General features: G+C 47.8%; 3 protein-coding genes across 4 annotated transcripts in view; 1 reads left to right on the plus strand and 2 right to left on the minus strand.

Annotated features, from left to right (window-relative positions):
* Positions 1-12,614, plus strand: part of LOC140210132 (P-selectin-like) — a 42,420-nt gene extending 29,806 nt beyond the window's left edge. Inside the window, exons 11-12 of one of the 2 annotated variants that reach the window (XM_072278997.1) lie at positions 3,815-3,917; positions 7,370-12,614. The gene's annotated coding sequence lies outside the window, so the exon portion shown is untranslated. The remainder of the gene's footprint in view (positions 1-3,814; positions 3,918-7,369) is intronic. The other variant, XM_072278996.1, reaches the window with a different exon arrangement.
* Positions 12,615-24,848: 12,234 nt separating this feature from the next.
* Positions 24,849-99,947, minus strand: LOC140209568 (zona pellucida sperm-binding protein 3 receptor-like). Its single transcript, XM_072277845.1, has 12 exons — positions 99,836-99,947; positions 89,748-89,841; positions 77,204-77,289; positions 64,662-64,758; positions 59,082-59,155; positions 57,395-57,580; positions 46,719-46,904; positions 40,923-41,102; positions 39,099-39,293; positions 35,773-35,952; positions 31,536-31,706; positions 24,849-25,176 (listed from the first exon to the last, which is right to left on the minus strand). The coding sequence occupies exons 1-12, from the start codon at positions 99,897-99,899 to the stop codon at positions 24,989-24,991; spliced, it is 1,701 nt and encodes a 566-aa protein (XP_072133946.1). The 5' UTR covers positions 99,900-99,947; the 3' UTR covers positions 24,849-24,988.
* Positions 99,948-112,006: 12,059 nt separating this feature from the next.
* Positions 112,007-127,139, minus strand: LOC140209417 (uncharacterized). Its single transcript, XM_072277664.1, has 3 exons — positions 126,990-127,139; positions 126,687-126,807; positions 112,007-126,590 (listed from the first exon to the last, which is right to left on the minus strand). The coding sequence occupies exons 1-3, from the start codon at positions 127,137-127,139 to the stop codon at positions 124,243-124,245; spliced, it is 2,619 nt and encodes an 872-aa protein (XP_072133765.1). The 3' UTR covers positions 112,007-124,242.
* Between the last annotated feature and the right edge of the window lie 17,040 nt (positions 127,140-144,179).

A 144,179-nucleotide genomic window follows, 5' to 3' on the forward strand; every position in this document is an offset into this window, starting at 1 on the left:
ATTGAACCCCATTCACCGGCGCTGGAAAGCACTATGCTAACTGCTATGCTACCGTGCTGCCAGGGCGTGCTGTGTTTTTTCCAGGGGATTTCCGTCTGTCACAAGGAGAGGTGTTTCAAATAATTTTCTTTCATGTGCCCGTTGCTTTGTCAGGTTAATACTGATTCCACCTGCAGGACCCAGCAAGCGGGGTTCAATTCCCCCTGCAGTCTGTAAGGAGTTTGTACGTTCTCCCAGTGACCACGCGCGTTTCCTCCAGGTGCTCTGGTTTCCTCCCACTGTCCAAAGACGTACCGGGTGGGTTAACTGGTCATTGTAAATTGTCCCGTGATTAGGTTTGTTGGGGGTCGCTGAGGCAGCGTGGCTCGAAGGCCCAGAAGGGTCTACGCTGTGCTGGATCACTAAATAAATAAACTGCAATAAAAATGAATTATAAATATAGATATGTAGTGCAAAAGGAGAGCAAAAATAGTGAGGTAGTTTTCATGGGTTCAACGTCTGTCAGAAATCTGATAGCAGAGGGGAAGAATCTGCTTTTTAAACATTTAGTGTGTGTCTTTAGGCTCCTGCACCTCCTTCCTGATGAGAGCAATGAGAAAAGGCATGTCCTGGGTGGTGGGGCTCCTTGGTGGATGCTGGCTTCCCGAGGCATCACCTTTTGAGGATGTCCTCGATGGTGGGGAGGTTAGTGTCTGCTACTGAGTAAAGGAGGCAGGTTTTTAGGAGTATTTTGCCCAGGTATTCACCAAGCAGAAGGACATGGATAAGAGTGAGATCAGGGAGCGTATGTTAATATTTTGGGGCTAAATATTAAGAAACTGGACGTGTTGGGTGTATTGAGAAAGGTTAGGTTGGGTAAATCCTCAGGGCCTGGTGGAATCTACCCCTGAGTACTGAGAGAGGTGAGGAGGGAGATTGCAGGGGCCTTGATAGAGATCTAGTCACTGAGTTCACTCATAGAGTTATACAGCACAGAGGCAGGCCCTTCAGCCCAACTCATCCATCCTGGCCAAAGTCACCTACCTGCGTTGGTCACATTTGACCATAAGACTGAAAAACATAAGAGCAGAATTAGGCCATTTGGCCCATTAGGTCTGCTCCGCCAATTCATCACGGTTGATTTATTATCTCTCTCTACCCCATTCTCCCGCCTTCTCCTCATAACCTTTGACACACTGACTAATCAAAAACCTATCAACCATTGCTTTAAATATACTCAATGACTCGTCTTCCACAGCCATCTGTGGCAATGATTCACTATCCTCTGGTTAAAGAAATACCTCCTCATCTCTGTTCTAAATGGATGTCCCTCTCATCAGAGTAAGTTACCTCCAGTCCTGGACTCACCTACTATAGGATATATCCTTTGCACATCCACTCTACCCAGATCTTTAAATATTCCATTAGTTTCAATAAGATTCCCCCCTCATTTTTCTAAATTCCAGTGAGTACAGTCCCAGGGCCATCAAATGCTTCTTACTCATTAACCCTTTCATTTCCAGAATCATTCCTGTGAATCTCCTCTGGACCTTCTCCAATGCCAGAACATCTTACCTAGATAAGGGGCTCAAAACTGCTCACAATACTCAAAGTGCGGTCTGACCAATGCCTTATAAAGCCTCAGCATTACATTCTTCCTCTTGTATTCTGATCCTCTTGAAATTGATGTTAGCATTGTGTTTGCCTTCCTTACCACTGACTCAGCCCGCAAATTAACTTTAGGGAATCCTGAACAAGGACTCTCAAGTTCCTTTGCACCTCTGATTTTTAATTTTTTTCCCCACTTTGAAAATAGTCGGCACCTTTATTCCTTCCACCAAAATGCATGGCCTTACACTGTATTCCATCTGGCACTTTGTCCATTCTCCCAATCTGTCTCAGTCCTTCTGCAGGTGCCCTGCTTCCTCAACACTACTTTCCCCTCCACCTATCTTCATATCATCTGCAAACTTGGTCACAAAGCCATTAATTTCATCATCCAAATCATTCACATGTAATGTGAAAAGGAGTGGGCCAAACACTTACCCCTGTGAAACACCACTAGTCACTGGCAACCAACCAGAAAAGACCTCCTTTATTCCCACACTTGGTTCCCTGCCTGCCAGCAGCCTTCTATCCATGCTTGTACCTTTCTTGTAATACCATGAACTCTTATCTTGTTAAGCAGTCTCACGTGCAGCACCTTGTCAAAGACCTGAAAATCCAAGTAAACAACATCTTACTCTCCTTTGTCTACCCTCCCTGTCATTCCCTCAGAGAATTCCAGCAGATTTATAAGGCAAGATTTCCCTGTAAGAAAACCACGCTGACTCTGGCTTAATTTATCATGTACTTCCAAGTATCCCAAAACCTCATCCCTAATAACTGACTTCAACATCTTCCCACCAATGAAGTCAGGCTAATGGTCTATAACATCCTGTCTTCTGCCTCCCTCCCTTGTAATTGTGCCTGATCTACAACCTTCTTTGACAGCTTGTTCCACATACCCAACACCTTCATATAAAAAGCTTGCCCCTCAGGCCCACTATAAATCTTTGGCCCCTCACCTTAAAATGTGCACTCAAGTTTTTCTTCCCATCTCCCTGCTCATGACCCTGCCGCCATTTCCTGTGGCGCCTTTGCTCTGGCTGCCCCTAGTTCGCCCTTTCAGGTTTGCTGGAGCTATACCCTGACTTCTCCCTATCACATCCGCCTGAGCTCCATCCTACTGCGTGTGTGCCCAGTTTGAACACTTACGTCTTCAGAGTCACGTTTAATATCACCGGCACTGGTTGAGAAATTTGTTAACTTAACGGCAGCAGTACAATGCAATACATGATAATGTAGAAAAAAATAATTAAATCAATTTCATTAAATGTATACTAAATTAAAAATAGTGCAAAAATGGAAATAATTAAAAAGTGAGGTTTTGTTCATGGGTGCAATGTCCATTTAGGAATTGGATGGCAGAGGGGAAGAAGCTGTTCCTGAATCACTAAGTGTGTGCCTTCAGGCTTCTGTATCTCCTACCTGACGGTAACAATGAGAAGGGGGCATGTCCTGGATGGTGTGGGACCTTAATGATGGACGCTGCCTTTCTGAGACACCGCTCCTTGAAGCTGTCTTGGATACAATGGAGGCTGATTCCCATGATGGAATGACTAATTTTACAATTTTCTGTAGCTTCTTTAATCCTGTGCAGTAGGACCCCTGTAGAGACAGTGATACGGTCTGTCAGATTGCTCTCCAAGGTACATGTGCAGAAGTTTTAGTTGACAAACCAAATCTTCCCAAACTCCTAATGGAATATAACTGCTGTCTTGCCTTCTTTATAGCTGCATCAATATGTTGGGACCAGGTCAGGTCCTCAAAGATCTTGACACCCAGGAACTTGAAATTGCTCACTCTGTCCATTTCTGATCCCTCTATGAGGATTGGTGAGTGAGAAGGTGTAAACTACTTAGAGAACTTAATGCTTTATTGTCCAGTGAGGAACAGGGGCTCATGTGGTGACCACACTGTGTGCCAACTAATGCAGTTTTGTTAACCTCATTGAAAGCTGTGCGAAGTTAGGTAGTGTCAGGTGTGCAGGTAGAGGTGATGTAAAACTCTGATTTAATCTCGTTGAGTTGGGGGGGGGTCTCGAAAGGACAAACGCTGCTGCTCTCTTTCATGTTCCTACAATGGGGGGGAGGGAGCGGATTGGTCCCTTGCGGTTAGGTTGGTTTTGAGCGCTGCTGCAGGGAAGTGCCGGAATAGCTGCCACCATTCCCTAGCCATCGTGCGCTGAAGGTTCTGTTCCTGTACTATGTTTTATACTCAGACGTTGTTTCAGTTTCAGTTACTTCCATCGGAATCATGGTGGCTGGCATCATCATCGCTGCCGTCACCACCACTGTCGCCATCAGCTTAGCCGTTAATCGATGTATGAAGCAGGGGTAAGAGCAAACCTACGTATCTGAGTGTCTTCTTCGTAAGCATCTCACACCATGCTACCAGTACTTGCTTGGTAATGGTTGGGAGTGTGTTGGCATGAGAAGAGGAGGAATTTCTTCCACCAGTGGGTGGCGAATCTGTGGAATTAGAAACATAGAAAATAGGTGCAGGAGCAGGCCATTCGGCCCTTCGAGCCTGCACTGCTATTCAGTACGATCATGGCTGATCATCCAACTCAGAACCCTATACCTGTCTTCTCTCCGTACCCCCGATCCCTTTAGCCACAAGGGCCATATCTAACTCCCTCTTAAATATAGCCAATGAACTGGCCTCAACTGTTTCCTGTGGCAGAGAATTCCACAGATTCACCACTCTCTGTGTGAAGTAGTTTTCCTCATCTTGGTCCTAAAAGGCTTCCCCTTTATCCTTAAACTGTGACCCCTCATTCTGGACTTCCCCAACATCGGGAACAATCTTCCTGCATCTAGCCTGTCCAATCCCTTTAGAATTTTATATGTTTCAATCAGATCCCCCCTCAATCTTCTAAATTCCAGAGAGTATAAGCCTTCATTGCCACAGACAACTGTGGAGGCCAAGACATTGGGTTGATAGGTTCTTGATTAGTCAGGGCAGCAAAGGTAACATGGGGAAGGCAGGAGAATGGAATTGAGAGGGATAATGAATCAGCCATGATGGAATGGCAGCACAGGCTCAGTGGGACAAGCTGCCCTATATCTCCCATATCTATTGGTCTAATGGAAAGATCTGTCAGCACTACTTCTCAGAGAACAGGAGGATTATCCTCAGTGCTCTGGACAACGTTCATTCTGCAGACACAGTAAACATTGTCATTTGACTGTGACCAGTCAGTAGTTTATGGGAGCTTTCTGTGCATCAGTTGGCTGTTGTGCTTCTGGTGTTTTAACGGTGAAGCATTACATTGGCTGTGAAGAGCCCCTGGGCATAACAGGAGCAGGAATGTAACTACAATTTGGTGCAGCCATTAAGGTATTCATGTTCCTGTTGAGATACTTGTGGGATTTACATCTGCAACACAATCACTGGGCTGCTCCACAGTTGGGCACTCTGTTCCTCTAACCAGAGATCCCCAGCCTGGGCTTGACGGACACCCTCGGCTAACGGTAGGAACCCATGGCATGAAGAAGTTTGGGAACCTTTCCTAAACGGTCCTATGGTAAAATATAATGACTCATGTACAGGTGTATACATATACAGTGATGTTGGAAGCTGCTAACACTGACTTACAGACTGCCTGTTATGCTGCTGGTGTTCAGAGCAATAATGAAGGTCCTCCATCTCTGGTGGTGTTCAGGGCTTCCTTCATCGTGTTGGTGGCTCAGTTTTCGAGTGTCAGAGGGCAGAAGTGTGTGAAGTTCTCATTACTATAGATAATGTTTTTGGGAAACTGAAATGTCTGAAGGTAGGTAAGCCACCTGGACCAGATGACGTACACCCCAGGGTTCTGAAGGAGGTGGCTGAAGAGATTGTGGAGGCGTTAATAATAATCTTTCAAGAGTCAGAACAATTGATTCTGGCATGGTTCTGGAGGAATGGAAAATTGCAAATGTCACTCCATTCTTTGAGTGGGGAGGGAGGCAGAAGAAAGGAAATTATCAGGCAGTTAATTTGATTTCAGTGGTTGAGAAGCTGTTGGAGTCGATTGTTAATGATGTATTTCTGGGGTACTTGGAGGCACATGATAAAATAGGCCGTAGTTAACATGGTTTCCTCAAGGGAAAATCTTCCCTGACAAACCTGAAGGAACTTTTTGAAGAAATAACAAACAGGATAGACAAAGGAGAATTGTTGGATGTTGTGGTCCTGAATTTTCAGAAGGCCTTTGGAAAGGTGCCACACGTGAGGCTGCGAAACAAGTTAAGAGTCCATGGTATTACAGGAAAGATACTAGCATGGACAAAATAGTGGCTGGTTGGCAGGAGACACAGAGTGAAGGGAAACGGGAGCATTTTCTGGTTGGCTGCCAGTGACTAGTACTGTGACTAGATACTGGGAACGATTCCATTTTACGTTAAGTGTCAATGATTTCAATGATGGAATTGATGGCTATGTTGCAAAGTTCGCAGACAATGTGAATACAGGCGGAGGGGCAGGTAGTTTTGAGGAAGTAGAGAGGCTACAGAGGGATTTAGTCAGATTAGGAGAATGGGCAAAGAAGTGGCAGGTAGAATCCAGTGTCAGGAAGTGCTTGGTCGTGCACTTTGGTAGAAGAAATGAAAGGGTAGACTAAATGGAGTGAAAATTCAAAAATTTGAGGTGCAAAGGGACTTGAGAGACCTTGTGCAGAATCCCCTAAAGGTTAATTTGCATGTTGAGTCTGTGGTGAGGAAGGCAAATGCAATGTTAGCATCTGTTTCAAGAGCAAGGATATAATGTTGAGGCTTTATAAAGCACTAGTGAGGCCTCACTTGGAGTATTGTGGGACTTCAGGGTTCAAAGGAGATTCATGAAAATGATGCAGGATTGAATGGCTTGTCATGTGAAGAGTGTTTGATGGCTCTGAGCCATATTCACTGGAATTGAGAAGAATGAGGGGTGACCTCATTGAAAACTATCAAATATAAAAAGGCCTTGATAGAGTGGATGTGGAGAGGATGTTTCCTATGATGGATGAATCTAAAACCAGAGGACACAGCTCCAGAATAGTGGATCATTCTTTTTGGATGGAGATAAGGAGGAATTTGTTTAGCCAGAGTAGCGAATCTGTAGAATTCTTTGCCACAGATGACTATGGAAGCCAAGTTATTGGGTATATTTAAGGCAGAGATTGATAGAATCTTGATTGGTCAGGGTGTGAGAGGATACGGGAGAGGTCAGGAGATTGGGGCTGAGAAGGAAAATGGATCAGCCATGATGAAATGGCAGAGCAGACTTGATGAGCCAAATGGCCTAATTCAGCTCCTATATCTTATAGTCTTATGGTTTACTGTGAGTCATGCAAGTCCCGGTGGAGACTCAGGAATACTGTTACACTCAGATGTAGAAGGATTCTTCATTGCTGTTTCTGTAACAGTTTTGTTTTACTAGACAGAGTTGTTACCCCTGAGCTGAACCTCTGAACTTGGAGGACTGGTGGACCACTCTTAGTCTGACCTCTACCCTTTGGCCTGTTTGGCATGGGTGACCCTACCAAGAGCCAAAGCATAAAGCCCTGACTCCAGCCAACATAGCTCTCCGGGTCACTGAGGCACTCAAGCCTCCAAACCGTGAGAAGGTTATGGTACTCTTGGAGGACTAACTGCCATGTTAGAGTGGAAGTACAGAACCGTTCTCCATTCCTGAATCCCTGGAATTGAACTGTCAGCATGATACTTTGCATTTCACAGTACCTTAGATAGCACAGCTGTTTTTACAAGTTTAAAAGTTCATCACATTCTACTTTGCCACTAATTTTTTTGTTGTTTTTCTATTTTAGATCCTATAACATTCAAGAATGAATGAAGAAGCAGACACACTGAGATAGTTGAAGATACATTAGTGATGAACCCCCACCCGTGGGAACATTCCTGTCCTTGGCTCACCAGGTTCTGGGTGACAATGAAGAAAACCAGAGAACAAATCAGTTATAGCATCCTCCAGCAGTTTTCTTTGTATAAGTGTAAAAGAGTTTTACTTTGTTTACTAAAAATACATTGTGAATAGGAATATTTTAAGGAAATTTCAAGCCTCTTGTACCAATAGCGTATTGAAATGGACATAATGGGCAAATGGTCTTTCCCTGTGCTTGTTATCATTCCAGAATTCCAGCCTTGATCACGTATTCAACTGTCTAACTCTGGACGCTAATATCAATGTTCACCATCAGCCTATGACCTTTGGCTGAATCGGTCTTTATCTTTTCTGCTCACTTACTTAATTTTTAAACTCATAAATTTGTAAGAATAAAGTTTTATTCCCTATCTCATTTCTTTCGGTAGTTATTTGTGAATTCTAAGTTGGTCATAATGGCAGAGCAGGCGATGGGCCGAATAGCCTAAATTGCTCCTATGTCTTATGGAATTCTCCAAGGGCAAATTTCTTTACTTGAGCAGCTGGAATGTGAGAGTTCACTGCACTTGCTGAGGAGGAGTAGAGTGAAGGTTCACCAGACTGGTTCCTGAGATACTGCATCTGTCCAGTGTGGGATTGATTGGCAGGAGAATGGAAGGGAATCTCATTGGAACATTAGATACTTGTTGAAGTTTCTCTAGTTGAGGATCCTGAAACTAGAGGTCAAAGTCTCAAACTGAAGAATTGGCCATTCGGGCTGAGATGAGGAAAAATTTCTTCTATTTTTACTTCAGGTTTCCAGCATCTTGCCTTTGAGACCCTTCTGCATGGTTGACCACTCCTTAACTTGGGGCGAGTCAGAATCCTGGGCTGATGATGGTGAGGTGTTCATTGACCGTATGGCAAAGAATATCAGTGGTAGGTGGAAACATTGTCCCCTACAGGAGGTGATATCTACCTGGTACTCATGTGGCGCAGAAGTTGTTTCCTGTTTGTCATCTGATGGCTGCTTATTCTCAAATATAGATTTATTTATCAAATGTTTTGCATACAGTTCTGGTTGTCCTTCTATAGGAAGGATGCTGAGGCTTTGGAAATGGTGCAGGAGAGGTTTACCAGAATGCTGTTTGGTTTATGCTATCACGAGATACTGGATAAACTTGGGTTGTTTTCTCTAGAGCGGTAGAGGCTGAGAGGAGATCTGATAGAAGTTTACAAGATTATGAGAGACATAAATAGAGTAGATAGGGATTATCTTTTTCCCTGTTTGAAGTGTCTAGTACCAGAATATAAGAACATTAGAAATAGGAGCAGAAGTCAGCCACCTGGCCTGTCAAGTATGCTCTACCATTCCATTAAGATCATGGCTGATCTGGCCATGGACTCATCTCCACCTACATGCCTTTTCCCCATAACCCTTAATATACATTGAGTGGGGTAAAGTTCAAAGGGGATGTGAGGGGTAGGTTTTTTACTCAGACGATGGTGCCTGGAATGCCCTTCTAGGTGTGCTGGTAGAGGCAAATACATTAGAGGCTTTTAAGAGGCGCTTTTAAGAGCTTGTTTAAATCTTGAAAAAATTAGAAGTGTCATTTCTGACCCATCTATTAAATTTGATGAGACTTGGAGACCATTTATTCAATACTTCCACGTGATGTAATTTGACCCTTGCCAAATCTACTTTGTGATTTCATTACATAGGGAGAGGAGCGGAAGTGACGACACTATTTGTTCTATCTAAGGTATCAAAATAGCCCTTTTTTTTTTCTTTAGTTTGGGTAGATTAGTTTTTTTTTAAGGGGCTTTTTTTTCCTTTTTCTGTTTTTTTTTAACGATATTTTTATATTTTATGTATACTCCTTATATATTTTGTTGCCAATCTGTGTGATTTTGGGATGTCTCTAACCATGTGTTACCTGACTGTAAATTCCAATAATTATTATAGAAACGTAGAAAGATAGAAAATAGGTGCAGGAGTAGGCCATTCGGCCCTTCGAGCCTGCACCGCCATTTATTATGATCATGGCTGATCATCCAACTCAGAACCCCGCCCCAGCCTTCCCTCCATACCCCCTGACCCCCGTAGCCACAAGGGCCATATCTAACTCCCTCTTAAATATAGCCAATGAACTGGCCTCAACTGTTTCCTGTGGCAGAGAATTCCACAGATTCACCACTCTCTGTGTGAAGAAGTTTTTCCTAATCTCGGTCCTAAAAGGCTTCCCCTCTATCCTCAAACTGTGACCCCTCGTTCTGGACTGCCCCAACATCGGGAACAATCTTCCTGCATCTAGCCTGTCCAATCCCTTTAGGATTTTATACGTTTCAATTAGATCCCCCCTCAATCTTCTAAATTCCAACGAGTACAAGCCCAGTTCATCCATTCTTTCTTCATATGAAAGTCCTGCCATCCCAGGAATCAATCTGGTGAACCTTCTCTGTACTCCCTCTATGGCAAGGATGTCTTTCCTCAGATTAGGGGACCAAAACTGCACACAATACTCCAGGTGTGGTCTCACCAAGGCCTTGTACAACTGCAGTAGTACCTCCCTGCTCCTGTACTCGAATCCTCTCTCTATAAATGCCAGCATACCATTCGCCTTTTTCACCGCCTGCTGTACCTGCATGCCCACTTTCAATGACTGGTGTACAATGACACCCAGGTCACGTTGCACCTCCCCTTTTCCTAATCGGCCACCATTCAGATAATAATCTGTTTTCCTATTTTTGCCACCAAAGTGGATAACTTCACATTTATCCACATTAAATTGCATCTGCCATGAATTTGCCCACTCACCCAACCTATCCAAGTCACCCTGAATCCTCTTAGCATCCTCCTCACAGCTAACACTGCCACCCAGCTTCGTGTCATCCGCAAACTTGGAGATGCTGCATTTAATTCCCTCATCCAAGTCATTAATATATAAACAACTGGGGTCCCAGCACTGAGCCTTGCGGTACCCCACTAGTCACCGCCTGCCATTCTGAAAAGGTCCCGTTTATTCCCACTCTTTGCTTCCTGTCTGCTAACCAACTCTCCACCCACACCAATACCTTACCCCCAATACCGTGTGCTTTAAGTTTGCACACTAATCTCCTGTGTGGGACCCTGTCAAAAGCCTTCTGAAAATCCAAATATACCACATCCACTGGTTCTCCCCTATCCACTCTACTAGTTACATCCTCAAAAAAATTCTATGAGATTCGTCAGACATGATCTTCCTTTCATAAATCCATGCTGACTTTGTCCGATCATTTCACCGCTTTCCAAATGTGCTGTTATCACATCCTTGATAACTGACTCCAGCAGTTTCGCCACCACCAACGTTAGGCTAACCGGTCTATAATTCCCCAGTTTCTCTCTCCCTCCTTTTTTAAAAAGTGGAGTTACATTAGCCACCCTCCAATCCTCAGGAACTAGTCCAGAATCTAACGAGGTTTGAAGAATTATCACTAATGCATCCACTATTTCTTGGGCTACTTCCTTAAGCACCCTGGGATGCAGACCATCTGGCCCTGGGGATTTATCTGCCTTCAATCCCTTCAATTTACCTAACACCACTTTCCTACTAACATGTATTTCGCTCAGTTCCTCCATCTCACTGGACCCTCTGTCCCCTACTATTTCTGGAAGATTATTTATGTCCTCCTTAGTGAAGACAGAACCAAAGTAATTATTCAATTGGTCTGCCATGTCCTTGCTCCCCATAATCAATTCACCTGTTTCTGTCTGCAGGGGACCTATATTTGTCTTTACCAGTCTTTTCCTTTTTACATATCTATAAAAGCTTTTACAGTCCGTTTTTATGTTCCCTGCCAGTTTTCTCTCATAATCTTTTTTCCCCTTCCTAATTAAGCCCTTTGTCCTCCTCTGCTGAACTCTGAATTTCTCCCAGTCCTCAGGTGAGCCACTTTCTCTGGCCAATTTGTATGCTGCTTCTTTGGAATTGATACTATCCCTAATTTCTCTTGTCAGCCACGGGTGCACTACCTTCCTTGATTTATTCTTTTGCCAAACTGGGATGAACATTTGTTGCAGTTCATCCATGCAACCTTTAAATGCTTGCCATTGCATATCCACCGTCAATCCTTTAAGTGTCATTTGCCAGTCTATCTTAGCTAATTCACGTCTCATACCTTCAAAGTTACCCCTCTTTAAGTTCAGAACCTTTGTTTCTGAATTAACTATGTCACTCTCCATCTTAATGAAGAATTCCACCCTATTATGGTCACTCTTACCCAAGGGGCCTCTCACGACAAGATTGCTAATTAACCCTTCCTCATTGCTCAATACCCAGTCTAGAATAGCCTGCTCTCTAGTCGGTTCCTCGACATGTTGGTTCAAAAAACCATCCCGCATACATTTCAAGAAATCCTCTTCCTCAGCACCTTTACCAATTTGGTTCACCCAATCTACATGTAGATTGAAGTCACCCATTATAACTGCTGTTCCTTTATCGCACACATTTCTAATTTCCTGTTTAATACCATCTCCGACCTCACTACTACTGTTAGGTGGCCTGTACACAACTCCCACCAGCGTCTTCTGCCCCTTAGTGTTACGCAGCTCTACCCATATCGATTCCACATCTTCCCGGCTTATGTCCTTCCTTTCTATTGCGTTAATCTCTTCTTTAACCAGCAACGCCACCCCACCTCCCCTTCCTTCATGTCTATCCCTCCTGAATATTGAATATCCCTGAACGTTGAGCTCCCATCCCTGGTCACCCTGGAGCCATGTCTCTGTGATCCCAACTATATCATAATCATTAATAACAATCTGCACTTTCAATTCATCTACCTTATTACGAATGCTCCTTGCATTGACACACAAAGCCTTCAGGCGCTCTTTTACAACTCTCTTAGCCCTCATACAATTATGCTGAAAAGTGGCCCTTTTTAATGCTTGCCCTGGATTTGTCGGCCTGCCACTTTTACTTTTCTCCATAGTACTTTTTGTTTCTACCCTCACTTTACACCCCTCTGTCTCTCTGCACTGGTTCCCATCCCCCTGTAGTGAACTAATCTCCTCACGCCTAGCCTCTTTAATTTGATTCCCACCCCCCCCAACCATTCTAGTTCAAAGTCATATTAATATAATCCCAATTATTATGTACTTACTTTTTGTAATCTGTTTGATATTGAAACTAATAAAAAGATTGAAAAACAAAGGCATTTGGATAGGTACTTGGATGTAAGGAAGATGGAGGGATATGGACATGGTGTAGGTAGGAGGGATTAGTGTTTGGGTGTTTTTGTTTTGCTTTTCAGCTGGTTCGGCACAGCATTGTGGGCCGAAGGGCCTGTTCTGTGCTGTACTGTTCTATGTTCTATGCACATAGAAACATTTAGTACTGTGCCAAAGTCTTAGGCACATTGTAAAAAAAATTCTGCAACGTGAAGATGCTTTCAAAAATAATAAAATGAAAAGTTTTTAACAAATAAAAAAAATTACGATAAAGAGCAGCGAGCAATAAAAAACTAAATCAAATCAATATTTGGTGTGACCAACCTTTGCCTTTAGAACTGTATCAATCCCCTTAGGTACACTGTTGTGCAGTTTTATAAGAACATTGGCTGGTGGGTTGTTCCAAGCATCTTGGAAACTTGTCACAGTTCTTCTGCAGACTTTGGAAGTCTCACTTGCTTCTGTTTCTCCAGGTAATGCCAGACAGCCTCTATGATGTCAAGATCAGGGTTTTGTGCCATTTGATCTAAAACCATATAATACAAGGTTTCACAACCTGGGGTCCATGGCATTAAAAAAAAGGTGGGGAACCCTGATATAAAAGATCTAGGGTAACTAAAAGAGTTTTGAACAGTGAAATGTGCAGTTTGTATTAACAACTAACACACCCAGTGATGACTGGGAACAACCCGCAAGGGTTGCCGTACATTCCAGTGCTACACAGCATGCCCTCAGTGCTCAGCAAAACTGCAGAACATACCGAGCAACAAAACAACAACAGCAAAACAAGCCTTGTGCCTCCTTCCCACCCACCTGTACAAAATCCAATAACCCCAGTCTTGTTGTCCTCTTTGGCCCCTGCCCTCCAGCGGACTCGTGGATTTGCAGACATTACACCTTCAACTTCCACAGCGGACTCGCAGAGATTTGCAGACGTGGGGCTGTGGCTGTTAGGCCTCCATTTCTGAACTTCTGATCGACCTTCACTGTTGACCCAGCATTCACCGATGTTGGAGAATTAAGACTCTGGGTGATGATCCAAAATCTAGGCCTGGAGCTCTGGACTCGCCAACAATGACAAGGTACACGAGGCCTCGAACTCCACTCTCATGATTTGCGTACCTTGGGGATCACGACCTTTCTTTCTCCTGGCCACACGGGACACTAATTCCAGAACACGCTGATGACTCCAGCAGTTGCCTGTCCTGGTCTGTGGGTTCAACACTAGACCATTTTGAATACAGAGGCTTAGAATCTAGCCTGTTCTATAATTCTCCTACATTTCTGTCACTAAACACTAACCTGCTCTCTAACTCTCCTCACCCCTCAAACCAGCTATGAACCTAAAAAAACCAACTAAATCTGAGTTGTGACCTGAATGGGGACTGCAGCTCGACACCTTATTGAAGATGCTATTGGGTTAGGGTTTGCCGCATCATTTACCCCTGACAGATGTCTGGATGTGAGAGGGATGTGAAGATGGGACAGGATAGTGAATCCTGAGGGAAAACAGCTGGCACGATCTTGTTACTTCTGCTCATCTTGTTGGTCCCCGCAGGTCCTAAAATCTGTTGATCTCTGCCTTGTAAACAGATATTGACTGAGCCTCTCTGTGGGGAGAGGTTTGCAACGGTTCAAAGCCCTCCAAGAGAAGAAATTTCTGCTCATCTTGGTCTTGAATGGCCAACCCCTTGAGGATGTGATCCCAGGTTTGAGACTGCCCGGCCTGGGGAAATATCCTGATACCGGGGAGCTGGAAAATATTCCGTAAAATTCATTTGAAAATGCTTGGAAAAAAATAATAATTTTAGGTTAAAAAATTCCTTAATGCTGGGGAAAAGCATGGGTTGCTCATTGTTATGATGGAAATATTAGCTCATTGGGAGATTTAAAAAAATATCCAAAATATGACACAAATTTAAGTTCATTGTTAAAAATATTACAAGCCTAATTAAGTGGTTGACTGTTTTAAACTTAATGATAATTTACTTATTAACTTCTGTGGGCAGCACAGTTCCACCTAATCTGTGCTGCTGCGCAGAAACTGAAATGCTCCCGCGCACATAGACTTCATTGCCGTGCAGATGGAATTTTCTTTTATGTGGACATTTAAAATGCCACGCAGTTTTTCAGCCATGTAAAAATTTCCTGCTCAGAGCAACAGTTGGTCCGTGCAGATGGTTAAAAAAAAACTTAGAGGGAATGTTAATGGGCAGCTGGGTTGGAATGGACTATATAGGCTGAAGGGACTCTTTCTGTGCTGTTTGAGTCTGTGCAGCTGTGAAGCCCTGGAACACCCCTACCCCAGATGGACACATGAGATCATTCTCCAAACAGTCCTTTAGCGGTTAGATAATATTGTCCGTCTGTGCCAAAGTTTCCCATCCAGCAGACAGGTCATTTGATTTCAGAGCACGGACGCATACTAACCCCATAAAGAGCTGAGGAGATGAGATTAAATGTTACTTGTCTTTCTATCTATCTATTTAGTTAGAGATACAGCGTGGTAACCATATGACCATAAGACACAGGAGCAGAATTAGGCTATTTGGCCCATCGAGTCTGCTCCACCATTCCACCATTTCACCATTTCATCATGGCTGATCCATTATTCCTCCCAGCCCCAATCTCCTGCCTTCTGCCCGTATCCCTTCATGTTTTGACTAATCAAGGATCTATCTACTTGTGCCTTAAATATACATAAAGATTTGGCCACAACAGCTGCTTGTGGCAATGAATTCCACAGATTCACCACTCTCTGGCTAAAGAAATTCCTGTGTTTTAAATGGACGCCCTTCTATACTGATGCTGTGCCCTCTGGTCCTAGACTCTCCTGCCATAGGAAACATCCTCTCCACATCCACTCTATCAAGGCCTTTCACCATTCGATGTCTCAAATAGGTCACCCTTCCTTCTTCTGAATGGTAACAGGTCCTTCCAGCCCAACGAACCCATGGTGCCCAATTACACCCGTGTAACCAATTAACCTACTAACCTGTACATATCCGAACTGTGAGAGGAAACCAGAGCACCCAGAGGAAACCCCACATGGTCACGTGGAGAACGTACAAACTCCTTACAGACAGCAGTGGGAATTGAACCCTGGTCACTGGCACTGTAATAGTGTTACGCTAACCACTACGCTACCATACCACCTCAAAAATATGTTTCGATTTCGAGAGCAAGTGAAGGTCCAATGGACCAAAGAGCTGAAAAAAAAGAGGATTTGTCATCAGTCTGATGGGACCGGAAATTCATGTCCTGAACCTCCTGGCCATGTTCTGCAGTTCACACCACACTGTTGGGCACAATAACAGACATAATGTTTCAGGTTGAATACTAGGGAAGGAAGCAAAAGAATTTTGTTAATCTTCAGGCTGGGGGGGGTGGGTGGAGGGGATTATCTCTGACGGGGTAAAACTGGGGTGACCATCATTGTTGGACAAAATTCATTTCAATTCAATTCAAGTTTAATAATCATTCAACCATACATGAATACTCATGAATACAGCCAAGCGAGACAGCATTACTCCAGGACCAGGATACAAAACACAATACCAACAGTCACACACAGCACAAAGCACACATAGCAAGTACAACAGGGGTCCCCAACCTTTTTTGCACTGCGGACTGGTTGAATATTAACAATATTCTTGCGGACTGGCCGACCCGGGTGGGTGGGGGGTGGTAGGGTTGCCAACAGACAAGAGTAGCAGTCAAATATGTTGTGTTTACACCGTAAAGACTACAATGACCATGAAGCCCTGCGCGGGCACCAGTACGCATGCGCGTCATGACCTGCCGATTTTCTTTCCCCTGTCATCTTTTTTGGCGATTCTGTTCGGGTGGGGGGGGGGGGTATTAATCACGACCGGAATATAGGTGATAAGTGGCTAATATGCTCAATTTCATTTCTAAAAGGGTCTATCTAATGAATTTAATATTAAACACACAGCGTATATTTTCCTCGCATGAATATAGTGATAAGTCAATCATCAGGGGAGCTTGAAGTAAGTGTTGAACGAGCTTCCAGTAGAAGTGGCAGAAGCAGGTTTGATATTATCATTTAAAGAAAAATTGTACAGGTATATGGACAGGAAAGGAATGGAGGGTTTTGGGCTGAGTGCAGGTCGGCGGGACTAGGTGAGGGCAGCGTTCGGCATGGACTAGAAGGGCAGAGATGGCCTGTTTCCATGCTATAATTGTATATGTCAATATCATCATAACATTTTAAGTAACATTTGGATATTAAACACACAGCGCATATTTTCCCCATATGAACATATAAAATCAGTGCAACACACCAATATCACTGAATCAGTGGGGGCCCTGGGCTTGTTTCCCGGCAACAAGACGGTCCTATCGAGGGGTGATGGGAGACAGCGATACTCGAAGGGGGTTCCTTATGTCCAGTCTATTCTGCAATTTAGTTTTCGTTGCATTCATTGCAGAAAACTTCGCTTCTCAGAAAAATATTGGAAATGGAAGCAACGTTTTCAGTGCTTTTGTGGCTATCTCAGGATATTTAGCCTTGACTTTGATCCGGAATGCCGACAGAGATGTTATGTCAAACATACTTCTCAGCCTGCCATCATTTGCAAGCTCGAGGAGTTGATCTCTTTCCCGAGCTGACATGGATGACGCGCGGGTAATGACCTCGCATGCGTAATGGCTCAACAGTGGCCGTGACCAGGAATGAGGAAAGGTCCAGCTGACTCCTATCGGCAAATCATATCGTTTCCTCGCGGCCCAGTAGCACATGCTTTGCGGCCTGGTACCGGTCCGTGGCCCGGTGGTTGGAGACCGCTGATGTACAAGATAGCAAGCACATAAAGATATCAGTAAGATACAGCCACGCAATAAAAAGTCCTGAGCTGAGCCGCAGAATGCTGCAGTGGTCTGCATTCCACCACAGTCCAGCGAGGGGATTGACAAAGTGGGTTAAAGATCCTCATCAGGACTGATAGCCAACAGCATGTAGAAGTTGCAAAACAGAGAGCAGGAGGGGAGGCAGACCCAGCAGATTTATCTGGGGATGTCCTTCACTCCCAGAGGACAAAGAAAAGTACAGAAAAAAAACATCTGAAATGAGCCAACATCACAGTTAGACGACTGATATGGACAGAGATTACATCACTTGAAGTTGTAGATTTCAAGTTCCAATATTCTTCCCCCGGATATACTTTATACTTTGTACTTTATTGTCGCCAAACAATTGATACTAGGACATACAATCATCACAGCGCTATTTGATTCTGCACTTCCCGCTCCCTGGATTACAAATCAATAGTAAATATTAAAAATTTAAATTATAAATCATAAATAGAAAATAGAAAAATGGAAAGTAAGGTAGTGCAAAAAAACTGAGATGCAGGTCCGGACATTTGGAGGGTACGGCCCAGATCCGAGTCAGGATCTGTTCAGCAATCTTATCACAATTGTAAAGAAGCTGTTCCCAAGTCTGACCGTACGAGTCTTCAAGCTCCTGAGCCTTCTCCCGGAGGGAAGAGGGACGAAAAGTGTGTTGGCTGGGTGGGTCGTGTCCTTGATTATCCTGGCAGCACTGCTCTGACAGCGTGTGGTGTAAAGTGAGTCCAAGGACAGAAGATTGGTTTGTGTGATGTGCTGCGCTGTGTTCACGATCTTCTGCAGCTTCTTCTGGTCTTGGACAGGACAACTCCCATACCAGGTTGTGATGCACCCTAGAAGAATGCTTTCTACAGTGCATCTATAAAAATTCGTGAGGGTTTTAGGGGTCAGGCCAAATTTCTTTAGCTTTCTCAGGAAGTAAAGGCGCTGGTGGGCCTTCTTGGCAGTGGACTCTGCTTGGTTGGATCAAGTCAGGTATCTACTTTCTCTGATTTCAGAAACTTGACCCCAGTGACTCCTTACCCACTGCAGGAAAGCTGCCTTGTCAGTCATCGCAGAATGCTGCAACTCCGACAAAGAGGGTTTTTAACGTCTGTGCTAGAAGGATTGACCAGGATACTGACTGGATTTGGGGCCTAGGTGCAAGGAGAGATTGTGTGGATGAGGACTTTACTCCCTGGAATGGATGAGATTGATGACAGACAGGGTGGAGGTACGTAGTCTTTCTCTCGGGGAGGGGGTGCTGAAGATCAGAATCAGAATCAGCAGCAGTCGGGTTTAATATCAGCGTCATATGCTGTGAAATTTGATGTCTTTGCAATAGCAGTACATTGCAACACATGAGGTGTATGGGGTGTCAGGGAGGGGTAACACCTCTGGTGGGGGAACATGTCGCATCCTTTTCAAGACGATTAGTCCGCCTTTGGTCCCCACCTGGCACTCAGTTCTCACCTGTGGCTCCCTGTAGCTGTTTGCATGCGACAGCGGCCACACCTCAGGCAATGGCTTCGACAAGCCGGCTAAACCAGGTGATGGTAGCAGATAGGTCTCAAACCCTCAGTGAGATAGGGAGTTGTCTATCCCAGCATGTGAAGACAGAATCCGGCGGATTGAGCGGACGAGACCAATGGAAGGTCCAATGGTCACGAAGGCGGTCTCTGCAAGCGTCGTGGAACGTGTAGAGCATGACAAGACACAGAAGACGTCCTGGTCATCCACTGCGCCTAGTCCCATCTCCAGCCGTCTAGACTCTGTCTTGCCACTGAATCCAGATGGGAATTAGGAAGAGAGAGTGAGGCTGACACTGTGCAACTCTCCCTCACTTAAATCCAAATCTGTGGAATTCTCTGCCACAGGAAACAGTTGAGGCCAGTTCATTGGCTATATTTAAGAGGGAGTTAGATATGGCCCTTGTGGCTAGGGGGATCAGAGGATATGGAGGGAAGGCTGGTGCAGGGTTCTGAGTTGGATGATCAGCCATGATCATAATAAATGGCGGTGCAGGCTCAAAGGGTCGAGTGGCCTACTCCTGCACCTATTTTCTATGTTTTCTATGTTTTTTCTATGTAATCACGCACTAGTCTCGACACCACGGACGAGAAAAAGCATTACAATACATAATAATAATAAAAACAGTGTATTACAGTGTATTACACACACATATATAAAATTGTTAAATTATAAATAAGTTGTTAAATTGTTAAATAAGTAGTGCAAAAATGAAAATAAAAACGGTAGTGAGGTTATTCCCGGGGTCAATATCCATTCAGAAATCGAATGCCAGTGGGAAAGACACTGTTCCTGAGACACTGAGTGTGTGCCTTCAGGCTTCTGTACCTCCTCCCTGATGGTAGCAATGAGAAGAGGACATGTCCTGGGTGATGGGGGTCCTTAATGACAGATGCCGCCTTTTTGAGCCGTCATCCCCTGAAGAGATCCTGGATGCTGGGGAGACTAGAACGCATGATGGAGCTGACCGAGTTTACAACTTTGTGCAGCGTAGTTCGATCCTGTGCAATGCCCCCCACCCCCACATACCAGACGGTGATACAGCCAGTTAGAATGCTCTCCACAGTTCACCTGTAGAAATTCGCGAGCATCTTTGGTGATACACCAAAACTCCTCAGACTCTGAATGAAATATAGCTGCTTCTGTGCCTTCTTTGTAGCTACAGCGATATGTTGGGCCCATATTGACACAGGAACTTGGAATTGCTCCCTCGCTCCAGTTCTGATCCCTCTCTGAGGACAGGTGTGTGTTCCCTCGTTCTCACTCTTTCTGAAGTCCACAATCTGTTCTTTGGTCTTATTGATGTTGAGTGTAAGGTTGTTGCTGCAATACTACTCAACCAGCTGACATATCGCCTCATTATAGGAAATATGTTGAGGCTTTGGAGAGGGTGCAGAAGAGGTTGAGGCTTTGGAAAGGGTGCAGACGAGGTTGAGGCTTTGGAGAGGGTGCAGAAGAAGTTGAGGCTTTGGAGAGGGTGCAGAAGAGGTTGAGGCTTTGGAGAGGGTGCAGACGAAGTTGAGGCTTTGGAGAGGGTGCAGAAGAGGTTGAGGCTTTGGAGAGGGTGCAGAAGAGGTTGAAGCTTTGGAGAGGGTGCAGAAGAGGTTGAGGCTTTGGAGAGGGTGCAGACGAAGTTGAGGCTTTGGAGAGGGTGCAGAAGAGGTTGAAGCTTTGGAGAGGGTGCAGACGAGGTTGAAGCTTTGGAGAGGGTGCAGAAGAATTTGAGGCTTTGGAGAGGGTGCAGACGAGGTTGAAGCTTTGGAGAGGGTGCAGACAAGGTTGAAGCTTTGGAGAGGGTGCAGAAGAATTTGAGGCTTTGGAGAGGGTGCAGACGAGGTTGAGGCTTTGGAGAGGGTGCAGAAGAGGTTGAGGCTTTGGAGAGGGTGCAGAAGAGGTTGAGGCTTTGGAGAGGGTGCAGGAGAGGTTGAGGCTTTGGAGACGATGCAGAAGAGGTTTACCAGGATACTGCCTGGCTTAGAGGGCATGTGCCTTCATGAGAGGCTGGATAAACTCTGGTTGTTTCTCTGGAGCAGCGGAGACTGAAGGGAGATCTGATAGGGGTTTATAGGATTTTGAGAGGCATAGATTGAGTGCACAGAGAGTATCTGTTTCCCAGGGTTGAAATGTCTAATACCAGAAGGCATGCATTGAAGGTGAAAGGGGGTAGATTCAAGGGGGATGTGAGGGGTAAGTGTTTTTTACTGAGAGAATGGTGGCTGCCTGGAATGCACTATCTGGTATAGTGCTAGAGGCATATACATGAGAGGCTTTTAAGAGATGTATAGAAAGGCACGTGAAGATGGGAGGATGTGGACATTGTGTAGGCAGGTGGGATTAGAGTTTTGGATGTTTTTGATTTGCTTTTTATCTGGTTCAGTACAACTTTGTGGGCCAAATGGCCTGTTCCTGTGCTGTACCGTTCTATGTTCTATCTCGCTCCCGCATACTCTCTCGTCACCATTTAAAACTCATCTAGATAAGCAGAAGGATAAGAGGAGTTTAGAGGACATCTTCAAAAGGAGGTGTCTGTAAAAGGTGGCACCCATCATTAAGAACCCATCACCCAGAACATACCCTCTTCTTTTCTCATTGCTACCATCAAGCAGGACGTACAAGAATCTGAAGACCCACACTCAACGATTCAGGAACAGCTTCTTCCCCTCTGCCACTAGATTTCTGAATGGACATTGAACCCATGAACACAACCTCACTATTTTTATTTTTTTTTAATGTCTTTTTGCACTATTTATTTAAAGTACTGAGCAAACGTCTTGGGGTGCCTAAGACATTTGCACAGTACTGTACTTGTCAGCGTGGAGCGGCGAGTGAGTTTGTAAATCTGGCAGGAGCAAAGAATGTTGGGCATGGGGAGTGTAGAGCGCCGCAGGAGGGGTGTGGGACAGGTGGCACAGAAGGAGTGCCAGGGGCAGGGTGTGGCGTAGGTGCAGACGCACCCAGCCCTGAGACAGCAGACAAAGTAATTTGATTACAAACAATTGGTTTACTGATCATTACAGAATGTCTCTCTGGTGCTTCCCGCTCCCTCCCCTCTCCCTTCCCCTTTTCCCAACCGTGATTCCCCTCTTCCAGTCCCCTTCCCACTCTCAGTCCACAATAGAGACCCGTATCAGAATCAGGTTGATTATCACTCACAGAGGCCATGACTTTGTTTTCGCGGCAGCAGTACAGTGCAATACATAAAATTAGTACAGTACTGTGCAAAAGTCTTAGGCATCCTAGCCATATATACGTGCCTAAGACTTGCACAGTACAACACACACACACACACATGTGGGAGGTAATCTCTGGATTGCTGCCTGTGCCACGTGGGTAAGAATAGGATGATTTGACAGACAAATGCACGGCTGTGGAAATGGTACAGGGGGCAGGGGTTCAGATTTATGGATCATTGGGATCTGTTCTGGGGAAGGGGTGACCTTTACAAAAGGGAGGGGTTACACCTGAGCCAGAGGGTGTTCAATATCTTTGTGGGCAGGTTGGCTCGAGTTGTTCAGGTGGGTGGTGGTGGTGTAGGAACTGGAGTGATAGAGCTGAAAATGAGGTACTTGAGTTACAAACAGAGGCAAGGAGAGGCTGATAGGCCAAAATTACAGTCAGCAGGATGATTTGCAATGTAAAAAGCAGACAAAATCAAAAAGGGTGAATACAGGACTGAAGGTGTTATATTTGAATGCATACGGTATATGGAATAAGGTAGGTGAACTTGTAGCTGTGCATTAATGATGTTGTGGGCATCACTGAATCAGGGCAAAAAGAATATCATTGCTAGGAGCTTAATGTCCAAGGATATGCAATGCATCGAAAGGACAGGCAGGAAGGCAGAGGGAGCGGAGTGCTCCATTGGTAAAATATGAAATCAGATCATTAGAGAGAGTTGACATAGGGTTGGAAAGTACTGAATCATTGTGGATAGAGTTAAGGAACTGCAAGGATAAAATGACTCTGATGGGAGTTTATACAGACCCCCAAATAATAGTAAGGATGTGATCGACAAATTACAATGGGAGATAGAAAATGCATTCCAAAAGGGAAGATTTACAACAGTCATGGGGGACTTCAACATGCAGGTCGATTGTATAAATCAGGTTGGTGCTGGATTCCAAGAGGAGGAATTTCTACAGTACCTATGAGGTGACTTTTTCGAGCAGCTCGTGGTTGAGCTCACTGGAGGTTCAATTATTCTGGACTGGGTGTTGTGCAATGATGCGGAATTGTTGAGAGAGCTTAAAAGAACCTGTAGGGAAATGTGATCATAAAATGACTGAATTCATTTTGAATTTTGAGAAGCAGATGATAAAGTCAGATGTATTAGTATTACAGAGTAGTAAAGGGAATTACAGAAGCGTGTGAGAGGAGTTGGCCAGAATTTATTGGAAGGGAACACTGGCAGGGATGATGGCAGAGAAGCAATGGCTGGAATTTCTGGAAGCAATTTGGAAGGCACGAGATATATACATCCCAAAGAGGAAGAATTATTCTAAAGACGAGATGATACAACCACGACTAATAAGAGAAGTCAAAACCAACATAAAAACCAAAGGGAGGGCATATAATACAGCAAAAAGTTAGAGAATTGGGAAGCTTTCAAATACCATCAGAAGGCAACTAAAAAAGTTATTACGCAAAGACGAGGAATTCTGCAGATGTTGGAAATTGAAGCAACACATATCAAAGTTGCTGGTGAATGCAGCAGGCTAGGCAGCATCTCTAGGAAGAGGTACAGTCGACGTTTCGGGCCGAGACCCTTTGTCAGGACTAACTGAAGGAAGAGCTATTAAGAGATTTGAAAATGGGAGGGGGAGGGGGAGATCCAAAATGATAGGAGAAGACAGGAGGGGGAGGGATGGAGCCAAGAGCTGGACAGGTGATTGGCAAAGGGGATATGAGAGGATCATGGGTCAGGAGGCCCAGGGAGAAGGAAAAGGGGGAGGGGGGGAAAAATCCAGAGGATGGGCAAGGGGTATAGTCAAAGGGACAGCGGGAGAAAAAGGAGAGAGAGAGAAAGAATGTACGTATAAAAATAAATAACGGATGGGGTACGAGGAGGAGGTGGGGCATTAGTGGAAGTTAGAGAAGTCAGTGCTCATGCCATCAGGTTGGAGGCTACCCAGATGGAATATAAGGGGTGTTCCTCCAACCTGAGTGTGGCTTCATCTTTACAGTAGAGGAGGCCGTGGATAGACATATCAGAATGGGAATGGGATGTGGAATTAAAATGTGTGGCCACTGGGAGATCCTGCTTTCTCTGGCAGACAGAGCGTAGGTGTTCAGCAAAACGATTTGCCAGTCTGCGTCGGGTCTCGCCAATATATAAAAGGCCACATCGGGAGCACCGGACGCAGTATATCACCCCAGCTGACTCACAGGTGAAGTGTCGCCTCACCTGGAAGGACTGTCTGGGGCCCTGAATGGTGGTGAGGGAGGAAGTGTAAGGGCATGTGTAGCACTTATTCCGCTTACACGGATAAGTGCCAGGAGGGAGATCAGTGGGGAGGGATGGTGGGTGGGAAACGAATGGACAAGGGAGTCGCGTAGGGACTTTGGTAGAAGAAATGAAAGAGTTGTCTATTTGCTAACTGGAGAGAAAAGACAAAAAGCTGAAGTGCAAAGGGACTTTGTAGTCCTGGTGCATGCTGCTGCTGCAAAACAACAAATTTTACAATGTATGCCAGTGATCGTAAACCTGATGCTGATGGGCAGATGGGACTAGCTCTTTGGGCAATGGTCAGCATTGATGTGTTGGGCTGAAAGGCCTGTGCTTTATGACTCTTTTGCTCATTGCTGTCATCCTGGTAATGACCAATAAAATCAAAGTAGACCCTTTTTGCCGAACTTTATTTCAGAAGAAAAAAATGTATGCCCTCAGTTATGTCAATAGAATCAACTTGTGGCATTGTCAGTAAAATACATTTGCATTAACAACTGAACAGAACTTCAGAATGTTTTGGGGATGCTTGTTCAGTGAAGAAGTATTTCAAGATTTCGGACAATAGCTTGGTACTTTGAAAGGATTCTTTCTTCCCTTTGAAGAAGTTGATGCTCCATTTGGATAATCTCTCTTTTCTCATTAATTATTTCGCGGCTCCACTCAATTATGGTGTTTATATTACCATGGGTTGATGTTGAAATGGTCCATTTAGGATCGTCTGGAGTAGAAAATAGAAATTATGTTTTGAGATCTTTGCTCTCTCACCTGAGGGGAATGTCATGGAACTGAAGTCAGGGCATGCTGTCTGATGAACTGTCAGCAGATGGTGTGAAGGGATTATGAGTGTGTTTCCACAAAAGCTACAATATAATACCTTGGTATCACAAGACCTAGCCTGTGAGTGGCTGTGTTTCTAACAATGGCACAACATCATGGGGTGAAAGACCTGTACTGTGACGTAAATTTCCATCTCCTTGGTCCTACCTTACACCATTGAAATCCACCTTCTTCTTGCTGAAGTCCAGAACTAATGTTACCTATCTCCAGAAGACATAAAAGTAGAACTAGCCCATTTGGCCCATTGAGTCTGCTCCACCATTCCACCACGGCTGATTTATTTACCCGATCAACTCCATTCTCCTGACTTCTCTCCGTAACTTTGATATACTTACTAACCAAGAACATACCAACCTCCACTTTAAATATACCCAATGATTTGGCCTCCACAGCCGTCTGTGGCAATGAATTCCATAGATTCACCACTCTTTGGCTAAAAAAATTGCTCCTCATCTCTGTTCTAAAGGGGAGCTCTTGTATTCGAACATAGAACATAGAACAGTACGGAACAGGAACAAACCAGTCAGCCCACAATGCTGAATCTGCAAAAAAGCAAATCGAACCTACCCCCTCTTATCTTCAGTGCATACCCTCTGGCATTAGACATTTCAACCCTGGGAAACAGATACTCTCTGTCCACTCTTTCGACGTCTCTCATAATCTTGTAAACCTTTCTCAGATCTCCCCTCAGTCTCTGGTGCTCCAGAGAAAACAACCTGCTTACTGAGACTCTTGTGATAACACATGCCCTCTGAACCAGGCAGCCCCACCAAGGGAGGAACTACGTCTGAACTGTTTCTGAGAGGGTCATAGATTATCCCAGGAATGAAAGGGTTAACATATGAGGAGTGTTTGATGACACTGAGTCTATAGTCACTGGAGTTTAGAAGGATGGGGAAATCTTATTGAAACCTATTAATGTTGAAACGTCCAGAGTGGATGTCGTGAGAGTCTAGGATCAGAATAGTGTAACTAGTGGAGATTCATGACGGGGAAGTGAGGGGTAAGTTTTTTATTCAGAGAGTGGTGGATGCCTGGAATGTGCTGCCTGGTGTGGTGGTAGAGCCAAATACATTAGAGGCTTTAAGAGATATTTGGATAGGTACATGAATGTCAGGAAGATGGAGGGATATTGCCTTGGAGTAGGTCAGAAGGATTAAGTGTTTTGGGTGTTTATGATTTGTTTTTTACCTGTTTCAGCAAATCACTGCCAGCTGAAGGGCCTGTTCCTGTGCTGTACTGTCCCATGTTCTATATTCTATGTTCATACTGCTTCACAAAACCCGTGTGCAAGTGCCTTTTACAACTACCTCCCACCTAAGCCCCCTAATTTAAAACTTTTGGGCGATCTGTATGTTTTGTGTGGGGGGAGGAGGTGTTTGATGTTTTTCTTTGAATGACTTCCATGGTTTTTCTTTGTTTTGTGGCTATCTAGAGAAGACAAGTCTCAGAGGTGTGTACTGCATACATACTTTGATAATAAATTAACTTTTAAACCTTTGCATGGAGGCAATTCCAATCCGTTTTGGGATAGTTAAAATTTCCCCACTTCCACAACCCTATTATTTTTACACTTTTCTGCATTCGATCCAAATAATCCTTTGAAATTCCCACTGACTATTTGAGGATCAAAGATTAACTTTATTCGCTGTATACACTTATATGTACTAGGAATTTGCAGTGGTGTGTTCGTCAGAGCATGGCATGTAACAAAAAAACAACATTAAACAATGGCAAAGAATAAAGAATTATATAGAAATAAGTTAGAGGTTAAAGTATAGATATGGAAAATAATGTGCATGGCGGGGCACTTTACGGAACAGGTGACCTGGGTTCAATGCCTGCCGCTGCCTGTAAGGAGTTTGTACATTCTCCCTGTGGACGAGTGGGTTTCCTCCGGGTGCCCTGGTGTCCTCCCACAATCCAAAGATGTACTGGATAGTAGATTAATTGGTCATTGTAAATTGCCCCTCAGTTTAAATTTCACTCAGTTGTGTGTGTGTGTGCTGCCCAAATAAATCACCCAGAGTTGACTCCAGTGTTCAGTTGACTGCAGTTTGGCTTGTTGATGAATTGTGAACTTCCTACTTTTATTAATTTAAAAAAATGGTGCAGAACAGGCTCTTTCGGACCTTCGAGCTGCGCCCCCCAGCAATCCCCTGATTTAATCCCACCCTGATTGCAGGAGAATTTACAACGATCAATTCACCTACCAACCAGTATGTCTTTAGGCTGTGGGAGGAAACCAGAGCACCCGGAGGAAACCCACCTGCCTGTGCCACGCGACAGTGAGAGTAGGAATGCAATGAGGTGGAGGATAAATGCGTGGCTGAGGGATTGGAGCAGGGGGCAGGGATTCAAGTTTTTGGATCATTGGGACCTCTTTTGGCGCAGGCGTGACCTGTACAAAAAGGACGGGTTGCACTTGAATCCTAGGGGGACCAATATCCTGGCAGGGAGATTAGCGGGGGCTACTGAGGTGACTTTAAACTAGAATGGTTGGGGGGTGGGAATCAAATTAAAGAGGCTAGGCGTGAGGAGGTTAGTTCACTACAGGGGGATGAGAACCAGTGCAGAGAGGCAGAGGGGTGTAAAGTGAGGGTAGAAACAAAAAGTACTATGGAGAAAAGTAAAAGTGGCAGGCCGACAAATCCAGGGCAAGCATTAAAAAGGGCCACTTTTCAGCATAATTGTATAAGGGCTAAGAGAGTTGTAAAAGAGCGCCTGAAGGCTTTGTGTGTCAATGCAAGGAGCATTCGTAATAAGGTGGATGAATTGAAAGTGCAGATTGTTATTAATGATTATGATATAGTTGGGATCACAGAGACATGGCTCCAGGGTGACCAGGGATGGGAGCTCAACGTTCAGGGATATTCAATATTCAGGAGGGATAGACATGAAGGAAGGGGAGGTGGGGTGGCGTTGCTGGTTAAAGAAGAGATTAACACAATAGAAAGGAAGGACATAAGCCGGGAAGATGTGGAATCGATATGGGTAGAACTGCGTAACACTAAGGGGCAGAAGACGCTGGTGGGAGTTGTGTACAGGCCACCTAACAGTAGTAGTGATGTCAGAGATGGTATTAAACAGGAAATTAGAAATGTGTGCAATAAAGGAACAGCAGTTATAATGGGTGACTTCAATCTACATGTAGATTGGGTGAACCAAATTGGTAAAGGTGCTGAGGAAGAGGATTTCTTGGAATGTATGCGGGATGGTTTTTTGAACCAACATGTCGAGGAACCAACTAGAGAGCAGGCTATTCTGGACTGGGTTTTGAGCAATGAGGAAGGGTTAATTAGCAATCTTGTCATGAGAGGCCCCTTGGGTAAGAGTGACTATAATATGGTGGAATTCTTCATTAAGATGGAGAGTGACATAGTTAATTCAGAAACAAAGGTTCTGAACTTAAAGAGGGGTAACTTTGAAGGTATGAGACATGAATTAGCTAAGATAGACTGGCAAATGACACTGAAAGGATTGACAATGGATATGCAATGGCAAGCATTTAAAGGTTGCATGGATGAACTGCAACAAATGTTCATCCCAGTTTGGCAAAAGAATAAATCAAGGAAGGTAGTGCACCCGTGGCTGACAAGAGAAATTAGGGATAGTATCAATTCCAAAGAAGAAGCATACAAATTAGCCAGAGAAAGTGGCTCACCTGAGGACTGGGAGAAATTCAGAGTTCAGCAGAGGAGGACAAAGGGCTTAATTAGGAAGGGGAAAAAAGATTATGAGAGAAAACTGGCAGGCAACATAAAAACTGACTGTAAAAGCTTTTATAGATATGTAAAAAGGAAAAGACTGGTAAAGACAAATGTAGGTCCCCTGCAGACAGAAACAGGTGAATTGATTATGGGGAGCAAGGACATGGCAGACCAATTGAATAATTACTTTGGTTCTGTCTTCACAAAGGAGGACATAAATAATCTTCCAGAAATAGTAGGGGACAGAGGGTCCAGTGAGATGGAGGAACTGAGCGAAATACATGTTAGTAGGGAAGTGGTGTTAGGTAAATTGAAGGGATTGAAGGCAGATAAATCCCCAGGGCCAGATGGTCTGCATCCCAGGGTGCTTAAGGAAGTAGCCCAAGAAATAGTGGATGCATTAGTGATAATTTTTCAAAACTCGTTAGATTCTGGACTAGTTCCTGAGGATTGGAGGGTGGCTAATGTAACTCCACTTTTTAAAAAAGGAGGGAGAGAGAAACCGGGGAATTATAGACCGGTTAGCCTAACGTCGGTGGTGGGGAAACTGCTGGAGTCAGTTATCAAGGATGTGATAACAGCACATTTGGAAAGCGGTGAAATGATCGGACAAAGTCAGCATGGATTTGTGAAGGGAAAATCATGTCTGACGAATCTCATAGAATTTTTTGAGGATGTAACTAGTAGAGTGGATAGGGGAGAACCAGTGGATGTGGTATATTTGGATTTTCAGAAGGCTTTTGACAAGGTCCCACACAGGAGATTAGTGTGCAAACTTAAAGCACACGGTATTGGGGGTAAGGTATTGGTGTGGGTGGAGAGTTGGTTAGCAGACAGGAAGCAAAGAGTGGGAATAAACGGGACCTTTTCAGAATGGCAGGCGGTGACTAGTGGGGTACTGCAAGGCTCAGTGCTGGGACCCCAGTTGTTTACAATATATATTAATGACTTGGATGAGGGAATTAAATGCAGCATCTCCAAGTTTGCGATTGACACGAAGCTGGGTGGCAGTGTTAGCTGTGAGGAGGATGCTAAGAGGATTCAGGGTGACTTGGATAGGTTGGGTGAGTGGGCAAATTCATGGCAGATGCAATTTAATGTGGATAAATGTGAAGTTATCCACTTTGGTGGCAAAAATAGGAAAACAGATTATTATCTGAATGGTGGCCAATTAGGAAAAGGGGAGCTGCAACGAGACCTGGGTGTCATTATACACCAGTCATTGAAAGTGGGCATGCAGGTACAGCAGGCGGTGAAAAAGGCGAATGGTATGCTGGCATTTATAGCGAGAGGATTCGAGTACAGGAGCAGGGAGGTACTACTGCAGTTGTACAAGGCCTTGGTGAGACCACACCTAGAGTATTGTGTGCAGTTTTGGTCCCCTAATCTGAGGAAAGACATCCTTGCCATAGAGGGAGCACAGAGGAGGTTCACCAGATTGATTCCTGGGATGGCAGGACTTTCATATGAAGAAAGACTGGATGAACTGGGCTTGTACTCGTTGGAATTTAGAAGATTGAGGGGGGATCTGATTGAAACGTATAAGATCCTAAAGGGATTGGACAGGCTAGATGCAGGAAGATTGTTCCTGATGTTGGGGAAGTCCAGAACGAGGGGTCACAGTTTGAGGATAGAGGGGAAGCCTTTTAGGACCGAGATTAGGAAAAACTTCTTCACACAGAGAGTGGTGAATCTGTGGAATTCTCTGTCACAGGAAACAGTTGAGGCCAGTTCATTGGCTATATTTAAGAGGGAGTTAGATATGGCCCTTGTGGCTACGGGGATCAGGGGGTATGGAGGGAAGGCTGGGGCAGTGTTCTGAGTTGGATGATCAGCCATGATCATAATAAATGGCGATGCAGGCTCGAAGGGCCGAATGGCCTACTCCTGCACCTATTTTCTATGTTTCTATGTTTAAACCCACATGATCATGGAGAGAACGTATAAACCTCTTACAGACTGCAGTGGGTATTGCTAAACACTACACTACCATTCTTCATACACCAAGAGAGCAGAACATTCCAATCTGACGCACATATAAAAGACAATAAGCATAAAGAACACTGAAAACACTAAATATAAATGAATTTACAGTGTTTTTGTTTCCTTTTTGAGTTCTTTATGCTTATTGAGTTGTTTCTATGCTGCATCAGAAATAGAATACAGTTAACCAAGTGCCCCTCCCACACTTCCTGTCCTGACCCTGCCTATACTGACATCTCCTCACCAACTCTGATCAGCTCAACTCAACCCAGCATAGCCCCATCGCAGCCCAGCCTGACCAAGTCTCAGTTCACCCAAACCCCAACAAAGCCAATTCCCAACCCAACCCTACCCAATCCCAGTTTATCCAAATCCCAACAAAATCCAATCCCAGTCCATCCTAGCCCAACTCATTCCCAGTCCTTTCCAGCCCAGCCCAGCCTTGCAGGTGCCTCTGGACAGTGCAACGTCAATGGGACCTGACAATTGCAGCTCTCGAGAGTATTTACGTTTCATTCTGTCTTCAGACTTAGTCGCGGCTCCTTACCTTTCTTGCAGGTAGGCGGGGGAGGGTCAAAGGTGTCTCTTTCTACACACACACTCTCAGTGCTCTCCCTCGGTGTAAATCCACGCGGACAGGTGAAGGTAACACGATCTTTATAGTTATAGGTGATTCGATTCGGTTGAACGATTAAATTCGTGGGTTGTTTACATTGCACTGCAGAAGATGAATAACTTGAATTGTTTAATTTTCACTCCCAGCCATTTCTGGCAATTCCAAGCCAGAATGCTCGAAACCTCAGTGATTAAAACAGTTCTGAACTGTCTTACTGCTTATTTCTCACCAACGATTAGTGACAAGCATCACTGTTTTTTGAACATAATCATATGCAACTGATACCATTTAAAAATTGATTACTCTAAGTACGGTGCACGGTCTAATGGCTGTATATGACTGACACTAGTTAGAAACAGTTCAACAACAGTCTATTGATCCTATTAAGTGGCATATAGTCCAAAATAAATGAAGGGAATCTCAGCTATTTTCTTGATTCGTTTTTAAGAGTTGGCCCAAATAAACGGCTGCCCCATTAACTGATGGCCCAATTAACCCATTGATCCATTGTTTTATATTTTATTTCTTTCTCTCTCTCTCGCTCTCTCTTTGAACATATATATTCAAAGTAAAAATTTGTTATCAGAGTACATACATGTCACCACATACAACCCTGAGATTCTTTTACTGCGGGCACACTTAGCAAATTCATAAAAGAGCATGGTCTGGGTGGTGAGGAACTTTGATAATCGATGCTGCTTTTCTACGGCAAAATTTCATGTAGATGTGCTCAATGGTTGGGAAGGTTTTACCAGTGATGTACGGGGCCGAATCCACTACCTTCTGTAGGATTTTCCACTCAAGGGCATTGGTGTTCCCATACTGGGCCGTAATGCAGCCAGTCAGCACACCTTCCACCACACATCTATAGAAGCTTGCCAAGGTTTTCGATGACATGCCAAACCTTTGCAGCCACCTGAGGAAGTAGAGGCATTGTTGTGCTTTCTTTGTAATTATATTTATATGCTGGGTCTAGGACAGGTTCTGTGAGATAGTGACACCCAGGATTTTAAAGTTATTGACCCTCTCCGGCTCTGATGATTAATGGCTCATGGACCTTTGGTTTCCCTCTCTTGAACTCTATGAGTGAGAAGCTGTTGATATTACATCACTCAGTCAATTTTCAATTTCCTTCCTGTATGCTGATCCATCATCACCACCATTGATATGGCCCACAACAGTGGTGTCATCGTCAAACTCGTAAATAAATAAAATATCTCTCACTCTCTTTCTCTCTCTCTCGCTCTCTCTCTGTATCTCTCTCTCTATCTCTCTGTATCTCTCTCTCTCTATCTCTCTGTATCTCTCTCTATCTCTCTCTATTTCTCTCTCTCTATTCTCTCTATCACTCTCTCTCTATCTCTCTCTCTCTCTGAATCTCTATCTCTCTCTCTATTCTCTCTCTCTATCTCTCTCTCTCTCTCTATTCTCTCTCTATCACTCTCTCTCTATCTCGCTCTCTATCTCTATCTCTCTGTATCTCTCTGTATCTCTCTCTCTCTCTCTCTCTCTGTATCTCTCTCTCTCTTTATTTTGAAGGACCTGTTCTGGACCCAGCACCTAAGTGCGATTCCAAAGAAAGCCCAGCAGTGCCACCACTTTTTCAGAAGTCTGCGGAGACTCAGCAGATATCTAAAACTTTGACAACCTTCTATTGATGTGTAGTGGAAAGAATATTCACTGGCTGCACCACAGACTGGTAATGGAAACAGCAGTGCCTTTGACCGGAAAATCCTACAATAGATGGTGGATTCAGCCCAGTCCATCATAGGTAAAGTCATCCCAACCATTGAGCACATCTACAGGAAATGCTGTTGTAGGATAGTCATGTCCATCATCAGAGATCCCCGCAGGTCATGCTTTCTTCTTGCTGCTGCCATCAGATAGAAGGTACAAGAGCTTCAGGACGGACACCATGAGGTTCAGGAACAGTGACCATCCCTCAACCATCAGGCTCTTAAATAGAAGGAGATAACTACACTCACTTGCCCCATCATTGAAATATTCCTACAACCAATCCTCTCACTTTAAGGACTTTATCTCGTTATCTCATGTTCTCATTATTCATTGCTATTTATTTATATTTGCATTTGCACAGGTTCTTTTGTCTTCTGCACTCTGGTGGATACTTCACTGTTCCTGTTATCGTTACTATTCTATAGATTTGCTGAGTATGCCCACAAGAAAATGAATCTCAGGCTTGTATGTGGTGACTTATTGTATAGGTACTTTCATAACACTGGACAACACAAATCCTAAATACTTTTGGGTGTGCCTTTTGGATTTTGGGCTACTGATCATGAAAATCACCATGAAATTTCCCTAGCGCACATTATTCTTTTGAAATCACCTCTATTTGTTCTTTCAATTCAAAATTCAAGTCAGAATAACTTATGCCAAGATTAAGGAAGGCATTTTTGTTGGTCCTCAAATCAAACAGGTCATCAATGACGGGCAATTCTAGTGGAACCAGAGAAAATCCCATGGAAGTCATTCAAGGATGTTGTTGAAAACTTTCTTGGCAACTACAGAGCACCAAGCTACGTGCAGCTGGTTGACAACGTGCTTCAAGCATACAAAACCGTGAAGTGCAACATGTCACTAAAGATTCATTTTCTGCATTCCTGTTTAGACTTCTTCCCTGCAAATCTTGGTGCTGTCAGCACACAGTGAAGGTTTCACCAGGACATTGTGGTCATGCAGAAACGGTATCAGGGCAACTGGAATCCATCAATGCTGGCTGATTATTGATGGACACTTAAGCAAGAAGCCTCAGGCACTGAGTTCAAATAAAAATCATCAACAAAACATTTTTAGCTTAGTTGGCCTATTGCAAAGTGTATTTATATGTGTCTGTTTATTTTCTTATTGTAATTTTTAGTATTTTTTATGTCTTTGCATTGTACTGCTACTGCAAAACAACAAATTTCATGACATGTTAGTGACAATAAACCTGATTCTAATGTCGAATGAGATGGAAGTGTTCACTAAATGGAAATTTAATGAACAGTTTTAGGTTCATTAACCTTAAATTTAACCTGCAGGATACAGATAAGTGAAATAGGAAGGGCTGGACATTCTCAGTCAATCAGTCAGGGTCTGTGGGGAGAGAAACAGTGTCACTGGCCCTCTAGCAGCACTGCTTTGGGGAGAGGTCACCAGGATGAATGGTTGGCTCGCTCTGCCAACTTCTACCTGTTGAGAATGCCTAGCACTCTCTATTCCCTTCAGGTTTCGACCAGCTACGGCACCAGGCTTTAGAATGCAGATTCTCATGAACAGGAGACAAGATTTAGTAGCTACATTGAATTTCCTTGACTCAATTTACTGGGTCACTGCCCTCGGAGGGGCCACTGGTGAGATTTACGGATTGGACTGTAGTCCAAATGAACTGTAGTTCATATTGACCTCCTTCAGTTCTATATTTTTGTTGTGTTCTTGCCCATTCTTTCTTATTGCTGATTGGTGGGCTGGGGGGGGGTTTGGGGTTTGTTCTTATTGCTGATTGCTGGGCTGAGGGGTTTGGGGTTTGATCTTATTGCTGATTGCTGGGCTGAGGGGTTTGGGGTTTGATCTTATTGCTGATTGGTGGGCTGGGGGTTTGGGGTTTGATGTTCTTGTTCTTTCCCCACGTGGATGATGTGTTGTTTTTTGTGCGAAGGACGGGCTGGGGAGAGATTTGCAGTTTGTGAGTTTTCGTTTCTTTTTCCTTTCATGCTGGGGAGGAGTGTTGGATTGATGTCTTTCTTCCAACTGCTTCTATAGTTTTCAATATTTCATCGCTGTCTGGAGAAGACAAATCTCAGAGTTGTATTCCGCATACATACCTTGATAATAAAGTAAACCTTTGAACCTTTGAAGAAGGCTGGGCAGTTTCTCAATGCATCTGTAATTGCTGTTAATGTGACTTCAGGCACTGCTGAGGAACAGCCCATCCAGGGACCTTACTACCCTGTCCACCACTGAGCTGTGACCAAGATCTCCTCCAACAATTGGAATACCCCTGCCAGTTATTCTATATGCCCCAACAGAATTTGATCCCGCAAAGTGACAAAAGAGAGGATGACACATTGCAGTGACGGTTCAGCCTCAGTGGGACTTGATAATTTCAACTCCAAGGGGCTTTTCCTTTTCATTCTGACTCCAGACTTCGGTAACGGCAGCTTACCTTTCCTGCAGGTAGGTGGGGGACGATTGAAGGTGCCTTCACCTTCACACCTACTGTAGTTGTTGCCCACCAGTTTATATCCGGTATCACAGCTGAAGGTAATTTCTTGGTGATACCTATAGCGTTCCTCTTTTGGGTGAATGTCTCCATGGTCCGGAATGGCGGGTGAATAACAATACACTGTTGGAGAGGAACGGGTGGTATGTCACTCAGGTGTTGTGGGAGAAGAAACTGCACCTCATATTCCACCTGGGTAGTCTACACTCAAATGGCGTAGAGTCGTGGAATCGTGGAACACAAGCCCTTTTGCTAACCAATCCATGCTGAATATGCCACTCACCCAATGTCCTGTGTTCAGCCCAGATCCCTCCAGGCCACAGGTCTCCAACTGTTTTATAGTCATAGTCATACTTTATTGATCACAGGGGAAACTGGTTTTTGTTACAGTTGCACCATAAATAATAAATAGTAATAACGCCATAAATAGTTAAATAGTAATATGTAAATTACGCCAGGAAATAAATCCAGGACCAGCCTATTGGCTCAGGGTGTCTGACCCTCCAAGGGAGGAGTTGTAAAGTTTGATGGCCACAGGCAGGAATGACTTCCTATGACGCTCTGTGTTGCATTATGCCATGGAGACTCTCCGTTAACTGAGGGGTCTGTGAGCCTCAGGTGAGAAATTCCTTCTCTAGGCCTTGCCCCTCCATGTACCTGTTGGAGTGGTTCTTAAATGATACGATTGTACCTGCCTCAACCACTTCCTCAGGCAGCTCGTTCCATATACTCACCATCCTCTGCGCGGAAACGTTGCTCCTCTGGTGCCTTTTAAATCTGATTAAACATAGTGGATTCCAGACATCCCACCCTGCAAAAACTCATTTCAGGGAGGTAACACCATCAATTTGCGGGAGACTCCCGGGACAGGTGGGATGTCTGCAATAGAGTAGCTCCTTAGCAACTGGCCAGCTAGTTTAAATAACGTTAGCTATGCTAATGAACGAATGACACCTGTTAAACTCACCTCAACATGTCTTTTACAGCCTTAACCCACCATGGGCAATAGAAAAGTCACTGTTGCAAACAGTGCAGCGAGTAACACTGTCATTATTTTGACCCCTATTAAGCAGGGGTGCACTTGAGTGTAGTCTGGGGTGACGTACGTTTTATTTGGTCGCACTCGCACTCTCTCTTGTTTTCTCTCGCTCCCTCGCTTGCTCTCAACAAAATTGATTTCTGTGATACTGTATATAATTTGCGGGCATCAGGGAGCCACTATTAATACGCGGGAGACTCCCGCAACTTCTGGGAGAGGTGGGATGTCTGAGATTCATATCCAAGTCATTTCTTCATTCCTTCATCAGGGTCTCGGCCTGAAACGTCGACTGCACCTCTTCCTAGAGATGCTGCCTGGCCTGCTGCGTTCACTAGCAACTTTGATGTGTGTTGCCTGGAGTTACAGGCTGACTTCGGCTCTTTGCGGGAATGGGACCCGCTCTCGGGGTCTCACGACTGGCTGTTATCCGACATGCCAAGGACGTGGTCTAAGAGCTCAGCTCGCCTTTGGGGGCCTGGGATCTCGTGGCTCTGGAGACGGGCAGATCGAAGGTCGGTGTCCCGACAGGAGATCAGTGTATTGTGGGAATTGTAAGATCTTTGGCTGTGTTCCCAGAGACCTCAGATCTTTGGGCGCAGAGCTGGGAAGGGGCTGAGTAATTATGCAGTCAATTATATTGTGTTGACTAATTGTAATAAATTTAGACAAATTTGCTTTCACTTTGACACAAAAGAGTCTTTTCTGTTGATTAGTGTCAAAAAAGCCAAATTAAATCCACTGTGACTCAGTTTTGTAAATCAATAAAACATGAGAACTTCCAAGGGTGGTGAATACTTTTCATAGGCAGTGTATAAATGTCATTGACACCCTTGTACAGCACGACCTCTGGCTGCTCACCCTCCCTCTTGATAATATTCTCCAGCTGCTCTGAGTGATCCTGGACCTTAGCACCTGGGAGGCAACACATCATCCTGCTGTATTTTTTGTAGCCACAGAATCTGCTATCTGTTTTCTGTTTCCCCTATCCACCGAGTCTTGTATGACTTTCACTCTCTCTGACTTTACCCTTCTCTGCTGGGCCTCAGTACCCAGCCATAGTGTCATTGGCCTGGCTGCTGATAGTTCATCTTCCACCACACTCCAAGCAGTATCCAAAAGGGTATACTTACTGCTGAAGGGAATGTCCACAGGGGAAGCCTGCACTGACTGGTTACTCCCTTTACTTCGCCCAGGTACTACCTGAAGTTGCGCTCTGGGTTTGAACACCTCAGTAAAAGTCTCATCTAGAAGGTATTCGGCGTCCTGGATGGTCCCCAGCGCATCCAGCTCCAACTCCAACTCCATCTCCAGTTTCTTGACCTTAGCAGCTAGGAGTTGCAGTTGGATGCACTTCTTGCAGATGTAGACATCAGGGAGATTGTCAAGTTCCCACATCTCACAGGAGGAGCATTCAGCTGCCACACTACTGACCTGCCTACACTTGTTGCATCTCTAACTTCTCAAGCTTAAATTCTAGTCTCTTCCTGTTCTCACCTGTTAAGCCAAACCCTGGCCGTTCCAACAATGGACACTACTATAATGGCTGCTCTGCTTACAACTCACTTCTTTTATTGGTCCCTGCTGAGTGCTTAATAGATCATTATGATGGCAGTCCACTGAAAAGTTCCAAAAGCCCCCAGCTGATTTTTTTTTAAAAACTTGCACTACCTCACCAACAAATGACTTCTTTGCAACCCACTGAACATGACAATTCCAGTCCACCCCATTTCCAGACCAACCTAATCCCAGCACAACCCAAAACCATTCCACCCCAATCCCAAACTCACTCCAGCCCAATCCCAATCTCACTCTAGCCCAATCCCAATCTCACTCCAGCCCAGCCCAATCCTGTCACAACCCAAAACCATTCCACCCCAATCCCAGTCCTAAACCATCCCAGCTCAATCCATTCTCAGCCCACCAAATCCTAGACTACCACAATCCTACTCCATCCTAATCTCAGTCCATTCTAGACCCACAGAATTGCAATGAAAACAATCACAACATAACCCCATTCCGGCCCCACCCATTCCAACCCAACACCAACCCTAGTCTATCCCAGCCCAAACCAATTCCAGTCAAATCCAACCCCAACCCCAGTCCATCCCAGCCATGCAGGCACCTCCACCCTGGGAGCTGAGGGAGATGGTTCTACCTCAGAGCAACCTGACAATTTCAGCCCTAAGGAGCATTTTCATTCTGTCTTTAGACTTCAGTAGTGGGGCCTTACCTCTTGTGCAGGTAGGCGGGTGAGGGTTAAAGACGCCGTTATCTCCACATCTACTCTCGCTGGAACCTTCAAGTTTAAATCCTTCATTGCAGGTGAACGTAATAATAGTGTTATAGCGATAATAATATGATGTATAGTAGCTATATTTTGATGTATAATCTCCATTCTGAATTGGCAAAGGTGGTTGGCAACGTACTGCAGGAAAGGAACAGGTTAGTCATCACTCAAGAGCGATATGAAGGACCAGTAGAGTCACAAAGTAACATAAAGCATAGAACCAAGAACAGTAGAGCTCATAAATGGGCCCTTCAGTCCACAATGTTATTCTGGATTAATTAAACAATCTTACATGTAAAACGTTACAGGATTCTCCTTGTAAAATAGAATTAAGGTAATATTATGGCTTATTCTTTGCCTTCCTGATTTCTCATGTTTTCTCTTGTACTCTTTAAACCTCAGTGACTTGTTTGATAACAATTTCCTATGCCTGACATGCGTTCCTTCATTTCCCCTTCAATATCCTCTGCCTTACCTGGAAGGACTGCTTATGTCCTGGATGGTGGTGGAGGAGAAAGTGTGGGGTCAAATGTTACACCTTCAATAGTTGCAGGGAAAATTGCTTGGGGAGGGGCTAAGTAAACAGTGGGTCGGAGAGGGAGTGGTTTCTGAGGAAAGCAGGAATGGGTGGGAAAATGGAATTGGTGGTGGGATCACATTGTAGCTGGTGAATGTGATCCCACCATGTGATGAAGACTGTTGTATGACTCTTCTTGCAGAAACGTGACTCCAGGACAGCAATCCAGGCACCATCAGTCTACAGGTCATTACACGCAGGAACTTGGGCTATATTGCTTCATTGTTATTGTGCCACATGTACTCTGTGCCGTGTGTGACTGTTGGTAGTGTGTTTTGCACCTTGGCTTTGGAGGACCATTGTTTTGTTTGGCTATGTTTACATCTATGGTTGAATGACAATTGAATTTGAAATTTCGAAGAATGTTCGACTGGATGTGGATGTAGGTGTGGTGATAGGTGAGGACCAAGCAAGCACTTTCTGGGAGACATAGTGTGAGAGCAGATGTCCAGGAAATGAAGGAGATGCTGAGTAACATATTCAAAGTATCGAGCAAAAAAGCATATTCACAAAAATAAACATATATAGCCCAAGACCCTGAATGACAATGTCCGGCAACCAATGGTACAGTCTCCTGGCAGCGTACAGTTACATGCAATCCAAACTGTCACTCGACCCCTGGAACACGAGAAGACAGCACCGACGGGAGAGACCAGGCCGCAGCCAAGCTCACCACACTGTAGCGCTTTTGCATTGCTCTCCTGGTCTGCAGCAGCAAGCAAGCCTGAGGCTTGAGGCCTAGTTCTCGCTATAACTGAGGCTACACAGCTCCCATGTTGACTGTGATGCGCACTTAACTCTCACTATGGGTGAGCCTTGTATTCGCAGAGGGGGATGGTTCATCTGCACCTTCCTGAAGTCCACAATGATTTCCTTGGTCTTCTCCACATTCAGGCTTAGGTCATTCTCATAACAATCCATCAGCTGCTCCACTTCCTCTCTGCACTCCATCTCGCCAGCGTCCTTGATGCCCAACTCCAATTTAAAACTTCTCCCACAAGGACCTATCCTTGTCTGTAGCTATCCTGACAGTTGAGGGGTTGTCATTACTGTTCCCTAAGTGTTCACCAACTGAAAGGTCAGTCACCTGGAAGGAACCTTGGATTAAAAACATCAGAATCCAACAAGCTTGAGGACATAGCATTGTACTTTACATTCATAAAACAAAACTTGATAAAATGCATACTTACTCTCCTGACATTTAGGTGAGGGGTGGTCATATTTATCGTCCCCCTTACAATGAAGGGTCTCAATGCCAATCAGCTTATATCCTCTCCCGCAGGTAAATGTGACAGTCTCATGTTTTGCATATATTTCTTTAGGATTCTCTATACGTCTACCAATAATTCTTTCGGGTCTGTGGCATCCACCTGCCAAGATGACAACACAATAACCTCAGCTGGAAAAAGAATTATATCAACTCTCACATCAGAAGATGGAGGCAGTGGAAACACAAGTATAAACAAGAGAAAGTCTGCAGATGCTGGAAATCCAAAGCAAAGCGCACAACATACCGGAGGAACTCAGGAGGTTGGGTAGCATCTATGGAAGTGAATAGTTAGTTGACATTTCAGGCCGAGACCCTTCTTCAGGATTGGAAAAAGAAGTCATAGTCATAGTCATACTTTACTGATCCCAGGGGGAAATTGGTTTTCGTTACAGTTGCATCCATAAATAATAAATAGTAATAGAACCATAAATAGTTAAATAGTAATATGTACATTATGCCAGTAAATTATGTAATAAGTCCAGGACCAGCCTATTGGCTCAGGGTGTCTGACCCTCCAAGGGAGGAGTTGTAAAGTTTGATGGCCACAGGCAGGAATGACTTCCTATGACGCTCTGTGCTGCATCTCGGTGGAATGAATCTCTGGCTGAATGTACTCCTGTGCCCACCCAGTACATTATGTAGTGGATGGGAGACATTGACCAAGATGGCATGCAACTTAGACAGCATCCTCTTTTCAGACACCACCGTGAGAGAGTCCAGTTCCATCCCCACAACAGCACTGGCCTTGCGAATAAGTTTGTTGATTCTGTTGGTGTCTGCTACACTCAGCCTGCTGCCCCAGCACACAACAGCAAACATGATCGCACTGGCCACCACAGACTCGTAGAACATCCTCAGCATTGTCCGGCAGATGTTAAACGACCTCAGTCTCCTCAGGAAATAGAGATGGCTCTGACCCTTCTTGTAGACAGCCTCAGTGTTCTCTGACCAGTCCAGTTTATTGTCAATACGTATCCCCAGGTATCTGTAATCCTCCACCATGTCCACACTGACCCCCTGGATGGAAACAGGGGTCACCAGTACCTTAGCTCTCCTCAGGTCTACCACCAGCTCCTTAGTATTTTTCACATTAAGCTGCAGATAATTCTGCTCACACCATGTGACAAAGTTTCCTACCATAGCCCTGTACTCAGCCTCATCTCCCTTGCTGATGCATCCAACTATGGCAGAGTCATCTGAAAACTTCTGAAGATGACAAGACTCTGTGCAGTAGTTGATGTCCGAGGTGTGAATGGTGAAGAGAAAGGGAGACAAGACAGTCCTCTGTGAAGCCCCAGTGCTGCTGATCACTCTGTCGGACACACAGCGTTGCAAGCACACGTACTGTGGTCTGCCAGTCAGGTAATCAAGAATCCATGACACCAGGGGGAAGATACCAGGAAAAAAAGGTGGAGGAGGGGAAGGAGGCTAACTAGAAGGTGATAGGTGAAGCCAGGTGGGTGGGAAGGGTCAAGGGTTGGAGTAGAAGAAATCTGATAGGAGAGGAGAGTGGACCATAGGGGAAAGGAGGAGGAGGGGACCCAGGGAGAGGTCATAGGCAGGTGAGAAGAGAAAAAAGGTCAGAGTGAGGAATGGAAAGGTGGGGGGGGGGGGTGGAATTTGTTTACAGGAAGGAGAAATTGATATTCATGCTATCAGGTTTGGAGGGTATCCAGACGGAATATAAGGTGTTGCTCCTCCACCCTGAGGGTGGTTTCATCTTGGCACAAGAGGAGGCCGTGGACTGACATTGTCAGTACAGGAATGGAAATCAGAATTAAAATGTTTGATCACAGGAAGTCTCATTTGTGGTGGATGGTGTGGAGGTGCTTGATGAAACGGTCCCCCAATTTACGACGGGTGTCATGAATATAAAGGAGACCACATCGGGAGGACATGTAGACATTTTGCCCTTGTGCTAAGTAGGGTAAGTTTCTCCTCTGAAACTGCACTTTCTCCAGATCCCTGTCTTAGTATTCAAAAATATTTCACCTTCTGTTATGAATAGATGGCGACTGAGCTTCTAGAACCATCTTGAGTAGAGAATTCCAAAGACTCACCACCCTCTGGATGAATAAATTTCTTCCCACCTCTGTCCTGAGCTCCCAACCCCTTCTTCTGGTCTGTGACCCCTAGTTCTAGACATCCACCATCTCAAAGTTCAAAAGTTCAAAATAAGTGCATGATCAAAATGCAGAACTGTGCAAAGGCTTAGGCATATATCTAGGGTTCCTAGGACTTCTGCACACTACTGTAGTAAGTTTATGTATTGCACTGTATTGCTGCCATAAAAAAAGGCAAATTTCATGACATATAAACATAGAAATAGGAGGAGGGGTAGGCCACCCGACTCATCAAGCCTGCTCCTCCATCCAATATGGTCATGGTTGATCATCTCCACCTACCTGGCTTTTCCCCATAACCGTCAATTCCCCTACTATTCAAAACCTTATCCAACCTTGTCTTAAATATATTTACTGAGGTAGCCTCCACTGCTTCATTGGGCAGAGAATTCCACACATTCACCCCTCTTTGGGAAAAGCAGTTCCTCCTCATCTCCGTCCTAAGTTTACTCCCCCCAATCTTGAGGCTATGTCCCTTAGTTCTAGTCTCACCTGCCAGTGAAAACAACTTTCCTGCTTCGACCTTATCTATTGCTTTCATAGTTGTATATGGTTTTATAAGATCTCCTCTCATCCTTCTGAATTCCAGTGAGTACAGTCCAATGAGACTCAATCTCTGCTCATAGCTTAACCTTCTTATCTCTGGAATGAACCTGGTGAACCCCCTCTGTACCACCTCCAAAGCCAGTATATCCTTCCTCAAGTAAGGAGACCAGAACTGCACGCAGTACTGCAGGTGTGGCCTCACCAGTACTCTGTACAGTTGCAGAATAAGTTCCCTACTCTTAAATTCAATCCCTCTAACAATGAAGGCTAATATTCCATTTGTCTTCTTGATAGCCTGCTGTACCTGCAAACCAACCTTTTGTGATTCATGCACAAGCACTCCCACATCCCTCTGCACAGCAGCATGCTACAAACTTTTATCATTTAAACAATCATCTGATCTTCCATTTTTCCTTCCAAAGTGGATGACTTCACATTCACCAACATTGTACTCCATCTGCCAGACCCTTGCCCACTCAATGAACTTATCTATACCTCTCTGCAGTCTCTCCACATCATCGGCACAGTTTGCTTTTTCATTCAATGTAATGTCATCAGCAAATTTAGATACACTACACTCGTGTCCCCTCTTCCAAATCATTAATGTATATCATGAACAGTTGTGAGCCCAGCACTGACCCCTGCAGCACACCGCTCACTACTGATTGCCAGCCAGAGTAACACCCATGTATCCCAACTCCCTGCTGTCTGGTAGTTAACCAATCCTCTATCCATGTTAATATATCACCCCAACTTTATGCATCCTTATCTTATGGATAAGTCTTTTATGTGGCACCTTATCGAATGCCTTCTGGAAATCCAAGTAAGTAACATCCATCTGTTTCCCTCTATCCACTGTGCTTATTATATCCTCAAAGAACCCCAGTAAGTTTGTCAAACAGGACCTGCCTTTACTGAATCCATGCTGCCTCTGCCTGATGGATCCATTTCTTTCTGAATGTCTTACTATTTCTTCTTCAGTGATAGCTTCAATATGTGAGTGACGATCAACCTGATTCTGATACGGGTCTCTATGGTGGACTGAGAGTGGGAAGGAGGCAGGGAGAGGGGAATCATGGTTGGGAAAAGGGGAAGGGAGAGGGGAGGGAGGGGGAAGCACCAGAGAGACTTTCTGTAATGATCAATAAACCGATTGTTTGGAATCAAATGACCTTGTCTGGTGTCTCAGGGCTGGGTGTGTCTGCACTCTCTGCCCTCAGCACTCCTTCTCTGTCACCTGTCCCACACTTCACCTGTGGCAGTCCACCCTCACTGTTCCCATTCGCAAAGGATTTGCTTCAATCACATTTACAAATTCTCTCTCAGCTCCACGTTGACAAGTATAGTACTGTGCAAAAATCTTAGGACACCCTCGCTCTGTCTCTCTCTCTCTGCAAAAGTAGACAAACTGTGCAAGTAACAAAAATAGAGATACAATACAATATGGGGTATGATAGCAACACATAAGAGATATTTAAACAGACACGTGAATGCAGGGGCAAGGACCATGTGCAGGCATAAACAGAAGGTTTGCATAATGCTTTACAGTACCAAATCAGCAATTCACCAGACCTTCCAGGTATGCACATCACGTCACATACACCACTGTGCTGTGACACACATGGACACAGTGGCCACTCTGGCTCCAGTTTGCACTTGAACTTGAGAGAGTGGACCGAATGGCCTGTATGACCCTTTGAATCTATGAAGGCATCCACTTGATTCACGTTCACACCAGGGGAATTTACAACAGCCAATTAATCCACCAAGCCGAGATCAGGATTGGTGCTGAGAGGTAGCATCTCTAGGCATCATTGTAAAACTTTCTCCAAGATAAAAACCTTTCAACAAACATAAAAGTTGCTGGTGAACGCTGCAGGCCAGGCAGTATCTATTGGAAGAGGTACAGTTGATGTTTCGGGCATCTCCCCCATTTCACGCACATCTGCTCTCACTCCATCCTCCCGCCACACCACTAGGAATAGGGTTCCCCTTGTCCTCACCTACCACTCCACCAGCCTCCGGGTCCAACATATAATTCTCCGTAACTTCCGCCACCTCCAACGGGATCCCACAACTAAGCACATCTTTCCCACCCCCCCCCCCACACAACTCCCTTGTCCATTCGTCACCCCCATCCCTCCCCACCAATCTCCCTCCTGGCACTTATCCTTGTAAGCGGAACAAGTGCCACACATGCCCTTACACTTCCTCCCTCACCACCATTCAGGGCCCCAGACAGTCCTTCCAGGTGAGGCGACACTTCACCTGCGAGTCAGCTGGGGTGATATACTGTGTCCGGTGCTCCCGATGTGGCCTTCTATATATTGGCGAGACCCGACGCAGACTGGGAAATCATTTCGCTGAACACCTTCGCTCTGTCCGTCAGAGAAAGCAGGATCTCCCAGTGGCCACACATTTTAATTCCACATCCCATTCCCATTCTGATATGTCTACTGTAAAGATGAAGCCGCACTCAGGTTGGAGGAACAACACCTTATATTCCATCTGGGTAGCCTCCAACCTGATGGCATGAACATTGACTTCTCTTTCTTTCACTAATGCCCACCTCCCCATCGTACCCCATCCGTTATTTATTTATATACACACATTCTTTCTCTCTCTCTCCTTTTTCTCCCTCTGTCCCTCTGACTATACCCCTTGCCCATCCTCTGGGTTCCCCCCCCCCTTTTTCCTTCTCCCTGGGCCTCCTGTCCCAGGATCCTCTCATATCCCTTTAGCCAATCACCTGTCCAGCTCTTGGCTCCATCCTTCCCCCTCCTGTCTTCTCCTATCATTTCGGATCTCCCCCTCCCCCTCCCACTTTCAAATCCCTTACTAGCTCTTCTTTCAGGTAGTCCTGACGAAGGGTCTCGGCCCGAAACGTTGACTGTACCTCTTCCTAGAGATGCTGCCTGGCCTGCTGCATTCACCGGCAACTTTGATGTGCGTTGTTTGAAATTCCAGCATCTGAAGATTTCCTCGTGTCAACCTTTCAACAAATATTGTTTGTGCTTTATTGCGAACTTTGGAATAGCGTTACTCACTAAACCGACAGGTTGGTGGATCATCGCTGAATTTACTGTCGTTGTTGCACCTGATGACGTTGCTGCCATCAATTTCAAAACCGTGATCACATTCGAACATTACCTCCTCCTCATATTTCAGTACACTCTGAGGACTTGATCTGATGCGGCCATTTGAAGGAGGATTCGGAACGAAACATTGTACATCTGCTTGGAGAAAATAATGGATCAGTTTCGTCCAGGAGTAGTGGGCTCGTAAGCTTCTGCATCTTCTCCCTACCTGATGCTCGTGCACTGAATACATAAAGGTGGTCAGAAATTTGATTGGACATTTAGATACACTGGAGAGATCTGATTGGGAGAAGTTCGCAGACACAGTAGCTGGTCATTGCACAAGGGGGCTGGGAAGGTTCTGAGATAAAAGGAAGACACTGCCTATTGGAGTGGTTATGAAAGGAGCAGTCGTTGGAGTAGCATGAGTCAGGGTAGTGAGGCTTTGGCTCATCGGGGCTTCATCGAGGATGGGCCTAGGCAAGGTAAGAAGGTAAGTTACTTTCATACCTCTCTTCTTTTCTCTACTTTTCTCTAGCTTAAGCATAGTGGGTATGACTGCAAGGCCAGTTTTCTGCTCTGGGTGTCAGATGTGGGATATCTGGGAGACATCCAGCCTCCCTGATGGCCACATCCGCACTGAATCAAGTAGCAGCTCCTTACAGACTGAGCTAGGGAACTGGAGCTGCAGCTCGATGACCTTCGCCTTGTTAGGGAAAGTAAGGAGGTGATCAACAGGAGCTACAGGCAGGTACACTGGGGCCACAGGAAACAGAGAAGTGGGTGACTGCCAAGAGAGGGAAGGGAGAGCATCAGGCAGTGGAGAGCACCCCTGTGGCTATCCCCCTTAACAATAAGTACTGTTGGTGGGGATGACCTACCTGGGGGAAGCAACAGCGGACGTGCCTCTGGCACTGACTCTGGCCCTGCAGCTCAGAAGGGAAGGTAACAGAAGAGGATAGCAGCAGTGATAGGGGACTCCATAGTTAGGGGACAGATAGGTGATTCTGTGGGCGTGAAAAAGAAACACAGATGGTAGTTTGCCTCCCAGGTGTCAGGGTTCGTGATGTTTCTGACCACATGCACAATATCCTGAAATGGGAGGGTGGGCAGCCAGAGGTCGCGGTACATATTGGTACCAATGACATAGGGAGAAAAGCAGAGGAGGTCCCGAAAGCAGAATACAGGGAGTTAGGAAGGAAGCTGAGAAGCAGGGCTTCAAGGGTTGTAATCTCAGGATTGTCACCTGTGCCACATGACAGTGAGTATGGGAATAGAATGAGGAGGAGGATAAATGCATGGCTGATGGATTGGAGCAAGAGGCAGGGATTCAGATTTCTGGATCATTGGGACCTCTACTGGGGCAGGTGCGACCTGTACAAAAATGAGGGGTTGCACTTGAATCCGAGGGGGACCAATATCCTGGCGGGGAGGTTTGCCATTGATATTGGGGAGGATTTAAACTAGATTTGCAGAGGGGTGGGAACTGAAGTGAAGAGGCAGAGGATGGGAAAGTTGGAGCACAAGTGGAGACAGCTTGTAGGGAATTTGTGAGGAAGGATAGGCAGACGATAGAGCAAAGATGCACTCCACCTGATGGTTTGAGATGCGTCGATTTTAATGCAAGTGATATTATAAACAAGGCCGATGAACTTAGAGCGTAGATCAATACATGGAACTATGACATTGTGGCCATTACAGAGACTTAGATGTCTCAGGGGCAGGAATGGCTGCTGAGTGAGCCAGTCTTTAGATGTTTCGAAAAGGACAGGAAGGAGGCAAAAGACGTGGGGATGTGGCATTGCTAATCAGGGATAGTGTCACGGCTGCAGAAAAGGGGGAAGGGATTATCCACTAAATCAGTGTGGGTGAAAGTCAGAAACAGGAAATGGACAATAACTCTACAGGGTGTTTTTTATAGACCCCCTCCCCAACAGTTACAGGGACATTGAGGAGCAGATAGAGAAGCAGATTCTGGAATGGTGCAATAATAATAGGGTTGTTATGGTGGGAGGGGGAACTTAATGTAAACTGGCATCTCCTTAGAGCAAGGGGTTTAGATGGGGTGGAGTTTGTTAGGTGCGTTCAGGAAGGTTTCCTGGCACAGTATGTAGAAAAGCCAACTAGATGAGAGGCAGTACTTGATCTGGTATCGGGAAATGAACTTGATCAGGTGTCAGATCTCTTGGTGGGAGAGCATTTTGGAGGTAGTGATCACAACTTTATCTCCTTTACCATAGAGCTGGAGAGGGATAGGAGCAGACAAACTGGGAAAACATTTAGAATATAGAACATAGAACAAATAAAACCTACAGCACAACACAGGCCCTTCGGCCCACAAAGCTATGCTGAACATGTCCTTACCTTAGAAATTACCTAGGGTTACCCATAGCCCTCTATTTTTCTAAGCTCCATGTACCTATCCAGGTGTCTCTTAAAAGACCCTATCGTATCCACCACCATCACCGGCAGCCCATTCCACACACTTACCACTCTCTGCGTAAAAAAAACTTAACCCTGACATCTCTGTACCTACTTCTAAGCTCCTTAAAACTATGCCTTCTCATGGTAGCCACTTCAGCCAGGGAAAAAGCCTCTGACTATCCACACAATCAATGCCTCTCATCATCTTGTACACCTGTATCAGGTCACCTGTCATCCTCTGTTGCTCCAAGGGGAAAAGGCCGAGTTCACTCAACCTATTCTCATAAGGCATGTTCCCAATCCAGGCAACATCCTTGTAAATTTCCTCTGCACCCTTTCCACATCCTTCCTGTAGTGAGGTGCCCAGAACTGAGCACAGTACTCCAAGTGGGTATGACCAGGGTCCTATATAGCTGCAACATTACCTCTCGGCTCTTAAACTCAACCCCACGATTGATGAAAGACAATGCACCACACGCCTTCTTAACCACAGAGTCAACCTGCGCAGCAGCTTTGGGTGTCCTATGGACTCGGACCCCAAGATCTCTCTGATCCTCCACACCGCCAAGACTCTTACCATTAATGCTCTATTCTGCCATCATATTTGACCTATCAAAATGAACCACCTCACGCTTATCTGGGTTGAACTCCATCTGCCACTTCTCAGCCCTGTTTTGCATCCTATCTATGTCCCACTGTAATCTCTGACAGCCCTCCACACTATCCATAACATCCCCAATCTTTGTGTCATCAGCAGATTTACTAACCTATCCCTCCACATCCTCATCCAAGTCATTTATTAAAAATCATGAAGAGTAGGGGTCCCAGAACAGATCCCTGAGGCACGCCACTGGTCACCGACCTCCATACAGAATATGACCCATCTACAACCACTCTTTGCCTTCTGTGGGTAAGCCAGTTCTGGATCCACAAAGCAATGTCTCCTTGGATCCCATGCCTCCTTACTTTCTCAATAAGCCTGGCATGGGGTACCTTAGCAAATGCCTTGCTGAAATCCATATACACTACATCTATGGCTCCACCTTCATCAATGTCTTTAGTCACATCCTCAAAAAGCTCAATCAAGCTCGGAAGGTATGATCTGCCTTTGACAAAGCCATGCTGACTATTCCTAATCATATTATGCCCCTCCGAATATTCATAAATCCTGCCTCTCAGGATCTTCTCTATCAACTGACCAACCACTGGTTTACAATTTCTTGGGCTATCTCTACTCCCTTTCTTGAATAAGGGAACAACATCCACAACCCTCCAATCCTCCAGAACCTCTCCTCTCCTCGATGATGCAAAGATCATCGCCAGAGGCACAGCAATCTTCTCCCTCGCTTCCCACAGTAGCCTGGGGTATATCCCATCCGGTCCCGGTGACTTATCCAACTTGATGCTTTCCAAAAGATCCAGCACATCCTCTTTCTTAATATCTACATGCTCAAGTTTTTCAGTCCGCTGTAAGTCATCCCTACAATCGCCAAGATCCTTTTCCGTAGTGAATACTGAAGCAAAATATTTATTAAGTACCTCTGCTATCTCCTCCGTTTCCATACACACTTGATTGGTCCTATTCTCTCATGTCTTATCCTCTTACTCTTCACATATTTGTAGAATGCCTTGGGGTTTTCCTTAATCCTGTCTGCCAAGGCCTTCTCATGGCCCCTTCTGTTTCTCCTAATTTCATTCTTAAATTCTTTCTTGCTAGCCCTATAATCTTCTAGATCTCTATCATTACCTAGTTTTTTGAATCTTTCATAAGCTCTTCTTTTCTTCTTGACTAGATTTGCAACAGCCTTTGTACCCCATGGTTCCTGTACCCTACCATCCTTTCCCTGCCTCGTTGGAACGTACCTATGCAGAACCCCACGCAAATATCCCCCGAACACTTGCCACATTTCTTCCATACGTTTCCCTGAGAACATCCATTTCCAATTTATGCTTCCAAGTTCCTGCCTGATAGCCTCATATTTCCCCTTACTTCAATTAAACATTTCCCTAACTTGTCTGTTCCTATCCTCTCCAATGCTATGGTAAAGGAGATAGAATTGTGATCACTATCTCCAGAATGCTCTCCCACTGAGAGACCTGACACCTGACCAGGTTCATTTCCCAATATCAGATCAAGTGTAGTCTCTCCTCTTGTAGGCTTATCTACATATTGTGTCTAGAAACCTTCCTGAACACACCTAACAAATTCCACGCCATCTAAACCCCTCACTCTAGGGAGATGCCAATCAATATTTGGGAAATTAAAATCTCCCACCACAACAACCCTGTTATTATTACACCTTTGCAGAATCTGTCTCCCTATCTGCTCCTCGATGTCCCTGTTATTATTGGGTGGTCTATAAAAAACACTCAGTAAGAGTTATTGACCCCTTCCTCTTCCTAACTTCCACCCACAGAGACTCCGTAGACAACCCCTCCATGACTTCCTCCTTTTGTGCAGCTGTGACACTATCTCTGATCAACAGTGCCACGCCCCCACCTCTTTTGGCTCCTCCCTGTCCTTTCTGAAACATTTAAAGCCTGGCACTTGAAGTAGCCATTCTTGCCCCTGCACATCGAAGTCTCTGTAATGGCCACAACATCATAGCTCCAAGTACTGATCCACGCTCTAAGCTCATCCGCTTTATTCATGATACTCCTCGCATTAAAATAAACACAGCTCAAACCATCGGTCTAAGCGTGTCCCTTCTCTATCATCTGCCTATCCTCCCTCTTGCACTGTCTCCAAGCTTTCTCTATTTGTGAACCAACCGCCCCTACCTCCGTCACTTCAGTTCGGGTTCTCACCCCCCAGCAATTCTAGTTTAAACTCTCCCTGATAGCCTTAGTAAACCTCCCTGCCAGGATGTTGGTCCCCTTGGGATTCAAGTGCAACCCGTCCTTTTTGTACAGGTCCCACCTGTCTTAAAAGAGGTCCCACTGATCCAGAAATCTGAATCCCTGCCTCCTGCTCCAATCCCTCTACCCTATTTTAATTGCGGTAGAGGGAAATATGATATGAGGCAGGAACTTGGGAGCATAAACTGGGAGCAGATGTTCTCAGGGAAATGCATGGCAGCAATGCGCAAACGTTGCATGGCGTTCTGCATAGGTATTTTCCATTGAGGCAGGGAAGGGATGGTAGGCTGCAAGAACCTTCTTGTACAAAGGATGTGGAAAATTTAGTTAAGAAGAAAAGAAAAGATTATGAAAGATTCAAGAAACTAGGTACTGTTGGAGCTCTAGAAAATGACAAGGCTGCCAGGAAGAAGCTTAAAAATGAAATTAGGAGAGCTAGAAGGGGCAGTGAGAAGGCCTTGGCGAGCAGGATTAAGGAAAACCCAAAGGCATTCTACAAGTATGTGAAGAGGAAAAAGATGAGTCATGTGAAGATAGGACCAGTCAGGTGTGATAACAGAAACATATACACGGAGTCGGAGGACGTAGCAGAGGAACTTAATGAATACTTTGCTTCAGTATTCACCCGGGAAAAGGACCTTGGCAATTGTGGGGATGACTTACAGTGGAGTGAAATGCTTGAGCATATAATTCAGCATGGATTTGTGAAAGGAAAATCATGTCTGACGAATCTCATAGAATTTTTTGAGGATGTAACTAGTAGAGTGGATAGGGGAGAACCAGTGGATGTGGTATATTTGGATTTTCAGAAGGCTTTTGACAAGGTCCCACACAGGAGATTAGTGTGCAAACTTAAAGCACACGGTATTGTGGGTAAGGTATTGGTGTGGGTGGAGAGTTGGTTAGCAGACAGGAAGCAAAGAGTGGGAATAAACGGGACCTTTTCAGAATGGCAGGCGGTGACTAGTGGGGTACCGCAAGGCTCAGTGCTGGGACCCCAGTTGTTTACAATATATATTAATGACTTGGATGAGGGAATTAAATGCAGCATCTCCAAGTTTGCGGATGACACGAAGCTGGGTGGCAGTGTTAGCTGTGAGGAGGATGCTAAGAGGATGCAGAATGACTTGGATAGGTTGGGTGAGTGGGCAAATTCATGGCAGATGCAATTTAATGTGGATAAATGTGAAGTTATCCACTTTGGTGGCAAAAATAGGAAAACAGATTATTATCTGCATGGTGGCCGATTAGGAAAAGGGGAGGTGCAACGAGACCTGGGTGTCATTATACACCAGTCATTGAAAGTGGGCATGCAGGTACAGCAGGCGGTGAAAAAGGCGAATGGTATGCTGGCATTTATAGCGAGAGGATTCGAGTACAGGAGCAGGGAGGTACTACTGCAGTTGTACAAGGTCTTGGTGAGACCACACCTGGAGTATTGTGTGCAGTTTTGGTCCCCTAATTTGAGGAAAGACATCCTTGCCATAGAGGGAGTACAAAGAAGGTTCACCAGATTGATTCCTGGGATGGCAAGACTTTCATATGAAGAACGACTGGATGAACTGGGCTTGTACTCGTTGGAATTTAGAAGATTGAGGGGGGATCTGATTGAAACGTATAAAATCCTAAAAGGATTGAACAGGCTAGATGCAGGAAGATTGTTTCCGATGTTGGGGAAGTCCAGAACAAGGGGTCACAGTTTGAGGATAAAGGGGAAGCCTTTTAGGACCGAGATTAGGAAAAACTTCTTCACACACAGAGAGTGGTGAATCTGTGGAATTCTCTGCCACAGGAAACAGTTGAGGCCAGTTCATTGGCTATATTTAAGAGGGAGTTAGATATGGCCCTTGTGGCTACAGGGATCAGGGGGTATGGAGGGAAGGCTGGTGCAGGGCTCTGAGTTGGATGATCAGCCATGATCATAATAAATGGCGGTGCAGGCTCGACGGGCCGAATGGCCTACTCCTGCACCTATTTTCTATGTTTCTATGTTTCTATAATCATTAAGAAAGAGGATGTGCTGGAGCTTTTGAAAAGCATAAAGTTAGATAAATTGCCAGGATTGGGCGAGATATACCCCAGGCTACTGTGGAGTGAGGGAGGAAATTGCTGAGCCTCTGGTGATGATCTTAGAGATAGAAGAACTACCAGAAGATTGGAGGGTTGCATGTGTATTTCCCTTGTTCAAGAAAGGGAGTAGAGATAACCCAGTAAATATAGACCAGTGAGTCTTACTTCAATGGTGAGCAAGTTGTTGGAGAAGATCCTGAGAGACAGGATTGATGAGCATTTGGAGAGACATAATCTGATTAGGGCTAGTTATTATGGCTTTGTCAGGGCAGGTCATGCCTTATGAGCCTGATTGAGTTCTCAGTGGCCAGTGGTGTTCCACAGGGATCTGTTCTGGGAACCCTCCTCTTTGCAATTTTTATAAATGATCTGAATCAAGAAGTAGAAGGGTGGGTTAGTAAGTTTGCTGATGACACAAAAGGTTGGGAGTGTAGTGGATAGTCTGGAGGGCTGTCAGAGGTTGCAGCAGGATGCAGAACTGGATTGAGAACTGGCAGGTGGAGATCAACCCAGATAGGTGTGAAGTGGTTCATTTTGGTAGGTCAAATTTGAAGACAGAATATAGTTTTAATCGTAAGAATCTTGGTAGTGTGGAGGTACAGAGAGATCTTGGGGTCCATGTCCATAGGACACACAAAGCTGCTGAGCAGGTTGACGGTGTTGTTAAGAAGACGTATGGTGTGTTGGCAGTCATCAACTGTGGAACTGAGTTCAAAAGCCATGTGATAATATTATAGCAAAAAAGACCTTTGTCAGACCCCACTTGGAGAACTGTGTTCAGTTCTGGTCACCTCACTACGGGAAGGATGTAGTTACTGTAGAGAGGGTACAGAGGAGATCTACAAGGATGTTGCCTGGATTGGAGAGTGTGCCTTATGAGAATAGATTGAGTGAACTTGACCTTTTCTCCTTGGAGCGATGGAGGATGAGAGGTGACCTGATAGAGGTGTATAAGATGATGAGAGGCATTGATCATGTGGCTAGCCGAAAGCTTTTTCCTAGGGCTGAAATGGCTAACATGAGGGAGCATAGTTTTAAGGTGCTTGGAAGGGGACGTCAGGAGTAAGTTTTTCAACACAGAGAATGGTGGGTATGTGGAATGCACTGTTGGCAACTGTAATGGAGGCAGATACAACAGGGTCTTTTAAGAGACTCCTAGATAGGTACATGGAGCTTAGAAAAATAGAGGGTTACAGGGTAGGGAAATTCTAGGCAGTTTCTAGAGTAGGTTACCTGGTCAGCACAGCATCGCAGGCTGATGGGCCTGTGATGTGCTGGAGATTTCGATGTTTTATTTTCTATGTTCTATGAATTGTACAAGTAAGAAGGCAGCACATGTGCTTCTTTTTGTTACATAGCAAGATTCAAGATTCAAGATTGTTTAATGTCATTTCCAACACACAAGCGTAAAGGAGAATGAAATAATTGTTACTCTGGATCTGATGAAGCACAACAGATAAATAATATAATAATAAAAAAACTATAAATATGAATAGTATTATAATTGTATATACAGTAATATGATTTTTGAACGTTGTTTTAGCCAGTGGTGGTAGTGACAATGAGTACCACTGCCTATTAAATTCTCCCAATGGCATGCATCTCAAATGGCCTCTGACAACCAAGTCCAGCTTCTCGTCTGTCTTCACCTGTGGCTTAGTTACTAAGCCTGGTGAAACCACTTCTACTGACTGAGAAATGTTTCTGCTGACAGGAGAAGGGGCAAAGGTGAGTTACTGGCGCCTTAAAACCGGTCATTTCGGGTAGATGGAACTTGTCAGCTTTGGCTGGCAGCTCATCTAGGAGAAGGAAAACTCTGATCTTGAACCTCCGCTGCCTTGCAGCTGTACTCATTCATGGGGAAGGCTTCGGGAGTAGACCCTGAAGAAAAATTGTAGCTGCTGTCCTACGCTGAGTTCAACGCTGACTGGCAACTCAGGTGACGCCGCTGGTGCCAAACTGTACCAGTCTCTGCCATTCCTTTGGATTCATCAGCTGCCTGGAGAGGGGGAGCCTGCTGTATGGGCAACAGCTTGCTCTCCACATTGTACCGCCTGGCTTGCGTATCGTGTAGACCGCTGGGATGCAACGACCAATGGAAAGCCTTGAGTATAAATACACAAGATAACTTGTATACATAGATCAATTGTTGATGCTGGGACAGGAGTTTATTCAGCTAACAGGTAGTCCCCAAAACTTAATGTAGTTTACAGAGGGCAAAATTACATGTTAATTATCCTTTTATGTAACATGTGAGTGAACTATTGCTGTTCAGTTATATAGTCAGTGGCCACTTTATTAGGTACAGGGGTGTAGCTGTCTAGAATTGACCCTTGTATTCACCCAAGCGTTCAACTACAAGTGCTACATGGCTCACACTCCTTCAGAGGCCGATCCAATCTGAAGTCATTTTCCTGAACTGAGTTATCGGGGATGATTAGAACAGTTACGTGCCAAGTGGACCTCCCAGCCTAGAGCCACACACTGATTGCTGGAGAACCTCAGCAGGCCAAGCAACCTGCAGGGAGGAAACAGTTAACGTTTCGGGCCAAGAAATTTATTCCCCTTTATAGTGCTATGAAGAAAATAATATTAGCTACAAACACACTTATAAATGACTTAAGTAAAGCAGTTTTAAAAAGTAACAGCCTTCTCTAACTTTGTGGCCTTTGTTATATCAGTCGGTGATGGGGAGGTACAAGATTCAAGACCTTTGGCCCAACAGATCCGTGCTGACCACTTAGAAGAATGAGGAGCAGTCTCACAGAATACCAGATACCGCAAGGTTTCAATAGAGTGGACATGGAGAGGAAGTTTCCTATAGGACACCCCTTTAGAACAGAGAAGAAGAAGAATTTCTTAAGCCAGAAGGTGGTGAATCTGTGGTAATCATTGCCACAGACGGCTTTAGAGGCCAAGTTATTGGCTATAGTTAAAGCTGAGTTTGATAGATTATTGATTCACAAGAGCGTCAAAGGCTATGGGAGGAAGTTAGGAGAAAGGGATTGAGAGGAAAAATAAATCAGCTATGATCGAAAGGCAGAGAAGACTCAATAGACCAAATGGCCTGATTCTGTTCCTATGTCTTATGGTCTGTAGGCCTTCATTAAATACCTAGCATCTATTATGAATCAATGTGGTCACTGGGACCACAAGGTTTGGATCACAAAGACAGCAGAGGCATGTTACTTTTTAAAATTATTCCGTGATTAATATTTTAAACCATTTAAACATTGATATTAGGTGGAAAATGGTGAGACACGGAGAGATCAGCAGGAACGAGTTTTGATTACCTTTGCATATCGGGGGTTTGTCGCTCCACTGTCCGGAAGATGAACAAATAAGTGACTTTGCACCAATCAACGAGTAGTCACCATTACATGAATACTTGGCCAATGATCCAAATTCCCAGGCCTCGCCATTGGGTGGAGTTGGTGCAACTCCATTTTCAATCGATGGAAGACCTACACATTTGACAGCTGGGAAAGTAAGACATGGTGGGCTATGTTAGACTGATTTTAGAGCAAGTTAAAAGATTGGCACAACATTTTGGATCGAAGGGCCTGAACTGTGCTGTAATGTTCTATGTTCTCTGTTCATTGGGTGAGGATCTGGAAAAGGATGTTGGTTACGGAAGGTCTCTGAGGGAAATAGTCGACATTTCAGATCGAGATCCTTCAGCTGCCCATCCCTCTCACCAATGATATGGTATGGTGAGTCACTTCCTTCAACTACTAAGTAACGCACACTGGAGACAGCAGCCAGAGAACTGGAAATGAATACCAATGAATTGATCCACTTGACCCGAAACAGGGGTGTGTGGGCCATGGCAGTCAAAGCTTAAACTGGGCGTGGCACCTGATGATGACGATGATGGTGAACACACAGAAAATGCTGGAGGAACTCAGCAGGTCAGGCAGCCTCTATGGAGAGGAGAAAAGAGGCAGCATTTCAGGATGAGATGCTTCATCAGGAGTGGAAAGGAAGGGGAAGGAGTGGAATTTACTTACTTGTTGAATAAATTGAGAGACAATACAGAATATGTCCCTTCGGCCCTTCAAGCTGTGTCGCCGAGCAATCCTCCAACTCAATCTTAGCCTAATCACGGGACAATTTACAATCAACAATTAACCTACCAACGGGTGCGTCTTTGGACTGCGGGAGGAAACGGGGGCACCCGGAGGAAACTGGTCACAGGGAGAGATTTGCAAACTCCTTAGAGTCAGTGGCAAGGATTGAACCCGAGCCGCCTGTACCGTAAAGCACTGTGCTAACCTCTACACTATTGCGCCTTCCCAAAGCTAGAAGGTGATTGGTGAGACCAAGTGAGGGGGAAGGTAAGTGGTGGGGGGAGGGGGAAATAAAGTGCAAAGTGAAAAAGATAAGGGCTGAAAAAGAAGATATCAGGTAGGAGAGGAGAGTGGACCATGAGAATAGTCCTCCAGATACCGCTCTCTCTGTGCTGACGGTGAGAGGGCGTTTGTTGGCCGCTTTCAGAGAACAGGTCTTCTCTGTTTTTCAGGTCACATTTAGGCTATTCTGGGTCAGACATACATTAATGAACCACATGGATTTATAAAAAAAATTGGTAACTTCAAGCTCAGCATTGCTATCGAGACTGATTTCATCAACAATTGGAGCTCCCCTTCTACTGTGACGGCGTCACTAATAGACCAGGTCTCTGGATTTGAACTGCATAATCATGATATTACACCTTTGTAGAATAGTAATCCAGGTATTTGTCACCAGCCTCATCAACACTAATCTAAAGTGGAGGTTGACAGGCAAGGGCATTGATGATTACGAGGAGAAGGCAAGGAAATGAGGTTGGAAGGGAAGATAAATCAGCCATGATGGAATAGTGGAGTAGACTCGATGGCTGGATGGCCCAGTTCTGCCCTTATGTCTTCTGTTCAAACAGAAGTAATATTCTCATAAACAGGCCTGATATTTTTCAAAGAGCAGTCAAGTGTGACTTACTCTCACAGCTTGGCACTTCTCCTGACCAGCCTTGATCTTCACACAGCCTGTAACTTCTCCCAATCAGACGGTACCTAGACAGAAACACAACTGTGTTAGTGAGAGAAGAGTCAGCTATTGTTGGCTAATAAGCTGGGTGACCGACAGGGAGGGAAAGCATGAGGGAGCTACTGACAGAAGTGTCTGCAGCTACGAATTTCAGCCAAAATATATTTGCCCATAGTCCTCTCAGCAGAGGAAGGGAAAGGAAAGCCGTATGTAACGGAAGGAATTCATACTTTTAAAACCATCTGAGGATAATAAAATCATCAGCTTTCAAAGGATAAACTCAGACATCCTAACTCTCCCAGAAGTTCCGGGAGTCTCCCGCATATTAATAGTGGCTCCCTGATGCCCGCAAATTATATACAATATCACGGAAATCAATTTTTTTGAGAGTGAGCGAGAGAAAAGCAAGAGAGAGTGTGAGAGCGACCAGGAGAAAGAGAGAGAGCGCGCCATGGCAGAGTGTTCCAAAAAAATATAAAACGTACGTCACCCCAGACTACACTAAAGCGTACCCCTGCCTATTAGGGGTCAAAATAATGACAGTGTTGCTCGCCGCACTGTTTGCAACAGTGACTTTTCTATTGCCTATGGTGGGTTAAGACTGTAAAAGACGTGTTGAGGTGAGTTTAATAGGTGTCATTCGTTCATTAGCATAGCTAACGTTATTTAAACTAGCTGGCCAGCTGCTAAGGAACTACTCTATTTCAGACACCCCACCTCTCCCGGAAGTCTCCCGCAAATTGATGGTGCTACCTCCCTGAGATGAGTTTTTGCAGGGTGGAATGTCTGTAAACTGTTGTGTCTATAGAAAACAATTCTTTTCTATTATCACTTTTTACCAAACCTTTTCATATCCTAAACACGAGGAAATCTGCAGATGCTGGAAATTCAAGCAACACACACAAAAAATGCTGGTGAACGCAGCAGGCCAGGCAGCATCTATAGGAAGAGGTACAGTTGACGCTTTGGGCCGAGACCTTTCGTTGACTGTACCTCTTCCTATAGATGCTGCCTGGCCTGCTGCGTTCACCAGCATTTTTTGTGTGTGTTGCTTTTCATATTGTTTCTATGTTTCTATTTCCTTCTCTCTTTAGCTGGTTGTAAGCTTCAGAGGTACCTTTTTCTTTTACATTCAAACTGGTAAATAGGTTGATTATTATCATATGTCCTGAGGTAGAGCGAAAGAGTTTGTTTTACACTGTACACTAATACAGAGCCTTTCATTACACGGTTCCAAGCTAGCACAAGGGAGAACAGTAACAGAATGCTGACTAAGGTGTTAGTTACAGAGAAAATGCATTGTAAAGTGCAAGTGTCACAACAAGGTAGATTGTGAGGTCAAGGGTCTATCTTATCATACTAGGGAACTGTTCAATAGGCTTAGAAGCTGGTGGTACATGCTTTCAGGCTTTTGTATCTTCTGCCTGATGGGATGGTGTGCTGGGGCTTAGAGGAGAGGGAGAATCTGGGGTGCACTCAGCTTTAACAATTTGTGGAGTGCTGTGTCCGAGTATTTTTTTATGTGGAATGATTTGTCTTGGCTGCTGCTGTAATTATGGTCCATGGCTGCTTTAACATCACCTGATAAAGATTTTCTACTTCTTCCAATTCTATCACAGCATCTCCAACTTTTTCTCCCAACTTGTCACTTCTGTCTTTCTTTGACACTTTGTGTTTTGACTGATAATGTCCTTGATATGCAAGAACGTTTAAGAACATAGAACACTAAAGGCCCCTCGGCCCACAATGTTTTAGCCTACTCCAAGATCCACCTACTTGCTTCCCTCCTGTATAGCACCCCCTCGCCTATTTTTTTCATCCATGTGCCTAACTAAGAGTTTCCCAAAAGCCTCTAATGTCCCTGCCTCTGCCACCACTCCTTAGCAGGGTGTAACATGCACCCACCACCTCTCAGTGTGAAAACATACTCTGACATTCCGCCCATACTTTCCTTCAATAACCTTAAAATTATATCCTGTCTTGGTAGCCCTGGGCAAAAAGTGCTGGCTGTCGACTATCAATGCCTGTTATCGTTTTATGCAGGAAATAGAAAAGGTGAGCCAAAAGGGCAATGTTGTGGTAGTCATGGGAGACTTCTATACTGGATTGGGTGTTATGTAATGAACCGGAAGCGATTAGGGAGCTTAAGGTAAAAGAATACTTAGGAACCAGTGATTACAATATGATAGAGTTCAACTTGAAATTTAGGGAGAAAGTAAAGTCTGATGTAGCAGTATTTCAATGGATTAAGGGAAATTACAGTGGTATGAGAGAGGAGTTGGCCAAAGTAAATTGGAAGGAGCTGCTGGCAGGGATGTCAGCAGAGCAGCAATGGCGTGCGTCTCTGGGAAAAATGAGGAAGGTGCAGGACGTGTGTATTCCAAAAATGAAGAAATACTCAAATGGTAAAATAGTACAACTATGGCTGACAAGGGAAGTCAAAGCTATTGTAAAAGCAAAAGAGAGGGCATACAACAAGGCAAAACTTAGTGAGAAGATAAAGGATTGGGAAGTATTTAAAAACCCACAGAGTGCAACTAAAAAAAATTATTAGAAGGAAAAAGATGAAATATGAAAGCAAACTAGCAAATAATATCAAAGTGGATAGTAAAAGCTTTTTCAACTATGCTAAAAATAAAAGAGAGATGAGAGTGGATATAGAACCACTAGAAAATGAGGCAGGAGAAATAAAAATGGGAGCCAAGGAGATGGCTGATGAACTAAATGAGTATTTTGCATCAGTTCTCACTGTGGAAGACACTAGCAGTATGCCTGATGTAGTTTGTGAAGGAAGAGAAGTGGGTGCAGTTACTGTTACAAGAAAGTGCTCAAGAAGCTGAAAGACCTAAAGATACATAAGTCACCCGGACCAGATGAACTACACCCTAGAGTTCTGAAGGAGGTAGCATTAGAGATTGTGGCGGCATTAGTAATAATTTTTCAAAAATCATTGGACTGGCATGGTGCCAGAGAACTGGAAAATGGCAAATGTCACTTAAAGCAGGAAGACAGCAGAAAAGAAATTAAAGACCAGTTAGCCTGACCTCAGTGGTTGGGAAGATGTTGGAGTTAATTGTTAAGGATTAGTTGATGGAGTACTTGGTTACACAGGACAAGTACAAAGTCAGCATGGTTTCCTTCAGCCTGATGAAGCTTTTGGAATTCTTTGAGGAGATTACAAGTAGGATAGATAAAGGGGATGCAGTGGATGTTGTATATTTGGACTTCCAGAAGGCCTTTGACAAGGTGCCACAAATGAGGCTGTTTACCAAGTTAAGAGCCCATGGTATTACAGGAAAGTTACTAACATGGTTAGAGCATTGGCTGATTGGTAGGAGGCAGCGAGTGGAAATAAAAGGATCCTTTTCTGCTTGGCTGCCAGTGACTAGTGGTGTTCCGTAGGGGTTGGTGTTGGGACCACTTCTTTTTATGCTGTATATAAGTGATTTAGATGATGGAACAGATGACTTTGTTGCCAAGTTTGTAGATGATGTGAAGATTGGTGGAAGGGCAGGTAGTGTTGAGGAAGTAAGTAGGATGCAGAAGGATTTAGGTTAGGAGAATGGGCAAGAAAGTGGAAAATGAAATACGATGTTGGAAAATGTATGGTCATGCAGTTTGGTAGTAGAAATAAATGAGTGGACTATTTTCTAAACGGGGAGAAAATCCAAAAATTTGAGACACAAAGGGACTTGGGAGTCCTTGTGTAGAGCACGGTGAAGGTTAACTTGCAGGTTGAGTCGGTGGTGAGCAAGGCAAATGCCACGTTAGCATTCATTTCAAGAGGTCTAGAATACAAGAGCAAGGATGTGATGCTGAGGCCTTATAAGGCACTGGTGAGGCATCACCTTGAGTATTGTGAACAGTTTTGGGCCCCTCATCTTGGGAAATGTGTGCTGGCATTGGGGGGGGGGGGGTCTAGAGGAGGTTCACAAGGATAATTCCAGGAATGAAAGGGTTGTCATATGAAGAACGCTTGATGGGTATGGGTCTGTACTCGCTGGGATTCAGAAGGATGAGAGAGGATCTCATTGAAATCTTTCGAATGTTGAAAGACCTAGACAGAGTATATGTGGAAAGGATGTTTCCCATGGTGGGAGAGTCTCAGACAAGAGGGCACAGCCTCAGGATAGAGGGGCACCCTAACAAAACAGAGATGCGGAGAAATTTCTTTGGCCAAAGGGTGGTGAATTTGTGGAATTTGTTTCCACATGCAGCTGTGGAGGCCAGGTCGTTGTGTGTATTTAAGGCAGAGATTGATAGGTTCTTGATTGAATGTGGCATCAAAGGTTATGGGGAGACCCTCTGGTATTAAGAATTTCAACCCTGCGAAACAGATACTCTCTCTTTACTCTATCTATGCCTCTCATAATCTTGTAAACCTCTATCAGATCTTCCCTCAGCTTCTGACGCTCCAAAAAAAAAAAAACAACCCAAGTTTATCTAGCATCTCGTGATAGCACATGCTCTCTAAACCAGGCAGCATCCTGGTGAACCTCTTCTGCACCCCTCCGAACCTCAACATCCTTCCTATAGTGTGCCAATCAGAACTGTATGCAATACTCCAGGTGCAGCCAAACCAGGGTTTTATATAAGACCATAAGATAGAGGAGCAGAAGTAGGCCATTCGGCCCATCGAGTCTGCTCCACCATTCAATCATGGGCTGATCCAATTCTTCCAGTCATCCCTACTCCCCTGCCTTCTTCCCATACCCTTTAATGCCCTGGTTAATCAAGAACCTATCTATCTCTGCCTTAAATGCACCCAATGATTTGGCCTCCACAGCCACTCGTGGCAACAAATTGCACAGATTTACCACCCTCTGACTAAAGTAATTTCTCTGCATCTGTTCTAAATGGACGTCCTTCAATTCTGAAGTCGTGCCCTCTTGTCCTAGACTCCCATACCATGGGAAACAAATTTGCCATATCTAATCTGTTCAGACCTTTTAATATTTGGAATGTTTCTATGAGATCCCCCCTTATTCTCCTGAAAGAACCCATCTCTGTGCTGTTTTCTTTACCCCTTTGACGCTATATGCCAGTGATATTAAACCGGATTCTGCAGCTGAATAGAGTGGGAGATTGGTGAAAAAAAACACATAGAATGACACTGGGACCAGAGTTATGACTCAAATTCTGGGGTGAAACTTTTGGTAGCCATATCATTATTAATGTCCACAACTTCGATGATTAGAATGCTGCTGTGGCTATGACGATGTGCGCTTACAGACGACTGAACCACAGGTGCGGAGGAACGGAGTCCTTGTGTTTGTGGAGAATAATTTGCCTCGCGGTGCTACTCTGTCATGCTTCCAATGCTCTGTTGGTATTCCTGTGTCTGACCTCTTGTTTCCAGCTCTTCATGGGCAGTCCGCCATTCCTCTGCCCCCGGGTTCAGTCGTTCCCAGCGTTCACCGTGAGACAGTCCGCCATTCCTCAGCACCCGAGTCCAGTCCTGCTAGATACCACCATGACAGTTTTGGACAAATACTTTCCATAATGTTTATCACCAGTCCACAGCACACTTACCCTTCTTCACAGTAAAATGTGACTTTGGCTCCAAACGTATTGCCTGTCGCATCGTACCATCCATTCAAAACCTCTCCTGGACTTCCACAAGATTTTGCTAAGAAAGGAAAATGGCAGATTTCATTAAATACCGGACTCAGCTTTTACCATAGTCTTCAGCAGAACAGCACAAGCTGCAAAAACAAAACGAGATAGGAACGGTAAAGCTACCCCTTTCCCATCCCCACCACCCACTCACACACCCAGATAGACTTCGGATGCCAGGGCAGGCTGCCTCCGTTGCTGTGTTGTAGGTCGTGCTACTGTTATGTTGAACAAGATTGAGCTTGCTATGTTGGAGCGTGTTTCACCCAGGCAACAGTTGTTGTATGTCCGGTCTCTCCCATCTCAGCCACTGAAGCTTGTAACTCCTCCAGAGTTGTCATAGGTCTCTTTGTGGACTCCCTCACTTGTCCCCTTCTTGCACGGTTTCAGTTTTTGAGGGCCGCTTGCTCTAGGCAGGTTTACAGCTGTACCATAGTTTTTCCATTTCTTGATGGTTGACGTAACTAAGGGATGTTCAGTGACTTGGAAGTTTCCTTGCATCCATGAACTGACTTGTGCTTTTCAATAATCTTTTTGCAGAGTTGCTTGGAGTGTTCTTTTGTCTTCATGGTGTAGTTTTTGCCAGGATACCGACTCACCAGCAGTTGGACCTTCCAGATACAGGTGTATTTTTACTATGATCAACTGAAACACCTTGACTGCACACAGTGATCCACATTTAACTAATTATGTGACTTCTAAAACCAATTGGCTGCACCAGTGATAATTTGGCGTGTCATATTAAAGGGGATGAGTACTTATGCAATCAATTATTTTGTGTTTTATATTTTTAATTAATTTGTATCACTTTGTAGAGATATAGAAACATAGAAAACATAGAAAATAGGTGCAAGAGTAGGCCATTTGGCCCTTCGAGCCTGCACCGCCATCTATTATGATCATGGCTGATCATCCAACTCAGAACCCCGCCCCAGCCTTCCCTTCATACCCCCTGATCCCCATAGCCACAAGGGCCATATCTAACTCCCTCTTAAATATAGCCAATGAACTGGCCTCAACTGTTTCCTGTGGCAGAGAATTCCACAGATTCACCACTCTCTGTGTGAAGAAGTTTTTCCTAATCTCGGTCCTAAAAGGCCTCCCCTTTATCCTCAAACTGTGACCCCTTGTTCTGGACTTCCCCAACATCGGGAACAATCTTCCTGCATCTAGCCTGTCCAATCCCTTTAGGATTTTATACGTTTCAATCAGATCCCCCCTCAATCTTCTAAATTCCAACGAGTACAAGCCCAGTTCATCCAGTCTTTCTTCATATGAAAGTCCTGCCATCCCAGGAATCAATCTGGTGAACCTTCTTTGTACTCCCTCTATGGCAAGGATGTCTTTCCTCAAATTAGGGGATCAAAACTGCACACAATCCTCCAGGTGTGGTCTCACCAAGGCCTTGTACAACTGCAGTAGTACCTCCCTGCTCCTGTACTCGAATCCTCTCACTATAAATGCCAGCATACCATTCGCCTTTTTCACCACCTGCTGTACCTGCATGCCCACTTTCAATGACTGGTGTATAATGACACCCAGGTCTCGTTGCAGCTCCCCTTTTCCTAATCGGCCACCATTCAGATAATAATTTGTTTTCCTATTTTTGCCACCAAAGTGGATAACTTCACATTTATCCACATTAAATTGCATCTGCCATGAATTTGCCCACTCACCCAACCTATCCAAGTTACTCTGCATCCTCCTCACAGCTAACACTGCCACCTAGCTTCGTGTCATCCGCAAACTTGGAGATGCTGCATTTAATTCCCTCATCCAAGTCATTAATATATATTGTAAACAACTGGGGTCCCAGCACTGAGCCTTGTGGTACCCCACTAGTCACTGCCTGCCATTCTGAAAAGGTCCCGTTTATTCCCACTCTTTGCTTCCTGTCTGCTAACCAATTCTCCATCCACATCAATACCTTACCCCCAATAACGTGTGCTTTAAGTTTGCACACTAATCTCCTGTGTGGGACCTTGTCAAAAGCCTTCTGAAAATCCAAATATACCACATCCACTGGTTCTCCCCTATCCACTCTACTAGTTACATCCTCAAAAAATTCAATGAGATTCGTCAGACATGATTTTCCTTTCACAAATCCATGCTGACTTTGTCCGATGATTTCAACGCTTTCCAAATGTGCTGTTATCACATCTTTGATAACTGACTCCAGCAGTTTCCCCACCACCGACGTTAGGCTAACCGGTCTATAATTCCCCGGTTTCTCTCTCCCTCCTTTTTTAAAAAGTGGGGTTACATTAGCCACCCTCCAATCCTCAGGAACTAGTCCAGAATCTAACGAGTTTTGAAAAATTATCACTAATGCATCCACTATTTCTTCAGCTACTTCCTTAAGCACTCTAGGATGCAGACCATCTGGCCCTGGGGATTTATCTGCCTTCAATCCCTTCAATTTACCTAACACCACTTCCCTACTAACATGTATTTCGCTCAGTTCCTCCATCTCACTGGACCCTCTGTCCCCTACTATTTCTGGAAGATTATTTATGTCCTTCTTAGTGAAGACAGAACCAAAGTAATTATTCAATTGGTCTGCCATGTCCTTGCTCCCCATAATCAATTCACCTGTTTCAGGGGACCTACATTTGTCTTTACCAGTCTTTTCCTTTTTACATATCTATAAAAGCTTTTACAGTCCGTTTTTATGTTCCCTGCCAGTTTTCTCTCATAATCTTTTTTCCCCCTTCCTAATTAAGCCCTTTGTCCTCCTCTGCTGAACTCTGAATTTCTCCCAGTCCTCAGGTGAGCCACTTTCTCTGGCTAATTTGTATGCTTCTTCTTTGGAATTGATACTATCCCTAATTTCTCTTGTCAGCCACGGGTGCACTACCTTCCTTGATTTATTCTTTTGCCAAACTGGGATGAACAATTGTTGTAGTTCATCCATGCAACCTTTAAATGCTTGCCATTGCATATCCACCGTCAATCCTTTAAGTGTCATTTGTCAGTCTATCTTAGCTAATTCACATCTCATACCTTCAAAGTTACCCCTCTTTAAGTTCAGAACCTTTGTTTCTGAATTAACTATGTCACTCTCCATCTTAATGAAGAATTCCACCATATTATGGTCACTCTTACCCAAAGGGCCTCTCATGACAAGATTGCTAATTAACCCTTCCTCATTGCTCAAAACCCAGTCCAGAATAGCCTGCTCTCTAGTTGGTTCCTCAACATGTTGGTTCAAAAAACCATCCCGCATACATTCCAAGAAATCCTCTTCCTCAGCACCTTTACCAATTTGGTTCACCCAATCTACATGTAGATTGAAGTCACCCATTATAACTGCTGTTCCTTTATTGCACACATTTCTAATTTCCTGTTTAATACCATCTCTGACCTCACTACTACTGTTAGGTGGCCTGTACACAACTCCCACCAGTGTCTTCTGCCCCTTGGTGTTACGCAGCTCTACCCATATCGATTCCACATCTTCCCAGCTTATGTCCTTCCTTTCTATTGCGTTAATCTCTTCTTTAACCAGCAACGCCACCCCACCTCCCCTTCCTTCATGTCTATCCCTCCTGAATATTGAATATCCCTGAACGTTGAGCTCCCATCCCTGGTCACCCTGGAGCCATGTCTCTGTGATCCCAACTATATCATAATCATTAATAACAATCTGCACTTTCAATTCATCCACCTTATTACGAATGCTCCTTGCATTGACACACAAAGCCTTCAGGCGCTCTTTTACAACTCTCTTAGCCCTTATACAATTATGTTGAAAAGTGGTCCTTTTTAATGCTTACCCTGGATTTGTCAGCCTGCCACTTTTACTTTTCTCCTTAGTACTTTTTGCTTCTACCCTCACTTTACACCCCTCTGTCTCTCTGCACTGGTCCTCATCCCCCTGTTGTGAACTAACCTCCTCACGCCTAGCCTCTTTAATTTGATTCCCACCCCCCAACCATTCTAGTTGAAAGTCACCTCAGTAGCCCTCGCTAATCTCCCTGCCAGGATATTGGTCCCCCTAGGATTCAAGTGTAACCCGTCCTTTTTGTAAAGGTCACGCCTGCGCCAAAAGAGGTCCCAATGATCCAAAAACTTGAATCCCTGCCCCCTGCTCCAATCCCTCAGCCACGCATTTATCCTCCACCTCATCACATTCCTACTCTCACTGTCGCATGGCACAGGCAGTAATCCCGAGATTACTACCTTTGCAGTCCTTTTTCTCAACTCCCTTCCTAGCTCCCTATATTCTCCTTTCAGGACCTCATCCCTTTTCCTACCTATGTCATTGGTACCTGTATGTACCACGACCTCTGGCTCCTCACCCTCCCACTTCAGGATACCTTGGACACGATCAGAAATATCCCGGACCCTGGCACCAGGGAGGCAAACTACCATCCGGGTCTCTGGACTGCGTCCACAGAATCGCCTATCTGACCCCCTTACTATCGAGTCCCCTATCACAACTGCCCTCCTCTTCCTTGCCCTACCCTTCTGAGCTACAGGGCCAGACTCTGTGCCAGAGGCACGGCCACTGTCGCTTCCCCCGGGTAAGCTGTCCCCCTCAACAGTACTCAAACAGGAGTACCTATTGTTAAGGGGCACAGCCACCGGGGTACTCTCTATTACCTGACTCTTCCCCTTCCCCCTCCTAACCGTGACCCACTTGTCTGCCTCCCGTGGCCCTGGTGTGACCACCTGCCTGCAACTCCTCTCTATCAACTCCTCACTCTCCCTGACCAGACGAAGGTCATCGAGCTGCAGCTCCAGTTCCGTAACGCGGTCCCTTAGGAGCTGCATCTCGATGCACTTGGCGCAGATGTAGACGTCCGGGAGGCTTGGAGACTCCAGGACCTCCCACATCTGACACCGAGAACAGCAAACTGCCCTCACACTCATACTGCCCCTCTCCTCAAATAACAACAGAAAATGAATGCCAAACCTTCCTCGCCTTGCCCGTTTCTGCCTAAGCCTGTTGAGCCGAAGCCCTTAAGTCTTCACTCTGCTCCCGGCTCACTCCGCCGCCCGCTCTATGAGGCACTGTTCCTTTTAAATCTGCCGCGCTGCACTGCCCGACGTCACATGCCTGCGCAGTCCCGCCTCTCTGAACGCCGTTGGAGAAAAAAAAATCACGAAAATTTCAAAAATGTTTGCACTTTGATACCACAGAATCTTTTTCAGTTGATCAGTGTCAAAAAAAAAGCCAAATTTAATCCAAATGTGATTCAATGTTCATTTAAAGTTCCAAGGGGGCTGAATACCTTTTATAGACACTGTGTGTTAAATGGTTTTTTCTGTGATCTATTCAGAAGGATCCACTCACTTTGTCTTTGTGGGACAGATGGTGGGGAACTGGAACCACTTGGAGGGGGAAATCACCAAATGTTTCAAATTTCAATCCATTCAATACCACCGCTAAATGTTCTCTTTGTACAATAGAAACAAGCAAATTGGCTCAGTGCTTTAACACATAAAATTAAAGGAGCAGGGAAGGTGAAAAGACTAATGTATGAAGCTGTAGAGAGGGTGGGAAGAACAGAGGAAGTATGTGGGGTGACGGATTTACAATTGGTCTCGCCCTCGCTTTCCTATCAGTGAAACAGAATTGAGACTAGGAAGGAAATGTTACAGCTCAGCTCTGGCACTTTAAGGCTAGTGGGAATAATCTGAAAGGTGCATAAGTCTATAAGAGACAATAAGACATAGGAGCAGAATTAGGCCGTTCAGCCCATTCTGTCATTCGATCGAGGCTGATTTATTTTCACTCTCAACCTCATTTTCTTGCCTTCTTCCTGTAACCCTTGACGTCCTGACTAATCATCAATTTTCACCCAGGGACTTGACCTTCACCGTCGAGTGAGGCAATGAATTCCACAGATTTACCTTTACCACCTGCTGGCTAAAGAAATTCCTCTTCATCTCTGTTTTAAAGGGGTGTCCTTGTATTCTGAGGCTTTTGCTCTCTTGTCCTAGACTTCTCCACTATAGGAAACATCCTCTCCACATCTTCACTGTCTAGGCCTTTCAATATTCGATAGAATTCAATGAAATGTTCTCCTCATTCTTCTAAACTCCAGCGAGTACAGGCCTAGAGCCACCAGACAACCTCGCATGTTAACCCTTTCATTACTGGGATCTTTCTTGTGAACCTTCTCTGGACCCTCTCCAATGCCAGCACATACTTTGTTGGAACGTCGGCAGGGATGACGACAGAGGAGCAATGGCTGTACTTTCTGGAAGCAATTTGGAAGATATTGCAAGATATATATGTCCCAAAGAAGAGGTTTTCTAAAGGCAAGAACAACCGAACTGAAAGCCTGTACAAAAGCCAAAGAGAGGGCATATAATAGAGCAAGAATTAGTGGGAAGTTAGAGGATTAGGAAGCTTTTAAATACCAACAGAAGGCAACCAAAAACGTTATTAAGAAGGTAACAATGGAATATAAAAGTAAGCTAGCCAATAATATTGAAGAGGACACCAACAAGCTTCTTTAGATTCATGAAGTCTAAGAGAGGTGAGAGTGGATATCGGACTGCTGGAAAACAATGCTGGAGAGGTAGTAATTGGAAACAAGGAGATGGCGGACAGACTGAGTAAGTATTTTGCATCAGCCTTCACTGAAAAAGACACTAGCAGTGTGGTGGAGGTGCCAAGTGTCATGAAGTGTGTGAAGTTAGCATTAGGAGGGAAATGGTGCTTAGGAAACTGGCAGATCTGAAGGTAGATAAGTCACCTGGACCAAATGGTGTACACTCCAGAGTTCTGAAAGAGGTGGCTAAAGAGATTGTGGAAACATTAGTAATGATCTTTCAAGAATCACTAGATTTTGGAATTGTTCCGGAAGGCAGGAAAATTGCAAATGTCTCTGCACTCTTTAAGAAGGGAGAGAGGCAGAAGAAAAGAAAGTATAGGCCAATTAGTCTGACCTCGGTTGTTGGGAAGATGTTGGAGTCAATTTTGAGGATGTGGTTTTGGGGTACTTGGAGGCACATAATAAAATAAGCCATAGTCAGCATGGTTTCCTCACGGGAAAATCTTGCCTGACAAATCTGTTGAAATTCTTTGAAGAAATAACAAGCTGGATAGACAAAGGAGAATCAGTTGATGTTGTGTACTTGGATTTTCAGAAGGCCTTTGACAAGTTGCCATACATGAAGTTGTTTAACATGCTACGAGCCCAGAGTATTACAGGAAAGATTCTAGCTTGGATATAGTAGTAGCTGATTGGCAAGAGACAAAGTGTGGGAATGAAGGGAGCCTTTTCTGGTTGGCTGCCAGTGATTACTAGCGTTCCACAGGGGTCTGTGTTGGGACGGATTCTTTTTATGTTATATGTCAATAGTTTGAATGATGGAATTGATGGCTTAATTGCAAAGTTTGCAGATGATGATATGAAGATAGGAGGAGAGGTAGGTAATTTTGAGGAAGTAGAGAGGCTACAGAAGGACTTAGTTTATGAGAATGGGCAAAGAAGCGGCAGGTGGAATACAGCGTTGGGAAGTGTATTGTCATGTACTTAGGTAGAAGAAATTAAAAGGTTGACTATTTTATAACCGGAGAAAAATATACAAAAAACTAAGATGCAAAGGGACTTGGGAGTCCTTGTGCAGGATTCCCTGAAGGTTAATTTGCAGGTTGAATCTGTGGTGAGGAAGGCAAATGCAATGTTAGCATTCATTTCAAGAGGACTAGAAAATAAAAGCAAGGATGTAAAGTTGAGTCTTTATGAAACACCAGTGAGGCCTCACTTGGAGTATTGCAGACATCCCACCCTGCAAAAACTGATTTCAGGGAGGTAGCGCCATCAATTTGCAGGAGACTTCCGGGAGAGGTGGGATGTCTGCAATAGAGTAGCTCCTTAGCAGCCAGCCAGCTAGTTTAAATAACGTTAGCTATGCTAATGAATGAATGACACCTGTTAAACTCACCTCAACACGTCTTTTACAGTCTTAACCCACCACGGGGAGGTGACCAGGCATATAGATGAGGGTAGTGCAGTGGATGTGATCTATATGTATTTTAGTAAGGCACTTGACAAGGTTCCACACGGTAGGCTTATTCAGAAAGTTAGAAGGCATGGGATCCAGGGAAGTTTGGCCAGATGGATTCAGAATTGGCTTGCCTGCAAAAGGCAGAGGGTGGTGGTGGAGGGAATACATTCAGATTGGAGGATTGTGACTAGTGGTGTCCCACAAGGATCTGTTCTGGGACCTCTACTTTTCGTGATTTTTATTAACGACCTGGATGTGGGGGTAGAAGGGTGGGTTGGCAAGTTTGCAGACGACACAAAAGGTTGGTGGTGTTGTGGATAGTGTGGAGGATTGTCAAAGATTGCAGAGAGACATTGATAGGATGCAGAAGTGGGCTGAGAAGTGGCAGATGGAGTTTAACCCGGAAAAGTGTGAGGTGGTACACTTTGGAAGGACAAACTCCAAGGCAGAGTACAAAGTAAATGGCAGGATACTTGGTAGTGTCGAGGAGCAGAGGGATCTCGGGGTACATGTCCACAGATCCCTGAAAGTTGCCTCACAGGTGGATAGGGTAGTTAAGAAAGCTTATGGGGTATTAGCTTTCATAAGTCGAGGGATAGAGTTTAAGAGTCGCGATGTAATGATGTAGCTCTATAAAACTCTGGTTAGGCCACACTTGGAGTATTGTGTCCAGTTCTGGTCACCTCACTATAGGAAGGTTGTGGAAGCACTGGAAAGGGTACAGAGGAGATTTACCAGGATGCTGCCTGGTTTAGAAAGTATGCATTATGATCAGAGATTAAGGGAGATAGGGCTTCACTCTTTGGAGAGAAGGAGGATGAGAGGAGACATGATAGAGGTGTACAAGATAATAAGAGGAATAGATAGAGTGGATAGCCAGTGCCTCTTCCCCAGGGCATCACTGCTCAATACAAGAGGACATGGCTTTAAGGTAAGGGGTGGGAAGTTCAAGGGAGATATTAGAGGAAGGTTTTTTTACTCAGAGAGTGGTTGGTGCATGGAATGCACTGCCTGAGTCAGTGGTGGAGGCAGATACACTAGTGAAGTTTAAGAGACTACTAGACAGGTATATGGAGGAATCTAAGGTGGGGGCTTATATGGGAGGCAGGGTTTGAGGGTCGGCACAACATTGTGGGCCGAAGGGCCTGTACTGTGCTGTACTATTCTATGTTCTATGTTCTATGTTAAAAGTCACTGTTGCAAACAGTGCAGTGAGCAACACTGTCATTATTTTTGACCCCTATTAGGCAGGGGTACACTTTAGTGTAGTCTGGGGTGACGTACGTTTTATTTTTTTTCGGAACACTCTGTCATGGCGCGCTCTAGCTCTCTCTCTTGCTCTCTGTCTCTCGCTTGATTGCTCTCGTGCTTTCGCTTGCTTTCTCTCTCGCTTGCTTTCTCTCGCTCACTCGCTCTCAAAAAAATTGATTTCCGTGATATTGTATATAATTTGAGGGCATCAGGGAGCCACTATTAATATGCGGGAGACTCCCGGAACTTCCGGGAGAGGTGGGATGTCTGGTATTGTGAGCAGTTTTGGGCCCTTTATCTTAGAAAGGATGTGCTGAAACTGGAGAGGGTTCAAAGGAGGTTCCTGAAAATAGTTCCAGGATTGAATGGCTTGTCATATGAACAGCATTTGATGGCTCTGGGACTGTACTCACTAGAATTCAGGAGAATGAGGGGTGATGTCATAAAAACCTATCGAATGGTAAAAGGCCTTGATAGAGTGGATGTGGAGAGGGTGTTTCCTGTGGTGGGTGAGGCTAGGACCAGACGACAGCCTCAGAGTAGAGGGGTGTCCTTTTAGAACAGAGATCAGGAGGTATTTGTTTAGCCAGTGAGTGCTGAATATGTGGAATTTATTGCCACAGGCCACTTTGGAAGCAAAGTCTTTAGGTATATTTAAGGCAGAAATTGATATTATCTTGATTGGTCAGGTCATGGAGGGATACGGGGTGTGGGGGGTGTGGGGGGTGTGGGGGGCACGAGACTGGAGCTGAGAGAAAAAAATGGATCTGCCGTGATGAAATGATGGAGCAGACTGGATGCACCAAACGGTCTAATTCTGCTCCTATATCTTATGGTCTTGTACAGGGCCCAACATTCCAGGCAATACTCCATATCCAGACTGACCAATGGCTTATAAAGGCTCTGCATTACATCCTTGCTTTTAAGGTTTAGTTCTCTGGAAATAAATGCAATCAATGCTTTTTGCCTTCCTCACTACTGACTCAACATGCAAGTTAACCTTTAGGGCAGTGTTTCCCAACCTGGGTTCACAGACCCCTCAGTTAATTGTAGGGGTCCACAACATAAAAATGGCTGGGCATCCCTTTTTGGGAATCGTGCACAAGGACTCCCTACATCCCTTTGCATCTCCTGTTTCTGTCTGTGCACAAGTCCCAGCTGAGCTTCTACCGGTAATGCTGCAGGCTGGTTAGGATGTAACAGCATTCAAGAGGCGATAATCCTCAACTGCCCCTGTTTTATTTTGCCTTCTTGTTTTGTTTTGCCCATGGACTTTAAGATAACTGTATCTCCAACTGAGGGCTGTTTACATCTGTCTGATATCCCAGAAAAGGGGACTGGGGCAGCGTGGTAGAGTGGTGTCAGTGAAAGACAATTACAGTGCCAATGACCGGGGTTCAATACCCATCCTTGTCTATAAAGAGTTTGCACATTCTCCCTGTGTTTCCTCCAGGTGCTCTGGTTTCCTCCCTCATTTCAAAGACCTACAGATTTGTAGTTTTCTGGGCACATGGCAGTGTGGGCCCAAAGGACCAGACAGGCCTGTAATTGTGTTGTATCTTTAAATGCAGAGAAAAAAATGATCTTGTCCCGCCTGGTTCTAAATTCTAACACAAATGGGAATGTGTGCATGTTGCTACAGGTAACAATTTCATTTAAATTGCATTGCACAATAATCATTTGCACATTTAGTCTCTCTCTCTCTCACACACACACATATACACACACACACACATTGGGACTCAGCCATGACGAAATGGCACAGCAGACTCGATGGGCCGAATGGCCTAATCCTGCTCCTATATCTGATGATCTGATAGTCCTCTGTAGACTCCTGGTCAGGACATGTGTGATCTGCCAGACCAGGTCACATGCTACCAGCAGAAATTCAATATTCACAATTGTTGAGAGTCATTCTTCAGTGCATGAGAGTAAAGGAGAACAAAATAATTATTGCATCTGAGGCAGCATTAAAAAACACAACAAACATAATAAAAACACGATAAATATAAATATAAAAGCAGTCCTTTAAAAGACTGTGTACGCGTAACTACTTGAGTGTCGCTGTATGTACGGAAGATTATCTTATTTACATAGTCTGATTGTATGGACTGTACATAATTCCAGACGTGTGTTCCAGTTTATTGAGTTCTGTACACTTTTTCACCACTGACTGGATTAAGATTATTATGGCTGCAGATGAACTTATCCCCATAAGTCTCATTAGCGGGACAGAAGCATGGTAGCATTGTGTATTCCAGGGACCAACTGATTGTGCTTATGCCGGTCGGTTTAGCGAGCAGAGCGGCGGACACCCCTGCTGAAATCTGGAGGAAAACACACAGAGGATGCAGAGGGGGATCACAAAGTCGAGGAGGGAGGACCGGGTCGAGACAACGGAGACTTATGGAGAAGAGGAGTTCGGTGGGTAATAAATGGACGAGTTCACGGCGCCAGCCAGGCGTCAGAGGACATTTCGGGAGAGGAGTGTTATGTGTTTCACTGGAACGGGGCTGCACGAGGACATACCCGATCAAAACTTTTCCATGGATGGCTTCCAGACTGTTCCGGCTGACCGGAAGTGCACTGAGAGCGGTAAGCGTAAAGGAGTTGGGTGCTTACTGTTCTGGTTAACAACAGATGGTGCAATCCGGGTCATATTACGATCAAGGAACGTGTTTGTAGACCGGATATTGAACTTTTTGCAGTTGGACTTCGACCATATTCCACCGAGATACAACACTGGGTGGCACGGGAGGTCGTTCCTGCCTGTGGCCATCGAACTTGCAGCTCCTTCCGTGGAGGGTCAGGCACCCTGAGCCAATAGACTGGTCCTAGTCTTATTTTCCATCTGGCATAGTTTGCATTTTGTTGTTCGATTGTTTGTGGTTTTTGTATTGCTATATTTACGCTCTATTCTTGGTTGGTGCGGCTGTAACAAAACCCAATTTCCCTCGGGATCAATAAAGTATATCTACCTATTTATCTATCTATCTATTTCTGTTTCCAGAAAAGATAAACACGTAATTATGAAGAACTGGATTTGGTTAATCAAGAGAGAGGGAGCTTTTGACCACATTCCACACTGTTCCTGGATTAATTGTATCTGAGTGACCAACAGGAAACTGTTACTCCCAAGGACCTGGAAAGCTGGTGCAGAGCAGTACAGAGGTGAGGTAAGATCTAACTATAGGACCACCAGACTGGTCCACCATCAAATCTTTGAAATGAGGACTTACCAATGCACTGAGGTTTCTTCCGACCCCAGTCAACAATCCAGCCTTTATCAGAACATTTCAGTACAGGACTTCCACTTAATACGTACCTGCAAATAACACAGAAAATATTGGGGAAAAGGGTCAGTCTGTATGATCATAAGCACAGGAGATTCTGCAGATGTTAGAAATTTTGAGCAACACACAAAAATTGATGGACGAACACAGCAGGTCAGGCACCATCCACGGAGAGGAATAAACTGCTGACGTTTCAGGCTGAGACCCTTCATCAGGACTGGAAAGGAGGGGGGGCAGAAGCCGGAATGAGAAGGTTGGAGGAGGGAAAGGAGTACAAGCTGGCAGATGATTGGTGAAGCCAGGTAGGGGTTGGGGAAGCGGGATGAAGTGAGAAGCTACGAGGTGATAGGTGGAAGGGATAAAAGGCTGAAAAAGAAGAGATCTAATAGGAGAGGAGAGTGGACCATGGGAAAAACGGAAAGAAGACGAGCACCAGAGGGAGGTGATGAGCAGGTGTGCAGAAGCCTAGGAGGGGAACAAGAATGAAGAATTAAAAAGGGAGGTGGGAGCGGGGAGAAATTACTCGTGTTGGCCATGGAGTAATTAAAATATGGAAGAAAACGTCAAACTTGAATGAGTCAATGACAATGGAAGCAGTCAAACCAATTGTGTTTGTTCTTGCCATGAGGTTGAAGGAATGGAGACTGCCATTTTGTGAAGCTGCTCTGAATCCTCCATTTTGTGAACTGGGGTTGCTTAGCTTTCAGGGTTTTAAAGTAGACACAATGGTGTTCCAGGTAATCCTCTGGACTAGAGATCATTTCCAAATAAGAGGTTATTTGTGAAGTGTTCTTTGGTTAGGTATAGCGTGCAAGTTTGTGAATGTTGGGGTCTGTGTCTGCGCTGAGAGATTCAGCTGATTGCTGGTTTGGTAACTGTTTTAAAACAAAGAGCCATAAATTACCAGTTGTCACTTGCGGTAGAAGGGGAATAAGTGGATGCTAGCTTGGACTTGAGCCAATAAGATGTTAAAGGTCAGTCAGATGACCCATAGCCAATAACACATATGCAACATTTGAACTGGTAAGGAATGAATACAAGTGTTTTGAATACAAGTTAGCTATAACCAGAGATTCACCATTGCAAGGAAGAACCCCAATACCAGGGGCTGGGAGAAGAAGGATTGATTATATTGTCTGGCCAACAGTGATCCCCTATTTCGGTGTTATAAATTGGGAAAATGGTCTGAGTGAGTACTGGTACAGAGAGAACAGTGGAACTTATGTTCTAAGTTGTTGGCCCAGGGTCAACATAATTATGTTGTTGTTTGTGCAGAGACAATAAAGTATGAGTTTTGATTAATTACAAGTTGTGTAGTGAGTTTCCAGGGTAGGACTTTCCAATTCCCACTAAAGCATGCTTCTTTCCAGCACATTCTCTTCTTCCTGAATCATTCCTTCACCATCGCCTCGTCTTGATGACTGTGGCTGGCAGTTTGTCCCCCTCACTGGCAGCAGCCATACCCGGACTCTGCAACCTGTTACACGCTGATGGATTTCCTCAGCTGATACACTGATCCCCCTACAAGGCTTTCCAAGTTGCTTTCATTGTTCTTTCTTTTTTCATTCACTCAACTTCAGTACCCCATCTCTGAACTGTTCCCACAACTTATCGACTCACTTTCAAGGATTTGTCATCTCATGTCATCAATATTTATTATTTATTTGTTTATTATCATTATTTTGCTTGTTTGTAGTTGCACAGCTTGTTGTCTTTTGCACATTTGTTGTTTGTCTGCCCTGTAGGGTACAATTGGGTACAATTTTTCATTGATTCTATCATGGTTCTAGGATTTACTGAGAACATCTGAAAAAAAAAGAATCACAGTGTGCCATATGGCATATGGTGACATATGGGTGCTTGGTTGTATGACATGGGTGATCACGGTGACCATAATTGCTTTTAGCAAATGTTTCTACAGAAGTGGTTTGCCATTGCCTTCTTCTGGGCGGTGTCTTTACAAGACGGATGACCCCAACCATTATCAATACTCTTCAGAGATTGTCTGCCTGGTGTCAGTGGTGGCATAACCAGGACTTGTGATCTGCACCAGCTGCTCATACGACCATCGGGGGGCTAAGCAGGTGCTACACCTTGCCCAAGGGTGACCTGCAGGCGAGTGGATGGAGGGAGTGCCTTTGGTAGAGATGTATCCATGCTGCCGCTTTAAACTAGGGTTTGACCGAGCACTCAAACAAGTCAGCTGTCAAGCCTTCTTCTCCCTTTTGGAATAAGGATAAGATGTCCCAGCCTCCACACTCAACAGGCCATCCTCCAGAGATTTTGGCATCTGTACCACTTACAACCTCTCCCTTCCCCGTTCCAGATGGATCTGCTCACTTCACCGACCACAGAGCCTCGTTTCCTCGTCACATTAGTGAGGCCTCATTTGGAATACCGGGTTCAGTTTTAGTCACCTTCCTATAGGAAAGAGGTCTTTAAACTGGAAAGAATGCAGAGAAGATCTATGAGGGTGTTGCTAGCACTGAGCTATAAGACCATAACACCATAAGATATAGGAGCAGAATCTGACCCATCGAATCCTCTCTGCCATTTCATCATGGCTGATCCATTTTCCCTCTCAGCCCAATCTCAGGCCTTCTCCCTTCATGCTATGAAGAATCTATCAACCTTTGTCTTAAATACACCCCACGACAACCTCCACAGCCATCTGTGGCAATGAATTACACAGATTCACCACTCTCTGGCTAAATAAATTCCTCTTCATCTTCATTCTAAAAGGATGCACCTCTATTCTGAGGCTGTGTCCTCTAGTCTTAGACTACTCCACTATTGGAAACACTCTCTCCACATGCACTCTATCAAGGCCTTTCAACATTCGATAGGTTCGATGAGGTCACTCCTCATTCTTCTGAATCCTAGTGAGTTGAGGCCCAGAGTCATCGAACACTTTTCATATGACAAGTCTTTCAATCCTAGAATCACCTCTGTGAACTTCCTGTGAACCCTCTCCAATGTCAGCACACCCTTTCTTAGATAAAGGGCCCAAAACTGCTCACAATACTCCAAATGGAAGGCGGTTGAACGGGTTGGAACTTTATTCATTGTTGGAGATTGAGGTGTGATGTTATAGAGGTGTATAAAATCATGAGGGGCACTGAGGGTTTAAGGCGTAGGATTCTTACAGGTAACTGTTTCACACAGAACATGGTGAGTATATGGAATGAGCTGCTAGTGGAAGAGTTGAAACAGGTACATTATAAAAGCCATTTGATTTGGACAGGTACACGGATAGGCAAAGATTTAGAGCAAGGGTTTCCAATCTTTTTTATAAACACAAAATAATCTGCAGATGCTGTAAAAGATCAAAGCAACACTTTCAGTACGCTGGATGAACTCAGCAGATCGGGCAGCATCAGTCAGAAACGATGAGTTGACATTTCGGGCCGGAACCCTTCGTCAGGACTGAAGAATGAAAGATGGGGAAGGATTTGAAGAATGCTTGTAGCTTCTGCCTCCTTCTTCTACCACCCATTGTTTTCAGGGCTATGACGTCAATGCTTCCACTCCCCCACCCCTTTGTCTTTCAAATTACTGGTCTTTCAACTGAAGCTACAAGCATTCTTCAAATCCTTCCCCATCTTTCATTCTTCAGTCCTGATGAAGGGTTCCGGCCCGAAATGTCGACTCATCGTTTCTGACTGATGCTGCCCGACCTGCTGAGTTCATCCAGCGTACTGAAAGTGTTGCTTTGACCTTTTTTATGCCAAGGACCAATACCATTGAGCAAAGTGTCTGTGGACCCCGGTTGGGAACCCCTCACTTAGATGGACTATCGTGGATGGGAATCCTGATCCGCATGAGCCCGTAGGGCCAAAGCACCTGGTTCCCTAAAGCGTGACTCCATGACTCTGTTCCTATGCAATACCTGGTACAATCCTGGAACAGGCTTTACTGCCCACCACAGCTGTGCCGACCATTGTCTGCACCCATTCTTTACCCGTCTATTCACATGCTGATCTAAATGCATCTTAAACAATGCCACCCTTTTACCTCTTCTCTTTCCACCTTCCAAGGACCCAGACCGTCCCCCCAGGAAGTACACTGATTCCTGTGGTGGGGTGACTGCCTTTTGTGCTCCCTCCACATTGGAGAAACTACGTCTGTGGGGCAGTAGGGAGAAGCCAGGGAGATGTACGATGCTGTGTCCAGCATCAGTTGTTGCATTATTGGGAACAGACTGAGGGAAAGGATGATTGGAGAGGCAGGGACTGGTCAAAGACAGTCAGTGTGACTTTGTTAAGAGGAGGTCCTGTGTGAACAATTTGACTGAATTTTTCAGGAAAGTGGCAAACTGTGTTGGTACTCTACATGGACTTATAGGCTGAAGGTGAGCAGGAACTTGAGAAGCAGCTTTTTGAAGGGAAAGCAGCATCATTTATCAGAGACACACACCACCCAGGTTGTACTCTTTTCTTGCTGCTGCCTTCAGAAGGTATGGGAGCCTCAGGACTCACACCACCAGGTTCAGGAACATTTATTACACCTCATTCAAAAAGGCTGTTGAACCAGAGCGGATAACTTCACTCTACTTCACTTGCCTCACCATTGAAATGTTCCCACAAACTGTATGTAGGCAGCCTTTGATCCTGGGGGATCATGGGTTCGCGTCTCGGGTAGACTGTGTCCTCTCCAGGACACAAGCCTGGGCAGGAAGATTTGAAGAACCGGCTGTTGCCTGCACAGCAGGATCCTCCTCTCCACATCACCGATGTAGTCCAAGGGAAGGGCAAGCACTGATACAGCTTGGCACCAGCGTCGTCGCAGAGGTTGCCAGAGTGAAGTTGTAAACAACATCAAACTACCTTAGGGACCCTGGCTCCGGATTTCTTCCTTGGGGTTTACTCCGGAAGCCTTTCCCATGGGTGGGTCTGGCCGCAAGGCAGCAGAGGTTCCCACAAACTATGGACTCACTTTTTAGGGCTCTTCATCTGATGTTTGCAATATTTATTGCTTATTTAAAAAATTATTATTATTTCTTCTTTTGTGTTTGCACAGTTGAAACTCTGGTTGAACAGCATTGTTGGGCTATCTTTCATTGATTCTGTAATAGTTGTTATTCTATAGATTTAATGAGTATGCCCACAAGAAAATGAATCTCAGGGTTGTACATGGTGGCATATATACTTTGATAATAAATTCACTTTGAACTTCACACAAAGGGTGGTATTTATCTGGAATCACCTGCCAGAGGAAGTGGTTAAGGCAGGTACAATAACCACTTTTAAGAGACGGTTGGATGGGTACATGGATTGGAAAGGGTTAGAGCAGGGTTTCCCAACCTGGGGTTCACAGACCCCTCGGTTAATGGTATTGGTCGGGAACCCCTGGTTTGGAGTGATATGGGTCTAATACTAGTGAACGTGACTATTGTTGCAAGGATCACTCCTAATCATGATGATCAGAGTGCACAGAAGGAATCTGTGATCACCAACAAGTACCTTTATTGTCTAAACTAACAAGCAGGTGAACTCATACACTCAGCATCTGCGTGCATATCCAATAGGTTTTCCTGATTCTCCTGAATAGTCCAAGAATGGAAAAGGTAATGCCCGGGTGACTATTTTGGTTCTCTTCGACTCAGGTTTAAACCAGGTCACTCAGGCACTGGACCAAGATAATGAGATTACCTCTGCAAACCTGTCATTGTACACAATACATAGCTTATGTGAGAATGGTTTCAGGTTTAGCAGGTCGATAGTAAAAGCTCCCTGTGTCCACATTCAATTGCTCCAATTAGATTATCCCAGAGCAAGAATCAGTTCTCAAGCAGTTCACAAAATAGAGGTTACAGACCAGCTCCACAAAATGGCAGCCTCCATTCCTTCGACCTCGTGGCAAGAACAAATATAATGGGCCTGTCTGCTTCCGCTGTCCTTGATTCATTCAATTTCACTGTAAATTATAGTTTTTTTCTGGCCGACACTAGCTTGGATGAGGCATCTTGGTCAGCATAGACCAGTTGGGCTGAAGGGCTTGCATCTGTGCAGTATGACGTGAATGTCTAGACAAGGACTCATGTAGGAGAACAATCCAACAGGTTAAAGCCAATGGGTTCAAGGGCAATGGGTTTGAGAACAGAAGGCAAAGAGAGAGGCTCAAGAGTTATTTTTAAACTTGGAAGTCTGTGATCAGTAGTGTACTACAGGGATCGATATTTATTATACAGGTTAATGATATGGATATCAATGTAGGAGGTATAATCTGTTAACTCCTAAGTTATAAAAAATGAGCAACAGTGCTGTTATTGGGGAGGGTAGTTTTCAGGTATTGGTATTGGTTTAACATAGTCATAAATACCAAGATGCGGTGAAAAACTTGTCTCTCAGCCCATTCATACAGATACCTTATTACACAATGTGTTGTGGCAGGACAAGATAAAACGATAAAAGGCGTGGAATGAAGTGCACAACCTACAGAGAAAATGCAGTTAAAAAAAATAAGGTGCAAGTTTTCAGTCGAACCTGCATCCACCACTTGTGCTGGCAGCTCATTCCACAATCCCACCACCCTCTGAGTGACGAGGCTCCCCCTTAGATATTTTACTTTTGCCCCACAGAAGGGAGAGGACTTGAACCCACTACATTGCGGGCAAAGCCCTCTCAACCATTGAGCATGTGAAATGCTGTCATAGGAAAGCAGCATCCATCATCAGGGACCCCCACCCAGGCCGTGCTCTCTTCTCACTGCCGTCATCAGATAGAAGGTAAAAAAAAACCTTAGGACTCACACCACCAGGTTCAAGAACAGTTACTACCCCTCAACCATCAGGCCCTTGAACAAAGGAGAAAATTACACTCACTTGTCCCATCATTGAGATGTTCCTACAACCAATATCTTTATCACATGCTTTCATTATTTATTGCTATATATTTATTTTTTCTATTTGTGCAGCTTTTTGTCTTCTGCACTCTTCATTGATCCTGTTATAGTTATTATTCTATAGATTTGCTGAGTATGCCCACAGGAAAATGAATCTTAGGGTTGAAAATGATGATATATATAAAACTTACTTTGAATTTTGAACTTAAACCTATGACCTCTAGCTCTAGTCTCACTCAACCTGAAGGGAAAAAGCCTGCAATCATTCGCCTGCTCTATATCCCTCATAATTTTGAATATCTCTATAAGATCTCTCTTCATTCCCCTATGCTCCAGGGAATAAAGTCCAAACCTTCTCAACAGTTCCCTGTAATTCAGGTGCTCGTCCAGACATCATCCTTGTAAATGTTCTCTTTCAATCCTATTGATATCTTTCCTCTAGATAGGTAACCAGAACTGCACTCAATATTCCAAATTTAGCCTCACCGACAGCTTATACAACTTCAGCATAACATCCTGCTCTGATTTGTGAAGGCCAATGTGCTAAAAGCTCTCTCTATGACCTTGTCTACCTGTGATGCCACTTTCATTGAATTATGGACCTGTATTCCCAGATCCCTCTGTTTTACTGCACTCCTCAGTGCCCTACCGTTCACTGTGTAAGTCCTATCCTGGCTTGTCCTCCTCACATTCATCTGCACTGGATTCCACCTGCCATTTTTCAGCCCATTTTTTACCAGCTGGTCCAGATCCTGCTGCAAACTTTGATAGTCTTCCTGGCTGTCCACTACTGCCCCAGCCTTGCTGTCATCCACAAATTTACTAATCCAGTTAACCACATTATCTTTTAGATCATTGATACAGATGACAAACAAAGAGATGTTGCCTTTTTGATAGCAGTTAATTTCTGAGAATCTACAATTCATTTACAGAACTTCGGCTCATCCTGCCAATTTCAAATTTTAAAGAATAGCAATAAGTATGGAGTCAAAGATGTGGGCCAATTGGAGAATACCATATAAACTTTCCAACAGAGTCTAAAACAGTAGGATTTCCTTCAGAGACACCAGAAACTACATGTGCTGGAATCTGGAGCAATGGAAGAACTCAACCTCTGCTTAAGCATACCCAATGACTTGGCCTCCACAGCCGCCTGTAGCAACAGATTCCACAATTTCACCACTCTCTGGCTAAAGAAATTCCTCCTCACCTCCATTTTCCCCTCTATTCCGAGACTGTGCCCTCTGGTCTTAGGTTCCCCCACCATAAGAAACATCTTCTCCACATCCACTCTAACGAGGCCTTTCAATATTTGATAAGTTTCAATGAGTTCCCTCATCATTCTTCTAAATTCCAGTGAGTACAATATTATTTTACAAGCAAAGCCTTGGTGTATCAAGGCAAGCATGTTGAACAAAGCCACACACATAAAAATTCAGCAGGTCAGGCAGCATCTATGGAAATGTACAGACAGTTGACATTTCGGGCCGAGACCCTTTTTCAGTACTGCAAAGGAAGGGGAAAGATGCCAGAATGAAAAGGTGGGGAGAGGGGAAGGAGGAAAGCTGGAAGGTGATATGTATAGCCAGGTGGGTGGGAAAGATACAGGGCTGGAGGAGAAACAATCTGATAGGAGAGGAGAGTGGACCGCAGGAGAATGGGAAGGAGGAGGGGACCCAGGGGGAAGTAATAGGCTGGTGAGAAGAGGTAAAAGGTCAGCATGGGGAATAGAGGGGGAGAAATAATTTGTTTACTGGAAGGAGAAATTGATATTCATATCAGCAGGTTGTAGGGTACCCAGATGGAATACAAGGTGTTGCTCCTCCACCCCGAGGGTGACCTCATCATGGCACACGTCAGATTGGGAATGGAAATGGGGATTAAAATGTTTGGCCACCAGGAATTTCTGCTTGCCGTGATGAAGGCCTGATGAAGTGGTCCTCCAATTTACCACCGGTCTCACTAATGCCTAGGGCAGTCGAACACCTTCTCTACCACCCTATCTACTTGTTTTGGCACATCCCAGGAGCTCTGAGCCTCACACCCCAAGATCCTCCTGCTCATCGACACCGCTGAGGGTTCTGCCATTCACTGTGTGCTTCTCTCTAACACTTGACCTCCCAAAGTGCAGCACCTCACAGTTGTCTGGATTAAATTCCATCTATCATGTCTTAACCCACATTTCCATTTGGTCTACTTCCTATCCTATCCCTGACAACCTTCCTTGCTATCTGCAACTCAACCAATTTCCGTGCTGTCCACAAACATACCACCTGCATTTTGTGCAAATAACATTCATTATTAAAGTATTTATTTGTCATCTTATTTATCTATTTATTTATGCATTTATTTATCTATCTACTTGTTTATTGAGAGACAGTGGGGAGTAGATCTGTCTGGCCTTTCAAGCTGTACTGTCCAGCAACCCCCAGTTTAACCCTAGCCTAACCACAGGGAAATTTACAATGACCAGTTAACCCGGATGAAACCCAAACGATCACGGAGAGAACGTACAAACTCCTTACAGGCAGCGGCGGGAATTGAACCTGAGTCGCTGGCGCCGTAAAGTGCCGTGCTCACCATGATGCTACCGGGCTGCCTTGAGGTACGCTTTCTTGCAGGCATTCACAGTAAGTCCAAAGGAATATAACAGAATCAATGAAAAACTGTACACAGCAAAAGCCACATGACAAACAATGCTGAAAAGGTAACAACTCATGCAAACATAAAATGAAAAAGAAAACAAAATAACAATGATAATAATTGACAAGCAATAAATATTGAGAAGATGAGTTGTAGAGTCCATGAAAGTGATCTGGCCCTCAGCAGACTGTGTTTCTCTAGGTTTTGTGATTGATATGTATGGCAGACACAGAACTTCAAATGGAGTCTAACCAATGGCAAGTCCAGCTGCAACATGCCATCATACCTCCTATACTCAATGTACTGTGCTGAAGGCAAATGTATGGAACAGCTGCTTCACTACCCTGTCAACGTCAAAGTAAATTTATTGTTGTCATGAATTACCCTGAGATTTACTTTCTTGAAGGCATTTACAGGAAAATAAAGAAATACAGCAGAATTTATGAAAAATATACATGAACAAACAAGGCAAATTTTGCAAATAAGTGAACAAACAATACTGAGAACATGAGTTGTAGCGCCCTTGCAAATGAGTCTGTAGGTTATGGAATCAGTTCAGAGTTTTGCTGAGTGAAGATATCCATGGCCATCTTGGGTCACCACTTGCAGAAAGCTGTGAGCTTGGACCCCAAGGTCTCTCTGTACATCAGTGCTTCTAACGGCCCTGCCTGTTGCTGACCATGCACACTTGTCAATGCCCAGGCTTCCGATATTTACTATAAATGTCCTGTCAGCATTTGATTTCCCAAAATAGATAACCCCATGCTCTTCAGTATTAAATTCCACTGTCAGCACTTCACTCAACTTTCCCACTGATTCATGTCCCTCTGTATCACTTTGTAACTAATCCTGATGTCGTTGGTAAACCCACATCCTCCCCTTTCCTTTCCTCCCATCGCATTCTGTCCTCTCCTAATAGGGTTACCTTTCTCCAACTCTATTTCTTTCACCAAGCAGCTTCCCAGCTCTTTACCTCCCTCCCTCCCCCTCTGCTGGTTTCACCTATCACCGACCAATTTGTAACTCTTCCTCCCCTCCCCTCCACCTTCTCACTCCGACTTCTCTTTCTTTCCAGTCCTGATGAAGGATCTCAGCCCAATACACCGACTGCTTACTGTTTTCCATAGATGCTGCCTGACCTGCTGAGTTCCTCCAGCATTCTGTGTGTGTTGCCTTCGATTTCCAGCAGCTACAGATTTTCTTGTGTTTGAGATTCTCATCCAAATCATTTATTTATATATAAAACAAACAATAGTACTAGCAACAGTCCCTGCAATACCCACTGTTTACAGTCAGAAAAACACTCCCCCACCATCACCACAACAGACACATCGGCAGAATTTCTTGTGTCTATAATTTACCTCTCTACCATTACCATCTGACCCCTATCTTCGGCTGCAGTGATGCCTGCTTCTCGTCTGTTGTCCTGTGATGTTTAATCGCCTCTGCAATGAACTGAGGCTGTGGTCTGCTCCATCTGTAGTGATGGCTGGCTTCATGTCTTTTGTTAAACTCCAGTTCTGAATGCAGTTTTCTGACTTTAACTGATTGAACGATTTTTTTTCTCTGTTTGATGGTTTTTTTTTTAAATGGGTTCTATTGGGTTTGTCTGTTTTGTGGCCACTTGTAAGGGGATGAATCTCAAGGTTGTATAATATATACATACTTTGATAATAAATGTACTTTAAACGTAGAACCCTGAATCTTCGATGAGCAGCAACATGCAAGATGCTGGATGAACTCAGTGAGTCAGGCAGCATCTGCGGAAGGAATTGGCCAAGTTGATCAGGTCGAGTCTCTTCATCAGGATCATGCATTTTTCTCCACAGATGCTGCCTGGCCGCTGAATTCCTCCAGCATTTCAAAGTTCAAAGTGCATTGATTATTGAAGTATATTTGCATTATACAACCCTGAGATTCACATTCCAGATTTGAGCATCTGCAGTCCCTTGCATCTCTGCTTTGGAACCAGTTTGCCAACATGCCTGCGACCCCCTGGGCTTTAAGACTCTGAACCAGCCTGATGTATGGGACCCTGTCAGAATCCGTACTGAAGTCCATGTAAATCCTGTGAACTACCCTGCCTTCGTCGTGTCACAGTTACCTCCTCAAGACTATGTCACATCTGTGTCGTAATGTTCCCTGCACAAAACCTCCAACCAGCCCCTGCACTCAAATCAAGTCTAATTATCCTCCAACCATACATGGGTACAGTCAAATGAGACAGTGTTCCTCTGGGGCCGAGGTGCACAGTGAGAGAGAAAAAACAGACATTGTTACACAAGAGAAGCTACGTATAGTGCAAGACCCAGAGTGACATGTCCCACTAATCGATGGGACAGTTCCCGGCAATCCAGCCTGTCATTCCACCGATGGGAGAGGCCAGCCCCCAACTGAGAATGGATGCCACGCCACACTGCCTCTATCCTCTGCTCACTCCTTCAGTCAAGCTATTTCACCCCTCCTCTAGGCTCCAACTTTACCCCCACCTCCCCCAGGATCACTCCCATCACTCATGGCACAGAGTTCAAGGTGTGGGAAGGTATAAAATGCGAGTCAGCCCACACTGTGAGAAGGGCCACAGGGGAGGGAGGCGGCGAATACACTGGGGAGGGTGCAAAGGAGGTTCCCCAGGGTGTGCTCTGGGACAGGTGAGCTCAGTTAGAACTCTGACCCCAGCCTCTCCCCCACCCCCGGAGGGGGGGGTCACAACTCTCCCAGAGCCAGACAATCGCCAGGTTCAGACCCTAGCCCCTACCACTGGGTCAGACCGGCTCCTTCTCCATGGTAAAACTCCAGTCGTGCCCTGGGGACTGATAAGCTCTATCCTCCCTTGCATTTCAACCCTATTCCCCCCCCACCCCCCAGGGGTCAGGCTAGACCCTCTTCCTTGGGGCTTGGACCAGCCTCCCCCTCTGGGTCAGTGGCCACTGCAACACCCCCCCCCCCCCCACACTGTCAGCTGTCTCCTGTGTGGGCAGTGTCCATTGTGTTGGGTGCTTACCCTGGATTGCAGGTATATCGGGCGTGGCTGTCCTTGGTAGTGGCCTCATAGGATACATCTGCATTGCTGATGCGCGGTGGAGCCGAACAGTCCTCTGTAATAAACAGCGAGAGGGATGGTTGTTACTGAACAGAATTCTCCAAAGTTGAGCCTGCAGCAAGTGCTGTTATCTAGGTGTTGAAGGTGTGACCTACGAGGAGGGTTCACAACTTTAAGAAGATTGCTAGAGTATTCAAGATTCAAGTTGCTTATTGTTCTTCTCCAGTACACAAGTGTGAAGCAGACTGAACAAAAAACATGATAAGCACAATTAAAAAAGCATAAAAAATAAATAGGGGAATCTGATTCCCTGACAAGTCTCCCGTGACATTGTGGAATTACCCATTATACCACCCTCAGATTCAGATCTACTTAACACATGTACTTCCAAAAATACAATAACAACTAACACCGCCCAAGGATGTGGTGGGGACAGCCCACGAGTTTGTCACCATAAATTTCAGCACCAGCATAACAGACATCCCACCCTGCAAAAGCTCATTTCAGGGAGGTAGCACCATCAATTTGTGGGAGACTTCTGGGAGAGGTGGGATGTCTGCAATAGAGTAGCTCCTTAGCAGCTGGCCAGCTAGTTTAAATAACGTTAGCTCTGCTAATGAATGAACGACACCTGTTAAACTCACCTCAACATGTCTTTTACAGTCTTAACCCACCACGGGCAATAGAAAAGTCACTGTTGCAAACAGTGCGGCGAGCAACACTGTCATTATTTTTGACCCCTATTAGGCAGGGGTGCACTTTAGTGTAGCCTGGGGTGACATATGTTTTATATTTTTTTGGAACACTCTGCCATGGCGCGCTCTCGTTGATGGTGCTACCTCCCTGAAATGAGCTTTTGCAGGGTGGGATGTCTGTTATGCTGGTGCTGAAATTTATGGTGACAAACTCGTGGGCTGTCCCCACCACATCCTTGGGTGGTGTTAGTTGTTATTGTATTTTTGGAAGTACATGTGTTAAGTAGATCTGAATCTGAGGGTGGTATAATGGGTAATTCCACAATGTCACGGGAGACTCTCTTGTGGTCACTCGCGTGCTCTCAAGCGCTCTCGCTTGCTTTCTCTCTCGTTCTCTCTTGCTTTCTCACTCACTCTCTCTCTCGCTTTTTTGCTCTCTCGCTCTCACTTGCTCGCACGCTCGCTTACTTTCGCTCTTGTTCTCGCTTGAGCTCTCTCTCGTGGTCGCTCTCGCGCTCTCTCTTGCTTTTCTCTCGCTCGCTCTCAAAAAAATTGATTTCCGTGATATTGTATATAATTTGCGGGCATCAGGGAGCCACTATTAATATGCGGGAGATTCCCGGAAGTTCTGGGAGAGGTGGGATATCTGGCATAACAAGCTGACAATGCTTAGCAGAACAACACAAAACACACAAGTATCATAACAACAACAGCAAAATAAGCCCTGCTTCATGTCTCCAGGCCTCCAGGCCTCTAGACTTTCAGTCTCCAGGCCTCCAGGCCTTCAGTCTCTGGGCCTCCAGGCCTTCAGTCTCCAGTATCCAGGCCTCTAGGCCTCCAGGCCTCCAGCCAGCTGGCTTTGATTTCCTGACTTCCGATTGACTCTGGGCTCTGATCTTTGTTACTGAGCCCCAGACTGGCCGATAATGGAACCGTGCGGTTGGAATTTTAAGTGTGCTGACTGACTGGCCCTCAAGCCTCTTACTGCCTCCTGCATGCACGGACATGCACTGACCTGGGACAGGCCAACAACCGCAGATGTCCATCGTCCCCCTGCCCACAGTGCTGGCCTTTTGAGCGAGGAGCATTGGTCAGAACTCTGAAGGTCTCGACTCCAGTGTGGGCATACCGAAGGCTGCGTGCAGAGCAAAAATTGCTTTGTGCTGCTTTATTTGTGAATTTAATGGCTCTGGCATCGGTGACTGGTCCTCAGCTCTGGAAGCTCCTCCTGTCTGACGAATCTGGGATCTGGGATCAAGGATCACTGTCTCACGGTAAGGGATTGGCCATTCAGGACTGAGATGATGAGGAGAGGTTCTTCTTAAGCCCATCACTCCCACTGGGGCATGGGCCAGCAACAGCAGCTCACCAGAGTCCTCTGTCCACCACCAGTCTTTCAACTGGTAGCCTATCTTCAAAGATCCTTCTTCTCCCGGGCATGAGGTCTTTGCCGATTCTGTAGCTCAGGTTTTTTTCTAAACAGGATGGGGTTAGTAACTGCATGCCCAACCCTCCTCCTTTCAGCCAAGCTTGGGACCATCCACGGTGGAACTGATGTGGAGAGCAAATCTGATAGAAGAGAAGAGTGGACAGTAGGAGAAAGGCTAGAAGTGGAGATAATGTGTAGAATGTGGAGGCTGATGGGATGGTAGGTAAGGACAAGAGGGACTCTCTAACTATTACAATGGTGGGAAGATAGGGTGAGTGCAGATGCATGGGAAATGGAAAAGATGTGGGAGAGGGAAGCATCAATAATAGAGGGAGGGAAACCCCATTCTTTAAAGAAGGACATCTCTGTTGTTCTTCAGTGGAAAGCTGCATCCTGCGAACAGATGTGGTGGAAGTGAAGAAACTGAAAAAAGGGAATAGCATTTTCCTGGGAGATAGGGTGGGAAGAGGAATAGTTGAGGAAACTATGGGAATCAGCAGGATAACTCTGAAAAAGTTTTCGATAAGAAGATATAGGAGCAGAATCAGGCCATTTGGCCCATCGAGTCTGCTCCATCAATCCAAAATGGCTGATCTGGTTTACCTCTCAGCCCCAATCTCCTGCCTTCGTCCTGTATTCCTTCATGGCCTGAACAATCAAGAATCTATCCAATTCTGCCTTAAATATACCTAAAAACTTGGCCTCCACAGCTGCCTGTGGCAACAAATTCCACGGATTCACCACTCTGGCTAAAGAAATTCTAAAAGGGCGCCCCTTTCTTCTGAAGCTGTGTCCTCGGTCTTAGACTCTCCCACCATAGGAAACATCCTCTCCACATCCTCTCTATCAAGGCCTTTCAACATTCGATAGACTTCAATGAAGTCACCCCTCATTCTTCTGAATTCTAGTGAATACAGGCCCAGAGCCATCATATGCTCTTCATATTACAAGTCGTTCAACCCCAGAATCATTTTCTTGAACCTCCTTTGAACCCTCTCCAATGTCAGTGCATTCTTTCTAAGATAAGGGGCTCAAAGCTGCTCACGGTAGTACAGGTGAGACCTCACCAGTGCTTTATAACATTTCAACATTACATCCTTGCTTTTATATTCTAGTCCTCTTCAAATGAACGGTAATATCGCATTGGCCTTCCTCACCACCAACCCAACCCGCAAGTGAACCTTTAGGGAATCCTGCACAAGGACTCCCAAGTCCCCTTGTGATTTGTACCACAGTATTGGATAACTTGTTCCAGGCAGAAAAGGCAGTTTGTTTAGTTGAATTAACATTGAAGAGGGAGGGTGGTGATAATTTGTAAAGCAACATCTGCACGAACATTTAACATGGCAGTAAACTGTTCCCACTGAATCCCAGCTGATTGGGGTGGAAAACAACTGATCATATTTGGGTGTGTTAATGAATTCTGTTTTACCAAAAGTTTCCATAAGCCTGTGCCTTGGCTAGCGACAAACAATGCTGGAAACAGTCAGTGGCTGAGGTCATATTCATGGGAAGAGGGACAGATTTACCATTTCAGATTGAAAAGACTTTTCCTCTTCCTCCTCCCACACTCAAACAGCCAGATCTACTCTATCATCTCAGCAGTTTCTCCTCTTCTGCTAGATGTCCAGCAGATTTTATGATCTTTGTTTACTGCGTTCTAGCTCTTTTGTCGTAGCCACTTGCAGGAAGACAACCCGTGAACTGAACTGCTTGTTCAGTGCAATTTGCCTGCAATCAAATTTATGCCTAAGTTATTCAGATGCCTTGTAAACTCCAGAGCATGTGTTAGGGGCTCAACCTGACTGGTTCAGTGTAATGACCCCCTTCTTCCTTCCTTCAACAGCAGTTCTTGCCCAGGTTTCCTCCGCGGATCCGGTCCGGTCCCGTCCCGCCATTTCTGTCAACGCTTTTCATTGCTGCCACGGTAGCCTAGTGATTAGCACAATGCTATTGCGGCTTTGGCTGTCTGAGCTCGGAGTTCAATTCCTGCACGGTCCGCGAGGAGTTCGTACGTTCTCCCCGTGACTGCAGGGGGTTTCCCCTGGCCGCTCTGATTTCCTCCCACGGCCCACAGTCGTGCCGGCTGGTAGGTTAATCATCCTGTGGTTTGGCCGGGGCTAAGTCGGTGCGTTGCTGGCTGGCGTAGCTTGTGGGGGTCAGAAGTGCCTATTCCACTCTGTATCTCTAAATAAACCCACCTGAGTAGAATTAACAAACAGGAGAAAATTTGCAGGCACACACAAAATGCAGGAGGAACTCAGCAGGCCAGGCAGCATCTGTGGAAAAGAGCACAGTCAACGTTTTAGGCTGAGAATCAAGATGTCAATTGTTTACTCGTTTTCACAGATGCTGCCTGACCTGCTGAGCTCCTCCAGCGGTCTGTGCGGGCCGATGATTAAGCTGGCATACCTAACAATTATCAGAGCTGATAAATGCCCTGGGTTCCCATACACTCTGACTGGCATTAGTATTAAATTGTTACAAGAGGGCATTGTTAGCAAACCCAAATGCAAGACACAGACACTGAAGTACTAGGAACAGGACTAGGTTTATCGAGATAGCAAGGTGAGTAAGGAAGAAACGACGCTGGACATTGTCACAGGCCCTGGACAAAACTAGGATTCAGGGCCCGGACTAGAACTTGGACTAGAGACATGGGATCCGGACAGGGAACTAGGAACGAGAAGCCTGGACTGGGAACACGGAACTCTAGAACCAGGGCCTGGACAAGGACCCGGAACCTGGGTCTTGGTTGGGACTCGGAACCTGGATCTTGACTCGGAACTGGAACCTGGGTCTTGACTCGGAATTGGAACCCAGGTCTGGGCTAAGACTGGGGACTAGGATCCTGGCAAGGACAGGATGTGGCTACAGGACAGGACGAGGAATCTCCAGCACTGGGCTGGGCAAGGCACCGGAACTAGATGAGGACACGAAGCTCAGATTTGGACAGGGCTGGAACACAACACCTGGACTTGGTCTTGGAACAGAGCTTTGGACATGGACTGGACAAGGTACTCCAGGGCAAGAGGAGGCTCTTGGACAAGGTTTGGCTCAGCTCTTGGACTCAGCTTGGTTAGGCTCTTGGGTACAGAGCCAGGACTCCTCCTTGGAGCGCAGGGCCAGGACCCTTTCTAGGACACAGGGCCAGGATGACTGCCAAGGTCACTTGCCGAGGTGGGCTGGGCAAGAACACAAAGCCTTGACTTGGACAAGACTGGAACACAGCACCTGGAACTTGGAATACAGAGCCAGGACCCCTCCTTGGGAACAGGACTTAGGGCTGGGGCTTTACACAGAGTCAGGACCCCTCCTTGGGAACAGGACCTAGGGCCAGGACTCATACACAGAACACAGACACTAAATACAGGGACAAAAAGAGACAGTTCCAAACTCAACAATAGATAGTTCCTTCTCTTGGCATGGCAAGGCTCCAGTCTCACTCCAGCAGTTGACCTCAACAGGGATACCGACAAGGTTTCAGGCAGAAGGGAACAGTCCAGCAGGGAATCCTTGGTTTGAAAGGTATTTATATGCCAGCCCAAAATGAGAATCAGGTGCCTCAATTAAGGCACTCAATGGAACAAAGGAAAACAGGAAAACCCGGAATAAGGAATGGACGGACTGGACCGTAAACCGGAATGCAGACTTTGTGGACTTGACCATGACATAAATGTAGGTGGATTGCTCGATGATGCGGCCTGTCTGGGTCAGAAGGGCCTGTTCCACTCTACTTCTCTAAACCAATAAATAAATCACCTTCATCCACCTCTCACAATCAGATTTCGACTCCCTACCACAATGACATGTTGTGATTTCTCCTACACTGATTGTCTACCCAGCTCTGCCTCATTCATGACCCCTAACATTCCTCTGATTTACTCCCCACCTCTCCGCTACACCCTCCACCCACTTGAGTCCTCTCCCTATCCTCCACTCTGACCACCCTCCTACCCCCATCTCTCACCCCTCCGCCATTGAGCCATAGAGTCATAGAACGCCACTGCACAGAAACAGTCTCTTCAGCCCAGCTGCTCCATGCTGAACTGCTACTTTGCCTAGTCCCGTCGACCTGATCTGGACCATAGCCCTCCCGTCCATGTACTCAGCATGTGGGAGGGAGTGGTGCCACAACAACAACCTCTCAGTCAATGACAGCAAGACGAAGGAGCTGATTATTGACTTCAGGAGGAGGTAACCAGTGGTCTATGAGCCAGTCCTTATCGGGGGATCAGAGGCGGAGAGGGTCAGCAACTTCAAATCATTCGGTGTTATCACTTCAGAGGATTTGTCCTGGGTCCAGCACATCAGTGCCATTATACAAGTTGTGACGGGATCCTGAATTATCCCTATCAACTGTGCTTTTAAAAAGAAAGAGAGAGAGAGAGAGAGAGAGAGTTGTTCGACACAGGCACCTTGTTATTAAGAGAGAGAGAGACGAAGACAGCTTTGAGATGGTGTTATGGTTTCTCTGCAGCATGTTTACACTTTTGCAAGGACACTGGCAGCTTCTGTGTTCCTACAGAGAGAGAAGGGAGGAGCTGCTTGATGGACAGCTGGTGTTCAGCACGGTGAGATAAATAGAAGGTCAGATGATAGACTCACAGACACATGGTTTTGAACACCAGATGAGCTTTGTTGTGCCCGCAGAAAGGTGGGTTTTGGAGGATCGATCAGGTGGATCGATCAGTGGCTCTCACAGTGTGAAAAGGGTGTGACCGGTGGGGAGTTATTTGTGTACCAACTCTCGCCTGGGTTGATAGTTCCACCACAGAAGAACAGTCCCCTTTGTTGTGATCACATTCGGTGACTTTGAAAGGATTTTGGAGGACAATGGGAAGATCTATGGCATCAGCTCACCTGAAGAACCAAACACCTCTCTCTCTCCATCACTTCTCAACTCAATACCACGAACTGAACTGAACTTTACTTATCATCGTAAGACTATATCTATTTACCCCTAGACTTGAAGAAGCTTGGTTTCTATGTTTCCACACTTATATACATATAGTCTCTTCTAACCTGTTTAATATATCTGAATTTATATTACTGTATTGCGTAGTTACTAATAAAAAAGTATTAGTTAATAGCAATACAAGACTCCAAAGTGGTTTCCATTTCTGCTGGTTCTTTAACCCGTCATGGGTATGTGACACAAGTAAAGCACAACAGCCCCTCTACTTCCGTAGAAGTTTGCAAAGATTGGGTATGACATCCAAAATGTTAACAAGTTTCCATAGGTGTGTGGTGGAGAGTTTATTGGCTAGTTGCTTCACAGCCTGGTATGAAAATACCGCTGCCCTTGAATGGAAAACCCTGCAAAAAGCCGTGGCTACAGCCCAGCTCATCACAGGTAAGACCCTTCCCAACATTGAGCACACCTATGTGAAAAGCTGTCACAAGAAAGCTGCATCCACCATCAAAGACCCCCACCACCAAGGACATGCTCTCTTCTTGCTGCTGCCATCAGGAAGAAGGTACGGGAGCCTCAGGACTCACATCACCAGCTTCAGATACAGTTATTACCCCTCGGCCACTAGGCTCTTGAAACAAGGGGGTAACTATACTCATCTTCACTCGCCCTATCACCGTACTGCTCCCACAGCCTATGGAGTCATGTTGAAGGACTCTTCATCTCACGTTCTTGATATTTATTGTCTATTTATTTACTTATTATTATAATTATTTATGCAACTACAAATATAAATAAATAGCAATAAATAACGAGAACATGAGACAATGAGATAAAGAGTCCTTAAAGTGAGATAATTAGTATCTTTTCTGTCTGCAGGCCATTCCCTCCCTTCCTTCCCTGAGGAGCAGAGGCTGTTGTATGCCTGAGCAGGAGTGCGCGGCCTACAATTGCACCTTTCTACAGGTCACTTTGCTCAAGAACATCTGAGAACATTATTTATTTCAAAAGTAAACTTATTCATATTACATAAAGACAATTGTGGCAACCTTTCCCTGTGTTGATCGTACTAACATTTCAGTACATTCTCTACAAAGCATCATCACTATTCTTAAACAATGCACCTGTCCAGTGTTTGAAGGGCTTTAACACAGGGCTGGCTCCTCAGCGTTCAGTAGTGACCAGATCTTCGAACATCGGAGGGGCCAGAGCTCCCTCAAACCTACAGGGAGGGCACTTCATAGAGTCGTACAACTCAGAAACAGGCCCTTTGGCCCATCTGGCCCAGCCTGTTTTTTTGCCTATCTCCCATCTGCACCTGTACCATTGCCCTCTTTACGTCTCTCATCCATGTACCTATCCAAACTTACTTTAATGAGGAGCGCTTTACTTGTCACACCTTCATCTAAACTTATAGTGAAATGAGTCATTGGTGTCAATGACCAACACAGTCCAGGGATATGCAAGTGTTGCCACACTTCTGGCGCTGACATAGTGTACCTGCAATTTACTAACCTTAACCGGTCTTTGGACTGTGGGAGGAAACCAGAGCACCAACCCACGCCGTCACGGGGAGAAGGTACAAACTCCTTACAGACTTGCTGCTATTGACCCCACATCTACCGCCTCATTCAACACCTGCACCACCCCCTGAGTGAAGATGTTCTCTCTCCCATTCCCTGAATCCCCCTCATATTCAATATCTGGAATGTTTTTTAGAATGATTCGCAGCAAACAGGTTCATTCAGTGCTCCTTTACAACTGTGTTGATTTCTTATTAATGATGTGTAATTCTTATCACGATGATAAGAGGCATCGAATGAGTGGACGGCCAGATACTTTTTCCCAGGGTGGAAATGGCTATTATGAGGGGGTTTCATTTTAAGGTGATTGGTGGAAAGTTCAAGGGGAACGTCAGAGGTACGTTTACACAGAGTGGTGGGTGTCTGGAATGTACTGCTGGGGTGGTGATAGAGGCAGAGACATTAGGGGCATGTAAGAATAGAACAGAACAGAACTTTATTGCCATTGCTCAAGACACCAAGATTGTGGTGCTACTCCAGTCCGTGCAAAATAGATACTTACAATACACTTACAAGTTTTTTACTTGGAGAGTGGTCGATGCCTGAAGTGTGCTGCCTGGTATGGTGGTAGAGGCAAATTCATCAGAGGCTTTTAAGAGATATGCGGATAAGCACATAGACATGAGGAAGGTGGAGGGATACGGACATTACGTAAACTGGAGGGATTAGCTTTTGGATGTCTTTGATTTACTTTTTAGCAGGTTCGGCACAATATTGTGGGCCGAAGTGCCACTTCCTGTGTTGTACTGTTCTATGTTTTGTGTTCTATACATGTGTCACAGCTTAGTTTTTAAAAAATCCCATAGTTACATGCACCAAGTGATTTCAATAGTCCATAACACTCAAAGGCCATTGGCAAGCCGGGGTGTAGCATTATTCAGGAAAAAGCTGTTTTTCAGTTTTACTGTCTTGGCTAAGATATTTCTATACCTTCTACCGGATGGCAGGAGATTGAACAGACAGTGTCCGAGATGGGATGGGTCTTTAAGAATGTTACCAATGTGCTGTTGGCATTGTAATTTGAAGATTGTCCTCAAGTCCGGTAGTTGAGTCGCAATGATGTGCTGAGCCTTCCCAATCACCTGTGCTTTGTGATCTGTTTTGCTGCATCTGGAGTGCCACACTGTCATTCCGTATGTCAGTATGCTCTGCATTACCATCAATAAACGTTTAAGAAGCTCTTGGAAAGGCAAATAGATCTCAGAAAAATGGAGGGTTACGTGGGAGGGAAGGTTTAGATTGATCTTGGAGTAGGTTAGAAGGCCGGCATAACATTGTGGGCCGAAGGGCCTGTTCAGCGTATGTTTTATAAATGAGTACATTCCTGCTTCGTCTGTACAGGCTCGCCAGGAAGAATAAAATTACGCATCTAACTCAATGTCAAAAAACTACACGATAAAAGCAAAGGAAGCTTTTTCATCTCTTACCAAGAGTAGGGCAGATTTGTAGGACAAAGAGAAGTGCTAGTTTTAATGCAGCTTTCGGGTACATTTCTGTCCGTCTCCCCTTCTCCTGCTAGCTTTTCGACTTGCAGTCCCTCTGGATTCTGGATTCAAATTGATTTTAAGTAACCTCTTTGTACGCTCGCTTTGGGTGGTATTGACTTTGGAGAGGGCAGCTTTGTTTAGAAGTGGTTATGTCTACAGGAATCTAAGTGGCATTTTTGGGAAATTGCAATGAAATAAAAAATTAACAGTGAACTAGGGGTTCAAGGACAACATTTCACAACCAGAGTAAGCACAAGAGATTCTGCAGCCGCTGGAGATCCAGAGCAACACACACAGAAGGCTGGAGGAACTCAGCAGGCCAGACAGCACCTACAGAGGAGAGTGGACTGTGGGCACTTTGAGCTGAGACCCTTCATCAGGACTGGAAAGGAATGGGGTTGAAAGTAAGGACACCCTGAATAATCCGCTTTGAATCAGCGCCAGCGAGGTGGGGCTTGCAGAGTAGAAATGCACCTGGCATTTCTTAATAGTGTCAATATTTTCCACAGTGGCTGTGAGGGACGTGGGAATCATGTGAATCTTTCATAAAGAGCTTGCAAATTTGAAAAAAGAAACTGGGCTTATGTGAATTCCCAATCCCTATTTACTCATTAGAGATGAACATAAAATAAACCTCAATTGGGTCAATTATTTGAAGAAAGTTTAAAATCTGATTGAGGCCTCTGGCCACACATAAAAATGCTTTATACACGTACCTTACACAGAGAATGGTGGGTTTCTAGAGGACTGCCAGGGGATGTGGTGGTAACAGATAACAGCAGACCATAAGATATAGGAGCAGAATTAGGCCATCAGCCCCATCGAGTCTGCTCTGCCATTTCATCATGGTGATCCATTTCCCTCTCAGCCCCAATCTCCTGGACTTATCCCCATATCCCTTCATGTCCTGACTAATCAAGAATCTATCAGCCTCTGCCTTAAATATACATAAAGACGGCCTCCAATTCCACATTCACCACTGTCTGACTGAAGAAATTCTTCCTCATCATTCTAAATGGAGGTCCTTCTATTCTGAATCTGTGTCCCTTGGTCACGATGGTGTCCTTTAAGAGAATTTTAGATACAATCAGAATCAAAATCGAGTTTATTTTTACTGACATATGTCATGTAATGTGTTGTTTTGCAGCAGCAGTACAGTGCTATACATAAAATATTGCCATAAATAACAACAAATAAAATAAATAGATCTAGTCTAAGAAAACTACAGCCCAGAAACAGGCCCTTCGGCCCATTTAGTCCATGTCAAACCATTTAAACTGCCTAGTCCCATGCCCTCCATACACCTTCCATCCACGTATCTATCCAAACTTCTCTTTAATGTTGAAATCCAGCTCACATGCACCACTTTTGCTGGCAGCTCATTCCACAATCTCACCACCCACTGAGTGAAGAAGTTTCCCCTCTTTTTCCTCTTAAACATTTCACCTTTCATCCTTAATGTATGACGTCTAGTTGTAGTCTCACTTAACTTAGAGAAAAAAGCCTGCTTGTTTTACCCTATCTATACCCCTCATAATTTTTGTATACCTCCATCAAATCTCCCCTGACTCTTCAGTGCTCTAGGGAATAAAGTCCTAACCTATTCAATCTTTCCTTATAACTCAGGTCCTCCAGTTCTGGCAACATCCTTGTAAATTTTCTCTGTAGTCTTTCAACCTTATTTACATCTTTCCTTTATGTAGGTGACCAAAACGGCACATGATACAGTACTCCAAATTAGACCTCAGCAAGGTCTTATACAACTTCAACGTAACATTCCATCTCCTGTACTCAATATTTTGATTTATGAGGGCCAATGTGCCAAAAGCTTTCTTTATAACCCTTCCTACTTGTGATGCCATTTTCAATGAATTATGGACCTGTATTCCTAGAATCCCTTTGTTCTACCACACTCCTCAGTGCCCCCCTGTTCACTGTGTTAGACCTGCCCTAGCTGGTCCTCCCACAGTGCAAAACCACTCACTTGACTGCATTAAATTCCAGAGGGGAAGGAGCTGTTCCTAAAACACTCACAACACGCTGGAGGAACTCAGCAGGTCAGGCAGCATCCGTGGAAAAGATCGGTCGACGTTTTGGGCCGGAACCCTTCGTCAGGACTGTAGAGGGAAGGGGCAAAGGCCCTATAAAGAAGGTGGGGGGAGGGTGGGAAGGAGAGGCTGGTAGGTTCCAGGTGGAAAAACCAGTAAGGGGAAAGATAAAGGGGAGGGGGTGGGGAAGCAGGGAGGTGATAGGCAGGAAAGGTGAAGAAGGAATAGGGGAAAACACAATGGGTAGTAGAAGGAGGTGGAACCATGAGGGAGGTGATAGGCAGCTGGGAGAGGGGGTAGAGTGACATAGGGATAGGGGAAGGGAGGGGGAGGGAATTACTGGACGTTGGAGAATTCTATGTTCATACCAGGGGGCTGGAGACTACCTAGACAGTATATGAGGTGTTGCTCCTCCAACCTGAGTTTAGCCTCATCATGGCAGTGGAGGAGGCCATGTGTGGACATATCTGAATGGGAGTGGGAAGCAGAGTTGAAGTGGGTGGCTACTGGGAGATCCTGCCTGTTGTGGCGGACGGAGCAGAGGTGCTCGACGAAGCGGTCCCCCAATCTGCGTCGGGTTTCACCAATGTAGAGGAAGCTGCACCGGGAACACCGGATGAAATAGTTGACCCCAACAACCTCACAAGTGAAGTGTTAAACACTGAGTGTGTATCTTCAGGCTCCTGTATCCCCTCCCTGATGGTAGCATTACCCTGGATAACGACAGCCCTTCAGGATGGATGTCAACTTCTGGAGGCCTCACCTTTTGAAGCCACAGGAACAGGGCAGGGTATGCAGGAATATGGACAATATATAGGCAGATCGGTTTAGTTAGATTGAATTTGTGGTCAGCATAGAACTAGCAGGCTGAAGGGCCTTATCTGTGCTGTACTGTTTGATTTTGACTGTGTAATGAGCTGGGTCAAGTACAATCTGAGGACCAGAGCAAAAATGTACAAACAAACAAAGAGATGGGGATGGGGGGCACAAATGGTGGTCCAGATACAAAGAGAAAGAGAAAGCAAGGGACCTGGAGATGTAGAGCACAGACCATCTCTGAGCAAAAGAAAAGGTGCGGCTTGTGTTGGATGTCACTGTGACAGGGCAAGAGGCTGCTGGCCGATAGGTTGAAGTGGTACTGGGATGGGGAGTTAAAGTCTTTCCTATATTACTGTATAGGGATGAATCATCGACTACCTACAGTAGGTACTTGAAAGTTCTGCAATAATACCATCAAAGATCCTGATGAAAGATTTTGAGGATCAGCTGGAAGGACTGATGTACTAACACCAGCATACTGGAGGAGGCCAACATGAACATGATTGTTATTGTCCTGGATTTTTTCTCTGTGAGTGAGGGGGTTGGGGATTGTTATTGTCACTGTTTGTTTCTCTGGGGGAGGGGGTCGATTTTGGGGTCTGCAAGTTTTGTATCTTTTTTTACCTTGCCAGGGGAGGGGTGGGATTTGGTGGCTTTTCTTTCATCAACCCCTAGGTCTTTCTGTATTTCACGGCTACCTGGAGAAGAGAAATATCAGAGTTGTATTGTACATGCATACTTTGACAATAACATGAACCTTTGGACCTTTAAACCTTTGAACTGCACCTCCACTGTGATAAAGCAGCACCAACTCAGATGTGTAGGTCATTCTGGCAAGACTCCCAGGAGGTTAATTTACAGGTTGAGCCTGTGGTAAAGAAGGCAGTTGCGATTTTGGCATTTACTTCAAGGGGAATAGAATACAAAAACAAGGAGATGGTAGCTAGTCCGGCTGCACTTAGAGTATCATCAAGAGTTTTGGGCCCCATAACTCAGAAAGGATGTGTTGTCATTGGAGAGAGTACAGAGGAGGTTCACAAGGATGATTTTGGGAATGAAGGGGTTAACATTTGAGGAGCTCTTGGCAGCCTTGGACCTGTACTCACTGGGATTTAGAAGAACGTGGGGGGATCTCATTGAAACTTACTGAATGTTGAAAGGACTGGATAGGGTGGATGTGGAGAAGATGTTTCCTATGGTGGTGTATCCAGAACTAGAGGGCACAGTCTCAGAATTGAGGGGCGACCCTTTAGAACAGAGGTGAGGAGGGATTTTTTTTAGCCAGAGAGCAATAAATCTGTGGAATTCTCTGCCACAGTCTGCGGTGGAGGCCAAGTCCGTGAATATATTTAAGGCAGAATTTGATAGTTTCCCAGCCGGTCAGGGCATTAAAGGATGTGGTGAGAAGGCAGATATATGGGGTTGAGTGGGATCCGGGATTGGCCATGGTGGAATAGTGGAGCAGACTCGATGGGCTGAATGGCCTAATTCTGCTCCTATGTCTTATGATTTTCTGGTCTTATGTTATCCAGATACCTAACTCACATCTCCCCAAAGAGATCCTTTACTCCCAGTTGAAGGAAAGTCCGCGATGCCGCTGATGGGCAAAGGGAGTACTTCATAAACAACATCAAAATCAACCTGAAGAAATTCAATGTTACATCTGAAAACTGAAGATATTGCCCTCAGTAGATACACCTGGAGGAGATCTATTCAAGAGGGAGCCGTGCAACATGAGAGTGTCCTTTGTTGTGCCACAGAGGACAATCCTCAGCTGCGAAAGGAATCACTGAGCAACCGAAAGACCCAACCGCTGACCACAGCCACCATTTGCTCTTGCCCTGCACTAAACCAGAATACGTGGATCCCAGATCAGTCTCTACAGCCACCCGAGGATCCACCAATAGGCAACCCCTGAGGAGAACATCGTATTCCACTCGACTGATCGCACTTCTACTACGGTGGCAGCAACGGGCAGGTCAGGGTCACCCCCTGGGGACTGCACACAGGAGTTCCACAGAGAGTTCACCCAGTCTGTGTTTGGTTTCTGCAGTGTCGAGGAGACCTTGTGGTGAACACGGACTGGTTCAGAAGAAGTGCACGTGCATCATAGCTACACCAGGATGGACTGTTCCGGTCCCGGGGTGGTGGGAAGGGAAAGGAATTATGGGATAGGGCTGTCTACACTTCTTCCTGCCTGGTTTAGCACCCAACCTGGAGATTCTCTCTTCTCCGCTCTCTCATCAGGCAGAAGATATAAAATCCTGAAAGCATGAACTACCGATTCAAGGACAGGCTTTACTCCACTGTTTAAAGACTGTTGAATGATTCCCCAGTACAATTCTGGGCTGGCATGGTGCAGTAGCAGTTAGCGCCACACTTAACAGTGGCAGCTGTAGGGTTGGAGTTTGATTCTCTCTGCTATCTGTAAGGAATTTGTACATTCTCCCTGTGACCACGTGTGTTTCCTCCGGGTGCTCTGGTTTCCTCCCCAATTCCAATGATGGATGGGCGAGGGTTAATGCGTTGTGGGTGCTGAAAGCTGGAAGCGTGGCCTTTTATGCATGCTTTGACCGTCAAGACATGGAGGTGCCTTCAAGAACTCCCAGAACCCCCAATGACCCTGTGATAACAGACCCTGAGGCCGACATTCTTCAGGAGGGTGAATCCATAGAAGGCATCTAGCCTAGAGAGTGTACCCGTTGAGTACTGAAGATCTCTGCTGATCAACTGACTGCTGTGTTCACTGATAACTTTAACCTTGCACTTTGGCAGACTGAGGTACCCACCTGCTTCAAACAGGCTTCAATTATGCCGGTGCCTGAGAAGAACGTGGTAAGATGACTCAATGACTTTCATCCAGTAGCACTTACATCCACCGTGATGAAGTGCTTTGAAGTGTTGGTGATGAATCATTACAACTCCTGCCTGAGGAACGACTTGGATCTGCTCCAATTTGCCTACTGTCACAACAGATCAACAGCGGATGCCAGTTCATTGGCCCTTCGCTCAACCCCGGAATATCTAGACAGCGAAGATGCACAAATCAGAATGCTCTTCTTTGACCAGAACTCTGCATTCAAAACCATCATCACCTCAAAACTAATCAATCAGCTCCAAGACCTAGCTCTCAATACCTCCTTATGCAATTAGATCCTGGATTTCCCCACTTGTAGACTCCAGACAGTTTGGATTGCCAACAATATCTCCTCCACAATGTCCATTAGCACAGGTGCACCACAAGACCCCTGCTCTACTCACTTTATACTTATGACGATGAGGCTAAGCACAGCTCCAGTACATATTTAAGTTTGCTGACACCACCGTCACAGGATAAATCAAGAGATATGGCAGTGCCTCTGCTTTCTTAGAAGTTGGTGGAGATTTGGCATGTCATCTAAAAATTTGACCAACTTCTATAGGTGCATGGTGGAGAGTATATGCACTGGTTGCATCACAACCATTGAGGGTTTGAATATATAAGCAAGAATGTGGTAATGTTGAGGCTTTGTAAAGCACTGGTGAGGCCTCACTTGGAGTATTGTGAACAGTTTTGGGCTCCTTATCTAAGAAAGAATGTGCTGACATTGGAGACGGTTGAAAGGATGTTCATGGATATGATTTTGGGGTTGAATGGCTTGTCATACAAACAGCATTTGATGGCTCTGGGCCTGTACTCACTGGAGTTCAGAAGAATGAGAAGTGACCTCATTGAAACCTATCGAGTGTTGAAGGCCCCTATAGACTGGATGTGGAGAGGATGTTTCGTGTGGTGAGGGAGTCTAAGACTAGGGGACACAGCCTTAGAATAGAGATGAGAAGGAATTTCTTTAGCCAGAGAGTGGTGAATCTATGGAATTTGTTGCCACAAGTGGCTGTGGAGGCCAAGCCATTGGGTATATTTAAGAAAGAGGTTAATAGATTCTTGGTTAGTCAGAGCATGAAGGGATATGGGGAGAAGGCAGGAGACTGTGGCTGAGAGGAAAAATGAATCAGCCATGATGAAATGGCAGAGCAAACTCAAGGCGCCAAATGGCCTAATTCTGCTTCTATATCTTATGGTCTTATGGCCTGGCATTGAAATGCCAATGTCCTTGAATGGAAAAGTGTGGAAAAAGTATTGGTACAGCCTAAATTCCTCTTCACCATTGAACACATCTAAAAGAAGCACTGTCACAGGAAAGCAGCATCCATCATCAAGGACCCTCACCATCCAGGCCTGCCATGTTCTCTTCTTGTTGTTCCCAAGAAGGAGGTACAGGAGCCTTAGATCCTACGTTACCAGGTTCTGGAACAGTTATTACCCCTGGACTGAAACAGAGTGCATCATTGATTCTATTGTGTTTCTTTGTATTTACTGTGAATGTCCACAAGAAAACAAATCTCAGTGTATAGTATATGGTGACGTATGTACATTGATAATAAAACTGACTTTGAGCTTTGGTGTGTAGGGTCAGATTGAAGGGTGTTTGTGTTGAGTCAGGACTGGGGTGCGGTGTAGTTGCCAGAACTGGGGGTAGGTTGTTGTGTTCAGTTCTGACGAGTGTTGTGTAGAGTTAGAGCTGTCGTGACACGCCCGAGTTGTGACATGACTGTGTAAGTCTGTGGTGTTGACACTGACTCTGCAGCCCTGCTGTGATCACATTCAGGGAGTTTCCAGTATTAGTTTCACATCAGTTTTTCCAACCTACTACGAGGTCAACACTAGCTCTGAGTAACTCAGCCCCACCCTTTCCTGACAGTGGCTGGAAAATAACTTCCTGTGAGCAGAAGTCAGAGACTGCAAAGTTCATATCATGGACACACCAAGCCTTCCCTCTGCTTTCACTGATGACCTCGGGATTCCACTCTTGCTCTTGTCCATGCTCAACACTACTGATATAGACTTCCCCATACAATCCACAGTCGTTTTGTTAATGAAAACCACAATTTTCCAAATGTGAGTAATCTTGTCCTTTAGAATCTTCTCCACTGATTACTGTCCCACTGACACAAGGGTCACTGGATTATAAATTACTGGTTTATCTTGGTTTTCCTTGCCGAACAATACTGGATATTCTCCAGTCTTCTGGCGCCTTGCTCATGATCAAAGAGAAAAACAAGATCTCCATTATGGTCCTGACGATCTCCTACCTTGATTCCTTCGGTATCCTTAGATAGATGCAAAGGCTTTGTGGATGAATCCACCTTAAAGTTCTTGAAGACCTCCCAATACCTTCTCTCTCAAAACCTATTTATTTAACCTTACCTTTAACTGCCATCTTTTTGTGTTTTATTTTCATGTTTGCACTTTATCCCATTGTAAAGCACTTTGAATTACATCGTCTGCATGAAAAGTGCTCTGTAAATAACTTATCATTATTATTATATAGCAGAATCAGAATCAGGTCATCATTACTGACATTTTGCTGTTCCTTTGGATTCATCAGCTGCCTGGAGAGGGGGAGCCTGGTGCATGCATTAGAGTTAGGGTTGCAGCCACCACCCTGCGACCAGACATTGTCCTAGTGTCTGAGTCGACTAAGCAAGTGGTGCTGCTGGAGCTGACCATGGGAAGTTCGCTTGGAGGAGGCCTTTGAAAGGAAGCTCTCCAAGTACACAGGACTGGTCAGCAACTGTCAGCAGGCTGGATGGAGAGCGAGGTGTCTCCCAGTGGAGGTTGGTTGTAGGGGATTCGTAGCTCGTTCCTTAGTTACAGCCTTCAGCATTTTGGGCATTGAGGGAGAGAGGAAGAGGAGAGCCATCCGCAGCACCACCGATGCGGCAGAGAGGGCCTCAAGATGGCTGCGGCTCAAAAGAGGGGAGCCATGGAGTCATAAGTAGCTAGCCATCTGGACACAAGCTGGGGTCTGATCAGCCCCGGCTGGGTCACCTGGAGGAGGGTGTATGATGTTGAAAGACACGAAACACCCGATGATTCCGGGAACATCACTGAAGATGTGTCCAGAAGCATCAATAGATGTATGTACACAGGGTTAGTGTTGTATTAGAGTTAGGGTTGAACTTGGGTTAGGGTTGAATTTGGGTTAGGGTTGTGTTCGGGTTGTATTAGAGTTAGTGTTGTATTAAAGTTAGGGTTGAATTTGGGTTAGGGTTGTGTTCCGGTTGTATTAGAGTTAGGGTTGTATTAGGGTTAGAGTTGTATTAGGGTTAAGGTTGTATTAGGGTTAGTGTTGTATTAGAGTTAGGGTTGTATTAGGGTTAGGGCTGTATTAGGGTTCGGTTTGTATTTGGGTTAGTGCTGCATTAGGGTTATGGTTTCGGTTGAATGTCATCACAACTGGGCTGCAGAACCTTTGACAGCACGGAACAGAAAGCAGTCCATCAGCACCATAGCTTGCTGTCTGTATCATACTGCTCTCGCCTGCACAGTTACTTGTGTACCAAGCAGATCACAAGGATGCACCATTCATGGTCGACTCCGACTAGCAGAGGGCCTTATTTTACAGGGGAATAGTTTACCAGCTCATCTTGGCCAGGCAGCATGGGAATCCTTGCAAATGGATGTTCTAACATCTCCACCTGTTGGTAGGTCATGGATGGGGGAAAGCCTTGTATAGTAATACGTCTCCTCCTCATTGACAACCATTTCCAATGTTTTAGGAACAGCTCCTTCTCCTCTGCCATCTGATTTCTGAATGGTCCATGATCTTAGAGATGGACCTTAATAGTCCCTCTTTTGCACTTTTATTTCATTGTTTCCCCTCTATGGACTCTGTCTACACTTTTTACTGCCTCTTTAAAGCAGCCAGCATATCTAGCGTTCCCACCTGCCACAGGCACTCTCTTCTCCCCTCTCCCATCAGGCAGAAGATACAAAAGATGGAAAGCATACATCAACAGGCTTAAGGACAGCTCTACATAAAAGTTGCTAGTGAATGCAGCAGGCCAGGCAGCATCTCTAGGAGGAGGTACAGTCGACGTTTCAGGCCGAGACCCTTCGTCAGGACTAACTGAAGGAAGAGCTAGTAATAGATTTGAAAGTGGGAGGGGGAGGGGAGATCCGAAATGATAGGAGAAGACAGGAGGGGGAGGGATGGAGCCAAGAGCTGGACAGGTGATTGGCAAAAGGGATATGAGAGGATCATGGGATGGAAAGAAAGGGGGAGGGGGGAAGCCCAGAGGATGGGCAAGGGGTATAGTGAGATGGATAGAGGGAGAAAAAGGAGAGAAAAAGAATGTGTGTATATAAATAAATAAGGGATGGGGTACGAAGGGGAGGTGGGGCATTAGCGGAGGTTTGAGAAGTCAATGTTCATGCCATCAGGTTGGAGGCTACCCAGACGGAATATAAGGTGTTGTTCCTCCAACCTGAGTGTGGCTTCATCTTTACGGTAGGGGAGGCCGTGGATAGACATATCAGAATGGGAATGGGATGTGGAATTAAAATGTGTGGCCGCTGGGAGATCCTGCTTTCTCTGGCAGACAGCATACATCAACAGGCTTAAGAACAGCTTTCTCGTGTTGTTATCAGACTCTTGCATGGACCTCTTGTAAGACAAGATGGACTCTTAACCTCACAAGCTACCTCATTATAGCTTTGCACCCTATTAGAATCATAAAGCCATAGGATATTACTATATTACATAGAAACAGGCCCTTTGGCTCATTTAGTCTGTGCCAAACCATTTAATCTGCCTGCTCCCATCGACCTGCACCCAGACTAGAGCCTTCCATTCCCCTACCATGCATGTACCTATCTAAGCTTCTCTTAAATATTGAAATTGACCCCACATCCAGCACTTGCACAGTCAGCATGATCCACACTCACACCACCTTCTGAGCAAGTAAATTCCTTCCACATTCCCCTACATCGTTTCACCTTTCACCCTTAACCTATGATCTAGTTCTAGTTCTTGTCTAGAACTGAGAGTAGGTCTAGTCTCACCCAACCTCTGTCGGAAAAGCCTGCTTGAATTTACCCTATCTATACTCCTCATAATTTTGTATACCTCTATCAAATCTCCCTCAATCTCTGACCGTTCTGGGGAAAAAGTCCTCACCTATTTAATCTTCCCCTCTAACTCAGGTCCTCAAAACATGCATACTTCACACTGCAACCATCAGGGAAGAGGTACAGGAATCTGAAGGCACACACGTCTTAGGATCAGCTTCTTCCCTCTACCATCAGATTTCTGAATGGACATTGAACCCATGAAAACTCCCTCACTATTTTTTGTATAACTTATTTAATTTACTCATATGCATTTATCTTTATACTTGTACCTATTTAATTTACTGTTAAATATTTATTATAATTTATAGTTTTTCATTATGTATTGCACTGTACTAATGCCACAAAAAAACAAATTTCACGACAAAAGCCAGTGATAAATAACCTGTGAGTAATAAACCATTATCGATGGTCAAAAACAGGAAGCCGAGCATGATGTTTGCTGCCACCATGTGGTAGATATTGGCTCTGTCCGCCAGAGAAAGCAGGATCTCCCAGCGGCCACACATTTTAATTCCACGTCCCATTCCCATTCTGATATGTCTATCCACGGCCTCCTCTACTGTCAAGATGAAGCCACACTCAGGTTGGAGGAACAACACCTGACATTCCGTCTGGGTAGCCTCCAACCTGATGGCATGAACATTGACTTCTCTAACTCCGTTAATGCCTCACCTCCCCTTCGTACCCCATCCCTTATTTATTTATGATGATGATTTTTTCGCTTTTTTTTCTCTCTCTCCTTTTTCTCCCTCTGTCCCTCTCACTATAACTCCTTGCCCATCCTCTGGGCTCCCCCTCTTTCTTTCTCCCTAGGTCTCCCCTCCCATGATCCGCTCCCTTCTCCAGCCTTGTATCCCTTTTGCCAATCACCTGTCCAGCTCTTAGCTCCATCCCTCCCCCTCCTGTCTTCTCCTATCGTTTTGGATCTCCCCCTCCCCCTCCCACTTTTAAATCTCTTACTAGCTCTTCTTTCAGTTCGTCCTGACGAAGGGTCTCGGCTCGAAACGTCGACTGTACCTCTTCCTAGAGATGCTGCCTGGCCTGCTGCGTTCACTAGCATTTTTTGTGTGTGATGGTAGATATTGGACCTGCTTCAACACAGGTTAAATCACTTAACTTTCATTAGACCTACAGGACTTTCAAACATGCTCATTCAAAATTTAAAAACATTCACTTGGACAATTTTTCATTTTCTGGCCAAGGCAGCTCTGGTACTTGCTGAATATAACTTCTTAATCCGGTGAATGTCTCTGGGGTACGGGCGTCTGTGCAGACTGGCGTACGTCATTTTTATTATAAAAATATGTTTATTGCAAACTTACAATTCTACAGTAATACAACAGAACAGAGACAATGCAGTGATTAATACAAGCTAAATTAAAACAGTCTCATCCCACTCTTGGATGACATTTATCCCCTGCTGTGCCCAACATTTCTGAAACACCTCCATGGTACCAATGAACGCGGTGCATTCCGTCTCCAAGGTTACCCAGGTAAGGACATTGCCGGGCTCTGCTGTGCACTATGGATAGCTATCTTTGCCAGCCCCAAGGCCAAGTTTACCAGGACACCCTTCTCTCTCCTTGACCCCATCCATACTTGGTGACTAAATAAGGAGAGTGTGGGACCAATATCCTTGCGGGTCGGTTTGTTCCAGCTGTTGGGGAGAGGGATGGGAACAGAAGAGGTTGGCTGAAGATGCTGGTCTGGAATACAGGTCGATGCAGTGAGACTGTGAGGAAGGACTGGCAGATGATAGGACAAAATTGCAGTCAGTGGGATGAGTTGAAGCACAACATGGGGACACAATGGAAAAGGGTGATATGTCCAGGAATACAAGTGTTAAATTTCAATGCACCCATTGTATGAGATGAAGTAGGTGATCTCAGGACCATAGGGACAATTTCGCAGATGATACAAAGATAGGTGGAGGAGCATGCAGTATTGAAGAAGCAGGGAGCCTGCAGAGAGAATTGGTCAGATTGGGAGGACGAGCAAAGAAATGTAGGGAAGTGATGGTCACGCATTTTGCTTGAAGGAATAAAAGTGTAGACTATTTTCTAAATGGGGAGAAAATTCAAAAATCAGAGGTGCAAAGGGACTTGGGAGTCCTCACGCAGGATTTCCTAAAGGGTTAATTTGCAGGTTGGGTTGTTGGTAAGGTAGGCAAATGAAGTGTTAGCATTTATTCTGAGAGGACTAGAATTTAAGAGCAAGGATATAATGCTGAGGCTTTATAAGACATTTGTCAGCTGAAGAACTGGTGACATTTCAGAATGGGCTTCCTTTTCATGAAGGAACAGGAAAGTCTGTTTCTAAACCTCTGCCATGGGGACATGTAAAGTATTTGCTTGTGTAAATTCTTGGAACGTTTGGAACAAGAACTTTTGGAAACAGCAAACTGGATTTTGAAAACAGTTTTTGACATCCTCAGGAAGAGATTAACTTGACAAATCTGTGTTCTAGCACTGACCTGTGACCAAAGGCAGCCACCAATCCAAGTTCAACAAGGGGTGGAATTTAGAAAAATGAAGAGGGATCTCATGGAATCTTATTGAATAATGGAAGTCCTAGATAGAACGGATATGGAGAGGATGTTCCCTACGGCGGGAGAGTCTAGGACCAGAGGGCACAGCCTCAGAGGAGAGGTATGTCCATTAAGAACAGAGATGAGGCAGAATTTCTTTATCCAGAGGGTGGTGAATGTGTGGAACTTGTTGCCACAGATGGCTGTGGAGGCTAAAACATTGGGTATACTTAAAGTGGAGGTTGACACTGAGGTCTTGATTAGTAGGGAGAAGGCAGGAGAATGGAGTTGAGAGGGATAATAAGTCAGCCATGATGGAATGGTGGTGCAGACTTGATTGGCCAAGTGGCCTAATTCTGCTCCTATGCCTTATAGTCTCTATGCTCTCTAGTATTTGACATTTCCAGCTTGGTATAAAAACTCTATCTACCCTATCAATGAATCTCCTAATTTTGTTAACCTCTTTGACAGGGGTTCTTAACCTGGGGTTCATGGATACATTCCAGTGGGTCCATTTGTGAATCAGGATTATCAATGTGTAACCATTAAAACAAATAATCAAGATCGATTGGACATCCAACAGGACGTGTGTGTTGCTTTGTGAAACACCACCCCAAAGTTGAATGTTCTATTCAAGCTAAGCAACAACAGCCTTCACACGGACATGTCTTTAAAAATAAAATTTAATTTTAAATTGTATAAACTTGTTATTTAATGTGTTAATGAAGAATAACATATATTACTAGATCACAAATTTGTTTTTTAAACTATTTTGATAACTATGACTCAATATAATTGCTTTCTTTTGTAGTCGTAGGTATTTTATTTTATACTGATATTCTGATATACTTATATTTTATATTATTATTCTGACAAAGGGATTCATTGGCTTCACCGGACTGACAAAGGGTCCATAAGCTTCATCGTACTGACAAAGGGATCCATTGGCTTCACTGGACTGACAAAAGAGTCCATAGGCTTCATCGGACTGACAAAGGGTCCATAAGTTTCATCGGACTGACAAAGGAGTCCATACGCTTCACCAGACTAACAAAGGAGTCCATAAGCTTCATCGTACTGACAAAGGAGTCCATAGGCTTCACTGAACTGACAAAGGGGTCCATAGGCTTCACCGGACTGACAAAAGGGTCCATAGGCTTCACTGACTGACAAAGGGATCCATAGTCTTCACCAGACTGACAAAGGGATCCATAGGCTTCAGCGGACTGACAAAGGGATCCATAGGCTTCATGGACTGAAATGGGGTCCATAGGCTTCACCAGACTGACAAAGGGATCCATAGGCTTCATCGGACTGACAAAGGGATCCATAGGCTTCACTGACTGACAAAGGGGTGGATACATATTTCTCTTCAGCTTCCGATACTCCAGAGTTAACAACCCCAGTTCGTCCAAACTCTCCCGATAGCTCATACCGTCTAATCCAGGCACATCCTGGTGAACCTCACCAGCACCTCTCTGAAGCCCCAGATCCTTCTGGTAATGAGCTGACCAGAACTAATGTAATACTCCCAAGTAATGGTCTAACCAGAGAGTTTTATACTGATCCAAAATGGGCTCACTACTCCGTCCTTACTCGGCTGTGGTCTTGTGTTCTTTTTGCGTTCTCCTGTCAGTGTCTGACTTTCCTCCAACACCCCAAAGAAGAACAGGTTGGTGGGTTAATTGTTCGTGGCGTGTGTGTGTGTGTGTGTGTGTGTGTGTGTGTGTACTGGCTCCGACTGCACCCAGTGACGGTGTCCCTGATCTGATTGTACTCAGTGACGGAGTCTCTCCTCCGATGGCACCCGATGACGGGGTCTCTGGTCCGACTGTACCCGGTGACAGGGTCTCTGAATCGATTGAACACAGTGACAGGGGTCTCTGCTCTGAATGTATATGGTGACAGGGTCTGTGCTCCGATTGCACCCGGTGATGGGGGTCTCTGATCCGACTGCACCTAGTGACAAGGTCTCTGATCTGAATGTATATGGTGACGGGGGTCTCTGATCTGATTGCACCCGGTGACAGGGTCACTGCTCCGATTGCACCTGGGGACGGGGTCTCTGCTCAAATTGCACTTGGTGATGGGGGTCTCTGATCCGACTCTACGTGGTGACGGGGTCTCTGATTCGATTGCACCTAGCGACGGAGTTTCTGCTCTGATTGTAGTGGTGGGGGTCTTTGCTCAAATTGCACACGGTGACGGTGTCTCTGATCCGACTGCACCCGGTGACGGGGTCTCTGATCTGATTGCACACTGTGATGGGGTCTCTGATCTGACTGTACCCGGTCACAGGGTCTCCGATTTGACTGCACCCGGTGACGGTGTCTCTGCTCCAACTGTACCCGGTCACAGGGTCTCTGATTCGACTGCACTCGGTGACGGGGTCTCTGCTCCGATTGCACCTGGTGACGGTGTCTCTGCTCCAAAAGTACCCGGTGACGGGGTCTCTGGTCCGATTGTACCCGATGATGGGGGTCTCTGCTCCGATTGCACCCGGTGACGGGGTCTCTGATCTGACTGTACCCGGTGACAGGGTGTCTGCTCCAACTGTACCGGGTGACGGGTCTCTGCTCCGACTGCACCCAGTGATGGGGTTCTCTGATCTGACTGCACCCGGTGATGGGGTTCTCTGATCCGACTGCACCCGGTAACGAAGCCTCTGATCTGACTGCACCTGGTGATGGAAGGTCTCTGATCCAACTGCACCTGGTGACGGGGTCTCTGGTCCGATTGTACCTGATGATGGGGGTTTCTGCTCCGATTGCACTCAGTGATGGGGTCTCTACTCTGACAGCACCCGGTGATGGGGTCTCTGCTCCGACTGCACCTGATGACGGGGGTCTCTGATCTGACTGTACCTGGTGACGGGGTCTCTGCTCTGACCGTACCCGGTGATGGGGGTCTCTGATAAGATTGTACCCGGTGACAGGGTCTGTGCTCCGACTGCACCCGGTGACGGGGTCTCTGATCCTACTGCACCTGGTGATGGGGTCCCTGATCCGATTGTACCTGGCGACGGTGTCTCTGCTCCAACTGTACCCGGTGACAGGGTCTCTAATCTGACTACACCCGGTCATGGTGTCTCTGCACCAACTGTACCCAGTCACAGGGTCTCTGATTCGTCTGCACCTGGTGACGGAGTTTCTGCTCTGATTGTAGTGGTGGGGGTCTTTGCTCAAATTGCACCCGGTGACGGTGTCTCTGATCCGACTGCACCCGGTGACGGGGTCTCTGATCTGACTGTACCCGGTCACAGGGTCTCTGATTCGACTGCACCCAGTGACGGTGTCTCTGCTCCAACTGTATCTGGTCACAGATTCTGATCCGACTGCACCCGGTGACGGGGTCTTTGATTTGACTGCACCCGGTGACGATGTCTCTGCTCCAACTGTACCTGGTCACAGGGTTTCTGATTCGACTGCACCCGGTGACGGGGTCTCTGCTCCGATTGCACCTGGTGACGGTGTCTCTGCTCCAAAAGTACCCGGTGACGGGGTCTCTGGTCCGATTGTACCCGACGATGAGGGTCTCTGCTCCGATTGCACCCGGTGACGGGGTCTCTGATCTGACTGTACCCGGTGACAGGGTGTCTGCTCCAACTGTACCGGGTGACGGGTCTCTGCTCAACTACACCCGGTGATGAGGGTCTCTGATCTGACTGTACCCGATGATGGGGGTCTCTGATCTGATTGCACCCAGTGATGGGGTCTCTGATCCGACTGCACCCGGTGATGGGGGTCTCTGGTCCGATTGTACCCGACGATGGGGGTCTCTGCTCCGATTGCACCCGGTGACGGGGTCTCTGATCTGACTGTACCCGGTGACAGGGTGTCTGCTCCAACTGTACCGGGTGACGGGTCTCTGCTCCGACTGCACCCAGTGATGAGGGTCTCTGATCTGACTGCACCCGGTAACGAAGCCTCTGATCTGACTGCACCTGGTGATGGAAGGTCTCTGATCCAACTGCACCCGGTGACGGGGTCTCTGGTCCGATTGTACCTGATGATGGGGGTTTCTGCTCCGATTGCACTCAGTGATGGGGTCTCTACTCTGCCTGCACCCGGTGATGGGGTCTCTGCTCCGACTGCACCTGATGACGGGGGTCTCTGATAAGATTGTACCCGGTGACAGGGTCTGTGCTCTGACTGCACCCGGTGACGGGGTCTCTGATCCTACTGCACCTGGTGATGGGGTCTCTGATCCGATTGTACCTGGCGACGGTGTCTCTGCTCCAACTGTACCCAGTGACAGGGTCTATAATCTGACTGCACCCGGTCATGGTGTCTCTGCACCAACTGTACCCGGTCACAGGGTCTCTGATTCGACTGCACCTGGTGATGGTGTCTCTGCTCCAACTGTACCCGGTGACAGGGTCTCTGATCCGACTGCACCCGGTGATGGTGTCTCTGCACCAACTGTACCCGGTCACAGGGTCTCTGATTCGACTGCACCCGGTGACAGGGTCTCTGCTCCGATTGCACCTGGTGATGGTGTCTCTGCTCCAACAGTACCCGGTGATGGGCTCTCTGGTCCGATTGTACCCGGTGATGGGGGTCTCTGATCTGACTGTACCCAATGATGGGGGTCTCTGATCCGATTGCACCCAGTGACGGGGTCTCTGATCCGACTGCACCCGGTGACGGGGGTCTCTGGTCCGATTGTACCCGACGATGGGGGTCTCTGCTCCGATTGCACCCGGTGATGGGGTCTCTGCTCCGACTGCACCTGATGACGGGGGTCTCTGATCTGACTGTACCTGGTGACGGGGTCTCTGCTCTGACCGTACCCGGTGATGGGGGTCTCTGATACGATTGTACCCGGTGACAGGGTCTGTGCTCCGACTGCACCTGGTGTCAGGGTCTCTGATCCTACTGCACCTGGCGACGGTGTCTCTGCTCCAACTGTACCCGGTGACAGGGTCTCTGATCCGACTGCACCCGGTGATGGTGTCTCTGCACCAACTGTAACCGGTCACAGGGTCTCTGATTCGACTGCACCCGGTGACAGGGTCTCTGCTCCGATTGCACCTGGTGATGGTGTCTCTGCTCCAACAGTACCCGGTGACGGGCCCTCTGGTCCAATTGTACCCGGTGATGGGGGTCTCTGATCTGACTGTACCCGATGATGGTGTCTCTGATCTGATTGCACCCAGTGACGGGGTCTCTGATCCGACTGCACCCGGTGATGGGGGTCTCTGGTCCGATTGTACCTGATGATGGGGGTTTCTGCTCCGATTGCACTCAGTGATGGGGTATCTACTCCGACTGCACCCGGTGATGGGGTCTCTGCTCCGACTGCACCTGATGACGGGGGTCTCTGATCTGACTGTACCTGGTGACGGGGTCTCTGCTCCGACCGTACCCGGTGATGGGGGTCTCTGATTCGACTGCACCCGGTGACAGGGTCTCTGCTCCGATTGCACCTGGTGATGGTGTCTCTGCTCCAACAGTACCCGGTGACGGGCTCTCTGGTCCAATTGTACCCGGTGATGGGGGTCTCTGATCCGACTGTACCCGATGATGGTGTCTCTGATCCGATTGCACCCAGTGATGGGGTCTCTGATCCGACTGCACCCGGTGATGGGGGTCTCTGGTCCGATTGTACCCGACGATGGGGGTCTCTGCTCCGATTGCACCCGGTGACGGGGTCTCTGATCTGACTGTACCCGGTGACAAGGTGTCTGCTCCAACTGTACCGGGTGACGGGTCTCTGCTCAACTACACCCGGTGATGGGGATCTCTGATCTGACTGTACCCGATGATGGGGGTCTCTGATCCGATCGCACCCAGTGATGGGGTCTCCGATCCGACTGCACCTGGTGACGGGGTCTCTGCTCTGACCGTACCCGGTGTTGGGGGTCTCTGATACAATTGTACCTGATGATGGGGGTCTCTGCTCTGATTGCACCGGGTATCGGTGTCTCTGCTCCAAAAGTACCCGGTGACGGGGTCTCTGGTCCGATTGTACCCGATGATGGGGGTCTCTGCTCCGATTGCACCCGGTGACGGAGTCTCTGATCTGACTGTACCCAGTGACAGGGTGTCTGCTCCAACTGTACCAAGTGACGGGTCTCTGCTCGACTGCATCCGGTGATGGGAGTCTCTGATCTGACTGTACCCGACGATGGGGGTCTCTGCTCTGATTGCACCCGGTGACGGAGTCTCTGATCTGACTGTACCCGATGATGGTCTCTGATCTGATTGCACCCGGTGACGGGGTCTCTGCTCCGAGTGCACCTGATGATGGGGTCTCTAGTCCGACCGCACCTGATGACGGGGTCTCTGATCTGACTGTACCCGGTGATGGTGTCTCTGCTCCAAATGTACCCGGTGACGGGGTCTCTGCTCCGATTGCACCTGGTGACGGGGTCTCTGCTCCAACTGTACCCGGTGACAGTGTCTCTGATCCGACTGCACCCGGTGATGGTGTCTGTGCACCAACTGTACCCGGTCACAGGGTCTCTGATTCAACTGCACCGGGTAACGGGGTCTCTGATCCGACTGCACCTGGTGATGGTGTCTCTGCTCCAAAAGTACCCGGTGACGGGGTCTCTGCTCCGATTGCACCTGGTGACGGTGTCTCTGCTCCAAAAGTACCCGGTAATGGGGTCTCTGGTCCGATTGCACCCGGTGACGGGGTCTCTGATCTGACTGTACCCGGTCACAGGGTCTCTGATTCGACTGTACCCTGTGACGGTGTCTCTGATCCAACTGCACCCGGTGACAGGGTCTCTGAACTGACTGTACCCGGTCACAGGGTCTCTGATTCGACTGCACCCGGTGACAGTGTCTCTGCTCCAACTGTATCCGGTCACAGGGTCTCTGATCCTACTGCACCCGGTGACAGTGTCTCTGCTCCAACTGTATCCGGTCACAGGGTCTCTGATTTGACTGCACCCAGTGATGGGGTCTCTGATTCGACTGCACCCAGTGACGGGACGGGGTCTCTGATCCGACTGCACCCAGTGACGGTGTCTCTGATCTGATTGCACCCGGTGACGGAGTCTCTGATCTGACTGTACCCGATGATGGTCTCTGATCTGATTGCACCCGGTGACGGGGTCTCTGCTCCGAGTGCACCTGATGATGGGGTCTCTAGTCCGACCGCACCTGATGACGGGGTCTCTGATCTGACTGTACCCGGTGATGGTGTCTCTGCTCCAAATGTACCCGGTGACGGGGTCTCTGCTCCGATTGCACCTGGTGACGGGGTCTCTGCTCTAACTGTACCCGGTGACAGTGTCTCTGATCCGACTGCACCCGGTGATGGTGTCTGTGCACCAACTGTACCCGGTCACAGGGTCTCTGATTCAACTGCACCGGGTAACGGGGTCTCTGATCCGACTGCACCTGGTGACGGTGTCTCTGCTCCAAAAGTACCCGGTAATGGGGTCTCTGGTCCGATTGCACCCGGTGACGGGGTCTCTGATCTGACTGTACCCGGTCACAGGGTCTCTGATTCGACTGTACCCTGTGACGGTGTCTCTGATCCAACTGCACCCGGTGACAGGGTCTCTGAACTGACTGTACCCGGTCACAGGGTCTCTGATTCGACTGCACCCGGTGACAGTGTCTCTGCTCCAACTGTATCCGGTCACAGGGTCTCTGATCCTACTGCACCCGGTGACAGTGTCTCTGCTCCAACTGTATCCGGTCACAGGGTCTCTGATTTGACTGCACCCGGTGATGGGGTCTCTGATTCGACTGCACCCGGTGACGGGACGGGGTCTCTGATCCGACTGCACCCAGTGACGGTGTCTCTGATCTGACTGTACCTGGTGAAGGTGTCTCTGATTTGAATGCACCCGGTGACGGGGTCTCTGATCCGACTGCATCTGGTGACGGGGTCTCTGCTCCGACCATACCCGGTGTTGGGGGTCTCTGATCTGACTGTACCCGATGATGGGGGTCTCTGATCTGATTGTACCCGGTGACGGGGTCTCCGATCCGACTGCACCCGGTGACGGGGGTCACTGATCCGACTGTACCTGGTGACGGTATCTCTGATCAGACTGTACCTAGTGACACGGTCTCTGATCAGATTGCACGCGGTGACGGGGTCTCTGGTGCGATTGCACCCAATGATGGGGGTCTCTGCTCCGACTGCACCCAGTGATGGGGTTCTCTGATCCGACTGCACCCGGTGACGGGGTCACTGATCCGACTGCACACGGTGACGGGGTCTCTGATCTGACTGTACCCGGTCACAGGGTCTCTGATTCGACTGCACCCGGTGACGGTGTCTCTGATCCAACTGCACCCGGCGACGGGGTCTCTGATCTGACTGTACCCGGTCACAGGGTCTCTGATCCGACTGCACCTGGTGACGGGGTCTCTGCTCCGACCGTACCCGGTGATGGGGGTCTCTGATCTGACTGTACCGAATGATGGGGGTCTCTGATCCGATTCCACCCGGTGATGGGGTCTCCGATCCAACTGCACCCGGTGACGGGGGTCTCTGATCTGACTGTACCTGGTGATGGTGTCTCTGATCAGACTGTACCTAGTGACACGGTCTCTGATCAGATTGCACCCGGCGACGGGGTCTCTGATCTGACTGTACCCGGTCACAGGGTCTCTGATCCGACTGCACCTGGTGACACGGTCTCTGCTCCAATTGTACCCGGTGACAGGGTCTCTGGTCCGATTGTACCCAATGATGGGGTTCTCTGATTCGACTGCACCCGGTGACGGGGTCTCTGATCTGACTGTACCCGGTCACAGGGTCTCTGATCCGACTGCACCCGGTGTCGGTGTCTCTGCTCCAACTGTACCCGGTCACAGGGTCTCTGATTCGACTGCACCTGATGATGGTGTCTCTGCTCCAACTGCATCCGGTCACAGGGTGTCTGATCCGACTGCACCCGGTGACGGTGTCTCTGATCTGACTGTACCCGGTGAAGGTGTCTCTGATTCGACTGTACCCGGTGACAGGGTGTCTGCTCCAACTGTACCGGGTGACGGGTCTCTGCTCAACTACAGCCGGTGATGGGGGTCTCTGATCTGACTGTACCCGATGATGGGGGTCTCTGATCCGATTGCACCCAGTGACGGGGTCTCTGATCCGACTGCACCTGGTGATGGGGGTCTCTGGTCCGATTGTACCCGACGATGGGGGTCTCTGCTCCGATTGCACCCGATGACGGGGTCTCTGATCTGACTGTACCTGGTGACAGGGTGTCTGCTCCAACTGTACCAGGTGACGGGTCTCTGCTCGACTGCACCCGGTGATGGGGGTCTCTGATCTGATTGCACCCAGTGACAGGGTCTCTGATCTGACTGTACGTGATGACGGGGTCTCTGATCTGACCGTACCTGGTGACGGGGTCTCTGCTCTGACCGTACCCGATGATGGGGGTCTCTGATACGATTGTACCCGGTGACAGGGTCTGTGCTCCGACTGCACCCGGTGACGGGGTCTCTGATCCTACTGCACCTGGTGATGGGGTCTCTGATTTGACTGCACCTGATGACGGGGTCTCTGATCTGACTATACCCGGTGACGGGGTCTCTGATCCGACTGCACCCGGTGTCGGTGTCTCTGCTCCAACTGTACCCGGTCACAGGGTCTCTGATTCGACTGCACCCGGTGACGGTGTCTCTGCTCCAACTGTATCCGGTCACAGGGTGTCTGATCCAACGGCACCCGGTGACAGTGTCTCTGATCTGACTGTACCCGGTGAAGGTGTCTCGGATTCGACTGCACCCGGTGACGGGGTCTCTGATCCGATTGCACCTGGTGACGGGGTCTCTGCTCCGACCGTACCCGGTGTTGGGGGTCTCTGATCTGACTGTACCCGATGATGGGGGTCTCTGATCTGATTGTACCCGGTGATGGGGTCTCCGAACTGACTGCTCCCGGTAACGGGGGTCGCTGATCCGACTGTACCTGGTGACGGTGTCTCTGATCAGACTATACCTAGTGACACGGTCTCTGATCAGATTGCACGCAGCGACGGGGTCTCTGCTCCGACTGCACCCGGTGACGGGGTTCGTGCTCCGACTGCACCCGGTGACGGGGTCTCTGATCCAACTGCACCTGGTGATGGGGTCTCTGATCCGACTGCACCTGATGACGGTGTCTCTGATCCGATTGTACCTGGCGACGGTGACTCTGCTCCAACTGTACCCGGTGACAGGGTCTCTGATACGATTGTACCCGGTGACGGGGTCTCTGATTCGACTGCACCCGGTGATGGTGTCTCTGATCCAACTGCACCCAGCGACGGGGTCTCTGATCTGACTGTACCCAGTCACAGGGTCTCTGATTCGACTGCACCTGGTGACAGTGTCTCTACTCCAACTGTACCCGGTCACAGGGTCTCTGATCCAACTGCACCTGGTGACGGTGTCTCTGCTCCAACTGTACCCGGTCACAGGGTCTCTGATCCGACTGCACCCGGTGACGGTGTCTCTGCTCTAACTGTATCCCGTCACAGTGTCTCTGATCCGACTGCACCCGCTGACAGTGTCTCTGCTCCAACTGTACCTGGTCACAGGGTCTCTGATTTGACTGCATCCAGTGACAGGGTCTCTGATTCGACTGGACCCGGTGATTGGGTCTCTGATCCGACTTCACCCGGTGACGGGGTCTCTGATCTGACTGTACCCGGTCACAGGGTCTCTGATCCGACTGCACCCGGTGTCGGTGTCTCTGCTCCAACTGTATCCGGTCACAGGGTGTCTGATCCGACTGCACCCGGTGATGGTATCTCTGATCTGACTGTACCCGGTGAAGGTGTCTCTGATTCGACTGCACCTGGTGACGGAGTCTCTGATCCGACTGCACCTGGTGACGGGCTCTCTGCTCCGACCGTACCCGGTGTTGGGGGTCTCTGATCTGACTGTACCCGATGATGGGGGTCTCTGATCCGATTGTACCCGGTGACGGGGTCTCCGATCTGACTGCACCCGGTGACGGGGGTCGCTGATCCGACTGTACCTGGTGACGGTGTCTATGATCAGACTGTACCTAGTGACACGGTCTCTGATCAGATTGCAGCAGTGACGGGGTCTCTGCTCCGACTGCACCTGATGACGGGGTCTCTGATCTGACTATACCCGGTGACAGGGTCTCTGCTCCGACCGTACCCGGTGATGGGGGTCTCTGATACGATTGTACCCGGTGACGGGGTCTGTGCTCCGACTGCACCCGGTGACGGGGTCTCTGATCCAACTGCACCTGGTGATGGGGTCTCTGATCCGATTGTACCTGGCGAGAGTGACTCTGCTCCAACTGTACCCGGTGACAGGGTCTCTGGTGCGATTGCACCCGATGATGGGGGTCTCTGCTCCGACTGCACCCAGTGATGGGGTTCCCTGATCTGACTGCACCCGGTGACGGGGTCACTGATCCGACTGCACACGGTGACGGGGTCTCTGATCTGACTGTACCCGGTCACAGGGTCTCTGATTCGACTGCACCTGGTGATGGTGTCTCTGCTCCAACTGTACCCGGTCACAGGGCCTCTGATCCAACTGCACCTGGTGACGGTGTCTCTGCTCCAACTGTACCCAGTCACAGGGTCTCTGATTCGACTGCACTCGGTGACGGGGTCACTGATCCGACTGCACATGGTGACGGGGTCTCTGATCTGACTGTACCCGGTCACAGGGTCTCTGATTCGACTGCACCTGGTGATGGTGTCTCTACTCCAACTGTACCCGGTCACAGGGCCTCTGATCCAACTGCACCTGGTGACGGTGTCTCTGCTCCAACTGTACCCGGTCACAGGGTCTCTGATTCGACTGCACTCGGTGACGGTGTCTCTGCTCCAACTGTATCCGGTCACAGGGTCTCTGATCCGACTGCACCCGGTGACAGTGTCTCTGCTCCAACTGTACCCAGTCACAGGGTCTCTGATTCGACTGCATCCGGTGACAGGGTCTCTGATTCGACTGCACCCGGTGACGGGGTCTCTGATCCGACTGCACCCGGTGATGGGGTCTCTGATCCGACTGCACCCGGTGACAGGGTCTCTGATCTGACTGTATCCAGTCACAGGGTGTCTGATCCGACTGCACCCGGTGATGGGGTCTCTGATCCGACTGCACCCGGTGACGGTGTCTCTGCTCCAACTGTATCCGGTCACAGGGTCTCTGACTCGACTGCTTCTGGTGACAGGGTCTCTGATTCGACTGCACCCAATGACGGGGTCTCTGATCTGACTGTACCCATTGAAGATGTCTCTGCTTTGACTGTATCCGGTCACAGGGTCTCTGATTCGACTGCACCCGGTGACGGAGTCTCTGATCCGACTGCACCCGGTGATGGGGTCTCTGATCCGACTGCACCCGGTGACAGGGTCTCTGCTCCAACTGTATCCGGTCACAGGGTCTCTGATCCGACTGCACCCAGTGACGGTGTCTCTGCTCCAACTGTACCCAGTCACAGGGTCTCTGCTTCGACTGCATCCGGTGACGGGGTCTCTAATTAGACTGCACCCGGTGATGGGCTCTCTGATTCGACTGCACCCGGTGACGGGGTCTCTGAGCTGACTGCACCCGGTGACGGGGTCTCTGATCTGACTGTACCCGGTCACAGGGTCTCTGATTCGACTGCACCCGGTGATGGGGTCTCTGGTCCGATTGCACCCAGTGACGGGGTCTCTGATCTGACTGTACCCGGTCACAGGGTCACTGATTTGACTGCACCCGGTGACAGTGTCTCTGCTCCAACTGTATCCGGTCAGAGGGTCTCTGATCCGACTGCACCCAGTGACGGTGTCTCTGCTCCAACTGTACCCGGTCACAGGGTCTCTGCTTCGACTGCACCCGGTGACGGGGTCTCTGATTCGACTGCACCCGGTGATGGGGTCTCTGGTCCGATTGCACCTAGTGACGGGGTCTCTGATCTGACTGTACCCGGTCACAGGGTCACTGATTTGACTGCACCCAGTGACGGTGTCTCTGCTCCAACTGTATCCGGTCACAGGGTCTCTGATCCGACTGCACCCAGTGACGGTGTCTCTGCTCCAACTGTACCCAGTCACAGGGTCTCTGCTTCGACTGCACCCAGTGACGGGGTCTCTGATTCGACTGCACCCGGTGATGGGGTCTCTGGTCCGATTGCACCCAGTGACGGGGTCTCTGATCTGACTGTACCCGGTCACAGGGTCACTGATTCGACTGCACCTGGTGACGGTGCCTCTGCTCCAACTGTACCCAGTCACAGGGTCTCTGATCCGACTGCATCCGGTGACGGGGTCTCTGATTAGACTGCACCCGGTGACGGGGTCTCTGCTCTGACTGCACCTGATGACGGGGTCTCTGGTCCGATTGTACTCGATGATGGGGGCCCTGCTCCGACTGCACCCAGTGATGGGTTTCTCTGATCCGACTGTACCCGGTGATGGAGCCTCTCATCCGAACGCACCTGGTGACGGGATCTCTGATCCGACTGCACCTGGTGACAGGGTCTCTGGTCTGATTGTACCTGATGATGGGGGTTTCCGCTCCGATTGCACCCGGTGACGAGATCTCTGATCTGTCTGTACCCGGTGACGGGGTCTCTGTTCCAACTGCACCTGGTGACGGGGTCTCTGCTCCGACCGTACCTGGTGATGGGGGTCTCTGATACGATTGTACCCGGTGACGGGGTCTGTGCTCCGACTGCACCCGGTGACGGGGTCTCTAATCCGACTGCACCTGGTGATGGGGTTCTCTGATCTGACTGCACCCGGTGACGGGGTCACTGATCCGACCGCACACGGTGACGGGGTCTCAGATCTGACTGTACCTGGTCACAGGGTCTCTGATCCAACTGCACCTGGTGACAGTGTCTCTGCTCCAACTGTACCCGGTCACAGGGTCTCTGATCCGACTGCACCCGGTGACGGTGTCTCTGCTCCAACTGTATCCGGTCACAGGGTCTCTGATTCGACTGCATCTGGTGACAGTGTCTCTGATCTGTCTGCACCTGGTGACAGGGTCTCTGATATGACTGTACCAGTTAACGATGTCTCTGCTTTGACTGTACCCGGTCACATGGTCTCTGATTCAACAGCACCCGGTGATGGGGGTCTCTGATCTGACTGTACCCGATGATGGGGGTCTCTGATCCGATTCCACCCGGTGATGGGGTCTCCGATCCGACTGCACCCGGTGACGGGGGTCTCTGATCCGACTGTACCTGGTGACGGTGTCTCTGATCAGACTGTACCTAGTGATACCGTCTCTGATCAGATTGCACCTGGTGACGGGGTCTCTACTCTGACTGCAGCTGATGACAGGGTCTCTAATCCGACTGCACCTGATGACGCGGTGTGTGATCCGATTGTACCTGACTACAGTGTCTCTACTCCAACTGTACCCGGTGACAGGGTCTCTGGTCCGATTGCAGCCGATGATGGGGGTCTCTGCTCCGACTGCACCCAGTGATGGTGTTCTCTGATCCGATTGCACCCGGTGACGGGTTCTCTAATCCGACTGCACCCGGTGACGGGGGTCTCTGATCCGACTGCACCCGGTGACGGGATCTCTGATCCGACTGCACGCGGTGATGGGGTCTCTGATCTGACTGTACCCGGTGAAGGTGTCTCTGCTTCGACTGTACCCGTTCACAGGGTCTCTGATCCGACTGCACCTGATGACGGGGTCTCTGCTCTGACCGTACCCGGTGATGGGGGTCTCTGAAGTGACTGCACCCGATGATGGGGGTCTCTGATCCGATTGCACCCGGTGATGGGGTCTCCGATCCGACTGCACCCGGTGACGGGGTCTCTGCCCCCACTGCACCTGATGACGGGGTCTCTGGTCAGATTGTACCCGATGATGGGGGTCTGTGCTCCAATTGCACCGTGTGACGGGGTCTCTGATCCAGCAGCACCTGGTGACGGGATCTCTGATTGGATTGCACTCGTTGACGGGGGTCTCTGATCCGAATGCACCCGGTGACAGGGTCACTGCTCCGATTGCACCTGGGGACAGGGTCTCTGCTCCAACTGTATCCGGTCACAGGGTCTCTGATCAGACTGCACCCGGTGACGGGGTCTCTGATCTGACTGTACCCAGTCACAGGGTCTCTGATTCGACTGCACCCGGTGACGGGGTCTCTGATCCAACTGCACCCAGTGACGGTGTCTCTGCTCCAACTGTACCAGTCACAGGGTCTCTGCTTCGACTGCACCCGGTGACGGGGTCTCTGATTCGACTGCACCCGGTGATGGGTCTCTGGTCCGATTGCACCCAGTGACGGGGTCTCTGATCTGACTGTACCCGGTCACAGGGTCACTGATTCGACTGCACCCGGTGACGGTGCCTCTGCTCCAACTGTATCCGGTCACAGGGTCTCTGATCCGACTGCACCCAGTGACGGTGTCTCTGCTCCAACTGTACCCAGTCACAGGGTCTCTGCTTCGACTGCATCCGGTGACGGGGTCTCTAATTAGACTGCACCCAGTGATGGGCTCTCTGATCCGACTGCACCCGGTGACGGGGTCTCTGATCTGACTGTACCCGGTGAAGGTGTCTCTGCTTCGACTGTACACGGTCACAGGGTCTCTGATTCGACTGCACCCGGTGACGGGGTCTCTGATCCGACTGCACCTGGTGACGGGGTCTCTGCTCTGACCGTACCCGGTGATGGGGGTCTCTGAAGTGACTGCACCCGATGATGGGGGTCTCTGATCCGATTGCACCCGGTGATGGGGTCTCCGATCCGACTGCACCCGGTGATGGGGTCTCTGCCCCCACTGCACCTGATAACGGGGTCTCTGGTCAGATTGTACCAGATGATGGGGGTCTGTGCTCCGATTTCACCGTGTGACGGGGTCTCTGATCCAGCAGCACCCGGTGACGGGATCTCTGATTGGATTGCACTCGGTGACGGGGGTCTCTGATCCGAATGCACCCGGTGACAGGGTCACTGCTCCGACTGCACCTGATGACGGGGTCTCTGGTCCGATTGTACCCGATGATGGGGGTCCCTGCTCCGACTGCACCCAGTGATGGGTTTCTCTGATCCGACTGCACCCGGTGATGGAGCCTCTCATCCGAACGCACCTGGTGACGGGATCTCTGATCCGACTGCACCTGGTGACAGGGTCTCTGGTCTGATTGTACCTGATGATGGGGGTTTCCGCTCCGATTGCACCCGGTGACGAGATCTCTGATCTGTCTGTACCCGGTGACGGGGTCTCTGCTCCGACTGCACCTGATGACGGGGTCTCTGGTCAGATTGTACCCGATGATGGGGGTCTGTGCTCCGATTGCACCCCGTGAAGGGGTCTCTGATCCAGCAGCACCTGGTGACGGGATCTCTGATTGGATTGCACTCGGTGCCGGGGGTCTCTGAACCGAATGCACCCGGTGACGGGGTCTCTGCTCCGACTGCACCTGATGACGGGGTCTCTGGTCAGATTGTACCCGATGATGGGGGTCTGTGCTCCAATTGCACCGTGTGACGGGGTCTCTGATCCAGCAGCACCTGGTGACGGGATCTCTGATTGGATTGCACTCGGTGCCGGGGGTCTCTGAACCGAATGCACCCGGTGACAGGGTCACTGCTCCGATTGCACCTGGGGACAGGGTCTCTGCTCCAACTGTATCCGGTCACAGGGTCTCTCATCAGACTGCACCCGGTGACAGGGTCTCTGATCTGACTGTACCCGGTCACAGGGTCTCTGATTCGACTGCACCCGGTGACGGGGTCTCTGATCCAACTGCACCCAGTGACGAGGTCTCTGATCTGATGGTACCCGGTCACAGGGTCTCTGATTCGACTGCACCCGGTGATGGGGTCTCTGGTCCGATTGCACCCAGTGACGGGGTCTCTGATCTGACTGTACCCGGTCACAGGGTCACTGATTTGACTGCACCCGGTGACAGTGTCTCTGCTCCAACTGTATCCGGTCAGAGGGTCTCTGATCCGACTGCACCCAGCGACGGTGTCTCTGCTCCAACTGTACCCGGTCACAGGGTCTCTGCTTCGACTGCACCCGGTGACGGGGTCTCTGGTCCGATTGCACCCAGTGACGGGGTCTCTGATCTGACTGTACCCGGTCACAGGGTCACTGATTTGACTGCACCCGGTGATGGGTCTCTGGTCCGATTGCACCCAGTGACGGGGTCTCTGATCTGACTGTACCCGGTCACAGGGTCACTGATTCGACTGCACCCGGTGACGGTGCCTCTGCTCCAACTGTATCCGGTCACAGGGTCTCTGATCCGACTGCACCCAGTGACGGTGCCTCTGCTCCAACTGTACCCAGTCACAGGGTCTCTGATCCGACTGCATCCGGTGACGGGGTCTCTGATTAGACTGCACCCGGTGACGGGGTCTCTGATCTGACTGTACCCGGTGAAGGTGTCTCTGCTTCGACTGTACACGGTCACAGGGTCTCTGATTTGACTGCAACCGGTGACGGGGTCTCTGATCTGACTGCAGCTGGTGACGGGGTCTCTGCTCTGACCGTACCCGGTGATGGGGGTCTCTGAAGTGACTGCACCCGATGATGGGGGTCTCTGATCCGATTGCACCAGGTGACGGGGTCTCCGATCCGACTGCACCCGGTGACGGGGTCTCTGCCCCCACTGCACCTGATGACGGGGTCTCTGGTCAGATTGCACCCGATGATGGGGGTCTGTGCTCCGATTTCACCGTGTGACGGGGTCTCTGATCCAGCAGCACCCAGTGACAGGATCTCTGACTGGATTGCACTTGGTGACGGGGGTCTCTGATCCGAATGCACCCAGTCACAGGGTCTCTGATCTGACTGCACCCGGTGACGGGGTCTCTGATCTGACTGCACCCGGTGACGGGGTCTCTGATCTGACTGTACCCGGTCACAGCGTCTCTGATTCCACTGCACCCAGTGACGGGGTCTCTGATTCGACTGCACCCGGTGATGGGGTCTCTGGTCCGATTGCACCCAGTGACGGGGTCTCTGATCTGACTGTACCCGGTCACAGGGTCTCTGATCCGACTGCACCCAGTGACGGTGTCTCTGCTCCAACTGTACCCGGTCACAGGGTCTCTGCTTCGACTGCACCCGGTGACGGGGTCTCTGATTCGACTGCACCCAGTGACGGGTCTCTGATCCGACTGCACCCTGTGACAGGGTCTCTGATCTGACTGCACCTGGTCACAGGGTCTCTGATCTGACTGTACCTGGTGAAGGTGTCTCTGCTTCGACTGTACCCGGTCACAGGGTCTCTGATTCGACTGCACCTGGTCACGGGGTCTCTGCTCTGACCGTACCCGGTGATGGGGGTCTCTGAAGTGACTGCACCCAATGATGGGGGTCTCTGATCCGATTGCACCCGGTGACGGGGTCTCCGATCCGACTGCACCCGGTGACGGGGTCTCTGCCCCCACTGCACCTGATGACGGGGTCTCTCCCCGATGATGGGGGTCTGTGCTCCGATTGCACTGTGTGACGGGGTCTCTGATCCAGCAGCACCCGGTGACGGGATCTTTGATTGGATTGCACCCGGTGACAGGGGTCTCTGATCCAGCTGCACCTGGTGACGGGGTCTCTGATCCGAATGCACCCGGTGACAGGGTCACTGCTCCAATTGCACCTGGGGACGGGGTCTCTGCTCAAATTACACTTGGTGATGGGGGTCTCTGATCCGACTGCACCCGGTGATGGGGTCTCTGATCCGAATGCACCCCGTGACAGGGTCTCTGGTTCGATTGTACCCGATGATGGGGTTCTCTGCTCCGACTGCACCCAGTGATGGGTTTCTCTGATCCGACGCACCCGGTGATGGAGCCTCTCATCCGAACGCACCTGGTGACGGGATCTCTGATCCGACTGCACCTGGTGACAGGGTCTCTGGTCCGATTGTACCTGATGATGGGGGTTTCGGCTCCGATTGCACCCGGTGACGGGATCTCTGATCTGACTGTACCCAGTGACGGGGTCTCTGATCCGAATGCACCTGGTGACAGGGTCACTGCTCCGATTGCACCTGGGGACAGGGTCTCTGCTCAAATTGCACTTGGTGATGGGGGTCTCTGATCCTACTGCACCCGGTGACGGGGTCTCTGATCCGAATGCACCCGGTGACGGGGTCTCTAGTCCGATTGTACCCGATGATGGGGGTCTCTGCTCCGATTGCACCTGGTGACTGGGTCTCTGATCTGACTGTACCCGGTCACAGGGTCTCTGATTCGACTGCACCCGGTGACGGAGTCTCTGATCTGACTCTACCCGGTCACAGGGTCTCTGATTCGACTGCACCCGGTGACGGGGTCTCTGATCCAACTGCACCCGGTGACGGGGTCTCTGCTCTGACTGCACCTGATGACGGGGTCTCTGGTCCGATTGTACTCGATGATGGGGGTCCCTGCTCCGACTGCACCCAGTGATGGGTTTCTCTGATCCGACTGCACCCGGTGATGGAGCCTCTCATCCGAACGCACCTGGTGACGGGATCTCTGATCCGACTGCACCTGGTGACAGGGTCTCTGGTCTGATTGTACCTGATGATGGGGGTTTCCGCTCCGATTGCACCCGGTGACGAGATCTCTGATCTGTCTGTACCCGGTGAAGGGGTCTCTGTTCCAACTGCACCTGGTGACGGGGTCTCTGCTCCGACCGTACCTGGTGATGGGGGTCTCTGATACGATTGTACCCGGTGACGGGGTCTGTGCTCCGACTGCACCCGGTGGCGGGGTCTCTAATCCGACTGCACCTGGTGATGGGGTTCTCTGATCTGACTGCACCCGGTGACGGGGTCACTGATCCGACCGCACACGGTGACGGGGTCTCAGATCTGACTGTACCTGGTCACAGGGTCTCTGATCCAACTGCATCTGGTGACAGTATCTCTGCTCCAACTGTATCCGGTCACAGGGTCTCTGATTCGACTGCATCTGGTGACAGTGTCTCTGATCTGTCTGCACCTGGTGACAGGGTCTCTGATATGACTGTACCAGTTAACGATGTCTCTGCTTTGACTGTACCCGGTCACATGGTCTCTGATTCAACAGCACCCGGTGATGGGGGTCTCTGATCTGACTGTACCCGATGATGGGGGTCTCTGATCCGATTCCACCCGGTGATGGGGTCTCCGATCCGACTGCACCCGGTGACGGGGGTCTCTGATCCGACTGTACCCGATGATGGGGGTCTCTGATCCGATTCCACCCGGTGATGGGGTCTCCGATCCGACTGCACCCGGTGACGGGGGTCTCAGATCCGACTGTACCTGGTGACGGTGTCTCTGATCAGACTGTACCTAGTGATACCGTCTCTGATCAGATTGCACCTGGTGATGGGGTCTCTACTCTGACTGCAGCTGATGACAGGGTCTCTAATCCAACTGCACCTGATGACGCGGTGTGTGATCCGATTGTACCTGGCAACGGTGTCCCTGCTCCAATTGTACCCGGTGACAGGGTCTCTGGTCCGATTGTACCCGATGATGGGGGTCTCTGCTCCGACTGCACAAAGTGATGGGGTTCTCTGATTCGACTGCACCCGGTGATGGGGTCTCTGATCCAACTGCACCCGGTTACGGTGTCAGTTATCTGACTGTACCCGGTCACAGGGTCTCTGATCCGACTGCACCCGGTGTCGGTGTCTCTGCTCCAACTGTACCCGGTCACAGGGTGTCTTATCCGACTGCACCCGGTGACAGGGTCTCTGATATGACCGTACCCGTTGAAGATGTCTCTGCTTTGACTGTACCCGGTCACAGGGTCTCTGATCTGACTGTACCCGGTCACAGGGTCTCTGATCCGACTGCACCTGGTGACGGGGTCTCTGCTCCGACCGTACCCGGTGATGGGGGTCTCTGATCTGACTGTACCCGATGATGGGGGTCTCTGATCCGATTCCACCCTGTGATGGGGTCTCTGATCCGACTGCACCCGGTGACGGGGGTCTCTGATCCGACTGTACCTGGTGACGGTGTCTCTGATCAGACTGTACCTAGTGATACGGTCTCTGATCAGATTGCACCTGGTGACGGGGTCTCTACTCTGACTGCACCTGATGACGGGGTCTCTGATCCGACTGCACCCAGTGACGGGGGTCTCTGATCTGACTGTACCTGGTGACAGTGTCTCTGATCAGACTGTACCTAGTGACACGGTCTCTGATCAGATTGCACCTGGTGACGGGGTCTCTGCTCTGACTGCAGCTGATGACGGGGTCTCTAGTCCGACTGCACCTGATGACGGGGTCTCTGATCCGACTGCACCTGGTGACGGAGTCTGTGATCCGATTGTACCTGGCGACGGTGTCCCTGCTCCAATTGTACCCGGTGACAGGGTCTCTGGTCCGATTGTACCCGATAATGGGGGTCTCTGCTCCGACTGCTCCCAGTGATGGGTTCTCTGATTCGACTGCACCCGGTGATGGGGTCTCTGATCCGACTGCACCCGGTTACGGGGTCACTGATCTGACTGTACCCGGTCACAGGGTCTCTGATCCGACTGCACCCGGTGTCGGTGTCTCTGCTCCAACTGTACCCGGTCACAGGGTCTCTGATTCGACTGCACCCGGTGACGGTGTCTCTGCTCCAACTGTACCCGGTCACAGGGTCTCTGATCCGGCTGCACCTGGTGACGGTGTCTCTGCTCCAACTGTATCCGGTCACAGGGTGTCTGATCCGACTGCACTCAGTAACGGCGTCTCTGCTCCAACTGTACATGGTCACAGGGTCTCTGATTCGACTGCATCCGGTGACGGGGTCTCTGATCTGACTGCACCCGGTGACGGGGTCTCTGATCCGACTGTACCCGGTGATGGTGTCTCTGCTCCAATTGTACCCGGTCACAGTGTCTCTAGTTCGACTGCACCTGGTGACGGGGTCTCTGATCCGACTGCACCTGGTGACAGTGTCTCTGGTCCGATTGTACCCGATAATGGGGGTCTGTGCTCCGATTGCACCCCGTGACGGGGTCTCTGATCCAACTGCACCCGGTGACGGGGTTTCTGATTGGATTGCACCCGGTGACGGCCGTCTCTGATCCGACTGCACCTGGGGACGGGGTCTCTGCTCAAATTGCACTTGGTGATGGGGGTCTCTGATCTGACTGCACCCGGTGACGGGGTCTCTGATCTGAATGCACCCGGTGACGGGGTCTCTGGTCAGATTGTACCCGATGACGGGGGTCTGTGCTCCGATTGCACCCCGTGACGGGGTCTCTGATCCAACTGCACCCGGTGATGGGGTCTCTGATTGGATTGCACCCGGTGACGGGGATCTCTGATCCGACTGCACCTAGTGACAAGGTCTTTGATCTGATTGCACCCGGTGACACGGTCACTGCTCCGACTGCACCCGGTGATGGGGTCTCTGGTCCGATTGTACCCGATGATGCCGGTCTCTGCTCCGATTGCACCCGGTGACGGGGTCTCTGATCTGACTGTACCCGATCACAGGGTCTCTGATTCAACTGCACCCGGTGATGGGGTCTCTGATCGAACTGCACCAGGTGACGGGGTCTCTGATCTGACTGTACCTGGTCACAGGGTCTTTGATCCGACTGCACTCGGTGACGGTGTCTCTGCTCCAACTGTATCCGGTCACAGGGTGTCTGATCCGACTGCACCCAGTGACGGCGTCTCTGCTCCGACTGCACCTGGTGACGGCGTCTCTGATCTGACTGTACCAGGTGACGGTGTCTCTGCTCCAACTATACCCAGTCACAGGGTCTCTGATTCGACTGCACCCGGTGACGGGGCCTCTGATCTGACTGTACCCGGTCACAGGGTCTCTGATTCAACTGCACCCGGTGACGGGGTCTCTGATCCGACTGCACCGGGTGACGGGATCTCTGATCCGACTACACCTGGTGACAGGGTCTCTGGTCCGAATGCACCCGGTGACAGGGTCTCTGGTCCGATTGTACCCGATGATGGGGGTCTCTGCTCTGATTGCACGCAGTGACGGGGTCTCTGATCTGACTGTACCCGGTCACAGGGTCTCTGATTCAACTGCACCCGGTGACGGGGTCTCTGATCCGACTGCAATTGGTGACAGGGTCTCTGCTCTGACCGCACCCGGTGATGGGGGTCTCTGAAGTGGCTGCACCCGATGATGGGGGTCTCTGATCCGATTGCACCCGGTGACGGGGTCTCCGATCCGACTGTACCCGGTGACGGGGTCTCTGCTCCGACTGCACCTGATGACGGGGTCTCTGGTCAGATTGTACCCGATGATGGGGGTCTGTGCTCTGATTGCACTGTGTGATGGGTCTCTGATCTAGCAGCACCCGGTGACGTGGGTCTCTGATCCGACTGCACCCGGTGACGAGGTCTCTGATCCGAATGCACCCGGTGACAGGGTCACTGCTCCGAATGCACCTGGGGACGGGGTCTCTGCTCAAATTGCACTTGGTGATGGGGGTCTCTGATCCGACTGCACCCGGTGATGGGGTCTCTGATCCAAATGCACCCTGTGACGGGATCTCTGATCCGACTGCACCTGGTGACAGGGTCTCTGGTCCGATTGTACCTGATGATGGGGGTTTCCGCTCCGATTGCACCCGGTGATGAGATCTCTGATCCGACTGTACCTGGTGACAGGGTCTCTGCTCCGACCGTACCCGGTGATGGGGGTCTCCGATACAATTGTACCCGGTGACGGGGTCTGTGCTCCGACTGCACCCGATGACGGGGTCTCTGATCTGACTGCACCTGGTGATGGGGTCTCTGATCCGACTGCACCTGGTGACGGGGTCTCTGATCCAACTGTACCTCGCGACGGTGTCTCTGCTCCAACTGTACCCAGTGACAGGGTCTCTGGTCCGATTGAACCCGATGATGGGGTTCTCTACTCCGACTGCACCCAGTGATGGGGTTCTCTGATCCGACTGCACCCGGTGACGGGGTCTCTGATCTGACTGTATGCGGTCACAGGGTCTCTGATTCGACTGCACCCGGTGACGGTGTCTCTGCTCCAACTGTACCCGGTCACAGGGTCTCTGATTCGACTACATCCAGTGACGGGGTCTCTGATCTGACTGTACCGGGTCACAGGGTCTCTGATCCGACTGCACCTGGTGACGGTGTCTCTGCTCCAACTGTACTCGTTCACAGGGTCTCTGATCCAACTGCACCCGGTGACGGGGTCTCTGATCTGACTGTACCCGATCACAGGGTCTCTGATTAAACTGCACCCGGTGATGGTGTCTCTTCTCCAACTGTACCCGGTCACAGGGTCTCTGATTCGACTGCACCCGGTGATGGGGTCTCTGATCCGACTGCACCTGGTGACGGGGTCTCAGATCCGACTGCACCTGGTCACGGGGTCTCTGCTCCAACCGTACCCGGTGATGGAGGTCTCAGATCTGACTGTACCCGGATAGGTGTCTCTGCTTCGACTGTACCCAGTCACAGGGTCTCTGATTCGACTGCACCCAGTGACGGGGTCTCTGATCCGACTGCACCAGGTCACGGGGTCTCTGCTCCGACCGTACCCGGTGATGGGGGTCTCAGATCTGACTGTACCCGGATAGGTGTCTCTGCTTCGACTGTACCCAGTCACAGGGTCTCTGATTCGACTGCACCCGGTGACGGGGTCTCTGATCCGACTGCACCTGGTCACGGGGTCTCTGCTCCGACCGTACCCGATGATGGGGGTCTCTGATCTGATTGCACCCGGTGACGGGGTCTCCGATCCGACTGCACCCGGTGTCGGGGGTCTCTGATCCGACTGTACCTGGTGACGGTGTCTCTGATCAGACTGTACCTAGTGATACGGTCTCTGATCAGATTGCACGCGGTGACGGGGTCTCTGCTCCGACTGCACCTGATGACGGGGTCTCTGGTCCGACACACCTGATGACGGTGTCTCTGATCTGACTGTACCCGGTGACGGGGTCTCTGATCCGACTGCACCTGGTGACAGGGTCTCTGCGCCGACCGTACCCGGTGATGGAGGTCTCCGATACAATTGTAACCGGTGACGGGGTCTCTGATCCGACTGCACCTGGTGATGGGGTCTCTGATCCGACTGCACCTGGTGACAGGGTCTCTGATCCAATTGTACCTGGCGACGGTGTCTCTGCTCCAACTGTACCCGGTGACAGGGTCTCTGATCCGACTGCACCCGGTGATGGGGTCTCTGATCTGCCTGCACACGGTGACGGGGTCTCTGATCTGACTGTACCCGGTCACAGGGTCTCTGATTCGACTGCAGCCGGTGACGGGGTCTCTGATCTGCCTGCACACGGTGACGGGGTCTCTGATCTGACTGTACCCGGTCACAAGGTCTCTGATTCGACTGCAGCCGGTGACGGTGTTTGTGCTCCAACTGTACCCGGTCACAGGGTCTCTGATTCAACTCACTCGGGGATGGGGTCTCTGATTCGACTGCAGCCGGTGACGGGGTCTCTGATCTGCCTGCACACGGTGACGGGGTCTCTGATCTGACTGTACCCGGTCACAGGGTCTCTGCTTCGACTGCACCCGGTGACGGGGTCTCTGATTCGACTGCACCTGGTGATGGGGTCTCTGATTCGACTGCACTCGGCGACGGAGTCTCCGATCTGACTGTACCTGGTGAAGGTGTCTCTGCTTCGACTGTACCCGATCACAGGGTCTCTGATTCGACTGCACCCGGTGATGGGGGTCTCTGATCTGACTGCTCCCAGTGATGGGGTTCTCTGATCCGACTGCACCCGGTGACAGGGTCTCTGATCCAACTGCACCCGGTGACGGGTTCTCTGATCTGACTGTACCTGGTCACAGGGTCTCTGATCCGACTGCACCCGGTGACGGTGTCTCTGCTCAAACTGTACCCGGTCACAGGGTCTCTGATCCGACTGCACCTGGTGCATGTGTCTCTGCTCCAACTGTACCCCGTCACAGGGTCTCTGATCCGACTGCATCAGGTGACGGTGTCACTGCTCCAACTGTATCCGGCCACAGGGTTGATTCGACTGTACCCGGTGACGGGGTCTCTGATTCGACTGCACCTGGTGACGGGGTCTCTGATCTGACTGTACCCGACGATGTGGGTCTCTGATCCGATTGCACCCGGTGATGGGGTTTCTGATCCGACTGCGCCTGGTGACAGGGGTCTCTGATCCGACTGTACCTGGTGACGGTGTCTCTGATCAGATTGCACCCGGTGACGGGGTCTCTGCTCCGACTGAAGCTGATGATGAGGTCTCTAGTCTGACTGCATCTGATGATGGGGTCTCTGATCTGTCGGAACCCGGTGATGGGGTCTCTGATACGATTGTACCCGGTGACGGGGTCTGTGCTCCAAGTGCACCCGGTGACGGGGTCTCTGTTCTGACTGCACCCGGTGATGGGGTCTCTGATCTGACTGTACCCGGATAGGTGTCTCTGCTTCGACTGTACCCAGTCACAGGGTCTCTGATTCGACTGCACCCGGTGACGGGGTCTCTGATCCGACTGCACCTGGTCACGGGGTCTCTGCTCCGACCGTACCCGATGATGGGGGTCTCTGACCTGATTGCACCCGGTGACAGGGTCTCTGTTCTGACTGCACCCGGTGACGGGGTCTCTGATCTGACTGTACCAGGTGACGGTGTCTCTGCTCCAACCGTACCCGGTCACAGGGTCTCTGATTCGACTGCACCGGGTGACGGGGTCTCTGATCGGACTGCACATGGTGACGGTGTCTCTGCTCCAAAAGTACCCGGTGACGGGGTCTCTGGTCCGATTGTACCTGATGATGGGGGTCTCTGCTCCGATTGCACCCGGTGATGGGGGTCTCTGATCTGACTGTAACCGGTGACAGGGTGTCTGCTCCAACTATACCGGGTGACGGGTCTCTGCTCGTCTGCACCCGGTGATGGGGTCTCTAATCCGACTGCACCCGGTGACGGGGGTCTCTGATCCGTCAGCACCTGGTGACAGTGTCTCTGATCAGACTGTACCTAGTGACACGGTCTCTGATCAGATTGCACCTGGTGATGGGGTCTCTGATCAGATTGCACCCGGTGACGGGGTCTCTGCTCCGACTGAAGCTGATGATGACGTCTCTAGTCTGACTGCACCTGATGACGGGGTCTCTGATCTGACTGAACCCGGTGATGGGGTCTCTGATACGATTGTACCCGGTGACGGGGTCTGTGCTCCGACTGCACCCAGTGACGGGGTCTCTGTTATGACTGCACCCGGTGATGGGGTCTCTGATCAGATTGCACCCGGTGACGGGGTCTCTGATCCGACTGCACCTGGTCACGGGGTCTCTGCTCCGACCGTACCCGGTGATGGGGGTCTCAGATCTGACTGTACCCGGATAGGTGTCTCTGCTTCGACTGTACCCAGTCACAGGGTCTCTGATTCGACTGCGCCCGGTGACGGGGTCTCTGATCCGACTGCACCTGGTCACGGGGTCTCTGCTCCGACCGTACCCGATGATGGGGGTCTCTGATCTGATTGCACCCGGTGACGGGGTCTCCGATCCGACTGCACCCGGTGTCGGGGGTCTCTGATCCGACTGTACCTGGTGACGGTGTCTCTGATCAGACTGTACCTAGTGATACGGTCTCTGATCAGATTGCACACGGTGACGGGGTCTCTGCTCCGACTGCACCTGATGACGGGGTCTCTGGTCCGACGCACCTGATGACGGGGTCTCTGGTCCGACACACCTGATGACGGTGTCTCTGATCTGACTGTACCCGGTGACGGGGTCTCTGATCCGACTGCACCTGGTGACAGGGTCTCTGCGCCGACCGTACCCGGTGATGGAGGTCTCCGATACAATTGTAACCGGTGACGGGGTCTCTGATCCGACTGCACCTGGTGATGGGGTCTCTGATCCGACTGCACCTGGTGACAGGGTCTCTGATCCAATTGTACCTGGCGACGGTGTCTCTGCTCCAACTGTACCCGGTGACAGGGTCTCTGATCCGACTGCACCCGGTGATGGGGTCTCTGATCTGCCTGCACACGGTGACGGGGTCTCTGATCTGACTGTACCCGGTCACAGGGTCTCTGATTCGACTGCAGCCGGTGACGGGGTCTCTGATCTGCCTGCACACGGTGACGGGGTCTCTGATCTGACTGTACCCGGTCACAAGGTCTCTGATTCGACTGCAGCCGGTGACGGTGTTTGTGCTCCAACTGTACCCGGTCACAGGGTCTCTGATTCAACTCACTCGGGGATGGGGTCTCTGATTCGACTGCAGCCGGTGACGGGGTCTCTGATCTGCCTGCACACGGTGACGGGGTCTCTGATCTGACTGTACCCGGTCACAGGGTCTCTGCTTCGACTGCACCCGGTGACGGGGTCTCTGATTCGACTGCACCTGGTGATGGGGTCTCTGATTCGACTGCACTCGGTGACGGAGTCTCCGATCTGACTGTACCTGGTGAAGGTGTCTCTGCTTCGACTGTACCCGATCACAGGGTCTCTGATTCGACTGCACCCGGTGATGGGGGTCTCTGATCTGACTGCTCCCAGTGATGGGGTTCTCTGATCCGACTGCACCCGGTGACAGGGTCTCTGATCCAACTGCACCCGGTGACGGGTTCTCTGATCTGACTGTACCTGGTCACAGGGTCTCTGATCCGACTGCACCCGGTGACGGTGTCTCTGCTCAAACTGTACCCGGTCACAGGGTCTCTGATCCGACTGCACCTGGTGCATGTGTCTCTGCTCCAACTGTACCCTGTCACAGGGTCTCTGATCCGACTGCATCAGGTGACGGTGTCACTGCTCCAACTGTATCCGGCCACAGGGTTGATTCGACTGTACCCGGTGACGGGGTCTCTGATTCGACTGCACCTGGTGACGGGGTCTCTGATCTGACTGTACCCGACGATGTGGGTCTCTGATCCGATTGCACCCGGTGATGGGGTTTCTGATCCGACTGCGCCTGGTGACAGGGGTCTCTGATCCGACTGTACCTGGTGACGGTGTCTCTGATCAGATTGCACCCGGTGACGGGGTCTCTGCTCCGACTGAAGCTGATGATGAGGTCTCTAGTCTGACTGCATCTGATGATGGGGTCTCTGATCTGTCGGAACCCGGTGATGGGGTCTCTGATACGATTATACCCGGTGACGGGGTCTGTGCTCCGAGTGCACCCGGTGACGGGGTCTCTGTTCTGACTGCACCCGGTGACGGGGTCTCTGATCTGACTGTACCAGGTGACGGTGTCTCTGCTCCAACCGTACCCGGTCACCGGGTGACGGGGTCTCTGATCGGACTGCACATGGTGACGGTGTCTCTGCTCCAAAAGTACCCGGTGACGGGGTCTCTGGTCCGATTGTACCTGATGATGGGGGTCTCTGCTCCGATTGCACCCGGTGATGGGGGTCTCTGATCTGACTGTAACCGGTGACAGGGTGTCTGCTCCAACTATACCGGGTGACGGGTCTCTGCTCGTCTGCACCCGGTGATGGGGTCTCTAATCCGACTGCACCCGGTGACGGGGGTCTCTGATCCGTCAGCACCTGGTGACAGTGTCTCTGATCAGACTGTACCTAGTGACACGGTCTCTGATCAGATTGCACCTGGTGATGGGGTCTCTGATCAGATTGCACCCGGTGACGGGGTCTCTGCTCCAACTGAAGCTGATGATGACGTCTCTAGTCTGACTGCACCTGATGACGGGGTCTCTGATCTGACTGAACCCGGTGATGGGGTCTCTGATACGATTGTACCCGGTGACGGGGTCTGTGCTCCGACTGCACCCAGTGACGGGGTCTCTGTTATGACTGCACCCGGTGATGGGGTCTCTGATCTGACTGTATTAGGTGATGGTGTCTCTACTCCAACTGTACCCGGTCACAGGGTCTCTGATTCGACTGCACCGGGTGATGGGGTCTCTGATCCGACTGCACATGGTGACGGTGTCTCTGCTCCAAAAGCACCCAGTGACGGGGTCTCTGGTCCGATTGTACCCGATGATGGGGGTCTCTGCTCCGATTGCACCCGGTGATGGGGGTCTCTGATCTGCCTGTAACCGGTGACAGAGTCTCTGCTCCAACTATACCGGGTGATGGGTCTCTGCTCGTCTGCACCCGGTGATGGGGTCTCTAATCCGACTGCACCTGGTGACGGTGTCTCTGATCAGACTGTACCTAGTGACACGGTCTCTGATCAGATTGCACCTGGTGACGGGGTCTCTGCTCTGACTGCAGCTGATGACGGGGTCTCTAGTCCGACTGCACCTGATGACGGGGACTCTGATCTGACTGTACCCGGTGACGGGGTCTCTGATCTGACTGTACTAGGTGACGGTGTCTCTGCTCCAACTGTACCCGGTCACAGGGTCTCTGATCAGACTGCACCCGATGACGGTGTCTCTGCTCCAACTGTACCCGGTAAGAGGGTCTCTGATCCGACTGCGCCCGGTGACGTGGGTCTCTGATCCGACTGCACCTAGTGACAAGATCTCTGATCTTATTGCACCCGGTGACAGGGTCACTGCTCCGACTGCACCTGGGGACGGGGTCTCTGCTCAAATTGCACTTGGTGATGGGGGTCTCTAATCCGACTGCACCCAGTGACGGGGTCTCTGATCCAACTACACCTGATGATGGGGTCTCTGCTCCGACCGTACCCGGTGATGGGGGTCTCCGACACGATTGTACCCGGTGACGGGGTCTGTGCTCTGAATGCACCTGGTGATGGGGTCTCTGATCCGACTGCACCTGATGACTGGGTCTGTGATCTGATTGTACCTGGCGACGGTGTCTCTGCTCCAACTGTACCCGGTGACAGGGTCTCTGGTCCGATTGCACCCGATGATGGGGGTCTCTGCTCTGACTGCACCCAGTGATGGGGTTCTCTGATCCGACTGCACCCGGTGACGGGCTCTCTGTACCCGGTCACAGGGTCTCTGATTTGACTGCACCTGGTGACGGTATCTCTGCTCCAACTGTACCCGGTCACAGGGCCTCTGATCAGACTGCACCCGATGACGGTGTCTCTGCTCCAACTGTACCCGGTAAGAGGGTCTCTGATCCGACTGCACCTGGTGACGGGGTCTGTGATCCGATTGTACCTGGCGACGGTGTCTCTGCTCCAACTGTAC

Source organism: Mobula birostris, chromosome 14, assembly GCF_030028105.1.
Source record: "Mobula birostris isolate sMobBir1 chromosome 14, sMobBir1.hap1, whole genome shotgun sequence".
NCBI lineage: Eukaryota > Metazoa > Chordata > Chondrichthyes > Myliobatiformes > Myliobatidae > Mobula > Mobula birostris.

Bases quoted from the DNA above. Each gene is read 5' to 3' on its own strand.
- LOC140209568 (XM_072277845.1), bottom strand. From the start codon at position 99,899: ATGTACCCGAAAGCTGCATTAAAACTAGCACTTCTCTTTGTCCTACAA. The intron at 59,156-64,661 runs GTAAGTGTGCTG...GTTTCTGTCTAG, and splicing joins ACATTTTACTGTGAAGAAGG to GTACCGTCTGATTGGGAGAA. The intron at 35,953-39,098 runs GTAAGGCCCCAC...CCTCTCCAACAG, and splicing joins CCCGCCTACCTGCACAAGAG to TGTATTGTTATTCACCCGCC.
- LOC140209417 (XM_072277664.1), bottom strand. From the start codon at position 127,139: ATGCAGTCGAATCAGAGACCCTGTGACCGGATACAGTTGGAGCAGAGA. The intron at 126,808-126,989 runs GTACAGTCAGAT...CCCCATCACCAG, and splicing joins ATCAGAGACCCTGTGACCAG to GTACGGTCGGAGCAGAGACC. The intron at 126,591-126,686 runs GTACAATCAGAC...CACCGGGTACAG, and splicing joins GCGGAAACCCCCATCATCAG to TCGGATCAGAGAAACCCATC.